The 144,179-nt window shown below is 35.3% G+C and overlaps 1 long non-coding RNA gene and 1 pseudogene across 1 annotated transcript; one reads left to right on the top strand and one right to left on the bottom strand.

The window, feature by feature from the left end:
- The first annotated feature begins 71,177 nt into the window (after positions 1-71,177).
- LOC141417281 (uncharacterized) lies at positions 71,178-139,342 on the top strand. Its single transcript, XR_012441812.1, has 5 exons — positions 71,178-71,370; positions 128,758-128,851; positions 132,575-132,683; positions 138,032-138,130; positions 138,926-139,342. It is a non-coding gene; the product is annotated as an uncharacterized lncRNA (long non-coding RNA).
- On the bottom strand, positions 79,830-80,140 carry LOC109677143 (large ribosomal subunit protein eL33 pseudogene; annotated as a pseudogene).
- Positions 139,343-144,179: the final 4,837 nt, after the last annotated feature.

Raw genomic sequence — 144,179 nt, 5'->3', positions numbered from 1 at the left:
AGCATCATTAAGAGAGGTCTGCTCCAGCAGCCTCAGGTTAAATTTTTTAACAAGCACTTTAGTTGCTAATCTGTGTTATTGCCAACATATGTAAACTTCCTAATGCTAATTGCATTCAGCTGTGAATCAAACAATGTCTAATTCTCCTCAGGATTAATTATGCACATGTGCCGCCTGCATTCCTAAACATGGTTCTCATAAATAATAAGAGATATATCTAAGCAGATGGGATTTTTCCAACTAAATGATCTGTTTATCATGAATAAAACAAATGACACATACTCGACTTCAAATGCAGAGTCACTGCAACTTCACATATTTTTAGCATTAATAATTATCCCAACAGTTGTTTATCTGAGTACATTTTCGAACAACTGAGCAGCAAACCATGTTTGCTCACATTCTGTAATTATCTCCAACAACATTTTTTTTTTATTTAAACTGAGAAGCAAGAACAGTATAGTTTATTTACTTCATGCACTGACTGGGTAAAAATAATTGTACACAGAAAAGATTCAAACTCACTGTCCTCAGAGAGTTGTCTTGAAATGGGCTCTGTAATTAAGCTGACAAAATATTATACAGTCTTCTTACTTTATAGAACATAACATGGTGGTAGGCATCTCCTAGATTAGTACTCAAATCCTAGAATCATCTTAATTATTCAATTCAACAATATTTTCATTCAATTCTTTGTTCCTGCTGTAAAGATAGTTTTGAACTAAAATGAACTTGTGTACAGCAAAATAAATAGGAACATAGGAAAATGTATAAAACTATTAAATAATACAACTACCCCTTTTTCTGTGGGGCTTTTTGGGGTTTATTTGTATAGTACCCCCACAGTATATGTATCATGCATATGAAACAAGGTAGACTTGGGATGCTTTGTTTTCCAGATAAAATGATAGTAACCTCCCCTTCTTCCCCCACACTGCATCTTTTTAGAAGGGAGGTCCAGAATAGCTTCTTCTGACTTAAAGGACAGAGATGTTATATAATATATGTCACCCTGTTAGCAGTGAAGGTGGAGTCTATAATCAGAAGACTTCCAAATTCTTTGTGTCCCACTTGGAGGAATCCATAGCAGAACATGTAGGTATAAAGGAGTTTATTAAGTTAAGGAAGGGAGATACAAAAGGGAGCATGGTGGGCACAAGTGAAATCTGGAGGCAGAAAGCATGTTCTTCCTTTCTGCAGGTGCTTTCAAAACTTATGCTGACTTATGAGAAGGGAGGAACCAGGCGATTCTCATCCAATTATCAGAGCGGGGAGCAGCATGGGTGGTCTTGGGCCAAGTGAGGGTAATCTGAGCCATTCCTGGGGAGACATGGGCAACCTACATACACATACAATATTAAGTCATTTAATTTTTTGTGAATCCTGAACTTTCTCTATTTATAGCCTGCCTCAGATTCCTCCTGAGAGACAAGATCCCAAAAAAGTCTTTTTGAGGTTGCTGAGGGGCTGGAATTCCTTTTCTTCTGAATCTGCTTGGAGCTGACAGGGTGCAGCAGACCATACTTACAAGGGGAAATTGTCTTTTCTACTTCTTTTCTTTGGGGTTCATTTGGAAACAAGAAGTCTGAATTACTGTCCAGCTCAAACAAGGTTTTTCATGGAGATCTAGGTTGCTCATGGAGATCTCATTTATCTGTAGAGACTGATAGCCTGTTGTCTCAGGATTTGGGTCCTAGAGGCTTCTAGCTTAGAAAAGATAAATCTGGTTTAGAATATATGACATTGATACAATGTTACAATGTTACAAGAGGCCCTGAAAGGTATGGCAGGAAGGATAAATAATCTAAATTTCATTTTGTAAAGTGACAGAGAGTTTAATGGTGATTTTTTATAAGTGTCTATACCTATAAAAATTTTTGACCCTTGGACGGCTCTCAGGAGTGCCACTGTAGTGGGCAGTTAATGACTGATTATTTGGGGTAATAGCTACATTAGGTCCCAGGTGTACCAGGGGGCAAGTGTCAGCACAATTAGAGTAAACAGCAATGAGTCAGTTTTGTACAGCAGCAAGACTCGCAGTGTCCCTAAGCAGAAGCTAGATACCATTGAAAATAGAATACAAAAGAGTATAAACAACTCTGAGTACTATTAAAAGGACAGATCTGGAGCTAGTGGAAATGGTCACATCACCTTTGCTTAAATAGAAGGCGTTGGACCAAGGACATGAGTTTGCCTTTTGCCAAAAAAGGAGGAGGATAAACATGAGTAAGAGCCCCTTTTGAAAATTTCTTACCTCTAGTTACTTTTAGATGTCCACCAGAATTGACTCTATTTAGATCTGGAGAAGTCCCCTCATTTGTGCAGTCCTCTTGAGCTGTCTCAGGTGACTCTAAAAGTTTGGGATGCCAACTTTCAGGGGTTACATCCTCTAAAACTGTTTCTCTGAATAGTCATCTCTAAAGGTTTTGCCAATTTGCCAGCTTTGTCCTTGGGAGCCAGGAGTAGCTTCTCCTGGAAAGCAGAGTTTCTTTTAAAAAGTCAGATTTTGTCCCATGGGAGAGGGGGAGTAACACATTGAACAGATCAGAAGTCAGTTCCAATGTGACCTTTTTGGCCAAATCAAGCAACAAAGAGATTTATTTTAAAAATGACTCTTAGGCTGGGCTTAATTAAATCTAATTATCTGTCCCAGAGAGGATGTACTGACACCTTTAAATTGTTATAAAGTGTCAACAGACAATAGTTATAAAGTTTTAAAAGGAAAATACAAAATGACCCCAATACTTAAGGATGTCTGCCCTGGTTGATAGGTAAGCACTTGTCAGAGTCATTTTTTATGAGCTTGCCGGTAAATGTTCCTGAAGGATCAGAACTGTAATGACAAAACTTAAAGTAACACTCCAATTACTTTTAATTGTATCTAGCATTACAAAACCTCTTATTAAGACTGGGAAAAGAGGCTAAGACACCAGCGTGGTGCAGTTACTTTTTATAACTATTTTAGAAGAGTTATATAACACAAGGACACCTAACATATAAAGGAGCCAGTAGCAGCATCACAGTTAAAACCTTGAATTTTGGTTAGTGGTTGTCAGTAATGTCAATACAGTACTAATGTGTAAAAGCCCTAAATTTTTATTAGTTAGGGGAAGGCAGTGTTAATAATCCCAAATAGCTCTTGTCAGATAAAACAATGCTTATCTGACAAACAAACGTCAGGCCTAAATGGCAGAACTTTTGGCATTTGTCAAAGATGTCACTAAAAGAGCTATAGTTGTTTACATGTATATGCTTATAACTCTATAAATGATTCTATAGCATTTAGATACACACATAAGGAAGTAGCAGCATTAGAACCCTTTAAAAGAATCTTTACTTAGTTTAAACTTAGTTTCCTCAGTGTTATCAGAAAAATACTTGGGGGGGGGGGTTGCATCTGGTAAGAGACTAATTTAGGCAAGATGCAAAGAATAGTAAATCATTTTAAATGTGCTATGAAGAGAACTTACTGAGTTTGATGAGCTTTTTTTTTGAAAAAAAATTTAAGATATGTTTGCCAATAAACAATAAACATTAGAACTATCATACAGTGGGCAAAGAGGCTGATAACAAAAACAATATGTAAAATAAACAGATAACAATATAAAGGAAGACAATCTGTTGAGTTTTAGAAACTATCTTAATATGAACTTTTATAACCAGTTTAGAATTAACTACCAAATCCAAATTGCACCAAGGTAAGCTTGGCTGATACAAACCCAGAGCCCACAGTTAGTTTCCCTCAGACCTGTGTCCTTTGCTTGCTGCAGTGAGAAGATGTGGGCAGAAAGCACAGGATAGGGTGGCTGTGAGGGAAGAGCCAGAAGCACATGTGCACATCAAGCCATGGGGTTGTAGTCATCTTATAAACTGAGAAGGGGGTAACAAGTACATTTTATAAACCTTATTATTATAATAAACCTTATTATAATCTTATTGGTTATAATAAACCAATAAGATTAATGTCTCATGATAAGATACAGAACAGAGATAAAGGAAAGCAAAATGTTAGGAAACCCAAGGACGGAGAGTCATGGCTTGGATATTGGTAAGAAATCATGTTCCAGACTGCTGATGTTAACTCAGAATGGCTTGGGACATACAGCAGGGTGGTTGTTGACCTGCATGCAGCCCTGAGAGCCCAAGAATAAGTGTCCATCACTGAGAGTTAATGACACACATAATTTAGTATTCTAGATTAAGCACCTTTCAGTAGACCCCCCCAAAAAAAACTTAAGGTTTCATCATCCCATCTGGAGGGTGAACTTTGGTTTGGTTTTGGTAAAATTTTGTGTCAGCCTATACCACCAAATATCCTGACAGTTATTTTGATAAAGCCGAAACCCATTTTCTTTTTCTTAAGGAACCATTTTTAAATACATTTAATATCTCAAATTTTGACCTCATAAAAATCTCTGGGCAAACTTTAAACTGTAGCCAAACCAATCACACATATGTAAACTTATAAACTTTAAGACTTTATTTGTATTTTGAGATAACCTTTGTAAAAACCTAAATTTAGATAACACTGTTTTAAATAAAACTCTTAGAAACCATATACCTTAAAACTCTCAGGAAGAAAAGTAAATTAAACTATCATTTTTACAATACCAATCTACAAGAACACATGCAAGAGTTAAATGTTAATTATACTCACGATAGAATGAAACAGATAGAGATTATTGACCATAAATTTTCTTTAGTCCTAAAGCAGAGGATAGTTAGGACTTGTTGGGATTAGAACTGTAGATAACTTTCCAAACAACAGTTTTTACACATTAAATTTATAAAAGTAGTTTAAGAATCATCCTAAAGGCATGTAGACATACGTATAGATGTCTTGACCTATGCATGCCAAAAAATGTCAAATATGAGCATGTATGTTTGAACTAAAAAAAGTAAAAATTATGACCACAGTTAGTAGGAGACAGACCAGGACATACACAGAAAGTATGAATGACACAAGACAGTCATATTAATTTAACACAAATACCCTATTCTTGTCAAATCCTTAACAGGTTAATATATTAAAACTACATTAATTTAGAGAATTTTAACCACAGCTTAGTTATAATTTTCCTAGAAGATGGCAAGATGGCATCACTCATGTTTCCCATCCCTAGGTAGTGGCAAAATGGTGCTGGACACGTGGTGGTTTTATCATGGTAGCAGCATTTCCTATGACCATGTGGTCTCTCCACAGAGTCTCTCAAATGGAACACATGTTACATGCAACATACAGGCTCAAAATAGCAATCTGTTACAGAATAAAATACATCTCCTCCTAAGAGACAGGTGTTAGTGCCCATATGAGTGACTCATCTTTTTTATATTAGCAGGATCAAAGTGCTCCATTATTTAAGGAGATAGCCAAGTGAAAATGTTGGCTTCCCCTATGCTGGCTCGTGGAGAGGGAGAGAGGGGAAGGGAAGGGGGAATTTGTCCTTTGAGAGAGAGAACTGTTTTCCTAGGGCTCACCCCCTCCACCTGTACATAAGGGTTCCTAAATGGAATTTGGTATGCTGACTGGCAGAGAGAGAGAGAGGGAAATGGGGATAGAGGAAAATCGCCCTTTGAGAGAGAACAAGAGCTTTCCAAGATCCTCAACATGTCCCTCTTATATCAAGGAAGTCTCACTTGCAGGTCCTTCTGACCTGGCTTGCCAGAAAGGCCTTCAGCAGATGTCTCTGTGTAAGAATGAATGGCAGGGTCCCCTGATTTCAAATCTACTGTTCGCCAAAGGGCCCGTCTCTTACACCTCTGCATGAAGGTTCCCAAATGGGATGCTGATCCTGAATGCTGACCCAACTATTATCATGCTGAAGAGACCAAATAATCCAGGCAAACTGCAGTGGGATTTGAACTCATGGTCTTACCTTTGCTAGGCAGGCATTCTACCACTTGAGCCATTCTGTGAGTTCCAGTTAGTTTCCTAAAAGAAAGGAGACTTAGAAACTATCTCTAGAATCTAGTAAATAACCCCATTAATCCCATCAGTGAAGGGTGCCTGCTGCTTACTTGCAGACCTAGGACATGTATTTCTGGTACAGAAGAATGTGACCTCAGGAGTGAGCGCTTCCATGACTCCTGCAAACCATGGCGGGGGAGGAAAGTGTGTGTGTGAGAGCTGGGACCAGGTGCGCAGGGCAAACAGAGGCATGGCAGGTAGACAGGCAAGGGAAGGGTATGGATGCATAGGAACCACAGGAAAGAGGGGTCTGACCTAAGACCCAGGGCTGCAGCTGCCAGAGTTGGTGACTTTACTTTCCCCAGGAGCTCTCAGCGATGGTGGCCTAGATCGCCCTCCCCGCCCATGTTGGTTGGTCACTGGTGCTGTGCCCAGGCACCACTGCGCACAGGGCCACAGCTCCTGGGCCAGCACTGAGAGGCAGAACCAGAGACCTGATGTGCAGGGCTTGGAGGCTCGCGTCTCTCCTCTGTGCCTGGCGCTTCTAAGCTCCAGCAGATTTGCTCCCTGGCCTCTCTGGAGGCAGTTTAAAGCCTGGGGCCGGTTGGTTCAGGTGAGGGGTGCCTCCTATTCTCCCTCCAGGAACCCGGCCTGGAGGCCTATACCACAGGGTAGGTTAGAAGGTGGAGGATGTGCAGAGAGGGGGCCCAGCCAGTGACGGTCGCCATGACTGGAGCTGCTCAGGGCCCTGTGGTGTTCATGATTGCCCTTCCCAGGCCATGTGGCTGCCTGAGCCTGGGAGTCAGAGAGGGTGGAGGGACACGGGGAAAGGGCATTGCGGTTTTAAGGCCCTATGGGTCGTGTGGCCTCAGGGTGCAGCCAAGGAACCACATGCCTCATGGTGAGAAGCTGCTTCAGTATCCTCATCTATATAGTGGACACAAAGTAGTGGCAAAGATGGCTTGAAGAACTGACTATAACAATGGTTATAAAATGTTTAGAATCTTACAGTGTATAGAAAAATCAGTGATTCATCATTACCTTTCTTCTATCATTGTCACTTTTCATTTACAAATTTGACCAACCCAACCTTTACCAGGTATTTTTGGCAATAGTAAGTTCTTAATATGATGGCCTTATTAATCATGGACTGGAACTAATGATATAAGATGTAAATAATACAAATAGATTTTTCTTAAACATTGGAAAGCATCCAAAATTACAAAAAGGAAGTAAGAAAGAAAATAGCAATTAATGAAGGAAATACTTCTGTTAAAGGGAAGGTAGCTGCCCAATCGATCAGCCTGGGGCAAAAGAGCCTGAAGGTGTTTTTATGGTTTGTGCTTTTTACTTTTCTCTGGGCTCATGCCCACATGTAAATTCAAGCATCAGCCCTTTCTCCTCCCCATTAGTGTCTTTCCAGACTTGATAAGGATATTCATGTGATTCCCTAGGGTGTAATAGTTGCCAAAAGATGCATTAAATGGTAACATTGATTATGAAGTACTTTAAGTTGATAAATTCTCCTTTTAGTAGTTAATTTCATGTGCTCCTCAAACCAATTTTGACTTCTTGACACAGAACATATGGTACTTAATATTTTACTGACATTTAAATAAGTCAGAATTTGCTAGTTTCATTAAATACCTTTACAATAAAATTTACTTAATTTCTAAAACGTATGTTTGGCAATGAACATGCCATCTTGTGTAACATGAAGGGTCCATGGGTAGTAGGCTGCAGTCCAAGCAGATTATATATCTTATACATGGATGCTGGAGAAATTGTTCCCTTTTGGTACTAAGATTTTAAGTTTTCAAGTTTGATGGAAAAATGAATTTATAAGTAAACAAGCTAATTTTTATTTGTGCTATTTGAAATATGAAGAAGCAAAACAAACAAAAATTTCTCTGCCAATTTAATTATTAAACGTATTCTCTAGCTGCTAAGATGTGTGAAGTCCAAGCATAAAATCACAGGTCTAAAACCAAGCAAAACAGAAAACAATCTAAAATTCCATTCAGAAAAGCAAGACTATCTGTTTTGAATTCTCAAATATGTTTTCTTTTATCATCATTACATCTGAAGAGTTCTAAGACTTCTTCTAGTTTAAAATTCAGTTCTTCCTTTTTCTCACAGAATAGCTAATCTTCATAAAAATTAATTTGCTCATTATTTTGTATAATAAAATTAATATAGTATGAAGTTGGCATTCTAAATCACTGGGAAAATAAAGATATATTAATAGAGAATATACTTCATAATGCTCAAAAGTAAATGCAAAAGAAATCATAAAATAGTGAAAACTTAGAAAGATATCTAGATAAATACTGGGTATGTTTTACCAAGTTCAATTCCAAAGGCAAAAATAACAAAAAGAAAGAGTAAATATGTATCATCACATTAAAATAAAAAGCTTTTTTTCATTGAGAAACACTAATGACCTAGGAAAAATATTTGTTGGCGAATAACGGATATGCACGTAAGTAAATGTAAAAGTGATCAAATAAAATTTAAAAAAGAATTAAGGAAATGTATAAATCACTGAGACTATTGAAACAAAGGCCCTGATAGAATAAGCAAAAAACATAAGCAAGCAATAAGTGAAGAAAGAGAGAAAATTGGTTTCCATATAGGTGAAAATATTTGACTTCATTTGTAATCTAAGAAATAAATATTTAAAGAAAAAAATACATATTGTGGTTATAAGGTTAGCAAATTCAAGAGAACATTAATACTCAATGTCACAAAGATAGAAAACAATACATTTGGTAGGTTATTTGGTAATAAATATCAATAACCTTTTAAAAGATCAGGAAGAAGAATGACAATGACAAATTGTTCGAGATTAAGCAACACATGCAATGTGAATCCTGGATTGGATTTGGGATGGGGAGGTAGGAGATGGAAGTGAGGAACATTGCTAGGACAGTTGAACACATTTTAATATGAATGTAAAATTCTGTTAATTCCCTAACTTTCATATTATATTGTGGTCATGCAACATAAAAAAAAAAAAAAAAAAACTTGCTCCTAGGAAATGACACCAAAGTATTTCCTGATAAAGGGGCAGATTTTTATCAGTTTACTCTCAAATGGTTATAGGAAAATGAAAAGAGAGGAAGGGAAAGAGGCAGATTGGTAGAGATAAAGATACAGAGAGAGAGAGAGAGAGACAAAGAGAGACAGAGAGAGAGAGAGAATGAAGATCACAAAGCAAGTGGGGCACAGGGCAAGACTGAAGACTAGAGAAAGGGTATGGAAGAGGTCCTCATATGATTCCTGCAACTCCATAAGTTTAAACCTATCAAAATTGAAAGTAGGCAATAAAGAGGCAAATTTAAAAATTGTGTAGTCAAGGACAAGTAATTTGCTTTTAGGAATTTCTTTGAAAGAAACAATCTTGGATTTGCAACAAGAATATTTATGACACTGTTATTTACAATGGCAACACATAGAAACTGAATGTACAACAAATACACTGGAAGTATTTATTTTAAAGAGAAGAATTCCATACTGTTATTAAAATCTAATGGTTAAAGAAGGGTCCATTGACGGGAAAATATGTAAAATTATGCTAATTTAAAATCAGGATATGAAAACCTAAGTGCAAGAAGTTTTCTTTTTTTTCTTTTCCTTTTTCTTTTATTATTCATATGTGCATACAAGGCTTGGTTCATTTCTCCCCCCTGCCCCCACCCCCTCCCTTACCACCCACTCCGCCCCCTCCCTCTCCCCCCCTCAATACCCAGCAGAAACTATTTTGCCCTTATTTCTAATTTTGTTGTAGAGAGAGTATAAGCAATAATAGGAAGGAACAAGGGTTTTTGCTGGTTGAGATAAGGATAGCTATACAGGGCATTGACTCACATTGATTTCCTGTGCGTGGGTGTTACCTTCTAGGTTAATTCTTCTTGAACTAACCTTTTCTCTAGTACCTGTTCCCCTTTTCCTATTGGCCTCAGTTGCTTTTAAGGTATCTGCTTTAGTTTCTCTGCGATGAGGGCAACAAATGCTAGCTAATTTTTTAGGTGTCTTACCTATCCTCACCCCTCCCTTGTGTGCTCTCGCTTTTATCATGTGCTCATAGTCCAATCCCCTTGTTGTGTTTACCCTTGATCTAATGTCCACATATGAGGGAGAACATATGATTTTTGGTCTTTTGGGCCAGGCTAACCTCACTCAGAATGATGTTCTCCAATTCCATCCATTTACCAGCGAATGATAACATTTCGTTCTTCTTCATGGCTGCATAGAATTCCATTGTGTATAGATACCACATTTTCTTAATCCATTTGTCAGTGGTGGGGCCTCTTGGCTGTTTCCCTAACTTGGCTATTGTGAATAGTACCGCAATAAACATGGGTGTGCAGGTGCCTCTGGAGTAACAGTCTTTTGGGTATATCCTCCATATAGCTTCTGTTCATCAAAAGAAATGGTCTCTAAACTGAAGAGTACACCCACAGAGTGGGAGAAAATATTTGCCAACTATACATCAGACAAAGGACTGATAACCAGAATATATAGGGAACTTAAAAAACTAAATTCTCCCAAAACTAATTAACCAATAAAGAAATGGGCAAGTGAACTAAACAGAACTTTCTCAAAAGAAGAAATTCAAATGGCCAGAAAGCACATGAAAAAATGCTCACCATCTCTAGCAATAAAGGAAATGCAAATTAAAACCACTCTAAGATTCCACCTCACCCCTGTTAGAATAGCCATCATCAGCAACACCACCAACAACAGGTGTTGGCGAGGATGCGGGGGAAAAAGGAACCCTCTTACACTGTTGGTGGGAATGTAGACTAGTACAACCACTCTGGAAAAAAATTTGGAGGCTACTTAAAAAGCTAGACATCGATCTACCATTTGATCCAGCAATACCACTCTTGGGGATATATCCAAAAGAAGTTTTCTTATTTTGAACTGGAGTCAGTTTGAACTCAGGACTTTAGCTCTTTTTTGCTTTTGTTACTTTTTGTTTTTGTTTTTGACAGAGCTAGGGATTGAATTCGGGACTTCCCACATGCTAAGCAGTCTCTCTACCACCTGATGCACTCCACCAGCCCTTATTGTGTTGGATATTTCTGGGATAGGGTCTGTTGAACTATTTGCCCTGGGGTGACTTCTAGCCATGATCCGCCTGCTCTCTGCCTCCTGAGCAGCTAGGATTACAGGCGTGAGCCACTGGCACCTCCTGGTTTTGCCTTGGGCCAGCAGATAGAGATCCTCCTACTTATGGCCGTTTGCTATAGTCTTCCCAATCATTGCCTCCCTGATAGCTGGGATTACAAGAATGTACCACCACATCTAACAATATGCTTCTTTTGAAAATGAGCATTTAATGAACATTAGTAGACTCACTAATTGTATACAAATTGTTGATTTCTATTAAGGTTTTTGAAGGGAGGATCTATAATCCTTTCTGAGAAATAGATACAACAGTTAATAGCAGAGCTAAAAAAGGAGCTGTCTTTTAATTAAAACAACTGGCCAAGCTTTCTTTCATTTTGGAGGATGCTTTAGTATTCATCACAAGGATGCAATATGACTTTTGTGGAAATTAGGAACTTTCCTTTTTGGGGTTGCCTCCTCCCTAAGGACCATTTTAAAAATTATATTTTATACTCAGACATGTAAATCTGAAAATATGTTAGCATATGTTACATATTTTCATATATGTGTTTATTTTATTTTATTTCACTTATTTATTGTGTGTTGCTGGAGATGGAACCAAGGTTCTTATAAATGCTAGCCAAGTACTCTACCACTGAGCTATACCCCCAAGTTTATGAAAGTTTGTTTTTAAATAATGATTTTAAAAGAAATTCACAGGCCCCTTAAAACAATGTGTGATTTAGACTTTTTGCCTAACCAATAGCTTGGCTCTGGCTGCACCTCTTTTTTCTCTAAAAGGCTCAACTGTATCATGGGTAGTGATTCTCAAATTTTGATGTGTATGCAAATCAGTAGACTATTGCTAAAGTGTAATTTGTGATTCCATAAGGATGGGTTGAGAGTTGATGTCCCCTCCTAGGTAGCACTGGTAATTGGTTTGTGGACCATGCTAGGAGTTGCTACTATTTCCTTGGTAGGTGCCAAGAAATAGTTATAATCACCACAAGCCAGGACTTCCACATTCCTGGATATCAGTCCTCAACATCGATGCTGTCTTTAGATGCTGCCTTGCAAACACTGTCACATTTTCTCAGGCATGGAAGAATTCTAGTACTTTTTGCTCCATGCATATTTACTTATCTGTTCATGTAGAATCATCCCCTGGCTCCTGCTATCTGAAACCTGAGTCTGGAAGAAGGGATACCAAAGTATTAACAGGCATAATTTATTAGTGATGGAAACCTGAATGACATTTAATTATTATCTGTATATTTCACTGTTTAAAACACTTCTTTCCATTGAGTATGTGTCAATTTTCTAACTCAAATATTTTATATCAGAAATATTTACTGTAAGTATATCCATGAAAAGAAAACAAAATAAATTGGTCAAGGTATGATTTAAAAATAGTGCCATTTTGATGATCTTTGATTGGGAAAGGTGAGACATGTGAAACCCTACTATTAAGGAAAACTGTCATAACAGAACTCACAGTTTTGTGTTTATTATAATACAGCAAAAGACTTAATTGTCTTAAGAACATATTTCATTATATGATGTGATTCCCAAGATTAAGTGATTTAACTTTTCATCTATTGTGATCAAGACATTCTAAACATTTAGTATTTAATTGCTAGATCTTGTTTTTTAGTGAGTAGATGAATAAAAAAATTTAAAAGTTTATTTGCTTTAATGTTTTTGACAATGACAACACAATCAATACCTTCAGCAACTCCATCAAAATGGCAGGAAATTCAGGGTCTCTTTCAAAGGTTGATACCATGACTTGAAGGACAGCAACAATATTACTCATTCCAGATCATAAATGTCATTGATATCTAAATTTCTATTAACTTACCTTTATAGGTCTCCAACACCTCCCTGAAGCTTATTTTTATAATTCCTTTGGCAGTAATGGGTTTTGAATTCAGGTCCTTATGCTTGCTAGCTAAGCAGGCAGCTGTTATTTGAACCATGTTCCCAGCCCCTGTTTAACTTTAAAATCGTTTTTCTGGTAGAGTCTCCCTCTTATGCCCGGCTGCTCTCCGAGTGTGACCCTCCTGTCCACTGACTCCTGCATAACTGGGATCACAAGACTGAATCACCACATTTGGCTAAGTAATTGAGATGAGGTATCATTAACTTTTTGCCTGGGCTGGCCTTGAACTGCAATCATCCTGATCTCTACCTCCTGAGTCACTGGTATTACAGAAGTGAGTCAACATGCCCAGATTTTTATAATTTTCTTAAAATGAAAATGTTATTTATGAAATATGTTCAGTTTATCTGAAAAAGAGAAAATAGCGTTCACGTTTCCCATGAAATATTAATGCCATTCTTTTAATCATCTTCATTACAGTGTAGCAACTTTTTTCTCCATTAAATTATATTTTAAGTTAAAATCTGTGAATATTTCCCATAATTCTTTATTGAATCATCCACCAGGCTTTGATAGTTATAAATGCTACTTTAACATCAAATAATTTGAACAGAACAGAAAATAAAAGTTCATAATTTTGGGTAGGACAAATATATTTTGCTTGGCAGTCAAGATCACAAATAACTGAATAATATACTATGTCACTGTAACAACAAATACAGTATACACACATATATATATATGCATATACAGATAGATAGATAGATGCAAAAATCTTTGAAGTTTTAATGTTCTCTTTGTGCTATACCTTTTAAAATTTTATTTATAACCAGCATATGTCATATAAACAATGGAAGGCTTTCCAAGTTGAATTCATTACAGGTATTAAATGCACCTATAATTACACCTTTCCCCATTCAGTTGAAGTGACCTGTTATTTGGCACTTTTTGGATGGAAATATTCTCATTCATTTCATGGAATGTTTTCAACTATGTTAGTGCTGGTATGTAGCAACTGCCTTATCCAGACATATAATTCTTACAGAAATACTAGAATGGAACACTTGAAAATTAATATTCTGCATTTCCCCTGCAGACCACTGGAAAGAGGAATTTTATAATATTTTTGCAGAAACCTGATATAAGTCTGTATAACTTGAGGATCACATTCGCATTATTTCCCATAATTACTTAGCACCAGGCCAACACCCTGTATACAATACAATATTTATTTTAGGTGAACTATAGTTTTGAGGTTTTTTAATTTCTTTGAGTAATGTGTATATTTAGAAAATATATACATACAGTTGACAGACATTGTAACTATTCCTGCTGTACAATATAGCCATTGAGCCTTTGTCTCTGAGTCATATAAACTTAATCTTATGAACTGTTTTAAACTTCAGGAAATAGGTTACCTTATCCAGTATTTCAAATTTAAAGTTTTTATGGCCATATGTATATGTTTATATATGTTAAAAGGATATATAATTGCCTATGTTAGTCTGTCTCAGTTAATTTATTCATGGATTTCCCTTGAACGTCTTAATGACTGTTCCTTCAGTTGTGAGAAATGTGATGTCACAGAGAGCTATGAGTACTAAGAATAAATCTCTACTATACAATGAAATCATTTAGAGATACAGCAGTCTTTTTAAAAATAGAAAGGATGTATGGAACATATGTGTTCTGAGGAACAAGAAGAATGTCCATGATTCTGTCACCCAGTATAAGAACTAGACTATTACTAACACGTTTCATCTATTTATGTGTTCTCATTCCTCTTTCTCCCTGAGAGGAAATCACTTTTGTGAATTTTATGTTTATTTTTCTACTTATTTTAAAAATAATTTTATCACCAAAATATATTATTTATATTTGTCTGCTTTTGGGTTTCAGAAAAATGCATACTGTAAGATCAGTGGTTTTCAATGCTATATAGCAAGGATTAGTGACCTGTGGCCCACTGATTATGGGCCAAATCTAACCACTTATTCCCCATTCTTTCATTTACACTTAGTTATCGCCCAAAGATCCCATATACAAATACCATTACATTAAAGGATTAGGATTTAAAAATGTGAATATGGGGATCATATACCTATTTATATAAATATATATGACCAGACAGGGCAATGTATCTGAAAATTTGTAGCTGATATTCTTATCATTTTGTGCATCTAAGAACTCCAAAATAACCCACCCTATTTCATGAAGTACTCTTCACATTATTTCAGTCATGGTTAACTATGCTTTGGTTTTGCAAATGAAGTTTTGAAATCACTTTTTGTGTGTCAGAGATTCTTTATTTCATTTAGACACAGAAGCAATTTCCCTGAGATCACATATTTTTATTATGAGTAACTTAGCTTATGTCCCTTTACCCCTTTTATCACTCTATTCATCACTGTCATTTCCAAGTACTTAAGATTTCCTAAAATAACAACTCTTCACTGAAATGTCCTCTAAATTCATGAATTATTTCTTCTATTTACTTGGTTTCCTTTGACCGAGTCATTTCATTTTACAGTATACACTCTGGAAACTCTGAAGTATTATGTGATAAATGTATCTTTGTTTGCATTTTCACCTATACATAGCTAGTTGAATTCATGGATAACATTGATAAAGAATAAGGTTAGCTTTATCCAATGTGCACTTTAATTGATTAACATAAATGTATTAATGCCCATCCCCACCATTGCAATGTGATAATAGAATGCAGAATTACATTTTGAATTTCTAATCCCTAGCAAGATAAGCCATCTAAAGAAAAAAGAATGTACAGAAATTTGAGTTTCCAATGATATAATTGACATTGACCATTAAGTAGAAGTTTTGAAAATTGAACCTTTATGAGTCCCTGATGTAGCCCCCAATAATCTAAAATATAGTAAGTGCTTATTGGAAATAAAATCTTCAAGTAGATTTTTACTAAACACACAGACTCCAGTTTGCTCATCTGTAAAATGAAGACCTCCGATCATTTGATCAAAACTCTAAATATTGAATTTGTCTAAATTTACAAAGTTACACACAGAAAGAATATGATTATATTTTTGTCAATTTATATATAGTCAGCTTGATAAAAGTTATTTAAGTACTTGGTGAAAAGATTCTCCCAATTATTTTTCTGAACCAAATAAATTTTTGCTTAAAATTATTTTAATTGTACTCTGGAAACAGTACATTGGCTTATGTACAGTGTAAAGTTTTACTATATTTATATTGATTATTCTTTATAAGAAAACAGGAACAACATGGGAATGCAATCTCCTTAAGTCACTCCACACAACCTTCTAAAGTCTTTTATTCTACTAGTTTGTAAATCCCAGAAGCACACACACTTCATTAAATGAAGTACATGCAGTCCTCAAATTGTTAGTGGTTAAATTAACAATTTTATCTTATCTAGTGTTTTTTACTTTTCTTCTAGTTGCTGTTGAATGTCAAAAATGCTGGAAAGATACAAGTTTTAAAAAAAGACTAAAAATCCAAAACCTTGGGTAGGTCTTCAACTGGGCAAGAATCTAACAATTTCCCAGTGCACATAACAAAATCTCTTAGGACAAATGATACAGTGTACAGTGGAAAACAATGTATCTCACATGTGAGCACGTATCAGAATTACCTGGAATGCCTATACATTGTCTGGCCTTACCATTCAGAGTTTCTGATTCAGAAGTTCTGAAGTGGAACCTCAAAATTTGCATTTCCAGTGTATTCACAAGTCATGCTGAGGATGCTGATCTGGGAACCACTGTTTAAGAAACACATTTTAAAACTTTTTTTTTAGCCCTTTCATGATCTAAATGGTGTACCTGAAATAAACCAGGTTATAACAAACTAAAACAGATCATCATGTTTGGTGTGTTCACATATGCCCAGAAGAAAATAATGGAGAATCTACTTTTAGATTTAGTAGTCCGTGTGTGTATTGACTAGCCACTTTTCTTCCTTGACTCATTGTTTGCTATACTAAAGGGGGTCTTTCTGTACATAAAAACATAGGAGATGGATGTCGTTCAGATGTCAAGGATGAAACATTTATTTTTATAGTTTGAATTGTGAGTTCAAGTAAATAACCATGTTTCTCTCTCAGAGTTGGTTCTAGGAAGCTTAGAGCCAAAATTTCACCCAATTTCTAATGTAATATATAAGAAATTATGAGTACTGATTATTAATTTTATATTTGGCTTTATCTTACATCATTTACCCTAAATTATCCTATCCATCCCATAAATTTCCTATTGTCTTTGCTATTTTTTGTGACTTTATAGTTATGTTTTGAGGAGAATAAGGGTAAAGATTATGAAAAAAGTGGGTAGCTAAGTAATCAAACAGATAAGTTCATGATATTACTGATGATTTCAATATCAATAAAGTGAAGTTCAAATGTTTTCACTTAATATAACAGGGTAGATTTGTGGATCATTTGCATTTTCCTCTAAGGTGTTAGACTTATTAGTTGGTTATATTTTCTACTAATTTAACTGTTAGTTACATATAATCATGAACTGAAGTTTACCCTGAGATTCACAGAACATAAGCAACAATTGTACATGAGGTCCACAAATTTTTCCTGGGCAAGAAATGAGAGAATACTTCATAAATTTAAGTGACTGTCTTTTGTTATGCATCTGGAATACTGTATTTATTATTATAAAGAAAGCTATGTTAAAAAGAATGAAATACTAGTTATACTATTTATGGAAGACCATTTTCACTTGTTCAAATATACCATGTTTAATTAGTACAGGGAAAATTGGCAAAACAAATGGGTTGCTTTTTGTTGTTATTTTTCATCATAGTGCTAATGAAATATTCTCTATATATTTCTTCAGTATTGTTGATTCTTTTAAGTAAACATTGAGTCAGACACAGAGAAATCATTTCCATATTTCATGCAGAAAAGAACATATGTTTTTTCTTAAAAATTTTGGGAGGGTTTTGTTTTAATTGAGGAGATTAATTTACTACCATATTCCATGTTTCTCCACACTATAATTTGTTTTTAATTACACATGAATACCATATGTACTTCATTGACACTCTTTATTAATCCTTGAAAGTAAATTTACTCTCTGCTCATGTCATTTGTTTCATGGGGTGTGTGTTCCTTGCTAAGTGATTCCTTTCTAATTTCTAAATAATTAGCTAATTAAGGGCATGATCCTAGGGTTCTTATGCAAGGATAACACCCACTGGCTTAAAGACAGTGGGATTTGCTTTTATTGTGGATCTTAGTTTGAGAGTCCTCATCATGTTGTTTTTGCTAATTAAAGTAGTGCTCATATTTACGAGTGCTCACCTGTTAAAATAATCTTGTTAAACAAGCTTGTTGATTTCTGTATTATTTAGCATACTGATGGTAAATATGAGAGTATCTTAGTGAATTCCAGTTGGATCCACTGATATGTAGCTAACACTATATCCACCTGACAAATACTGTAGTTGACCATAGGAGATGCTGAATTTAAGAACAGTGTTAGATCAAACCAAATATCTCAGCTCAGGAAAAACAACCTTACCAATACTAATAAGAATAACAATAGCTTATACTTTTCTAAAGCTATCCTTACAAATACTAATGCTACTGATCATCATGAAAACCTTTTGTAGTTTGTATACTATAATAATGGAGGAATCTGCCAGCAGTACTTTTCTGAGTAAGCATCCCCTTCTAGGACTCCCATAATTTTCTATTAAGGATTCAACACATTGCCAAAGTGCTCTAATACTTTTCCAGCTTAACATTACCTACCTGTATGTTTTTAATGTGTTACCCTTGTACCTTTTCCACTCCACCTATTCACCAGGGTGCCCTGCAAGTCATCTATACCAGACTACATGGTGTTCACTGAATTTATCCTATATAATCCATCTTTTTGACATAGACCTTGCTTCTGCTGTTTCTGTCTGACATCCGCCTCTTTCCCTCATTATTTGGTGAAATGCTACTGGCTCCACATCTAAAATATTGTCATCTACCCCATGAAGACCTTCAGAGTACCAGCCTTATTCAAGCTCTTCATGTTCTATGCTTCTATTACACTTTAAAAACGTATTCAATTTATTGTTTAAGGCATGCATATACATTCAAGATAATTTATAAGTATTATTTTTCCTATTCCCACATTATAATTGTGTCACATCTCTTCCTGTGCATCTTCAGTTTATATTTATTACCACTAACCATGTTTCTATGTCACCCAATTCACTTTCTGTATTCATTCCTTTCTAAATTGTTGGTAATTTAGCACTTTTCAAGCCTTAAATGATGATGTCACTAAAATATTTTATCCTGGAAGTCCCAATTTGCTAAATCACAGATCAGATTGCTTTCTCATTTGTCCTATAAATTTATATTCAGATCCACAACATCCTAATAACAAATGTACTGCTATTTATTTATTCATTTGTTTGCTGACAAGTAAAAATTGTATATACTTATAGTGTGCAAGGTGAATTTTTGCTCTATTTATACATTGTACAATGGATAAATCAAGCTAGGAAAACATAGTACCTGGTAAATATATATATGTTCATTGTACTTTGCTTCCCTATCCAAGTTCTTATTCCAATCTGTGATATATTTGTTTATTTTTACAAAGAGTGTTTTTCAGATTAGGACATTTTTGAGGAGAGAAACTGCCACATGCACACACATGCACACACATGCACACACATACACATATATGCACGCACATACACACACATACACATATATGCACACACAAACACGAGCACATGCTTCTGTTAGTTTAGCATCACTCTATCATAGCAAAGCCCCCAAGGCCATTTGTGTGTTGGCATAGTTGTCTTCCACATGGACAATCACTTTCATCTCTTTATAAAAATATTTTATGTCATTTATCTTCTAACTTTACTTTTTTGCTTGTAAGCAATTATTAAGTTAATAGTATGTTAGTAGCAACATATTCTCCTGCTTTTAGATAACAGCCATTGCCCTGAGAATGTAAATTTCTTCAACATAGAATTCTTGTCTTCTTTGTCACGTACTTATTTTGTGTTCTCTGCATACCAAAGTGTCTAAAGAGTGCTCTGGAGCCAGACTATCTGACTTCGAATCCCAGCTCCTCTGGTACCTAATTTTATAGCTTCAAGAAAGTTTTTTTAACCTTTCTGGCCTCTATATGTCATCTGTAAACTGAAGAAAATATTCATATATGCTTCACAGGGTTGTTGTCAGACTTACATAATAAGATGTGTCCAGAAGTTAAAATACTGCCTGCCGTGGAGCAAGCTCTTGATATTATTGTTCTGCCTCTTGTCCCTCCTGCACATTGGGCCTCATCTTGGATTTTCATGGTCTGTAGGTAACAGTGATTTCTTAAAGGTTGGACTAGAAGTTCCAATAAGACAATTCTTGAGCAGTTTTCAGTGAAATGCATCAGCCTGTTACATAATCTCTGTGAATGTTCAAAAGCGCTTTTTCTTATAATTATTTCTTTAAATACCTCTTACCCATCTCACTATATCCTGTCTGTGTTGCTCACTCAAACTTCGAGAAAAGCCTAAGCAAACAGGTAGGCCTTTCAACTTGTACCCTGAATGCACAGCTAAATCCAAAGCTAATGAAGTTCATTCAGATTAAAAGCACTTCATATGCCTATAACAGCTCTTTATATAATGCAGTTAGGGGTAGAAAATTCATGGTATTTCATGCCTACTTATATGCTTTTCATGTGAGAAGATACAGTATAATAAAAGTCGAGGATTACCCATGTTAATTTATTATATTTTGCTGATATAGTCACATCAAGGGCTTAAGAAATATACTTCAACAGCAGTACAAATGAAGGAAGGATGGTTTAAGACATGGTACATAAATGCTCTCCTTCCTGCCGCTTTTAATGACACTTCATTTGAAATACAGCCTCTTTCAAAACTCTTCTCAAAGAAGAGTTTGACTTCTTTAGGAAAAGAAGCCATAAAACACACTGACTTTGGTCATTTAGCTAAAAATACAGCAAAATTATGTCCAAAGTTATGTATTGAAAATTGCAAATATGAGGGGTGGATTGAAAATTCCAAATATGAAGTGTGGATTGAAAATTCCAAATATGAAGAGTGGATGCACCATAATTCTCATGAGCAGTAACTTTAAGGAAACTTATTACACACACCAATTTAGTTTATTTAACATATTTTGCATAACATATATATAAGAAGTGTTTTATTTAATTTTAATTGCACAAGCTTAGTGCCTTTGAAATTATACTTGAAACAATTTATATTTAAATAAAACAATAAAATTGTGCTATATTTTCATTAAACATATCTTGGAAATGTCATCTTTGATATGAAACAATAAGTAAATACTGAATACCTACATCCACAAAACATGCAGTGGGCTGGGGACAGAGGTGTTGGGACAAAACCAATACCTATTGGAAATCAAATTAGGCATCTCAAAGAACCATGTAGGCATGTCAACTTTAGTAACTTTATAAATCAATATGTAATACAGACTAAATGAAGAGTGCTAATAAATAAGCATGAGAAGAATTTAGAGGAGAGAGATGTTGCAATGGGCTTGAAACAATTGCCATTCTTCAAAGAGGAGGTCCTGTAAGAGATGAGAGTAAGTTATATTTAACAGGCAGAGAAGAAAGAAAGGATGTAACTTTTTAAAGTTTCTTCCTTTCCCCAATCCCTCCTTTCCTTATCCCCTACCTCCTTTTCTTCCTTCTTTCCTTCCTTCCACATCAAATAACTCTCAAATTGTATCTGGAATGGACAATTAAAGTTGCATCAACGTTAAATCCCACAAAATCTCAGTGTTTAACTCATAATAAATGAAAATTGATGGAGTAAAATGATTTATTGTAAGGAAAATAAATGGATAGTCATGATTGAATTACAGAATTTATGTTAATGTGTCCCAGGGTAAGGAACAGAAGGGTAGACCAGAAAATTGCAGAAGTTACTCTTTTCTCACAACAATGTACTAAATCACTTAAAAATTTACCTTATGTCTAATAGGAAGCAACCAAAATATTTTAAAGGAATGAATATTTATTAAGCTTTTAATTTACATACCAAAGACTGGTAACTGTGTATATCATCATGTAAGCTTACTAGTAAGAAGAGATAAATATCACTGTTCCAATTGAAGGTTCTAAAGGTCAGAGAAGAGGCTTTCCCAAGGTCTTGAAGTGAGTAAATGTTAGAGCAATGACACTTCCTTCTAACTTTAATATGCATCCTTCTCCCTGCCCATCCAAAAGAAGAGTAAGACGATGAATCTGACAGCAGTAGCCAGAGAAAGGTGAGTGTGGGAAGAAAGAAGAGAACCAGGAAGCGTAAGAATTATAGGTGCAAAATAGGAATGTAAGAATTAGATGATGTGAAGCATATCAATGCTTTTCCTGCTCTTGGTGAAGAAATAAAATGGGAAAAATATGAACTTTCAATCAAGTAATATTTCATTATTGTATAGACATCTCTGGGATATAGCCAAGCACATCATTTTTGTATACAAAAAGGGAACCCAAAAAGGAAGCAAAAAGTATGAAGCTTAACTCTTACTTCTGTCTAAAATGTCAACTGTTTGTTTGGTTTGTTAGTATTTTTAAAAATTAAAAGAAAAAACTTTTGCTAGTATTTTTAACTATAGGAAATGTGATGATCTCTTCCTAAGAACAGAATATTATCTCTAACTCCCATTTGATGTTTCTTATATTTCTTGCATTATAATTACTTTTGAACATGTTTTATTAGGTTATAATCTCATTGAGTGAAGAGCCAATGACTGGTATGTTTTATCATAACTCATTGCGTTGCTTTGCACCAGGTTAGTATCTCTGCTGAAGCAAGCTCTCACATTTATGTACACATGATACCATTATATGCATTACAATATTTAAAGAATGACTTTATGCTCACCATTTTAAAATTACTTGAGTGTTATGAAGGAGTGGAGAAAAAAAGAGAAGATTTATATCTAATCAATAATCAAGTCAAATGGTTACGAGGAAGACAAGCATACCAGCTGTGCCAAAGAAAAACTATTTGGCAGTCAAATGACTTGGGGATATCCAATGGGACCATTTGAACTTTGGATGGCATTTTTGTTTATTTTTCTTAAAAAAGAGTACTCATTTTTTAAAAAAAAGATATCGTTGGTGTCCAATATATCTTTCATCTTTTAGGAGGAATTATCTAATACTAAAATCAAACTATATTACCCACTTCAAATATTACTTCTTAATTTCCCAATTTATAATTTACTGTGTCAGTACAGTGAGTAAGAGTGGAGGCTTTTGCTAGTTGTGGTGCCTCACACTCATGATCCCAGTACTTTGGAAGTTGAGGCAGGAGGATTGTGAGTTTAAGATCAGCCTGGGCTAGGTAGTGAGACTGTGCCTCAAAAAAAGAAGAGTTACACAAAATCAGATTCAAGTCACATTTCAAACTTCTACTGATTTTACTTCACACAAAAATATGATTATACTGAAGTTATGAGGTGTGAAAGTGTGTGCAACACAGATAATGTTACTTACTAGCAGTAAGTATTTACTAGGGAAACAAAACCAACACAGAGAAAGAAGTCAGAGAGGGAGAGAAAGTGAGAAGGGCAGAAAGGGAGAGATTTTAAGGAATTTACCCACATGATTATGGAGGCTGAAAAGTCTGAAATGTGTGGGGAAGATTGACAGCCTGGACGCAGGTGGGATTTCTGTGTTAGACATGAGGGAGAATTCCATCTTCTCGGGGAAACCTCATTTTTGCTCTGAAGCTCTTCAACTGGTCGCATCACATCATTTTACCTCACAGCAACATTCAAACTAGACTTTAACTAAATGACAGGAGACCATGGCCTAGCAAATTAGTCACATAAAATTAACCATGGCATTATTACTAAGGAAAAGACCAGACTTCTTGTAATTATTTAAAAACGCCTGCTTTCACATGCATCTGGATCTTCTTCACAGACTTTCTCACTCTCCTTTTATTTGCACAATTTCCTCCAACTTGTCTGCATGGTGAGTGTATTCTAATCTTATAGACCTCAAGTATTCCGTCAACTTTCTGCTATACTTTTTTTTAACCACTTCAATCAAATTTTCTGCATCTCTTGTATTCAAACAGGGCTTCATTGATATCCTCTTTGAAGTAAACTTATTTGAGATTAACATGTTCATTTCTTGGGGAGATTCCTAGAACATGTAATAGGTATAAATATTTGAATGTTTAAATGAAGTTTTGAATGAAAATTTGAATAATTGATAATACAAAGAAAAAAGAAGAATGGAAAGAAACAAAGAAAGAAGAAAAAGAATAAAGCAAAAGATGTCTTCCTTTTTCACAGTCTGTTTTGGTTATTCTTAGTTGCCTACAATAATTTTCACCCTGCCCATTTAATTCACAGTGATGAAACATGATAAATATTTGCCCAAAATCTTCTTAAACTTGATAGCTAACTGGTATAATTAATGTACACGTTTATATGCAACATAAGTATCCCATTAAAACAGAGAGCTAGATATTTTGTGGCAATATTTGACATTGAGAAAAAAGATGGCAGCATTCTTGAATTTTTAAAATAATTTTTAATGAAAAATTAGGTCACTATATAATATTTCATTAGATATCCCATTGTGTGTTACATCTCCTTATCGTGTTCAATGTGAGAATCAAAGTCAGACCACCATATCTATCTCTTGTCGATGCCTTCATGCAGATAATTCCTGGATATCCTACAAGTAAGAGGTCATGAAAACCATTTTCTGGAATGATGTCATTATTTCTGACATGAAAAGGTATCACTTATCCATAGATACTTCATGTTGCTGACATCATAATGACTAAGTCTCCTCAGCCTGTTTATACGTTGATTGCGCTGCAATCCGTCAAAGACATGATTTGCTATTGAATCCTAGAGAGCTGATCATTACACATGGAAAATCAAAAACTCTTGTATTATTTATGCATCTAGAGAAGGTAGCAGAATGTGTACTACCTTAGTCCCTTCTTTTAAATTGTTATTCTACATCTGTAGAAAAGTGATGGCCACAATGATTTAGGGTTATATATACCTCAATATAGTTCAAGATAAAAGTTTTGTCTTCAGAGAGAGAAATAAATGAAGCAAGTGACTATGCCTAAAAGCAAACAGAACTTTTTTTGGGAGGGAGGTAAGGAGTCCATTTTATAATGAAGTTTTAGTTTCAAATGTTGGTTTCACCCCAATTAAGCTATTTAAGAAAATAAAATAATGGCCTCCTTTTAAATATTGTGGAAAACAATCTTTGTCACCTTTGCTGAATTTTGATGAGGTGATTTAATAGAATTGTTATGGAGAGTTATGATTCAGAGATAAGCAAGTCTCTTGAAGAGGACCTTGCAGTCCCTGGGTAGAAGGAGGGAAGCAGGGAGAGATCCTTTCACATTGTAGGCCTGTGGAATTAGCATCATAAACATGGTGCACATTCCTTTTTCAGTCACATTTCTCCACGTATTTTGGAATTTGGATTTGTGAAGTCATTTTGAGTAGAAGCATTTTTTTGTTCAGTTGGTTTGATTTAATTTAGTTTTGGGCTTTTTTTCCTTTCTCATGTCTTGGTTCTTTATAAAAAGATGGGTTTTTTTGTACTTCTGCCTCCCTAGACCATAATGTGCATAGAACTACAATTTGAGTAGTCTGAACCCTAGCTTCCTTCAGAGGCCCAGGGCTCTGACTTTCCCAGCTTCAAGTGGTAGTGCTGGAACCCAGGAACTGAGGCCCTAAGTCTACTTCCAGCTTCTGTCTTAGTAGCCGGTACTTTCCAATATAAATTTGTTTTCCTTTTCTCGTACAAGAAGACATTGGTTTGCTATTGAGCTAAGCTTTGTGGGTTTTTATTTTTTTTCACTCTTAAATGTTTAGAAGAGAGGCATAATTCAAAACATCTATTGAGAGAGACATTGTGATCCAAGGTCCCCAGGATACTTATTTGTCAAGAGCCCTTTGGTATTGAACCACAGAATGCACATAGGCAAATATCCATAAATAGCTCTCAGTGAGTCAATAGTTCTCAGGTTATAACATGCCCAAGAAAGAGTCACTATAAGATTTTGTTTCAAAACACATTCCCAAACTCTACCTGTAGAGATTTTGATTCAGTATGGTAGGAAGATAAAGTCCAGACATTTACAGTTTTAATAATACATCTAAAGTATTTGATTAGTAGACAATAGCTACAGTAATTTAAAAGCTCAATAATGAAAATGACTGGTCATGGTGGCAAAGAATTCCATTCTTGTGCATTGTTCAATTATTTGTGTGTTGTTCCAAGATTCAGGACATCCTGGGAAAAGATGGAAGAAACAGTAAACAGACTCTCCTGAACGTGGTGTGACGTGGCTATATAGAAGAGTAAAGCCAGCACATTCAGTCAAGTTCTACGTAGCGTGGCTTGAAGAAAGACAACTCAGATCAAAGATGCAGCAAAAACGAAAAAAAAAAAAAAATGTGAGTTTAACACAATGTTTCCTAGTAATTAAACATCTTAATATAACTTTGTAGTAATGATATTTGTCCTATGTTCCAGGAATTCCCATGACTACTGGGAAGGCCAAAAAGGAATATGCCACTCAAAAATTTTCTGAGAAATAATCACCCGTGGGAATTCATGAAAAAAAAATGGAAGCATTAAGGTGTTAAATTTCTACTGAAAAGGACTTAGCTAATAAGTGCCTTAATGACAGTGTTATGAAATAATGAAGAAATAATAGATAACAGGAAGCTGATGAATTTTTAAAAGTATTGATGTATCAAAAAATGGCAAAGCATATTCTACCCATTTGCATGTCACCCTATTTTGTGAATTATAAAGTAATTAACTAGTGTCTCAGGATCTGATTTGAAGGAGCTAAATAGATCTGATTCTGTACTATGAGTCGTTAGTATGAAGAAACAGTATTTAACCCTGGGACTTGAAAATTAGATCGCTCTGCATGTTTCTCTGTGTTTGTGGTGTGTCCCTTTGCCAAAGATGTATAAAAGAGCACAGCAAGTTGTAGTCATGCTTTACAAAAATGGTTATTAATTGCCATAAAAATTTCTCTATGCCTGCAGCTCTCTGAACTATTTTAGGGCATAAATGAGAGAAAAGTCCCAAAACTTGCCTATTTGGTCAATTGCAATTTTTATGTAGGCTTGGTGACTTGTCATTAAATTATAGAAAAATTAAAGATTTTCTTCCAAAGCTTCAGTTCAAGTTTCCATGTGGGCAGAGACAAATTCTTTTGAACATATCTGTGATTCTTTTCTACAAATTTAGTTGGAAAAAGACATAACAACAAGTGTTTCATAGCTTGGATTTATATCCAAAGGAACCCTCATATACTGCTGGTATGACTTCTGCTGAGAAAGATAGTGAAGGTGGCTATTTATAAAAGGAGTATCTGATTGAATAAAAGGCTTACTGAGTGGGGGCTAAATGGAGGAATTTAAATTCTATAGCATTTTTATGTTATATTTTGAAGACTACCTTTCAGAAATATGAAGTCAAAACAAAGATACAAACTTTCTTAAAATCAACACAGTGCTTTAAACTGAAATTGAACCAAGCTATTAAATACATGCATTATTTTTTAAAATACTTCATACCCAAAAGTATTTCTCTTTCTTTTCTTAACCAGCAATAGATGTTTGATAACTGTTACCATTTTTAAGATAAGTGTGACAAAGCAGTATAGAAATAACTGCTGATCAACCAAGGAGGTGAAAAGTCAGGTTAGGAAATAGAGCATTTCTTTTGAGAAATTGATTTGGAAAATGATGGTGCTAATACATAAACATTGCAGATTAAAATATTAATTTTGTGGATGTGGTATTTGAGCAACTTCATATGATCCTAATATAGCTTAGTAGCTAAGGCATGGAATTTACAGACCTTGAATCAACTGGGTTTAGGCTCTATCTTAGCTATATGACCTGAAGCATTATAGCATCTATTCTGATCTGTGTAAAAGAATTAGACCAGATAAAGTTGTAATATCATTTAGCACAGAGCCAGATTTCTAATTTTCTTGGAAGTATTTGGAGAGTCAGTGGAGATGGTGGGGTGTGCTAGTGGTGAACAGGGGCAGTGAGATGGGAGAAGCAATTGAGAAACTCAATGCCTTGTTCTAGGCATTAGCTATCAAAATATAATTGTTTGAAAATCTATATATAGGAAATTCACAGACAGGTGATTTACTTCTTGAGTTCTCAAAGAAGGACTTGTCCAGTAGCAAGGAATGCTGTCTAAAAGCAATTTCCAGCCATCAAGTTTTACCCTATTGAGGCAATCCACATCCAATGACAGACGGAGGCCTTCCTAGTTTGGTGGGCTGTACATTCCAGGGGTTATTCATATTTTTCTCTGGAAATTGCTTTTCTTTACACTTTACCTAGCTGTTGTATTCTGTTACAGCAACACAAAGCAAACTAAGACATCAACACATTAGACATCATTTTGATTGCATACCTGCGAACTCCATGGAGCTTTCAAATAGAAGATTTGTAAGGTTCCAGTTTAACTGTGTGCAAAGGATCTGAATAGATATTTCTCAAAAACAGCATGCAAATATTCAAAAATATATAACATGGTTAAAATCTGAAACAAGGATGCCCACTCTCCCTGCTCCTATTCAACATAGTCCTGGAATTCCTTGCCAGAGCAATAAGGCAAGAAGAAGAAATAAAAGGAATACAAATAGGTAAAGAAATAGTCAACATATATCTATTTGCAGATGACATGATCCTATACGTCAAAGACCCAAAAACCTGCACCACAAAACTCATAGACACCATAAACAGCTTTAGCAATGTAGCAGGATACAAAATCCACTGACAAAAATCAGTAGCCTTTCTAGACATCAACAATGAAGAAACTGGGAAAGTCTGTAGGAAAAATCACGTTCTCCCTCATATGTGGATTATAGACCTATAGACCTAAAGCAAATACAGTAATATTATTGAACATGGGTCACAAACTAAGGGCAGAACACACACGAGAATAATAGGGACAGGGAAGGAAACCTAAAACTTGAATGTGGTTGACGTGCTCAGTGTACAGGAGCGAATACAGTAATCTTAAGCTGGCAGAGGCCACTATGGGAAGGGGACTAGGAAGTAGTGAAGAGGTGTGGTAGAGATGAACCAGTGTGGGTTGCAGCACACAAGTGTACGGAAGCAATAGTAGTCTTTCTGTATCTCTGTCTTTATCTCAAACTAACAGAACTTCTATGTCTTCATTATTATCTCTTGTTTTGTCTTGAACAAAATTGGAAACAAGAAGGTGGAACAGATTCTGCCTGACAGCTGGAGGAGGTTGGGGGAGATGGGGGGAGGGTAGGTGGCCCAAACAATATATACACATGTCAGTAAATATAAAAATGATAAAATAAAAAAAATTTAAAATAAATGAAATGTTCAAAATCATCCAAGCTTAGATCATAATTTATGTTATATAATGTATATTAAAATCACAACAGGATATCACCTCACACCTGTTAGGGTGACTATTATTAAAAAAGATAAAGATGAAAAGTGTTAGGTTGTAGAGAAAAGAGAACCCTTGCACAAAGTTGTTGATCATGCAAATAACTGAAAACAGTATTAAAAGCATTATTGAAAACCGTATGATGGCTACTCAAAAAAGAAAACTACCATGTCATTCAGCAATCCCTCTAGTAGATATATATGCAGATAGGAAATGAAATAAGTAGGTTGAAGAGATATCTGCACTCACATATTCTTTTCAGTACTATTCATAATAGCCAAGCTATGAAATCAATCTAAGTGTCCACAACAGATTATTGGATAAAGAAAATCCAGTATATATACATTATGTGACACTGTTCAGCCTTTTTATATGTTGACATATAACTAATATGTTATGAGCATATTTTATTAAAAATAACTATATTTTCTAAAGTTGGTGACAAGAGAGTCATTGCTTTACATTGTTGCAAATCTCTTTAATATCTGGCTTCACAGAAGTCATCTGAGTCTTGATACATTTTTCTTCTTTTAGTCTGTTGTGACATGTCATTTTCACTGAAGTGTACAAAGGAAATCTGACCTCCCACAGAGATGGATTTGGAAACAAGAAGACCTCACAGACCCTCTCACAAGTTCTTGGGAATACAATGGTCTACATTTTAAAAGAAGGAAATCTTGTCATCTGTGACAACCTGGATGAATCTACAAGGTATTATATAAAGTGAAATAAGCCAGGGGCAGAAAGATAAATACATGACCTCACTTATATGTGGAACCTAAAAGAAGTTGAACTAACAGAAATAAAGTTTAGAACAGTAATTACCAGGAATGGGCAGGGGCTACGTTGGGGAGATGTTAACCAAAGGTTATAAAATTTTAGTTAGATAAAAATATAAAGTTCAAGAAGTATACTATACAATATGGTGACTAGTGTCAATATTAATGTATAGTATTCTTGAAAATTGTTAAGAAAGTAGATTTTAGGTATTCTCAGTACACAAAAAATGATCTAATTAGGTTGATGTTGATTTCTATACTGTATATATATTTCAAAATAATATGTTGTACATGATAAATATTTAAAACTTCAATTTATCAGTTGAAAAAGAAAGTGTTAAAAAAGAAAAATAAGCAATTATAGCATAGTGATAGCAAATATGGGAAAAGGGAGAATATTTGTGAGGGCTATAAATGTAGTATTATAAAACCTCTGTGAATGCTTTTCCAGTATTCATGGTGCCTAGTTCTCTCAATGTGATGTGCCTATAGCTGGGTTATACACACAGTAGCTAGGGCCATAAACAAAAGGAAGATCATGAGACAGAGATAAATGGAAACTATTGTTGTGGCAATCATTTTGAGAAATCTTTTCCAGTAGCAGTGGTAGATTAGTATCAATACATTGTACACACTTTTTTTTGTCTTCTGCATGACATCAGTTTTTTGTCTATAGACACTCTCTATATGGCATTCTGGATTGGGCCTATAATCTCTGACCAAGGAATTTAGCAACAATGGATGACCTTCAGCAGTTATTGAATGATTATTCTTCAGGATGGGCCTGTATGTCTCCCTTGAACCCCTTTTCTGGAGCTTCCCTACTTAATCTTTGGCAGGATATAGTAAATGTTATTATATAAATTATTAAAAACTAAATAAAACATTTTCTTTACTAACACCTGTCTTCAGTTAATAGTGTAAACTATAATGACTTGTATTTCTAGCTGTTTAGTAGAGCAGAATTAATTGAAGTCAGAATTTACTATAGAGTGAAAAGTTCCAAGGTAAATCATCAAACATCAGAAGTCAAATTTGTGCTGTTAGACTGGGTTTGACAAAATAAAGATCCTATTCTTACAGAAAAAAAGACAAAATGAAAAAAGAAGCAAAATCAGGATTGTAAGAGATAAAATAGGTGACCAAAGCAAATTCATTTTTTTTTTTTGCCTTTGCCTTTGGGCTTTCCCATATACTCATACCTTTTCTCCCCCTCAGTGTTCATAGAGAAGGTAGAGATGGAAATAAGGAAAGAGAGGCAAAACATTAAATTATATGTTCATAGGTCAAATAGTCATAATGAAAAGATACCACCACCATCAGAACCACTACTACTACTACTAGTAATAATAATAATAGTAATAATGAAGACATTTACTGAGCATTGGCTATGTGGTGCCCACGAGGGTAAGCAGAGCACATGGATGAGGTAACCAGTACTGTTTACTTTGTTTCAGTAAGCTTAGAGATAACCTCTCCAATCACACAATTAATATGGAGGGAAGCAAGATTCTAACTGACGAACACATTCCAGAACCTATGCTGCAAACCATTATGCACCGCTGCTTCTCCATGGAACAGCCTGTGAAATAGATCACCAGGAAGAGTGGAGACTTAGAAATCTTTGAGTATTTCTAGCTTTATACGGCAATGTTTTCATTACAAAAAAAGACTGTATAGATTAACCCCTTAATACTGAGTCCATTTGTCCAGACAGATAATTGATCCAAATTGATCAATCTTAATGATATTTTACATTGCATACATAATAAGCACACTTTGAAAAGGATAATCATTGACATGTTTTCATTATACATAATTACTGCTGACCTGATCCCACTCAAAGTCAGATGAGAGCATTTCTAGAATATAGGACAGTTGTATACAATACACGTAATAGATTATAAATAACACATATAATATTATAGAGTATATTAGCACTCCATAAACTTTATGAGGATAATAAATTAATATTTATAAATTATTTACCCTACTACAACAAAAATAACTACTCATTTTTACAATTATTGTAAGCATTAAAAAATTAAATTATTTAGAACAGGGTTTGGTTTTGAATTTCCATATCCAAAATGGATAAAACTTTTGCTAGACATAGTTCAGAGTATTTCTTCAGAAGTCCATCCTAGATCTCTGTTTTCTTTAGGTCAACAGCAATCTGCTGCTTTTCTTCCTAGTATCCTACAATGTTCTTTCCTCAAGTTCCTAATTCTAGCTCCATCCCTTTACCATGGAAGGATATAGTAATACAGTCCAAAATAAATACCCCAACCATCAGCCAGTCAAGCACTCACACAAAAATGTAAGGATGGCCTGGCTTCAGATTCACAAGGCTCATGTGACCTATTCCAGTCTATATACCATTTTCTTGTGTATGCCTGTGTATATTGGTTGTGGAAATAAAAATTCAAGGATGAGTTTACTGTTCTGCTTCACTTTTTCCTCAACTTCTGTTTGGACTCCTGGGGTCCCTACAGTGACTGACTGGTCCTGTAAGGACCTCTTTTGTTCTTTCCTGTTTTTCTCTCCAGCCCTTCCTTCTGTTTACACCTATGGTCATATCCCCACATTTACCCCTTACCCCTCTCCCTGCCCCATACACACACCTTTTTATTTTAAACTCAGTTATAGGTATTTTATTGTGTTTTGCAACTTAGCCAGAGAGGTTGCAAACCCTACCATAATAGGCAGTTCGCTGAGTAGACTACTTCAGATTCTCAAGCAAGTAATGTGGTTCTCATAGGTAAGTGAGTAGTAGTGAAAGGGCATCTGTCTTATTAAGATTTCAAAGGCAGTTTGTTTCCTGATTCTCTGCCAGAGCTATAACTATAAGATGGATGTTTTAAATATTGTCTCAAGTCTGTACTGTAAGTAGATTTTCCACTAAGCAGAAACATTAGCTTTTGTTTCACATGCTCAAATCAAACGCACATCCTCTAGGAATATAAAATCTTTAGGAAATAACTATGTAAACATTTTATATTAACTTGTGGGGTGGGGTAGGGAGGTTGTGAGATTTATACTTATCCACAGACTGATAGCTTGCTGTATAAATGTTCTTAAGTAAACCTTTTTAAAAGTTTTCAAAGTAAAAATGATCTGTTTAGGAGCACATATTAACAGAATTTTTACTTTGAAAAATTATTTTAATCATTTTCTATGGAACTCACTTATCTACAATATGGAGAAGAAAGTAGAAAAGTTGGATATGAGGTCATTGATATTCTTTCTAGTGCTAAGACCCTATGATAATAAAACACCTTGTGAGTGTTGCTTAAACTCCAGCAAAAAATCCAGAGAGCTCAATGTATTTAGCCTGTTTACTTTTCTCGATTATTTTATATTTTGAACTGTTGAAATGACTTACTATGTAATACTTTCTTGTATTAGGTAAGAACTGACTTCATTAGATACCACATTACGGTTTCCAGTGAACTTTTGCCCATATTGTGAAGTCATCATGCAGTCTGGCACAGTGGCCACCTTATGTTTAGAAGAAATTTAGGACTATGTCTGTATTGCAGGTCATAACTAATGTATTTTGGCAAAGAAATGTTTAAATATTTAATCTTATTTTATTAAAAATAATATATTTACAGTAGACCAGCAAGGTGCTGAGTTTATATTTGTTTTGTAACAAAAAGTCATTATACTGCCATATTTTCCCAAACTAGAATTCTATGTTAGAGTTCTTTATATTAGAAAGCTGTAGCCAAAAGACATAAATAAATATCTTAGTGAGTGATTTCTAATGGAAATGCACAGTTTTTTTCCCTATTGGGACATTGTTGTCTCATCAGACATACACACACACACACACACACACACACACACACACACACACACACACACACATCTGATAATGACACCCATGGAAAGTTAAGTCTTTATGAAAACAAAAAGCTAGTGACACCATCATAAAAACCAGCTATAATGATACAAAAAAGATCAGATGTAAGCTGATATAAAAGTGATTACATTTATATGTCTAGAAAGAATAGGTACCATTTTATTCCTTACAAGCGGTAGTGACAGAACACTTAGAGATATGTTCTAAAGAGTATTTATGTGGTTTTAGCAGCAGGACTCCCATTAAAGTCAGTGAGTATCACACCATTAAAGCACTACACACCATTTTGGAAAATTACTCCAGAAGGCTCTAATATGGCTTTTTATGCATTATCATCCAAATCCTTCTATTTTTCAATAGAGTTCAGTGGCAGAAGAAGATAGGTTTGTTTAGCGTATTATTTTTCAAAAATAAAAGCTATTCCTTAAGAATTTCTGAGAGAGTTGACTTATGGTGAGATTTTTTTTTCCCTAGATTTCTAATACGGGAGAAGAAATTTTTCAAATATTTAATGAGAATAAATATTAAATTTGTTGGGAAAGGCTAAGGCATTTCAGAAATATAAACTACACCTATCAACTTAATTCTGTTCTGTCTATTCTTTCTGAGCTTATGCCAAAGTACTGTTGTAATGCTGTGAATTTATCTGTGAGTAAAACAAAGTCCCTGTTCTCTTCAGAAGTTTATAGTCCAGTGAGGAAACATCTTAAGTGAAGCAAAAAAGTAAGTAGATATTTTTTGAATATTGCATTCATCTTAACATCATAAATTTCCCATCCAAAAGAAGACTTAATGACTAGTTAACAAAATATATTTTTATTTTAATAATCAATTCTTATTCTGTGTAGTATGAAGGCAATGTTTTAAAAACAAATTTGTAACAATATATAATATATGGGCACAAAAATTTTTAAAGCAGAAGACTCTATGAATGCCATGAATAAGGATAAGGATGAGGTAAATATTAATAAAATTCAAATATAAATACCTGCAAGGGAAGGGAAGGAATTACATACAACAGGGAAATACTAAAAGCAAGCAATATTTTGAAGAATGAAGGATTCTATTAAAGTGAAAGCTTTTGATTCATAATTTTACTTTTTCTTGTTAGTCAGTCAAGACTTACTGTGAAACTTTCAAGGTCTGTGAAACTTTCTGTATCAGGCCTACGTTTGTTCACAAGTCCTGCATATTCACATTTTAAGAGGAGTTTTGATTAGGGGTTCTGCTTGGAGTTTTTTCAAACCAGAACAAATGGCAAAGATTAAACACTAGCAACAGCTTTAAGAGAGTCCAGGAGTGACAGAGAAGTGATGTTTACATAAATTTCAAAAATCCAATTAGACAGATGAACATAAACAACTATTATGTAGAAAAACAGAGAGATATTTTATGATAAATAAAAATTATACTTACATGATTAACAAGCATTGTCTTTGGCTACTGAATGTGTTAAATCATGAGCACAGGATTTAACAAAAAACTTTTATTTTGATTATTCTTTACAACTAAAAACAAAGTATGTAGAACTAAGAGACTGCACACTACATGTCTACCAGGATTTTTTGTCTGTCTATTTTTGAGCCCATTGCCAATTCTTAAATGATTGATAAAAATTGTTAAATAAGGCAAATACTATACTTGCTGCAGTGTAATGAGGCCTCTCAAGCAGGGGGAATACTACTCATCCTGATATTAACATTAAATGTAGCATTTTTAAAATCCTTGACATAAATAAAGAAGTTACTTCTCTGGACCAATGCTTTTTCCATAAACTCAATGTTCTGTATAAGTCACTGTCACAGGATATATTTTATTTTGTAGCAAGCCAGCCATTCCCCACCACACACCTAAATAAAATACCAAATCAAGTATCATTTATCTAACAATTATGTCTTTTAAGGTGTATGATATGCCAACGACACTAGTTAAAAGAGGCTAACTGTAGTTCTGGTAATTTATACATATCTTTTAAGATGACACTCTTACCTTCCTTCATTAATGCAGAGGTGTTCCTCCATTTGAAGGTTAGTTGGGACATGATATCTTTTTATTTTTAGAAACAATTCAGATGTTGTTAGAAATGTGGAATTTTGGCTAGGGTTATTTAAAATACTTTTTTCGAAATGTGAGAAAGGGAGAAATGAATAAGAAGCTTTCAGAGTCCAGAAGTCAGTGAGCAATTGTAACAAGAGAAATGGTCATGCATGTTAATAATTATAAAATATTTTAAGGAAGCATCTTATGTATGATGATTTAATATTATGTCTCATACTTTACTTGAAAACAAAAGTTTTATGGACGAATTAACCCTCTGAAAGTATAAAACATGTAGTTCTATCTGGCAGTGTCTTTTCATTTTTTTTTTCTCCTGCTGCCATCACATGCAGAAGGTAAAGAAAAAAGGGAGATATTTTAATTTCACAAGGAAGACCGAATTATTAAATATTGCTAGTTTGTCTAAAAATGATTTTAATGAGTGATAGAGACAAAGTTTAAGCTTAGTCTTTCTAGTTCCCAGACTAGAATGTTTTTGAATTTGACCCTCTTTTTTTTTTCTTTATTCATTTATTCATATGTGCATACACTGTTTGGGCCATTTCTCCCCCCTGCCCCCCGCCCCCTCTCTCTCCCCCTAACCCCCCTCTCTTCCAGGTAGACCCAATTGTTAAGGTTTTTGTAACCAGAGTGTTTTATGAACTGAGAGCCTCCAAATATGAAAAATAACACACTAAAGATATATTTTTAAAAATTGTCATTTTTATCATCAGTTATTGAGTGCACCCAGCATGTAGAAAACTTGCAGAATCAGAACTCAAGAAAACTGCAGTTTCAGAAGATTTTGCTTATCTGCCTTTATAGGGTACTTACAATTATATTTATATTCTGATTACAAAAATACTACAAATTTATTGAAAAGTTTGGAGAAATTAAAAATACAAAGAGAAACATAATAATCCTCAATAATTCCATTGCTGTGGAGTTGTGTTTAATTCATGTTATAGTCCTTTCATATATTCTATGTATCCACATTCATATTTTAAACATTAGGACAGTTAGTTTTTAATAGGGTGATTTCAATAAAAACTTTAATGCCATCTATTTTATCAATATTTCATTTTTATGTTTCTCCTTCTTTTAGAGATTCCATTTACACTCTGAAAAGATTTCAAAAATATGGTGATATGTTAAAATATAAAACTTTTTATGAGTCAATGAGAACACAAAAATAGAGAAACTGATTAAGCATCATAGGCAATTAACAACTAACAAGTACATATAGCTAATAAAGATATTATCAAACATTCAATATATTTAATAGGAAAAAAATGCCTGATGAAGCAATAATGTTTAATGAAAATAAAAGCAAGAATGGAGTGAGGGAAGCATAAGGGACAGAGGCTTCTATGCCCAGTGTGAACAAGAGCTCACTGAAACAGTTTCCTGCACTTCTAGTTGGAGCTCATAAGCAATGCCACAGGCTTGCTGGGGAAAAAATAAGCTAGAACCAAAATAATATGATGGTGAACCTCAATCAGGGCAGCAGTAGTAACAATGGAGAGGAATAATATTATTGATTAAGTTCACATTAAATGTCAGACATTTTATTGGGTACTTTCCTCTCCATTTTTGTTCAAACTTAATCTGCAGAAGGACCTTCTGAGGAAACTCATTTTAACCAGTAGGAATTTCAGACTCAAAAATACGGTTTACCTGATAAAATGTTGCTAAAACAAAGCAAGACTAAGACTAAATTCAAGGGGTTTTTTTTGTTTTGTTTTGTTTTCACTATAAAATCTTTGCACTCCAAATTCTGCCTCATCAGGTAGGACATAGGATTGTATAGCATGAAAAAAATAACTAAAAGGACAAGGATAATCAGCACAATTTTTCTTAAATGTTTTTCCTAAGAATTCTTCTGTTTCTATTGGTTAGGGACATCAGTTTGAGATCCAGAAAATATGGGAGAATAGTAGACTGAAAGAATCTACAGTGTTACAGAGGATTTGGGAGCAAGTACACAACTATTTTGGTTGAGGGTCTTAAATTGAGAAACACAAAGATAGCTGAAAGATCTTCCTAGTATTAATGATAAAGATATGAATTTATACAAAATAAACTGAGGGAGTCTGGAATAAGAGAGCTTGAAGAATTTATTTTATAGAAAGTCAGGATTTAAGGATAACAGTTACAAAGTAAAAGAAATTCTGGTTAAAAAAAATAGTATAGGAAACTTTTCAATGCCTTTATTGGCATATCTTCCATCATCACCCAAATCTCATCCAACCGGTTGAACCATCTTGCTTTTCCTTGTCTTTGTTTTCTCAATTTCCTACTGTTTTTATGTTACCAGAGGGTTCTGCTGAATTCTCTCAGAGGAATGTATCTGAAAAGTTTAGAGTAGTCATTCTCTAACAGTAGGGTGTTTATTTCTCAGGGACACTTGTCAATTTTGGGACAAGGACAAGTTCTCACTTTTTTTGTTTGTTTTTTGTTTGTTTTTTGTTTTCACCATTCACAGGAAGGAGGTCTCTGCCATGGCATGAGGTAGATAGAGGCCAGGGATTGTATTAAGGCTACAACTGACAAAACAGCTTCTTATTTTTTCCTACAGCACAGAATTGTGTGTCCCAAAATAGAAACAGAAGTAAGGAAGTGAAACCCTTGTTTAGATAAGGATGTACTACATAGTCATATAACTCCCGATTTCAGTCTTTTTTATTGTACTTTATTTTATGTTTTTTAAAGAACAGGTAAGGAGATGCCTTGGAAGAGACTCAGTTCCTTAGTCTTAATAGTACAAGAGCCAGCTAGTGAGACTCATTTAACAAATATGAGATAATGATGCATTGTCTTGTGTCCTCTTATGAAGGCAAACTGCATGGTTTTCTTTTATAACTTCTTTGTTTTGCAAAAAAAAAAAAAAAAAAAAAATGTAAAATTTAAGCAGGATTGACTTTGAAATAAAACCCAACATGTTTTCCAGTTGAGTTTGATTTAAAGGAGGACTTTGGTAGACTGCCTCAGGGTATGCTGGCTATGGCTATTTATCTTTATCGTGGGTAGTTTATATATTTTAAGAAAATGATGAATGGAAGCTTTAAAAAAACTCATTATGGTAATTGATTATTATAGAAAAACCTTGGGAACTTTACAAAAGAGAACTGTACTCTCTTGATATCTTAGCTTGAAACCAGACGTGTAATTAGAAGAATCCATAAACATTTGTCACAGTGTGAGAAGCCTGGCCACTAAGTTTAGAAGGAAAATCTGGAGTCACTTTATTGTCCTGTACTAAGATGACACACAGTAGTGGCTGTCACATATAACAAAAGATTAATATGCCTGTAAAATAAAAGACCACCCACATGGAATCAATGTAAAAAGTAGTAGAAAAAACTTGGTTTATCTCTTTAGAAAGAATGTTGAATGTGCTCCTTTCCTGGCAGTGTCCTCAACATTTGTGAGCTGAGAAAACAAAATTAGTTAAAATACCATTGCCACTTAAATAATTATTTTATTTTGTTTTCTATTATATTAAAATGTTAAATAAACAAAAAATTATAAACTGAGAACATTATGTAAATATACCCGTGTCCACATGCTCTTCCAGGTACACATACACTTTACACAAACACCTATACCAAGAAAATCTGAGTCCATACATCATCTATGTAGAGAGCTCAACTGTTGACTGTTTTCTTACATAGTACAATGTTGATCTCTATGAAATATTAAGAAATGTCTATGGAGGAAGCCAAATTAATCAACATTTGAAAAGAAAAAGTGAAGGTATTTTAAATGAGTATGATTGTGATATGAAATAATACAAGGTTGTGCAGTTTTTAACTCTTTAAAACTTATACTTGGTAAGGCAGATTGAAAGTTATGATTGAAGCTTCCTCATCATCTTGAACCAATATGACTTCTCCTACAGAGACGTTTCCTGGGCCCGCTAGATCCTACCCCTCAGACACTACAGGAAATTTCTTTTATGGCCCCTACTTAAAGACTCAAGGCCTCAGAAACTGTCATCATCACTGGCCAGGTAGTAGGTTTAAGAGACCCTGCACATCTCATCCCTAATTATCCATGTAGAATTCTGTTCACTGAATTTTCTTCTGAATCTAAGAATCATCTCAAGTTCCAGCCCCAGAGCCTTATGCATCTTACTAAATTCTAGCCATGTGGCTACATTTAGAGTAGTGAATTCTGTAATCTACGTAATCCTTCCCTAAATTGAAAGATCATAATGTGAGGGACTCATACTATAGCCTCATGATCCATGGCAAATATCATGTATTAAGAGAACTGTTTTCAAAAGATGCCAGGAGAATTTTTAAATTTTACTTCATATTTTATTCATTATTTTTTTTTATTGTTGTGCTGGGTGGGGGTACCTTGTAGCATTTACAAATGTTCTTAAATGTGTCAAATATACGAGAACATGTCTTTCTGAGTGTGGAGAACTAACTTGAGACCAAGGTTCATTCAGCTTCTTCAGTTCACCAGCTCCAAAGAAAATCATCACAACCATGTACCGGAAACTTGTCATCTATGGCTAAGTTCTTCAAATGCAAAACCCAGTGGTTAGCTATCATATCATGTAGTGACTAAACCCATTCTACATGTGCTTTCCCTAATTTTCTTCCTTTTTTTTGCTTCCTAATTTTCTTCCTTCCAAGTGACTATATCCACTGACTTTCCTGAATTACTAGTTCACTAAAACCAAACTTTCCTATCTCACTTGCTTCTTACATCCATTCATGTCTTTTTATTTTAATCAAAATGTGGTTGTAAATCAAGAACACTTCTTTCTCTGAATCCTTTTCTTTCCTCTTTGACAGTTTTATCTTTTTAATTTGTATGTAGTTTTAAATAGAAAAAAACATGAAAATTGTACATATTTTTGCAGTACCAAGTAATGGTTTGATACATGTACATGTTGTGAAATGTTTAAATCAGATTAAACATACCCATCTCCTCAAACATTTATCATCTCTTTATAGTGAAAACACTCAAACTCCTTTCTTCTAGGTTTTGGAATTATACAGTACACTATCATCATCTACAGTCATCCTGTGGTGCACACCTGAACTTCTTACTCATGTCTTAAACATAAAATAATCACTGTCTCCAAGCATGGATTTTATGAATTTTGTGGGTGGTAAAGCAATTTCTTAGCTTGTGATTTCCCCTACCCTATTGCTACTTGTGAATGCCCCAAACCTTCACAGGTTCAATGAATTATGATCAAGGTATATAATTTGCATTTGATAATATTGACTTTTTTGGGGTTTTTTTGTTGTTTTTCTTTGTTTTAAATAGAAGTTTCTATGAGATTTTTGATATCTATCAGTCATTTGATATGAAAGCCTGGTACAACTTTCAATTGTTTATGCATTTACTATTTATTAAATGCCTACTTGAGGTAATGTTGTAGGCATTGAGGCTTTGTGAACACAGAAAATGTAATCCTTGCTCTCATGTACTTTATACTCTGATGAACTTGCCAGTAGTACATCTGAACTACATGCGCACCCCCCCCCTTCCATGCTTCATTCCCAAAGACTTGGAAATGTGTCTAGCAAAGAAGGGTTCTGGTTACATTGTGCAATGCTGAAAAGTAAGCAAGGGGAAGTTCTAAGATTCAGGATGATTTCTTTATCACTGTGAAACACAGCGCCATAATATAGTTGTTTTGCTTTGCCCTCTTGGTCCCTTCAAATTTGCTGCTAGAATTTGGGAATTTGAGAGTGGGCCAAAAATAACTAAAAAAGTTGAGAACCACTCTGTCTTAGCTCATTTTTCTGTTTTTGCTACTTCAGCTTTCTTTAAGGTTTCTGTCATAAATCCATGTCTCAACATGGATAAGACATCCTAAGAGACAGGAGAGAGAACCACATGCAAGGATATACCTTGAGGTCAAACAGATGTGTGACCTTCTGCAAATGAGTGAACTTCTCTAGATTCAGTTTCTACCTTTAGAAGGAGAGTTCGGAAAACTACATTCACCCAGAACTATAGTGAAGGTTGAGTAAGTGAATATATACACCCAATTGCTAACAACCCTATCCAGCCCATAATAAACACCCAATAAAAAACTAAAAAAAAAAAAAAAAAAAATAGGTCTTTTCCATCTTCCTGACTCTGCTCCTACCCCATTATTTTCCATCTTACTGAGAGGCAGCACAATGCACTGAACTGCTCAGGCCAGAAACCTAAGAATCACCTTTGAGTCTTCTCTTTCCTCAGGTGTCACTTCTCATCCTTCAGCAGGAGTTGCTGACTACCTTCATCCTTGTTCCATCTCTGAGCACTTCTCCCACTAATATCCCCATATTGTTCCTAGGTAAGGATTCCTGATATCACTTTTTAACTGGTCTTGTTCTTCCTGAATTTACTGATGGCCTTATACACAAATTAATTAGTCACATAGCATTCTGATCAATAGTTTAAAACTGTAAGTTAAATTACATCTCTTTCCTTTTCAAAACCATACAATGGCTTCCAGTTACACTCAGAATAAAACCCTAAGTCCTGTCACAGCTTTCTTTCTTTGAAAATTTCATCCTTGGTAATGTTTTAAAATAAAGTATCTATTAGTTATGAATGGTGTTTTTCTGCAAATCATCTCTTTGAATTTTGTGTTCTGTTAATTTCACCATGATGTGTATTTATTTTCATCTCTCTTGTTTGGGACTTAATGCTTCTCAAATAAAAGGATTCATTTTCAGAGGGGAAAAATTCTGTCATTATCTCTGAATAGGGATACATTTTATCTTTCAGGAGTACACTTATGCATATACTGAACTTGTAAATCGTATGGATTTCTATTTTGTATGCATGTACTAGACTTCTAAGTTAAGTCTTCTCAACATATTCTATCTCCTCATCTTTCCGTGCTGTATTCTGAGTCATTTGCTCAGAAATATTCTTATTATGTGCTCTGGCTGTTCACTTGTGTCCAACTTATTGTCAGTGTACAAATCTTTAAAGTCCTATGACTGTATGCATTCTTTCCAGAAATTCTAGTTGGTTATTTAAAATAACAATTGTGTTTGCTTTTTATATGTAATGCCTTATGTGGTTTGGCTATTTTTGTAACTTTTATTTTTATTTTAGTTATTTTTATTATATTTTCTCAATAGTTCTATGAAGTTCTGTGGAGTCTAATTGTGCCGTGGGTTTTGTACATTGTTCTACCTTCAGATATTTTGTCACTTCAGAGTGTGAGGGTATATTCAGCAGGGCATGCATGAGGTGAGTCCATATTCTACCGAAATGTAATTTGTTTGCTTCTACTAAGTGCCCTAGGGTTCAGCAGGCACTGTTTCATGTAAGTGTTTAGTCTTAGGAGTTTGAAGACCATGCAGGCAACATAAAATTTAAACCCAAAGTCATGAGAGATACACTTCCATGCTTATGTTCGTAGGGCAAAGCTGTATCTCACTTTGAGTGCAGTATAAAATGGAATTCTTGTCTCCTTGGGTTGTTATTTTTTTTTAATTCACCATTTTATTAGCCATACAGAACCTTAAATTTGAGGGTTTAGTGAGCAGAATCTTGGTCATAGTATACTTTGACTTTTACAGGCGTAAGGTGCTATTGCCTGTGGTTTTCTGGGTGTTGGAACTCGAGCCCCTGTACCATGTGCACACTATGCTCCTTAGACAGCCACAGTATCCGTTCAGCCCTACATTGCTATTTCTTCTCATTTTTGGTTCTTGGTGAAGTTCTTTGCTTAAATTTTCATTTTATCTTTATATCCAAGTATCTTTTTTTTCTGTTGTTTGTAACAATCTATCTGGCATTTATAGGTATTTTGTACTGGAGGTTATTGCATGTCACAGGAAGTATTTCAAAAATTTGAATTCATTCATTTATAAATATTCCTCTATCTAGCTGCTCTACTCCACTATAAATTTCTGATTTTAGAAAAATGTTTGAGTTTTTATCAAGGCCTTCACATATCACTATTCTTTGTCTTTAAAAACATGTTTCTCTGTTTTTTTCTTTTAATAATATTTTTGGTAGAATTAAAAGAACTTTATTCAGATAAAAACTGATGTTTTCCACATTGCTTCCTATATTCATAACTTTCCTTTCTTTAAATAGATAATCTATGTTTTCTGATTTTAGTATGATATCTGAGCTGGTGTTTTATGACTATTTATGTTTATCTTTTAGTTGAAATAACAGATAACAAGATTTTTAAGTTGAAATCTGAACTGTATCACATGTTCTAGTTAATAAAACTTTATCTTAGATTTTTAAAAAGGGCAGAAAGGAGTATTTTTTTAGATTGAAGATTCTTGAGGACAAATAAGTCTTTTAGAGCAAATGATAAGATGCTGATGATATATTGTAACTTGAGCATAACTTCACACTTAAACTCACTTGCTTGTATAGAAATATAAAATTCTCACCTGCTCCTATTCAGTCACAAGATAGATCAGGCTCTAGATCTATAGGTTTTCTCTCTCATTGTAGTTATTAGGTCTGTTTTGGGTTTATATCTTACCCTCACACACTATTCTCCCTTGTCTCACAATATTAAATTATATTTTTTAAGGTTACATATTTGAGGGTTTTCTGCTCTGTCTTTCCTCAGAAGAAACTAAAAACTATTTTTCAGTGCTCAAATCTATGTTAAATACTAAATTATAATAATAAAATGTATTTGCCTTCACAAGTATGCTTGCATTTACTTCTGACAACCATATGTGAGGTGAACAGTCTAAAAGTTCTTCCATTTCACTGGATGAAATCACTGATATGCATGGGGCTTAGACAACTTAGGAAAGCTCACTAGAGTTTTAAATGGCTACCCAATCATTAAACCCAGGCATTTGTATGTTAGTTTCAATATTACTCTTGCTTTTTGGTTTTTCAGTGCTGCTTTCTTATATAGAAGAAATCCCAGACAAAGATATATTGTATTTCCATTGCTAAAAAGTGTTTACTATATACTGAGATATAGGTCAGACCGATTAAAATTTAAGTAACAATGTATGTCAGATAATACAGGACACAATGGTAAACAAATCTGTAATACAGACATTGAGTACTTGTCAATATAGGCAGCTAAACATTTAACTTCCTGCTCAACATTTCCACATAGATGTCTAAATGACATCTCAAACAATATTCAAAACCAATCTCTCTCTGTTTCCCAAAAATATGTTCTCTGGTTAGTCTTCCTTATCTCAACTAGGCCAGACAGGGTTTATTGGCCAAAAAAAATTAGTGACTGTTCACATATTCTTACATTCACATCAAAACTATCACCAAGTATGACTTGGCCTGTTTTCAAAATATAGCTAGATTTCAATATTTCTCCTATTTTCCTCCCACACTTCCAGCCTCAGGGCACTTCTCAGAATATAGTAAGTATTAATAAGTATTTTGTGAATGAGTCAATGAATAAAAATAGTTTTTCCCACTTACAAGATCAAATGTGTATTTATGTAACTTCTGTTTTTTATGGTTTTCTATTTGATTACATTTAAACTTAATTCCACTCAGAAATATATTGACTTATAACATCTCTTTGATAAACAAATATTTGTTCTAAATGCAAACTAAGGAGGATAGGGTTTATTCACAACTCTTAATCAAAAATAGGATTTTTTAAAAAAAATCACTTTGCATTATGTTTGACTCATAAAATGATGTACAACTCAACTAATTTGAGTATAACCAGAATTCCAAAAACAGTAATCATTAACTTAAGCAGTCAATAAATTTATTATAGATTCATATGGCTCAAAGCATCAGGCTGAAGTCTGGAACAGGACAGCTACAATATCTAGCCCAACACTGCTATAACTCTGTTACACAAATTAAGAGGTTAGGCATTGATGTTTTTCCTTTTCTCTTTGATGATTTTATGCTTTCTAGAATTTTTTCTCTAGCAAATGTTAATTTTATACAGCAGCCATTCTCACTGTATCACATGCTAAATAAGAAAAACATACTCTATTGCAAATGAAGATGACACATGATTCAAACTTATTAGAACTTCTGCTTAATGTTCTTTTTTTATGTGGTATTGGGGTTTGAACTCAGAGTCTGTGCTTACTAGATGATTCTTTTAAACTCTTAAAATTCTATGCCATTATAAGCAATGACCACTAAATTTGCATTTTCTCTCACATAGAAGTTGTGTTGATACAAAAGCTGAACATTACATTTAATATTTTTGAATTCTGATTACCTCAACATTAAAGGTTTTGAAAAATATAATCTTCAATATGCAAGTAAGCCCTGGTGAATGAAGAGGAAACCAAAGGACAAGACATGGTCTTTACTTCTTTGCAGTGGAAATGCTCTTCATATTAGATTATGTTTACTCTAAATAGATAAATACAGAGCAGCTCATCATAGTTGGCAATTCATGTGACTCACATTTAACAGTAGTGGGTCAAACAGTAGTCACTAATAAGGCTAATAAGACTTACGCTATGTTGGAACTAACAAATCCTTTATCAGTACTTTCACTCTGCTTATGTGGCCTCATTGTTAAGATTATGCCTTTCATCTATGGAAACCAGTTCCTTTCATATACAATTTCAGCAAGAAGCTTATAAAATGTGTATTAGAGCAGTATTGACTTGTCTAACAATAAAAAGTACAATTAGGCTTCCAACACAGAGCATTTCTCATTTGCATAAAAACCTCTCTAACCTATTCCTTTTACTGCAGAATATAACCAAAAGGTTATATTCTGTTTCATGCACCAGTAATTACTCTAAAATCACTAGATAGATGTACCTATGTAATATTGTTCAGTTCTTTATGCAGATCATTAAAACTGAATTTATATGCAAGGTGTATCAATGGAAAAATACTATTAAAATCATTAGAAAAAATGACCAAACACAATGGATTCCTTTTACATGATATCACATAATATAATAATTTAAGATAGCTTCTTATTGAGAGCCACTGTTTTGATAAAAACTATCCCAAGGGTAAGACTAAAGACAGACTTTTATCACACCTTTTAATTGGGGCTTCTAATTTACACAATGTATAATTTTTAAAGACAGCTTTGAACTATCAGAAAGAGTAATTATGAATAGGCTCTTTAAAAAAATAGGTAAACCAGTTGGAAGTCTTAACTGATAATTTTAAAAATATTATAAAAATTTTTGATGGAACATTTTTATCTCAGAGTACAGTTTGTTCGCTGTATGATCCTTGTCACATACAATGTATCTTGAAAATTTGTGACTTTTGTGGTTCTTGTGTTCTTTGATTTCCTTAATTCCTCAGAGGAACCGTTCAGAGCGTGCCTAGTTCTCCACTTCTTTGCAAAGGTGCCATGAAAGTGCTATGCAACCACTGTGGATGGGCCTCCCCCATGGCTGTTTAATAAAGAGTAGCACAGCTTCACCAGGGTAACACAGAGTGACATTGCCTCAGGTCACGGCAGGGCATGTCAAATCATGTAACACAACATAACCTGATCCAACAGGTCAGGTGCCTGTTGCCTATTTGTAAGAAATACCTTTTATTTCTCTTCCAGCAGAGAGGCCACATCACTACATATAAGGAAATGTCAGTTCTACCTCTGGGTCCAAGTAATACCAGTGGAAATCATTTCCTTCCCAATTACAGTGGACTTTCTTCAGCATTGACTTACTTAGACTACATGTCATTAATAAGAATGCAGTTAATATTATTGAAAGTGAGCTGAAGGAAATCTGCCTTAATTAGCACAAATTAAGACGGGATAAACGTGGCACCAGCACAAGGTTGTGTTGTTTTAAGTAGTAATAAAAGTGGAAATGAAGGGAGAAAAACTTATGAAGAAAGTTACAGTGAATGAAAAGCATTCTTTTACAAAAAAGAATCATGTACAATCATGGATTCTAAGACAAAGACATTGATAAATGGTTAAGAAAGCTTTTTCCCCATTAAATTCCTATTAACCAAAATAACTGATTTGAAAGTTGCATGTATTGCTCCATTCCTGAATTGATCAATGTGGCTATTACTGTGCTGGGTATTTTTAAGTATGTAACAGAGGAATCATACCCACGCCTGCTTTCCATGTACTTAGCTGAGTGGGGAAACAAAATGGATGTAAATTGCACACCTGAGAATGAGTAAATACTAAACTCCAGGTTTTTACCTGTGAAGCCTTATGAAAGTAAAGAAGTTATCACACTGCCAGGAGTAGGAAAGACTGAGTCACATGCATTACACACTAGGATGGAGCTGCACTGTGTTTATCTATTTAGAGTAAACATGATCTAACATGAAAAGCATTTCAACTGCAAACAGTAAGTACAAGGTTTTAGGGATTTGAATTTGCTATTAGATGCTTTGAATTTAATTTCCTAATCTCACAAGAAAATCCACTAGGAATGGTGAATTTTAAAAACATTTAACTTAGGTTTATCTACAAAGGTAAACTTTCCTTAAAATTGATTCTTACATATGTGAAAGAATTATTCCAGAATAAAAATACAATTTGTCACTAGAAATTTTGAAAGGAAATTTAAAAAACAGCCCTACAAAATTTCACATTTAAAAAGTTCACAAGTTTACCTGAAAGATCACCTACACAAGTTCTAACTACTTAGTTGGCATGAATACTATCTCACTGGCTATAATCATCTGCTAAAATTTAAAGGGGAAGAATGGAGAGAAAAGAACACCTTAAGAAAAACAGGAACCAGCCATTTTTGGGTTTTTTTGCAAAAAAAAAAAGAGCTTCATATTTGTGTTAACAGAGTGGTGACATATTTTGAGGTGAAATAAAAAGGAAGCATGTTTTTATAGTTTTACAAAGTAATTTTACTATGCTACTATAGATTTTTCAGATCAAAGCTAAAAATAAATATACATTCAGTAATATGTTGCTATGTAGGTCAAATATGAACCATTTCAGAGTTTTCCATCACTTCAAATAATTTGTCAAAAATTATTCATAAATTTCCCCCATTAGTTCATATAATCAAGATTTGACTGTGCATATATTATAGGTAAGAGACAGAAACTAATATATGCATCAAGAAAGAATCACTAAGAAACTCAGTTATCAGAATTCATAATTTTATTTCAAAGGACAATTGGTTTTTAGAGTAAATAAAACACAAATCTTCAATAGAAGTGTTGCAAATAAGATATTTGATGTCTAATATACACCTGACATACAGAGTTTTTTGTATCTTAACAATGAAAGCTAAAATAATCCAAATAAGCAAATTTTCTGAATTGAAAAACAAGGGCTATTCAAAGCGATAGTGTTGTAGCTATTAGTTGTCTGCTAATTCATCTCTGTTGTGCCAATGTTCACAACTGTGTCCACAATTTTATGCAGTCACATAAATAACTCAAATTAAATTGACAGTGATGAAAATAAAAACAAAATAACCGTCTGCTTCTTTCTGCAAGCAAACTGAAACTCACTTAAGATTATTAAACTATACTGAATTGATTTCCTCTTTTTGTTTATTTCTAAATTGTTTAATTAAATGGAGAAATACAACACTTATAACAAAAGTGTTACATAAAAGGAAACTAAAAGGACTGTCTGTGTACCAATTTAACAAACAGAATATAACCAGTTCCTTTGAAGTCACTAGTGTAATATACCGTTAAACTCATCAACCTTCCACATTTATGTAGGTAACTAGTCTCCGTAATCCTACATTTATTCACTTGCTTTTTCAAGTGATTAATGCAATGTGTCATCACAGCATACATTTTAGTTTTTCAGATTTTTAAATACATATTACTGAAATCACATTGTATGTATTCTGTGACTTTTATTTTCCTTTTTTTTTTTAAATTGTTGTGCTGGGTAGGGGTACATTGTGGCTTTTACAAAAGCTCTTACAGTATATCAGACTTGAATTCACACCCTCCACTGCTCTCTTTATCCTCCCCTTTGACCATAACACTGAGCAGGAGGACCCAGGAGCTCAGCAATACTAGGGGAGGTTTGAAGCTCATGTTCCACTGCCTGTGTCAGTTTTGTGAACCACTCTCATTTTTTGTCCCTTCTCTGTATCCTTCTTTTTTCAAACTATCTTCAGAGGCAGGTGAATGAAAACCACTTTGGGGTCAAGATTTGGACATCCAGGGTGGTCAAATTGTCTCACTTTCCACATCATCAGGTTTGACATCTCAATGTTAGATTATTTGAGAAGTACAAAGCAAGATAAAACTATAACATGGTCATTTCTGAATCTAAAGTAATAATTAATAATTGCCAAAAGAAAAACCAAACCATTCTTATTGTTCAAATAGCTAATGAATCAAGAATTCTGTTCACCACCCCCAACTTAAATAAATTAGGGGAAGAATTGCATATTTCCTTCTAAACTTCACAGACACTTTTCTTTGGCATTGTAGAACAGTGGAAGAATATGAGTGGGCTGTACTATTTTTCTTTGGCTTTTAACTTAGCTTGCAAAGAAAGTTCACACTATGTAAAGATTTTCACAGTTACATACTAACAAGTCTGCAGGATTTGTTACACTTATACAAGGAAGTCTGATTGAAAATAAAACCACTTTTCTGTTTGTGGATGCAGTGATGAACATATGGTCAACACCTGGAATTTATAGAGGCTTTTACCTAATAAAACCTTCTGAGACATTCCAAGAATGACAACAAAGTGATGGCATGGAACAGAACTGCCAAAGGTAATCTTCTTCACCTCCTGGTTCTTTTAAAACAGAAAACATAAAACTAACAACTTAGTGCCCCTTGAATGCTTATGAAATATGCATTAAAGAGGTGGGAACCCAGGTTTTCTGACAAAGGTGCCATATTATGTCATGGCTGTGAGTGTCTTTCTGGATTGTCTCAGAAAGAGCTGGTTTATGAGGAAGATGACTGACTAGTAAGCATACTATTAAAAAGGAGAGTAAGACAGAGTGCAAGATCAAGTTCAAAGTTTATAAAGTTTTACTTAGAATGCTTTTATAATGGAATGCATTCTTAAGTAATAAAACCACATACAACATTGACTTATGATTTTTAAAAAATCTATTAAATTTAGCTGCAACTCAGGGAAATGTCATTTGCAAGGTAACTTTAGTCCAACAAAAACTTTAAACCTGAAGTTCCCAATCAGAAGAAGAAAAGTTGATGAGATCCAGATTGAAACAAAAACCAGATCATGATCATTAAGGTATTAGGAAGGACAACTTAAAAGAATGTGAATGGGGTTGCAAATGTAAGTCAAATAATATAGTGAAAGTTCTTCCAATTATTTGCAAATGGTATTTTTTAATTAATAAAGTTTACTTTCCAAGAAAATAGAATTAACCCTCACTGTGGCTCTTTCTTTACCCCAGTTCAGACCTGAGCAATTTTTAATATCTAATCAAGTTTCAATATATTTTAATAACATCTCTCCATGACCCTCTGTCTAACACCCCATTCCTTCTCACTCACAATCAGTCAGATGAGCAGAAGAAAGTGGTTAATTCACAAACAAATACGCAAAAATAAACTAAGTGCTCTAAATACCTTGCAGGGATTTTCTGTGCCTCCCAGAAAATCAACCTTCTATAACCATCAGTGAACAGGACATCACAAAGGATAAACAAATAACAGTAATAATAACAACAATAATAAGAGCAAAAAATACTGTTACAGCATGGAAAAGAGAAAACACAATTTAGAGATGAGTTTGCTGTGAAAAAGGTGTGGAAATATTTGAGGGGTAGCTTGGGTGCACACACTATGGACAGAAAAGGGGAAAAGCTATTTGGGGTAGGGATCATGGGAATAATGAATTGAGGTGGTAGATATCATCTGTGTTAATTAGTTTTCTGCTACTGTGACAAATACCTGAGAAGAACAACTTAAAGGAGGAAGGATTTATTTTGGCTGAGAGTTTCAGAAGTTTCTCCATGATGGCTGGCTCCACCACATTTAGACCTGTAGTAAGACCAGAACATCATGGTGAAAGGGCATGGATGATGAAAGAGGTACCTACCTCATGTAAAACCCCATATAGAGAGAATAATAAGAAGCAGTCATAACCAAAATAGACCATTCAAATACAAGTTCTTAGTGACCTACTTCCTCCAAGTAAGCCCCACTTTCTCCCACCTTCTTCTGCTCAAATTTTAAATCTTTTGATGAAGTAATAGCCCTTATGATCCAATTACCCCTCAATGATTGGCTCCACCAGCTCAGAACCAAACCTTTAACACATGTGTCTTTTGGGGAACACTTCATATCCAAACCATAGCATGTTAAATTCTTTTTCTTAGAGTTCTTTTTAAATGAGTTATCTTATATTTAGAATGAGCTCTTACTTCTACCATAATACAACAGAATGGAAAATTCTTTCATGTATTGTGGCTTATTCTTTTGCACAGATAATCTATGAAATTTATCCACTGACGAAATCATCATTTGGAGAATTTTGTTGAACCACAATGAAATTATCACCTTACTTATGTTAGAATGGTGGTTGTTTAAAAAAAACCAAGGAGATAAAAAAGTGTATTGCTTAGGGTGTGGAGAAAAGGAAACCCTTATACATCGTTGGTGGGAATGTAAATTGGTGCAGTCATTGTGAAAAATAGTGTGTAGATTCCTCAAAGAAAATAGTTCTAAAAATAGAACTACCATATTATTTAGTGTTCTCTCATTGAGTATATACCCATAAGAAAATGAAATTGCATCTTGTAGAGATACCTGTGCTCTCTTATTTTTTAAGTATATTCACAATTTATCCAAGATATGGTGACAACCTAGGTGTCCATTGGTGGATGAAAGATTGAAGAAAATGTAGTGTATGATGATAGTGGAATTGTATTCAGTCACAGAAAGAAAAATGCTCTATGATCTCATTTATATGTGGAGTCTAATAAAGTCAAATAGAAACATAGAACAACAGTTACTAGGGGGTGGGGTGAAGGAGAGGACATTGGAATAGGTCTGACAGCATCAGCTTGAAGTTAAACAGGATAAATCAGTCTAGAGAACAAAAACAGCATGAGGACTATAGTTAAAAAATATTGTATTGCAAACAGAAGATCTGCTAAGAGAGTTGATTTTAGATTCTTACCACACAATAAAATAATTATGGAAGGAAGCTGATAGATATGTGAATTGATTTGACTATTGTAATTATTTCACTGTGTATATGCATTAAAATGATGTTCTATATCTTTAATATACACAATAAAATAATTTTTTAAGAAAAGACTCTCTAGTCCAAAAAAAAATTATTCAAATTTAGTTCCTTTTCAACTTCTGTCCCTTACCCATGAGGAACAAAAATATAGCGAAATAACATAAAATCATCTTTCTCAGAATTCTTCAGTCATAAATAATTGCTTGATAGCTAATAGCTAATAAATGGGCATTTTAAAACTAGTTCGAATCTGGAATTTTGCTCACCAAATACTCTATAAGACTGAAACCTTATACTATTTTAGATATCTTCCATTCCAAATGTGTTCTATGCTTAGAGCTCCTTTGTTTTGTATATTCTTATTGATTTGTCTTATATATACATTTTTAACTAGAAAAATGAAGACTCTATACTATACTTTAGTATAATATAGTATACTATACTTTGGCAAAAATTTAGAGCCAAGCTAATGAAATTAATGATAAAACAACAGCAAATAGAGCCTAAAGCAAAATCACAGCAAAGAGTGACCAAAGAATTAGGAAGAGAGATTTAGCAAATACTGGTCATAGAAAGCACTAAAATTTCTTAGCCAATGCCAATCATTAAAGTTAATGGAAAACTCATAGGAACTACTAATAATTGAAGTCAATAGAGAATTGATAGCACATGCTGATCAGCAATGTTAATGGAAAAATTCTCACTCTAAACTGCTCGTTTTCAGATGTCATCTCAGAATAGCAAAAAAGCTGTAAAGTGTGAGTTTTGACTCTTATGTTGACATTTTCCATTTCTTTGTATTAATCACATGTATGTGATGTGAAATAGGTACAATCTATTGTGGCAACAGGGGTTTAATTATGACTCCAAATGTATTTGCAAAAGTGTATTTCTTATGACTTTGGTGCCCCGAAAATGGAACTGATCACCTGCTAATTATGCCCGGGATCCCTGAGAGCTGTCTAGCATGATAATCTGGGTCTGTGAATTTGAAATTGTGAAAGGCCCATTTCATTTCTTAGTGAGTATCAAATACACTGGTTTTCTCAGCGCATACAAAAAATCAACAGTCCCACAGATGATAGGTCATATGAAAATGTAGCATTTCCTGTCTTCTCTCTAAATAAATGGAACATTTTGCACTAGATCATGGTGTCACATTTATTTGTGTTATTTAACATTTGTTGAGTTCAGTTATTAGAGAGATTGTTCAGGATAAGCTATCCAGTGAGCATGATGCCCATTCAAGTAATGTGATTCAGACTACTAAGAATTATGTGCACAAACATGGGATCATATCTATGACTTGTAATTAGATATCAGCTGCCATTGTACCTTCTATTGCAATAGCAAAGTTCTGTTTTCCTCTAAAATTTCTGTACCTTTCAGTTTGTGCTCATTTGCCTCTCCTATCGTCATTATTTATTATGCTATTCTTCATTCTCCTTGTGTATCCCAACTAATTTATCCTTCAACACCCAGCCTTAATTCCACCTCTATTATGAGATATTTTCTTATTTTTCTCTGCGTTTACTTATTTGCATAAGCAAGTACTCATTATTATGGATTTGATACTCATAGTGTTCTGTATTATTTGACATATATTGCTTAAATCTCAGTCTAAATCTCACACTAGATAATAAACTCTTTAACTCTTTTTAACATAGGAGTTTCCCATTTATCTTATCTACTGTGATATATCTGAGTGAGTCTTAAAAGAAAACAACATTGAAAGAGAAAGAGAGAGAGAATGGAGGGGGGACAACTTGGATACCAGAAACATCAAAATTAACACTAAAATATAAATTATTTCACATTTAGAAAAATACTTGCAATATACACTTCATAAAATGGGCAGTATCCTAAATATATATGCAACTCTTACATGTGTTGAAAGTAATAGTGTCCCTCAAAGAAAAGCAAAATGCAAAAGTAATATTGCCAGATAAATTACAAAAGAAGAAATGTAAAACTAAGTCCAGAAGCTTGTAGAAGTTAATGATTAATCATCAAAAATAAAAGCTAAAAATATATTTCCCTTTTTTTATTTTCATTGATAAATTTATTACATTTTTCAGGGTCAACTATTGAATAATGCTTTTGACATCCCGTATCAAAGTCTTAAGAACATGCATAATTGTTTACTAGTTTAGTCTAGAAACGTTCTAAGTAGGACTGGAGATATAGCTCAGTGGTTTAGTGTTTGCTTCACATGCATGAGGTCCTGAGTTCAATCCCCAGTACCACAAAAAAAAAAAAAAAATGTTCTAAGTAAATGCCTAATAAAATGTTTGCACACTTACTGTCCAGGTATTTATAAAGCAAAAAGAATGGGAATAGCTATTTATCAAATAATAAACAAAAACTGAATAAATAATTATACAGTTGCAATACACAAGCTAGTACAAAATTAGCATTATTTATTAGTATTGAATATAACCCTGAAGTCCTGCAGGCACAAACACGACGTACTAACACTCATTACAGAGTTTTTGATCATATATTGTGTAGTATTTGGAAAAATATAGGAAAACACAAATAAGACAATACTTATTACCTAGAAATCATCATCAGAACCTAATAATAGTATAGTATCTTTAAAAAAGTGAAACTTTCTATATTTTAAGAAATAAAAATGGGACTATTCCTGCAAGTAAAGCAGCAAAAAATAATATAAAAGTATTAAAGAATAATATTTTTAAAAGAAAAAAATAAGGATATAAGGTATTCAGTCCAAAAACTCCCTAATTAACTATAGTGAGTTTCAGAAAGAGAAAAAAGAAGAAAATGTGGCAGCAATGACTAGTGAGTTAAAATAGCAAATTCTGGACCAGGAAGGATGAGTTTCCATATCAAAAGGGCCCAATAACTACTGAGCAGGATGAATGCAGTAAGACCAGTAGCAAGGCAGCAAGTCGGAAATTTCAGAGCACTAGGTTTAAAGAGAAGCAAGTAAGAGAAGAAAACAAAGTCAAATGAAAAAAACAAGTAGTTCGCATTCAGAATGACATTAGGTTTTTTAACAGTAACATTGTTGGAGAAACAACTTTAAGGACAGCCATAGCAAAGCTTTCTTCCTGAGGGTACGAAGATTTGGTGTAGGAGGACCAAGTCTTCATGAAGCTATTCCAAAGAAATAAAAAAGGAAATTATAAGTCAATCAATGTTTGAATGAATTGAGAGGAGATTTACAGGTTTGTGAGTTGAAGCTGCCAAAATAGTGATAGGTTCACAGAAAACAAAATAAACACATCCAAAACTGAAGAACCAAAAAAGAAAATGGATGGCCATATTTTTAAGATAAAAACTACATGAAAAAGCAAATATGATCCTTATGTACTACATGGCTGAACTTTAAGAATATTTCCCTAATTATGGCGAGTGCAAAACATTAGTTATTTAATTAGCAAAAATTGTGGTATACTAGGAGAAAGAGGACAGTATGTCAGTGATGGGAGAATGCTTATAAAACCTAAAACATGAAGAAACAACACTGAAAATCAGTAAGTAGTAAGTTAAATACATAATTTAGAAATATGAAGCCCACTACAAAAGCAAATAACTGAAAGATTTGAAAATGATTGCTATGGAATTGGGACTGCTGTGTTTCATTATAGATTTAAGGATTTTATGATTTTTCAAACTTCTACAACTATTTTTATAAAAATAAAAACTAAACTTAAAGAGAATTTTTATTGTGTAAATAAATATTGGTGTGTGCAGCCACTAGAGGGCAAATATTTCCTAGAGATCATTAGAAAATAAAAAGGGCAAAAAATCGTCTCACAGGTATGGGGTAGGCCAGCCCTAAGTCAGTTACCCAGCAGGTGATTATCTAAAAAAGCACACTGTAACAATATGAAGAGAGTTAAGATTTTATATAGGTATCTTACAACATTCTTGTACAAATGACTTGAGTGAAACAGCAGAAACCCCTCTTATAAAAATGTTTATCTTTCCTCATAGGCCAAAAATTTGCTTATTTTGCAAAATATTTTAGGACAGTTATATGATTTTGCACATAAAAGGGATGGTCTGTTCCTTTATAACAAACTATGAAGTCATTTCATCACCTCATTATAGGAAGACATTGACTCAAAAGGAAGAAATGTCCTCTTTGGAAATGAACTTTACTCATCAGATAAGGCAGTGAGGCAACTTCAGGTACAGCCTCAAGGCGAAGCAAGAATTAAGGGAGGACTTTGAGATACTACAGAGCAATAGGTGCAAGAGAAGCAGAGGCAAGTTGATGAACATTAACTTACCAACTCATGAGCTAGTTCTTAAGAGCATTAAACTAAACTCAATCCAAAAGTTCCTTTGAATTCAAAACATTAATGATTTTCAGAGGTAGAACATACTTGTTGTATGATGTGACTTTGAATTATTTGCTATAGGGAAATCTCTATGTCTAATTTACTTTATATAGTATATGAAACAGCAATGACACGTGGGCCCATGTGCCCATGTGATTTATTGTCTAAATTGGGAAATGAGAGAGAGAGAAAGGATGCCATTAACAATTACAGACCTAGATCATAGCTGCTATGCAAGCAGAATGTATAGTCACCCTATAGAAATATGACCTATGCTATGTAACATTACCACAGCCACTGGATATTCAGCATGAAATAAGCAGCTGTGTTGGTTTTTAAAGCATACCTAATTGATGAACATCTGGTGGCAGGTAGCCAGCCCATTAAAAATCAATTATACTCAACGACTTGCATCTGAGCCATACTGCACCAATCTCCTCACACTCATCAGATCCACATGTTCCTGAATAAACATATGCACCACTCAGGCCAGTGCCTTTGAACTTTGTGTGGTTGGAAGTGAATTTCATCAGTGGCTTTCCTGTGACCCATAAAGAAGAGAAGAGTTCCTGTTCATCAGCCCCTGACTGTTGACAGGTCAAGAGACCAGGCAGAGGTTTGAATAGCACTCTAAATTTGAGGGTAACCAGAGCATTCACTGATCTGTGCAGCTCTTCAAAGAATAGTAAAATCTACCATAAATAGAAACTAGGTTAAAAAACAATAAGAGGGAACTGCGATGAATGTCTAGAATGAGGGTGTTAGATATTAGTAATTGAAATTAAAGTATAAGTTTAACATATGGTGTGGAAATGTTTTTCTATAGAAACTCCAGCTCAAAAGCTGAATATATGTTTCTATGTTGGGGATTTCTGTCTGCAGCATAAATACCAGAGAACAATTAGTAAAAACACCAGACCCTTTTGTGAGAGGCATAATCTGAAGAGTTATCACACTAGAGATGAGAAGATTGGGGGGATACAGTGGAACTGGTGACTAGAATACCACTCCAAGAAAATCCAGAGCCCCTGAGTAGAGTCATCTTTGGATCATAACTGTGAATAACATCTGAAATAAGTTCTTGTCAGGCCATGAGAGCTAGTCTGTCAAGTTCATGTAAATAGAAGGTAAAGATAGTGTTTTAAATAACCCGATAATAATGTTCATCAAAGAATTACTGCTACATCCAAAAAATTATTCAATTAAATCAGCTTTGAAAATTGGGACAAGGCTTCCTATCATCTGTCTAATTCCTTTTACCTGTAGAATAGCTAATAGGATAGTCAAAAAGATGGCCTTTCTCCTTTGTTCCTAAAGACAGTGAAGGACAATTTATATGATATAATAAAACAGCTAGACATCAAAATTTAGATCTGTTGTATGGGTATAATCTGTTTAATATGACTTTCCTATTGAATCAGTATATAGTTTAAAACATGAAATGAATAAAATAAATGAGTTAATTAATTATCTTCATTGTATGTCAAACACCTCTTCCTTGTTTTAAACTGTGGCTTAATGTTTGTCTATTTGTAATTAGAATTTAGTTTAAATTTGGAAAGAGCTTTAGAGATGATTTAGATCAATTCTCTTCTGTATAGCTGAAGTAATTGAGGCTTTGAAGGGCGACCCAAGGTCAGACTTACTTTAGGTCACATGCCTTATAAATGATGATTGGACACTAATAAGGCAGAGCTTCTTGCTCCAAGTCCACTACTGTATTTTTCAACTGTTTTTTAAAATATAAGGCTTATATTTTATATTGACACGTTTATGAAGAGCTAAGTCTGATTATGGCATAATCGTAAACCCATACTGAATCTTTGGATCTGAAATATAAAACAAACTAAAACTTATTAAGATAATTAACTATTCATCATTTGACCTCTGCAATTTCTTGTAATTTTTACTTATAAAACATACACATTTATATATTTATGGTTATGTAAATACTGCAATATACATGCATGTATATATATATATTTAAAATCTACGTTAAGAAATGTTATAATTCTTTGTTACAGTCTATCTAGAAAATGAAGTCCAGATTTGGAATCACTTGATACTAATACAGTTTGGCATGTGTGCACATATAAGATAATTCCATAAAGTACTATTAATGAAATTCATAATTTGCATTGACACAAATAGGTAGATATTTTGTTCAGCATTTGGTAGTTGTATTTCTAGTTTTGCTTTTATAAAATACCACCTGCTCTAGCCTTAGAAAATAATTATTCAAGTACTTCAGTGCATGGTGTGACTTTTTCTGACAACATCTGTTGCTCTGAAACAGAAAAGTACCCAGAATGACTAAAAGGGTATTTTTTGGTTGTTTATTTATTTATTTATTTATTTTACTATTTTACCTGTGCTAAAAAGATGGGCCAGAGAGCTGTACAGCCCATAACAATGTGAAAAATCTTTATATGAAGTAGTTCACTAGAGACTTGTCAATAGACTAAGCCATATTGGATCTGGCAGTCTTTCTACTGGGACAGTATTTGCCTTGAAGTACTATCTTTTCTCTTTTTCAATGTCAGCCTGAAGGCTCTTAGACAACATATGTTCATTTCATGTCTTAGAGATATTGCTTCTGGTATTGCAAATGCATTACCACATTGAGCTTTTGTGTAAAACAGATGGTACATATTAAGGTCTCTGTTTCTTGTACGATTTCAGTAACAATGGCCCTGCATTCTTCACATTGACAAAGGTATCATCAACATCATGCAGAGAGGCCCTAGATTGCATCAGGATGGTAAATGAACACTTCAAACAGAAAGATCAATGAGGAAGGTGAGCCAAACTCCATAGAGAACTCTAAATTGAAAGTGGTCATTTCTTGAAACTGTTCCCTTAAAACTTTAGCTAGGAAATACTCTCTTCTGCCACTCTTCAGAGACTCTCTGTCAAATGATTTTTCAAATAAATAACAGTGACACATATTCAGAATAGTCACCTTTCAGAAATGAGGTTTCAAAATAGACACCCTAACCTCTCAGTCATCCTATGTTTCAGTGTAAGTGATATCGTAAGAATTAAATCATTGTGTGATTCTTAAGGAGATCATTTAGTACTAGCTGTGGAATGACTCTAAGAACCAGGTTAATATCAGGGTCAAAAATTAAATTTGGTTATAATTTAGTAAGCTCATAGTGTGTGCCACGATTCACAATTATGGGACATTCCATAATGTTCGCTAAAGGGGAATAATGTTGGAAGCAATTTTTGGATTCAGCAAATCTGTGAATTTCAAAAGTTACATTTTTCTACCCACAAATCTTTGTTTACAAAAATGACTTCTAATTTCTGCCCATAATAATCTTTAAAATGCTCCTGATTTTTCATACACATAGGAACACCTTAAAATAAATACATTTCCTTTTATAACGCTTTCATGTTGGAGGTGGTTTTGTTTTGTGTATGAGTTTTTAAAGGTAAGCTTTACTTTTTAATGTAAAGAATACAACTGTACATAATTAAAGACAATGATCTTTGCAATAAGTCAGCAGCTACATAATATTTATCAAATCCTTATTTTTGCAACTACTTTTCTAAACACTGGGGATATGGAGAGAGATGCTATCTTGAGATAGAAGATAAATATTTAAATGTATTATTATGTATTATGTTATTAGAACTTAGCAATGCAATCTATAGAGAGGAAAAGGAGCAACTGATTTTCCTATCAGCATAAGATAACTTTGTCTACTTCTAAATTTTTGGTGATTTTTTTATTTAAAAATAAAATATATTTATTTATACTATATAACAATATGTTGATATATGTACACATTATGGGATGTGTGAATTACCTCACATACTTACCACACTTTTGTTTTTAACTATAGTAACCATATCTTTAATGAGGAGATTTGTAAAGACAGAGAGATATGTAGATTTTGACACAATTCAACTGCCTTCTAATATCAGGTTATGTAAGTGAATCCGATGATAATTTATAGTGACCCTCTTTAACTTTTCCCTTCTGTCTAACTAAAATTTTGTGACCTTTGACAAACATTTCTCCAATTCCCTCACTTGCATTTTCTACTCTGTGAATCCAACTTTTCTAGATTCCACATGTAAGTGAGATAATGCAATGTCTCTTTCTGTGCCTGAGTTATTTCAGCTAAAATAATAACACCTCTGCTCATCTACATAGTTGTAGTTGGTAGGATTTCCTTCCTTTTCAGAGCCGAAAGTATTTCATTGTGTACATACACCACATGTATTTATTTGTGGAAGCTGACTTAAGTTGATTCTTGCTATTGTTTGTAAAGCTGCAGTGAACATGGTAATACAGATAACTCTTTGATTTCATTTACTTTGGTTATATTTTCAACAGCAGGATTACTGAATTATATGATACTACAATTTTTTAGCTTTGAAGAGCCTCCACATAGTTTTCCGTAATGGCTGAACTAATTTACATTTCCACCAACAGTGTAAAAGAGGGTTCTTTTTTCTTGACATCCTTGCTAACACTTTCTATCTTTTGTCTTTTTGATAATAGTCATTATAACAGGTGTGAGTTATAACTCATGGTTTTAATTTGTATTTCTCTGCTGATTAGTGATTTTAAGCATTTGTTCATATACTTGTTGACTATTTATATATCTTCATTTGAGAAATGTCTATTCAAATCCTTTGCCCATTTTTAATATAAGGCTGTTTTCTCCTTACTGCATTAAGTTCCTCACAAATTTTAGAAATTAATAGTTAATAAGTCCAAATTTTAGATTTTGCAAATATATTCGCCCATTCCAAGATTGCTCTTTACTTTGTTGATTATTTTCTATGATATACACAAAATTTTAGTCTGAATTCTATTTGTCAATTTTTTGTTTTGTTGCCTGTATTTTTTGGCTCATATCTTTTATAGTGATTATAAATGCAATTGATTTATTGATTTCTCTTTCAGATAGTTGTTGTAGCATTTAGAAATATTACTGATTTCTGTATATTGATTTCAAATTCTACAACTTTACTGAATTCATTTATTTGTTTTAACAGTTTCTTGCTGGAGTCTTTCGGGTATTTTTTAAAACATATGATCACATTACCTGTAAACAGAGATAATTTTACTCATTCATTTTCAGTTGTGTGCCTTTTATCTTGATGTTAGATACAGATTGTCATATATGGCCTTATTATATTTGATCTTGTGATTTTGGTCCTTCATTCTATGAATGTGGTAAGTCACATTTATTGCTTTGCCTATGTTAAAATATCTTTGTATCAAGAGATAAATTTCACTTGACCATCATGGATGATTGTGTTAAGGTGTTGTCGAGTTCTGTTTACTATTATTTTGTTGAGAATTTTTTTTATATCTGTGTTCACTAAGAATATTGGCCTGACATTTTTTTCTCTTGTAGTATTCCCTTATTCATAAGGGTAGTGCTTGTCTTTTAAAATGAGTTTGGAAATATTTCTCTTTCTTCAGTATTTTAGGCATGTAAAACTTGTTAAAAAATAGGTTTCATTTGGCATTTTCATAAATGTGTATAATGTATTCTGATCATATTCCTCCCATTATCCCCTTTTACTCCTGCTGTTCCCCTCTCTGTTTTCAAACAGTCCCCTGTGTACTTTCATGTCTGTTTTTTCAAATCTATATTCCACATATTAGAGGAAACATGTGGCAATTGTCATTCTGAATCAGGCTTATTTTACTTAACATGATGATAGCAGTTCAATCCATTTTCTTGCAAATGACAAAATGTAGCCATTATTTATGGCTGAACAATACTCCACAGTGTGTATATGTACACAATTGCATTATCCATTCATCCACTGATGGACACCTACACTGATTTCAGAACTTGACTATTGTGAATGACTACTGCAATGAAGATAAGTGTGCAGGAATCTTTATTACATGCTGACTTTGGTTCCTTTGGTTACATATCCAGTAGTGATATAACAGGATCAAATCAAATGGCAGTTCTTAGTCTTAGATTTTTTTTTTTTTTAAGAACCTCCATGCTGGTTTCCATACAGCCTGTACTTATTTACATTCCCACCAACAGTATATGAGTTCTTACCCCACCCCTATCTTTGTCAGCATTTATTGTTGTTTGTTTTCTTGATGGTTAGTCATTCTGACCTCCATGAGATAGAATCACAATGCAGTTTTGATTTGCATTTCCCTGATAGCTAAGGATGTTGAAAAATTTTGCAGGTATTTATTGATCATTTGTACTTCTTTTGAGAAGTTATCCGTTGAATTCACTTGCCCATTTATTAATTGGATCATTTATTCTTTTGGTGCTTAATTTTTTGAATGCAAAAATTCCTAGAAATAAAAAAAAAAGAGAGAGACCTTTTTCCAAAATAACCAAAGCAAAAAAGGGCTGGTTGTGTGACTCAAGCAGTAGACTGCTTGCCTAGCAAATGCAAAGCCCTGAGTTCAAACCCAGTAATACCAAAAAAAAAAAAAAAAAAAAAAAAATTAATAATTAAGTAATGAAAAGAATGGGTTAGTGAATGAAATATAGAGAGCAAAAGCAAACTAGGAAAGAGAAAAAAGTCCTTGGGATAAAAGTATAATAAATAATAATGAGGGAGAATACAATAAAATAAATATAAAGACAAAACAATAAAAAGGTGGAGAGGGGATGAGCTACTTTGGATTTTTCATGCTCCAGGCTTATCTTTTGAGGTTTACTTGGTATGGGAGGTAGTCAGTTTTTTCTCTGAAGTCCAAACAGGTTACACCAGAAAGGGTTGTTTGCTAGTTGAGCCATATCCTGCCTTTCCTGCTGGGTGACTGGGCTGAATTCTCATCAGTGTTTTCCATATGCAGGCCAGGCAAAGTGGGTAGTGCAGGAGCTGTCCTAAATATACTCCACCCAGCTAGACTTGAGAGTCCCCTGTCCACTCCCCCTGAAACAAAGGCCCTCTGCCTGTTCTGATTTTATATGAGAAATTCTTGAGTAGTGACTGCTTTCAGTAGAATCTTTCTGAGAGTATACAAAGTCTTTAGTCCAAAGCAGTCTACACTACCAGAAATGACACAGGGTGATCCTATGTGCCCTAGGCTTGCAGTTGTCTGTTCTAGAACCTGTCTTATATTTCACACAGAGCTGATCTCTCTTTTGTTACCAGAGGTCAGGCTTCAGTTCTGCTGATGTCTTCACTATCAGCTTTTCTCTGTGGTACATTTCACACTTCCCTGCCAAGTAGATCTGTGCCCATGAATCTGAGTACAATTCACAACCAGTTTCTTAGGTATATATTATTCTCATGGTGGTCACTTGTTTACCCAGGGGAAAGGGAGAGGCCTTTGGGGCTTAGAGATACAAAAACGCAGGGTCTTTTGCTTTTCCCAACCAAAAGTTTTGAGTATAAGCTCTCTCTTAAAGTGATTTCCCTCCACTTCACCAATGAGCAAGCTAGGAAGTACAGGTAGCCTGTTCACTGGTGTCTGCTTGCTGAGTTGGGCACAGATCTTCCACCTTAAACTATATTTTAGCAGAGTACCAGCTGGTGTGCCTGTGGAGCAACCTGAAGTTTTTCTTTTCTCTGCTTGACGCTTCACTGTGGGGCAATCTCCTCTTTACTGCCATGTTGCCTACTGCTATATGTGAAGGTTCAGTACGTCTGAATTTCACCTGTTGTTTGTTTACTGTTTACTATTTACTTCCCTGGCCTTTCCACACCATCAGCCTCTTCCTGTGGACACACACTATTAATTTTATTTCAGATTTGTGGAGATTCAGGAAAGTGCCGGGTATCTTTAATTGCCTACCTGTCTCAATGTAGTCACCAATGTTTTTCAGAAGAATTAAAGACTTGCATCAAAATGAATTTGAGAATGATTAGTGATGAATCAGTGTTTCACTGTGTAGTCCAGGCTGACCTGGAGCTCACTATGAAACTGAGGCTGGCAGCCATCAAGTTCTTTTCTATGAGTGGGGCTTTTTTGCTATGATTCTGTCTCCATATTCATCACTGATATGTTCATTTTCTTTTTTTCATGATTCAATCTTTGCAGATTGTCCATGTGTTTGAATTTGTCTAGGCTAAGACATTTTTTGGTACATAGTTAGTCATTGCAGTCTCTTAGGATCCTCTGCATTTTTGTGTTATCATTTATAATGGCCTGTTACTCATTTCTGATTGCAGTCTTTTTTTAGTCTTCTCTTTTTCTGTTGTTGTTGTTAGTGTAGCTAGTTTGGATGATTTTGTTTATATTTTCAGAAAATCAACGGTTTGTTTCATTGATTTTTTTGCTGTTATTTTCCTAGTTTCTTCTTTTTTTAGTCTTCTTGTTTTCTGTTGTTGTTGTTAGTGTAGCTAGTTTGGGTGATTTTCTTTATATTTTCAGAAAATCAATGGCTCGTTTCATTGATTTTTTTTGCTGTCATTTTCCTAGTTTCTTTTTCCATTTATTTTTTCTCTGATCCTTATTTTACTAATTTTGGATTTAGTTTTTTCTTTTCTGTCTACTTCCTTGGGTTATAAAGTCAAACATTATTTTTGCTGTAGGCCTTTATTTCTATAAACTTTCCTTATAACTGCTATTGCTTCATCCCAGAAGTTGTAGTAAGTTGTTTTTCTGTATTTGTTTGCCTCAAAATTATTTTTGAAATTTCCCTTTCATTTTTTTCTCTGGCCAATTCAGGAGCATGTTGTTTAATTTCCAGGTGTTTGTAAATTTTCCAAATTCTCTCTGTTATTGATTTGTAGTTTTATAATACAGTGATCAGAAAATATAGTTGATATAATTTCTAGCCTCTTAAATTTGCTCAGGTTTGTTTTGTTGACAAACAATTGATCTATCCTAGAAGGTGTTCTATTGTGCACTTAAGAGGATTATGTATTTTGCTGCTGTGGAATGGGATGTTCTGTATGTAACTCTCTTACGTCTTTGTCATCTAAAGAATAGTTTAATCCTGATATTTCCTTATTGATTCACTATCTGGATGATCATGGCTGAAAATGGGATATTGAAATCTTTTACTGTAAGGAACTGCCAAACAGAGACCACACCACATATAGAAAAGAAAGATTTATTGGGGCACAGATTGCCAGGCTGACTCTCTTGGGTTCAGAGTGCAGCAGCCTGGGTAGATTGGGTTGTGGGCTTTATAGGAGGGACCATCCATCAAAGGTGGGAGGGTATCTGTTTCAGAGAACAGCCAGGTTGTTGGGCCCTGATTGTCAGTGATCACTAGATGGAACGTGTCGACATGTACCACAAGTTGAGAAACAGGAAATTGTTGAGGTTTGCAAGCAGGGGAATTTTACAAGCAGTTATGCTTCAGGGGGCATGGTTAAAGGTAGCACAGTCTTGGTACTTTCCATCATCTCTATGGACACCAAGGACCTAACATTCCAACCTTTTGTTGGTAATATAGGCGCTGATTGATCTGGCTGATTCCTGCTGATTAGGGGCCTCATTATGGAGGAGGTTCTGGCTGGAATGCATAGGGCCCCTGGGGACCAGAGGCAGGCAGTTTTCCTTAGTCTCATTTGAAGATAAGGCCAGTTGTTGGTGGGCTGGAGAGGGTTGTAGTAGCATCTGGTGAAAAGTCTGTCTGCTGAGCTCTCCCAAGCAATACTGGAGGCATCTGAAAAGGCAAAGGATAATAAGGAGCAGAGAGAAGATGGCTCCTAGAGGTCCCATTAGGGGTATTATCCATGTTGGCATTACGGGCCAAAACCCAAAGGGCTGAGCCTGTGTTGGGCTGGGGTATTGTTGCCTAATGTTGGAAGCAATTTTTTGGAGAGTTTTGATATTTTCCTCTACCTGTCGGGACTGATTTTCATAGTAGCATCATTCTTCTCTCAGGAACATACATGTACCTTCCTTTTCTGCGGTGAGCATGTCTAGTGCTCGTCTATTTTGGAGAGTGACATCTGCAAGGGAGGAAAATTGGGCATGGAGGACGTAAGGTTGCTGAAGATGTTTTGATTGAGGCTGCAAGTTGGTCACCCAATCACTGAGAGACAGAGATGCTGTGGCTCAGAACACCCCTGGAAAATCCCAAGACTACAGTTGAGGAAGTGAGGATGATACCAATTAAAACAGGGATAAAGGCTGCTCTCTGGTAACAGTGGGGAGGTTGAGAGAGAGTGGGTTGGAGCAGAACGGCAAGTTCTGCATGGGTGTAAAGAGTTAGTTGTAGCACTACAAAGACTAGGACACAAGGACCTGGGGTAGTAGCATTGATACAACTATATAACATGGACTGACACCAAAACATGGTGCCAGATGGGCTAGCAAGGGACTCATTAGAGGCAGTAGTCACATTAGAAGAGCAGGGTAGAGGGAGAGGAGGTATCCTCTTTTGAGGTGCACCAGCAGGGTCCTATTAATCCTAGAGATTGAAGAGGGATTGATTGGAGTCTGGGAGAAGGGGGCTGGAGTGTGCAAGTGGTTTTATTGAGGGTTATATTTGATATGAGAACCGATGTCAGAAAAGGGTTTTTTAAGGGGCACAGTCTGCTTTATAAGAGGTTTGACTGGTGAGATTGTGGATAAGAGACAAGGAATCTTTTAGAATATGGGACCAAGTAATTGTGTGGATAGTTGAATCTTTAAGAGTTTTAATCTCCTTTTCTAGCTTTGATGAGTTATCTGATATGATATCAATGATAACATCTTGGGAAGTCCTGGGAGCCTGGTCATAGGTTCTAATTATGGCTATTCTTTCCCAAGGGTCCAAGCCAGTATGGGCATAGATAGTACCCTCCACTACCTTTTGCCACTTATCATTCCAAGAATCCTTAATCTCGAATATTACCTGGCTGGACTTTGGCACCCTTTTAAGAAGTAGGCCTGACTCCATACCCTCTCTCTGACCAGTGATACTTGCAGCTCCAGTAAGGACATCCTCCCCAATCGGGATCCCTACAGTACTGGGTGGTCTGGTCAGACATAAGGCAAAGATATTTAGGTGACCCATGTAATCTATACCAATTGATAATGACAATTGACAGAGCATGCCTGTTTGATATCAGTGATGAAGAAGATGGAAGATTGGCATCCCACAGTTGGACAGAGGTGGATTTGGGCAAAATGTGTGGGTTTTTATCAGTAGCAAACACCTTGATTGCCAAGCATAGCACATCCCCAGAGGGGAGGGGGAAGCCTGGGAGCTGGGAGATAAGAAGGCAGAAAGAATGAGGAAGTTATTCAGGAATTGAAGGAAGTGAGAGTGTATGAGAGATGCATATACTCATGGGATCCAGCAGTATGCAAGAGTACTCATCCTTAGGTGCAGTGGGAGAGTCTGAGGTTGGTGGACAATGTTTTATCCTTGAGAGATGTTGCCACTTGGGGTTCCCATTGAGCTTGACAGCAGTAGGCATTGTGAATATGACCAGGTGTGGTCCAGTCCACCAAGGTCCCAGAGGAGCAGGTAGAAGGTCTTTCAGGAGGACAAGATAAGTGGGGCCCTCTGAAGGTTGAGGCAGGATCTGATCTGCATGCTCCCTGAGAAGTTTTCTTAGAAGGTTAAGGTAGATAGTCAGCCAGAGGGGCTGGGTCTGTCGGGGGCAGATTATCCAAGAAAAAGGGGAAGTCATACATGATTTCAAAAGGACTTAAGAAAGAGGGGCCTCAGGGGGTGTCCCTGATCCAAGTCAGTACCAGTGACAAGAGCTGGGTCCAGGGTAAGTGGAGATCGATGAACAACTTTTTTAAATGTCCTTTAACTATTCCATTCATTTTTCCCACTTTTCCTGAGGACTGGGCTAATAAGGAATATGTAAATTCATTATTACTCCTAGAGTGGAGGAGACAATTTGGGTCATCTTAAATGCTGGGCCATTATCTGACTGTAGGGTCTGGGGTAGTCCAAATCAGAGGATAATGTCCTTGATTAGATGGGTAGCTACCACTTCAGCAGATTCCCCTGTAGTAGGAAAGACTTCTACCCACCTTGACAAGGTGTCCACCAAAGTTAATAGATACTTAAGTTTTTTTGGGGCTGGCATGTGGATAAAATCAACCTGCAGTCTTCTCCATGTATAGAGCCCCAGAGCTGGTGGGCTGAGAAGGTTGGGGGTGGTTTGAGACTGCCCTGAGTAGAGACCTGGGCACAGGTGGGGCATTCCTGAGTAATTTTAGTTATAAGAGAGGTGAGTGAAGAGTGAAAGAATAAGGGTCGGAGAAAACGAAGAAACAGCTTAGTGCCAATGTGAAAGGTTTTGTGGATGCCCTTTGGGATTTGTTCCGCCTGTGAGCTGGGAAGGATAAACTTTTCATTCATGAGGAGCCATCCCTGTGATCCTGATGTGGCTCCCAAGTTGGTGAATTTTGTTCTCTCTTCTGGGGTATATGTCGGACTGACTCTCGGGGAGGTTACCAAGGGAGGAGTCTGGGTGCTGGCTCTCTTTGCTTCCTTATCTGCAAAGCCATTACCTTGGGCTATTTCTATTGTTTCTGGTTGGTGTCCCTTGCAATGGATAATTGCCACCTTAGCAGGTAGGTAGGAGGCTTTGAGTAGTTTAAGGATTAGTGACTCATTGGTAATGGGAGTTCCCTTAGTGGTGAGGATGCCCCTTTCTTCCCATAAGACTGCATGGTGATGTATAATGTGATAAGCATATTTGGAGTCAGTGTAAATGTTGGCTTTTTTGTCTTTAGCTAAAGTGAGGGCTCTGGTTAGAGCTATACATTCTGCCTTTTAAGAAGTGGTATCCCAAGGGAGAGGGCTAGATTCAATAACTTCCGTAAGGGACACTACAGCATAGCCTGCACGTCTCTTGCCCTCTGAGTCTGGTGAGCAGCTGCCATCTATGAACCAGGAGACATCAGAATCAGGTAGGAGTGAACAGGATAGATGAGGTTGACAGTATGTAAGAGTTTCTAAGAAGGAGTATGCTAAGGGCATGCCATCAGGAAGCAAGGTGGCAGGATTAAGGGGAGGGCAAGTCTGTAGGGTAACCTCTGGATTTTCTATAAAAGTGAGATGGAAAAGCTGTAATCTCAAGGGAGACAGGTTGGAGAGACAGTGGAGGGACAGGAGGTCAGTCAATCGGTGGGGGACCAGACAGTTGTGGGTCTCCCAAAGGTGAGTTTGGAGGCTTCCTGGGTTAGCAGAGCTGCTGCAGCCAAAGCATACAGGCAGGGCTGCCAGCCTTTGATAACCAGGTCAGGCTGTTTGGATAAGTAGGCTACAGGGACAAAGGTGGGACCCTTCATCTGTCCTAGCACTCCTAAGACCATTATTCTTCATTCAGTAACATATAGTTTGGGTCTTCTAGATTTGGGAGAGAGAGAGAGCTGGGGCCTGAAGGAGGGCCTGTTGGAGTTTGAGAAAGGGAGTTTTAATGGGTTTGGCCAGGTCAAGAGGCTCAGTTATAGGGCCCCTTGCAGCCTCATAGAGAGGCTGGGCCAAGAGAGCAAAATTGGGAATCCATGACCTGACATAGCCAGCCAGACCTCGGAAGGAAAGTACTTCTCCTTTCGTAGAGGGGACCATTAATGATCTTATGTGGGCCTTATGACCTACCATAATTGTTCTGGAAGTTGGTGTAAGGAGAAGGCTCAGGTATTTTACCTGAGGCTGGGAGAGTTGAGCTTTTGAGGGTGAAACATGGTAGCGCTGTTGTGCTAAGAAATTGAGTAATAAGACAGTGTGGTTTTGAAAGCCAGTGAGGGTTGGACTACAGAGGAGGAGATCATCTACATTCTGGAACAGAGTGCTAGGTTGGAGGTCAAGGGTGGATAGGTCCCATGCCAGAGCCTGGCCAAAGAAGTGGGGGCTATCCCAGAAACCTTGGGAGAGGACTGTCCAAGTTAGCTGTTGGGCCAGTCCTGAAGCTGGATCCTCCCAAGTAAATGCAAAGAGATTGTGACAATCTGGATGGAAGGGGATAGTGAAGAAGGCATCCTTGAGCTTAAGCACAGAAAAGTAAGTGGTGTTTGTGGTGATGTGAGATAGTAGCATGTAGGGATTGGGAACCACGGGATGGGTAGGAATTATAGCTGAGTTAATGATTCTTAAGTCTTGAACCAGTCTATATGACCCGTCAGGTTTTAGGACAGGGAGGATAGGGGTGTTAAGTGAAGAATGTGTAGGCCTAAGAATTCCCTTATGTAGGAGCTTGTCAATGAAGGGCTTTAAGTCCCACCTATGTTTAAGAGAGATAGGGTATTGAGGTCTACTTGGGTGTGAGTTAGGGTCTTTGAGATATATCATGACTGGTGTATGGTGGGAAGTGACAGAGGGGGAGGAGATATTCCAGACAGTTGTATCAACAAAATCAGAGGGCAAAGGGAAAGTTTGGGGCCGGTGAAAGATGACAGTTGCTAAATACCATCAAAAAAGGGATATGGGAGTGGTCTGGTGTGGTGGACAGGGGTCTAATGGAAAAGGTGAAGTGAAATTTGGAAAGAAGGTCCCTTCTCAACAGAGGAGTGGGGCCCGAGGGCAGGATAAGGAAAGAATGTGTAAAGGGAAAACCTGATATATGACATGAGAGTAGACTAGTAGCTTTTGGCTGGTGGAGGAGACCCATCCACCCCCACCACAGAGATCTGTGAAGGATAAAGCTTACCTGAAAAGTTAAGTAGCACAGAATAAGTGGCCTTCATATCTATTAAGAATGAAATTGGCCTACCTGCTACTTGGACGGTTACCCTGGGCTCCCCCAAAGTGATCTTGGGTGTGTGGGGGGGAGGTCCCAGTGTCAATCTTCTGCAGCCAGGCCCAAGAGGTTCATGAGGACTTCAGTATGGTGGGAATGGGATGGGAGACTGACCTATCTTGTGGAGGCAAACAGGGGCAGTTGATTCTCACTGAATACCTTAAATGCCATTTTCACAAGATCTCCTTGGGGGCTTTGAGGACCATCTTCTGCCTGTTTCAGTTTCTTTTGAATATCAAGGGAGGACTGGGAAATAAAATGGGAGTTGAGAATAAGCATCCCTGCCCTTGAGGAAGGGTCAAGTTTAGTATAGTGGGTTAGGGTTTCTGTCAGGCATCCCAAAAAGTCAGCGGGGTTTTCAGTTGGATGCTGGATAACTTCTCTAAGCTTATCAAAATTAACTGCCCTGTGGGAAGCAGATTGTAGCCCCACAAGGAGGCAGGTGAGCATATAATTTTGGGCAGCCAGCATGGAGGGATCTTGATAGCCCCAATGTGGGTCCTCACGTGGCACTGCTGGAGATCCCACCGGGAGAGTGAGATCAGTGCAATGTACATCATCAGCGTGTACCTGGGCCACCAGCCAAACTCTTTCCTTTTCATCCAAATTTAGGATAAAGGAAAGGATGACATAAATGTCATGCCAGGTCATGTCATATGCTTGGGTTAGATATTCGAATTCTTTAATGTAGGAAGCTGCGTCATTAGAGAAGGAGCAAAGCTTTTTTTCTATCTGTGAGAGATCAGTCATAGAAAAGGGCACATGGACCCTGATAATACCATCAGCTCCTGCCACCTCCCAGAGGGGGTACAGATGGGCTGACCGGGTTTGGGAGGAGGTGTGGGAGTGTGTATGAGATGCTGGAGGAGAAGAGAAAGGGCGTAGGAGGGGTTGGGGAAGTTGTAGATTCAGGGGAGCTGATGGTGCAGGGTCAATAGTGACCACCATGGAAGGGGAATACAGTGGTAGGGGTTTAAATGAGCTGGCGGGGGATGAGGGAGGTAGTGGGTCAGAGCAGTGAGAGAATGGGGTAGAAAACGTCAGGGTAGATGGTTGGCGAGAAGAGGAGCTGGGAGGTAGGTGGACTGAGTCAGTGAGGTTACAAGTAAGGGAGGAATCTTTTAAAGGGTGATCAGTGGGAAGGAGAAACAGACTTTGAGGGTGGTTTGTCACGGGTGAGAAGAATTTGGAAGATGTGGCAAGATTTAATAAGGGAGGGTCGAGATTGAAGATAGAAAAAAGCTTGGACATATGGGAGCTCGGATCATTTGCCAATGAGGTGGCAGAAGTTGTCCAAGTCAGTAAGGGTGTGGAAGTCAAAAGTGTGGTTTTCATGCCATTGGGACTGATCATCTAATTTGTATTGAGGCCAAATGGTATTATAGTAAAAGATTAATCACTTGGGTTTAATATCCTGTTGGAGACCGAGGTCCCCAAGTGAGTGGAGAAGACATCCCAAGGGAGTAGAGCTATCAAATTTAGAGCATGTAGTTCTCATGGTGAAGTTGGAAGAAAAGAAAGAGAGAGAGAGAGAGAATAAGAGAGAGATAGAGTGTGAGAATAAGAGAGAGATAGAGTGTGAGAATAAGAGAAAGAGAGAGTGTGTGAGAATGAGAGAAAGAGAGAGGGAGAGTGGGAAAGTGTGAGAGAGGTAGGTGCCTCGGTGAGTTTACTCATCAGGCCAATGTAGAGCTAGGTCAAGATCTAGCCTCCTTTATGTGACTCAGGCAAGGAAAGCAGAATTGTCCAGTTGCCATTTGGTCAAAGTAAGCTGGAGGGGACTGTCGAGCCCTCACTCTAGGCAGAGAAAAGGAAGACAGAGAGGGAGAGCAAGAGAGAGAGAGAGAGAGAGAGAGACAGAGAGAGAGACAGAGAGAGAGTGAGAATAAGAGAAAGAGAGAGGGAGAGAGAGAGGGAGAAGTGTCACCAGCGTGGATTCCCTGAGGTAGGTGTCCCTGGCCTGGGTCACCACCCATAGAGAAAGCCCAACCTGTTAGCCAGGCTCCCTGTGCTAAGTGGTGGGTGCCCCAGCAAGCATAGGAGGTGTACCTGATGTAGCACTATGATTTCTGAGAGAAACTAGAACAGGCAGCCCTGAGAAGGTGACACTTATCAAGTCCCAGGAGAGGGGAAAATTAGGTGGAGTCTGGTAGAAGAGAGGCTAGTGATGGATGGGAGAGCCCGGAAGCCAACAGGGTCCGAGATGTGGAGTCCTTAAACAGGTGGGGTCAATTCAGCAGTCTGGGTCCAGGAGAGGGCAGGACACAAAAGCCAAGGGACTAGCCCAGGGCAGGGGTGTCCTGTTAACCTCTCCCTGGTTTCAGCACCAGATGTAAGGAACTGCCAAACAGAGATGGCACCACGTGTTGAAATAAAGATTTACTGGGGCACAGATTGCCAGGTTGACTCTCTTGGGTTCAGAGTGCAGCAGCCTGGGTAGATTGGGTTGTGGACTTTATAGGAGGGACCATCCATCAAAGGCGGGAGGGTATCTATTTCAGAGAACAGCCATGTAGTTGGGCCCTGATGGTCAGTGATCACCAGATAGATAGAACGTGTTGACATGTACCTCAAGTTGAAAAACAGGAACTTGTTGAGGTTTTCAAGCAGGGGAATTTTACAAGCAGTTATATTACTTCAGGGGGCTTGGTTAAAGATAGCATAGCCTTGGGACTTTCTGCCCACCCTATGGATGCCAGAGACCTAACACTTAACTGTTATTATATTGTTGTCTGTTTCTCTCTTCAGATCTATTAGAATTTGTGTTTTATGTTTAAGTGTTCCAATGTTGGATGCATATATATTTACAATTGTTATATCTTCTTGATGAATTATCCCTTCATCATTATGAAGGAAATGATGGTCTTTATCATATTTTATTTTTTGACTTTATTTTTTCTCATCTACTTATAGCTACCCCTCATTTCTTTTGCTACTTGCATGGAATTTTTTTCTGATTTTCCACTTTCAGTGTATATGTTTCTTTAAACATGAAGCAAATCTTCTGTGAGAATATAGTTGAGTCCTGTTCTGTTATCCATTCAGCCTGTGTATGTCTTTTGATTGCAGAATTTAATGCATTTACATCAAAGGTAATTATTGATAAGTAAGGACTTACTATTGGCATTATGTTAAATTTTTATTATACATCTTCTCCTTTCTACCTCTCTTTCTATCTTTCTGTGTGATTATTTGATTTTTTTCTAGAGGTATGCTTTGTCTTCATGCTTTTTATATTTTATACATTAGATTTTTGCTTTATGATTACTATAAAACTTACATGCCCATCTTGTACTTATATCAGGCTATTTTAAGCTGATAATAACTTACATTTGATTGTATAAAAACATTTTTACTTTGTCTTCTAAATTATTATAGTCATTTTTTTGCACTGAAATAGAAAACATAGATGTTCTAATTCCTAGCAACTCATTTCTAGCTGGTACTAATACATCATGAGGTAAGCATCAGTGTAAAAAAATGGCTATCATAATTTCAAGAATATATATGTAAAAAGATGTAATTGGTGGCATAGAAAACACAAAATGCTGAACAGGCAAACAATAATGTGCCATAGTTCTTCAATAATCTGAGCCTAACTGGTCCACTTGTTAAAATGGTTTACCCACACAGTTACATATGACCTCTAGTTTTCTTCATAGTTTGAGAAAATATTTTTTAAAATTGGAACCTATTACTTTTTTGCCTTAATTATCCAAAATTTACAGTAAAAAACCTAACAAATGACTCATGCTATAGGTTTAATTCTCAAAGTAGAAAGACAGTTACCAATTGCAATAATAAATGGATTTCTAAGATTTCTTAATAAATATGTAGCCTCGGTGCTAATATTTATTTGATCATCATAAGTGGACTAGAAAGCAGAAGTGAAGAACATTGGATACAGAGTGAAAGCGGTAAGTCTAGAAGCATAACCCTACCACTTAGGAGTTTGTCTTTGGAAAATTTATCGAACAAAACAGATTATTTTCCTCATCTATAAAAACTGGAACTGCAATACTGAATCAGACCTAGGTTGGAAGGATTACACAAGATATTGCATGTCAGGTAAGTAATATATTACACATAGTGAGATCACATTGCATTAGCATTAATGTTAACATTATAGTTAATAAATAAGGGACTATAACAGTTTAAAATTGATCTCCAAATTTAGTCATTTATTGTAATTAAGCAGAATATAAATTATTTGTCATGCAACTCCAGAAATTTCTTCTAACATTTTTTCTTAGTTCGTGTCTGCTGCCAATTAATTATCTTAGTTTTACTTTCTTTGAAAATAAATTTATATTTCACTTTCAGTCTGGCAGGATAATTTTGCTGGATATAGAGATATGGTGGTCACAGATTTGACTTTCATTATTTTAGTGATGTTTTCAACTGCTTTCCATCCCTGTAGTTTCTAAGTCAGCTAAAATTAAAATTATTGTTCCCTTATAAATAGAGTATCAGTTTGCTTTTAACGCTTTTAAGATTTTTCCTTTTTATGTTTCAACAGTTTAATATGTCTTTAGGAGTTGTCTTTGTATTTTTCCTAAATGGATTTGCAAAGATTCTTGAGTATCAACGTTACTGTTTTCAACAAATTGCAAAATTTTCACTCATTATTTCTTAATATTTTTCCCATTCACTCTTTCATCTCCAACATTCAATATTCAAGCATTTGAGAATTAGTTTCCTCATTGATTTCTCTTCAGAATAGTTCATGCTTTTACCTAGTCGTTGAGAGCATTTACATACTGTAAGCTGATTATTTTGAAATTTTTTTCACATAATTCATAGATATTCAGTTCTTTAGTTTGCTGCTTTGGTCATGCTTTCTTGTTTCTTTGTATACCGTCTTAGTTTTTTTTCTGGGATCTTTGTATTTAAGAAAACAACCAGCTCTGCCAGTCTTTATGGACTGGCTTTTTATAGGAAATGGCCTTCGCTCATCAACCATCCAGAGATTCTAGGGCCTTCTCAAACCTTTTATGGGAATTTATTCTCTTTGGGCCAGTATTTATAACTTCCCAGTTAGGATGGTTTTGTCAATTTTTGTTGTTGGCTTATTTGATTTCAGGAGCTTTTACTCTCCAAATCCCTCTGGTGTCTATCTTGTGATACTGCCACAGGTATCTGAAAAAAGAAAAAAGCTTTTGGTTTGTTTATGGGGGTTTCAGAATTGGTTTATCTCCTCTATTTTTCTTCTTTCTACTTTATTCTCCTCTTTATGGTGGCTTCTAAGGATTTAAAAATTCTCTATTCATTCTTCCATAGAAAGTCCATCAATCATATTCACCTTCTTGACTTCCTTCTTTTACACTACCCCTCTCATATGTGACCTCCACTTAGTGTGACTTGTTTTTCATAATATTGCTATTTTTGTTTTAGATCTTTATTCCACATACAAGAGAAAACATGCAGCTTTTGGCCTTCTGAACCTGATTAACTTCACTTAAGATGATGTTCTCCAGTTCCATCCATTTACCTTCAAAAGACAAAATTTCATTCTGCTTTGTGGCTAAGTAACATTCTATATATAAATACCACATTTTCTTAATCCATTCATCAGTAGTGGGACATCTTGGCTGTTTCCATAGCTTAGCTATTGTGAATAATGCTGCAATAAGCATGGGTATGCAGGTGCCTTTATTGTAACCTGATTTACATTCCTTGGGGTATATCCCATGGAATGGAATTGCTAGGTCATATGTCAGTTCTGTTTTTAGTTTTTTGAGAAAACTCCATGTTGTTTTCCATAGCAGTTGTACTCATACATGTTTTCATAGCAGTGCTTGAGGGTTCCATTTTCTCCATACCCTCACCAATATTTGTTGTTGTGTTCTTGATGGTAGCTATTCTAACAGGAGTGAGGTAGAATCTTAAAATGGTTTTGATTTTTATTTCCTTTTATGGCCAGGGATGTTGAGCATATCTTCATTTTGTTTTTAACCATTTGGACTTCTTCCCTTGAAATAGCTCTGTTCAGTTCACTTGGGTCATTGTTTTTGGGGAAGTTTAGTTTTTTAAGCTCCCTGTATATTCTGGTTATTAATCCCTCATCAGTTTTATAGCTCACAAAGATTCTCTCCCTTTCTGTGGGCAGCCTCTTCAATTTAGTGACCATTTCTTTTGTTGTAAAGAACTTTTAAAATTTCATGTAATCCCATTTGTCAATCCTTTCTCTTAGTTGCTGAGCATTTGAGTTCTATTTAGGATGTCATTTCCTATGCCTATTAATTCCAGTGTATTCCCTGCTCTCTCCTATACTAGCTTCAAAGTTTTAGGTCTTTTATTCAGGTCCTTAATCTACTTTCAGTTGATATTTGTACAAGGTGAGAGACATGAATCTAGTTTCAGTTTTCTACATGCAGATACCCAGTTTTCCCAGCAACATTTGTTGAAGAGACTTTCTTTTCTCCATGATATGTTTTTGGCACATTTGTCAAAAATCAGGTGGATGTAGCTGTGTGGATTCATATCCAGGTCCTCTATTCTGTTCCATTGGTCTTCATATTGGTTTCTGTGCCAGTACCATGCTGTTTTTATTGCTATGGCTCTGTAGTGTAGTTGGAAGTTGGGTATTGTGATACCTCTAGCATTGCTCTTTTTGTTCAGTATTGCCTTGGCTATTCATGGTCTTTTGTCCTTCCAGATGAAGTTTCAGGTTGATTTTTCAATCTCTGTGATGAATGTCACAGGAATTAATGGAGATTGTATTGAACATGTAGATTGCTTTTGGTAATATAACGATTTTCACAATATTGATTCTACCAATCCATGAGCTTGTGGTATCTTTCCATCTTCTGTAGTCTTCTTTAAATTTTTTCTTCAGTGGTTTATAGTTTTTCTTGTAGAGGTCTTTCTTATCCTTTGCTAAATTTATTTCTAGGTATTATATACTGTTTGAGGCTATTGTAAATGGAATTATTTTTATCTTTCTTTTTGTCTGTTCATTTTTGGTATATAGAAAGGCTACTAATTTTTGTAAATTGATTTTGTAACCTGCTATTTTGCTGAAGCTATTTATGGTGTCCAGGAGTTTTTTGGTGAAGTTTTTTGGGTTTTTACATATAAGATCTTGTCATCTGAAAATAGGGATAGTTTGACTACTTTCTTTCCAGTTCACATTCCTCTTATTTCTTCTTCTTATCTTATTGCTCTGGCTAAGAATTCTAAAACTATGTTGATTAAGAGTGGAAAGAATGGACACCCTGTCTTGTTCCTGACTTTAGAGGAAATGGTTTCAGTTTTCCCCCATTTAGTATGATGTTGGCAATAGGCTTGTCGTATATAGCCTTTGTTACATTGAAGTACATTCTTTTTATTCCTTATTTCATCATATCTTTTACATGAAAGGATGTTGAATTTTGTTGATGGCTTTTTTCTGTGTCTATTGAGATGATCATGTGGTTCTTGTCTTTGCTTTTGTTAATAAGCTGTATTACATTTAATGGGTTGCATATGTTGAACTATCCCTGCATCCCTGGAATGAAACCAACTTGATTATTGTGTATGATCTTTTTGGTATGCTGTTGAATTCAGTTTGCCAATATTTTATTGCAGATTGTTGCATCTATGTACATTAAAGAATCAAGCTTTAAAAATTTTAATCTTGAAAAAAACTTTATTTATAGAATTTTGCAAATAGTATTCCTGTATACTCTTTTTTTAAAAAAAAAATACAAGCACAAGTTCACTTTATTTATTTTTCATTAGTTTAAATTCTTGAGGGCTACAATGTTACAGAAATCCTGTGTCTGATGGCCTTAGCAGGAAGGTTGCTTTGAAATTTGGCCCCAATCATGCCACTGTTTCCATGGACACGAGTGACCTTTCCCCATATTACTCTAGTTTTGTTGGTGTTGCTTTTGCTTTGTACGCATAAGCATATCTCTTGCCCAAGTAGAATTTGGATTCATCACAGACATAAACACCTTCAATTTTATGAAAAGCTGTGTGCTTCCTTTGGTTCCAGAGACCCCACTTATAGCCACCAAAACTGCCCCTGAACCCTCACCTTCCAGACATATTTGCATTTAGAAGTCCTGTTCTTAGAAGGGCTCTGCAGCCTTTCTGTATACTCTTTACTGGGCGTCATATAATGTTAGCATTTTATAAGTATTGTACACTTGTCAATGGTATTGATTCAATATCATTAACTACATTTAAAACTTTATTCAGATTTTGCCAGTTTCCCATCCAGTTGTTTTGCTGCTCCAAGATCTCATCCAGGACTACACTGTACATTTGATCACCATTCCCTTTGTCTCCTCCAATGTGTGACAATTTCCTAGTCACTCATTGTTTTTCATGACCTTGACACTCTTTTGAAGTGTTTGCCAGGTATTTTAAAGAGTGTTGTACAATTTGAATTGAGCTGATATTTTCTGATTAATCTGTAGCTACAGACTTTGAGGACATTCATTACAGAAGTAGAGTGAAGATCAGAAAACTCTAAGTTTGTCAGGAAATCCATCAGAGAAGTAATTATCAATCACATATTAACATTCACATGGTTCCATCTGGATTTCTAGACCAGAAATAAATAGGAAAAACTGAAGTGCCAAATGAGTAATTATGTATAAATCTTAGGTTGTATGAAGAATGTTTTTAATATTGGAAGACTAGCACAGGAATTTGGGGAACCTACAGTAGATCTTAAATTCCCACATACTGACAGATTCCTCCTTTCATCGTGACCAGTATTTAGCCTCAAAAGAAATTAAAGCACTGTTTATTAAATATGTGAATATTTATGTCTTAAATTTTTCACCATCTGTGGGACTACCTAAATGATTCTAGATAACCTTATTTGATGTGTTTAAAATGCAAACATTAATGTTGCTAATGAAATGTGGGATCCCTGTACTTATGTATTAAAGCTTCACAGATCCTAAATCTGCTATTCAAAACTACCTCCTACCCACGTCTAGTTTATATCTCCAGAATTGAATCAATTACTCTGCAATTCCCTTGATTATATAAAATTTTGTTTACCTAAATGTTTTGCTGTCCCAGAACATTTCTGATAAACAGTCTTATGTAGTCTGATGTCCACACCCTGTACCTCGAGTTACATGCATTATGAATCAGAGTAATCTCCAGCACACCTGTCTTCTGCCACTACCTGACTGTGATATGCAGTCAGCATCCATTGGAAATGCAAATAACTATATTGTGAAAGATGTGATGTGCACATAGTCTTTTATTTGTCAGAAGTTCTTTCATTCATGAATATAGAGGGATTTTATGTGGAGTCATATATTTTCTAAGTTGAAAACCATATGACATTGGAATCCCTTAAAAAAAAACCAACTCTATATTTGATCAACTGTATGAAAACCCTTGATCTGTATTATCCTTCTCTCAGCCATAAAGAAGGAGTACTTGTTTATTTGCTTGGTTGTGATAATGACATTATTTTATTATTGTCCCTACAACTAAGGGACGGTTGATCAGTTACCAAGTCAGTCGATTGTGTTATAACTAGGAAAAATTTGAACATCCTCACCTCATCAAAAAATATATAGGGATTTTAATTAGTGAAAGAACAAGATCTGAGTAGCTGATATGCCAAGTCTGAACTTCAAAGAGATACCACAGTCAATACAATGCTCAGAGGAGATTGCTCTTTCATTATTTACAGCACTAGAGAGTTAAAACAAGGGATTCATAATGGTCTAGGGAGTTTTAACCAAGTTCTTCTTCAGTAACTGAGAATAGATTATAGAAATGTGCAGACTTTCCTACAAATATTATTTTTCAAGATTCTTCTCTTTGCACATTTCTGTAACAAAGGAAACTAGTCCACTTTGCTCATTAAAGACAATAAGGTGTATTTCCTAACAAGAGGAATAAAATAAGTATTCAATTCCTAAGTCATGAAGGAGTTTTATTTTTCAATATTTATGCATTTAAACTTATTAGAAAATGAATTACTTATAAACTAACAAGTAACATTGTAATCTTCAAATTGAAATATGTAGACTTTATGAAATAAAACATGGTCATTCACCAATTCAGACAACAGAAAATATTCACTGATTTCTGTACCAGTTATTATGTATATAATATTATATGTACATAATATAAAAGACAAAACATTACTAATTTATGTTGGGGTTTAGTTTTTGCAGTGGTGGGGACTGGGCTGGGCAAACCCATAATCTGTGTGGCAGATTGTCAAGAGAAGCAAACTAGAAACCCCTACATAGTGGCTGACGCTGCAGTCTAGGGGAAACTTCTTCAGTCTGCTGTCAGGACTTTCAGCTGATGGGATCAGGTCCACTCAGATTATCCAAGACAATCTCTTTTATATAAAGTTCTTTGATTGTAGATGTTACTCTCATCTATAAAATACCTTCATAGCATCACCTAAAGTAGTGTTTGATTGTGTAACCATGTACTATAGCCTCACTAAGTTGACACATACAAGTGATCATCAGCACTAGATCTATTAAAATGAACAGATATGGTCTGTGATCTGAAGAGACTCAGATTTTATTACAAGTTAAACATATTTGCCTTCTTACATTTCTGTAAGGGTTGGGACATAGATTAATACAATAACTCAAATTTGGATTATTTAAATGAAACATAAGGAGATATGATGTGAAAAATCCATTTTGCCTACTCCTGGCATAAGAATCAGTTAAGGTTAAAGAAAAATGCACTAAACAAGGAATTAAGATTGCTTGGCCTGACTCCCCTGTATGCCATTAACTCGCTGTAGGATCCTGAGTATCCACTTAACCTCTCTGACCCTCAATTTATCTGTTAAAACAAAGACAGTTTAACAATCAAGACTCTCCAACAGCCACCTCAAATTCATTCTGCGTCCAGGTAGAAAATATAAACAAGTGACAGAAAGTGCATGTATGCAAATAGAAAATATTAAAACTATTGTTCCAAACAAATCACACTGGGAAATCAAGTCACCAGTTTTCTATAGCTGCATGTTCCCTGAAATTCTTCAATTCTATCTTATAAAATATGCATATTTAAATGTATGCCTGCATTTACAAGCAAAGGGAAAAAAAAATCCACACCAAATTTATTGCCCAGGTGAGTAGTCAGAATTGAGGAGCAAAGCAGTTCTTTTGTGTCTTGTTATAATAAACAGGTATTATTTTTATAATAAAAAAGCATAATGAAGTGAAAAATAAAAGATTACCTCATTGAACAGTCTTTATGAAAGTTGAATTCTGTGAAGATACAATTTTAAAATGATAGTTTGTTATATTTGTTAAACAGTATACATCATCATGAACACATGTGTTAATGACCTAAAGCCTTTTTCCAGAAATTATGTCAAGATATTGTAACAAAGGAAATCATAGTTGCTTTTCCTAGGTGCACAGTTGAGGTTGAATCGATGTTTCTATGTGAAGGGAGGCACAGCCTGAGCCTTTTGCTGACCTGCATGTGTGAGGAAAAGCCACTCTGAAACAAGAGACTCACTGCTTATTAAGCACAGATAGCTCAGAGTCCTCAAGCAGCTACAAATCTCACCTATGATCTTTATTGAAATTAAATTTTTGTGGTCTCTTCTCATACAATCCTTTTCCCAAAACCAATTTGCATAATTTGGTGTAATTTGAAATGATTGACATGGGTTGCTAATTGTTAGGGTAGAAACTAGACCCTTAAAGTAGCTGAGTCTCAAAGGCAAAGGTTAGAATCCAGTAACTGGTAGTGTGGGTCGAATTGATATTAGTTTAATAACCTGTAAACTATGAAGGAAAATGTAATTGTCCTACATTACAAGGGTAGTCCTTCCACTGCACAGTTTATTCAAATGTATAATCTAAATAATTGAGTACCTCTGCATACAATAGAGCATTTCTTCAAATGCAAACACCATTTAATAGATATTTAAATCCAAACAGTTGGATAAAAGATGCCAGAACATAATTGGTTTGCATTTGATCATTTCATTGATGCCAATTTACTTAAAGAGTAAGTCTAGATGAGCTAGGAGTTATTGTCATAGAATATTCAGTTTGACAGAGAGTTGTTAAAGGATTCAATAGTATTCTTCCAATGTCCACACACAAAAGCTTGAGTAGAAATGAGGTCTTGACCAAATGGTTAGCTTTGTCTTTGCTTAGGTTGCCCTATGAATATTTGGAAAAAAATAAATCTGTCTTCTTGGTATTTAAGATAAGCTTCAGGATTTCTAGTTTTCATAGTAGACATAGACCTCCTACATTCTTTTGAATAAATGAAGAACATCAATGAGAAATTAAATGAAAAATAATCATTGATGACTCTTTAAAATATATCTAACTTCAATACTTAGTTAAATTTCAGTATTCTATAAAGTACTAAATGGATAACAGTGTGAATGGAATTATCTCCATTTTATAACAAAAAAAGTAGATTCAAGGACATGGAGTAGTCCCAAGCTATACAGGTAATAAATGGTGAAACCACAACCAAATGCACGTATCTTTGTCAAGAAGTTCTCATTCTTTCCAAAGCTGTGCTACCAGTTCTTGCTCCCCAACATTATTTTATTTTTTTAAAATTGTTTTTAACTGATACCCAAAACACAAAAATTGTACATATATCTTATGTACAGCTAACATTATTCAACCCTTATTTTTGTTTTAAATTTCTTTGTTTGCTTAGTAATATTTAACGAACATTTCTTCATAATCTTAAAGGTTTCACAATGTCTTTTCAGTAAACATATAGTATTTCCTTATTCTACTTTGACATGCCAGGTTTAGCTAATCTTTTATTATGAGATTTTTTTATTTCTGATTATTATGTTTGTACATAATTATATTCTTCAGAAGATTATCTATAGGTGGAAGTTTAGATTCAAATTTGAATGAATATTTTTAAGATGTTGTATTTACATTATCAAATTGTCTTCCAAAAAGATTGTATAAATTCCTGCTCTCAACAAGTAGATAAAAATTTCCCAAACTCTTATTTAAAGAGAGTCATATTTTACTGTTCAATCTAATTGAGGACCTGTTTGTCTGGCTTGCTGAAGCATTTACAGATCAGAGGGCATAAAGACAGGTCTGTCAAGGAAGACTACAGAAAGTGGAAAGATCTCCTATGCTCATGGATTGGTAGAATCAACACAGTAAAATTGCTATACTACCAAAAGCAATCTACATGTTTAATGTAATTCCCATCAAAATCCCAATGACATTCATCACAGAGATTGAAAAACCTACCCTAAAATTCATTTAGAAACACAAGAAACCGTGACTAGCCAAGGAAATACTCACCAAAAAGAGCAATGCTGGAGGTATCACAATACCTAACTTCAAACTATATTACAAAGCAATAGCAATAAAAATAGCATGGTACTGGCACAAAAACAGACATGAAGACCAGTGGAACAGAATAGAGGACCCAGATATGAATCAACAAAACTACGCCAACCTTATTTTTGACAAAGGCACCAAAAACATATGATGGAGAAAAGACAGCCTCTTCAACAAATGTTACTGGGAAAAGTGGTTATCTACCTGCAAAAAACTGAAACTAGATTCATGATTATCACCCTCTACTAGTATCAACTCAAAGTGGATCAAGGACCTTAATATCAGACCCGAAACTCTGAAGTTAGTATATGAAAGAGAAGGTAATACTCTGGAAGTAATAGGTATAGACAAAGACTTCCTCAATAGAATCTCAGCAGCCCAGAAACTAAGAGAAAGGATGGACAAATGGGACCTCATAAAATTAAAAACTTCTGCACAACAAAAAAAATGGTCTCTAAACTGAAGAGACTACCCCCAGAGTGGGAGAAAATATTTGCTAGCTATACATCAGATAAAGGACTGATGACCAGAATATACAGGGAGCTCAAAAAACTAAACTCTCCCAAAATCAATGAACCAATAAAGAAATAGGCAACTGAACTAAACAGAACATTTTTCAAAAGAAATTCAAATGGCCAAAAAATACATGAAAAAATGCTCACTATCTCTAGCCATAAAGGAAATGCAAATCAAAACCACAATAAGATTCCACCTCATCCCTGTTAGAATAGCCATCATCAGCAACACCACCAACAACAGGTGTTAGCAATGATGTGGGGAAAAAGGAACCCTTGTACACTGCTGGTGGGAATGCAAACTGGTGCAACCACTCTGGAAAACAATATGGAGGCTTCTTAAAAATCTGAACATAGATCTGCCATATGATCCAGCAATCCCACTCCTGGGGATATACCCAAAGGAATGCAACTCAGGTTACTCCAGAGGCACCTGCACACCTATGTTTATTGCAGCGCTATTCACAATAGCCAAGTTATGGAAACAACCAAGATGCCCCACTACTGACAAATGTATTAAGAAAATGTGATGTTTATACACAATGGAATTTTACTCAGCCATGAAGAAGAATGAAATCTGATCATTCACAAATAAATGGATGGAACTGGAGGACATCATCCTGAACCAGGCTCAGAAGACCAAAAATCATATGTCCTCCCTCATAGGCGGACTTTAGATCTAGGCCAAAGGCAATAATGTTGTTGAACTTGGGTCACACGCTAAGGGGAGAGTACATAGGGAGGAATGGGGCTAGGTAGGAAACCCAAAATTTGAAAGTGTCTGATGTCCCCACTGCAGAGGAGCTAATACAGTAACTTTAAAACAACAGAGGTCCATTTGGGAAGGTGACCAGGAAGTAATGAAGAGGTCAGGTGGAGATGAATCAATTCGGGTTGTATTACACTTGTGCATGGAAGCAATGCTAGGAATCTCTCTGTATAGCTATCCTTATCTCAACTAGCAAAAATGTTATGTCTTTCTTATTATTGCTTTTGTCTTCTCTTCAACAAAATTGGAGGAAAAGGCAGAATAGGTTCTGCCTGGAAGTGAGGGGAGTGGGGGGATAGGGAGGGGGCAGGGGGGAGAAATGACCCAAACAATATATACACATATGAATAAAGACAAAAGAAGACAAGGACTGAAAATTGATGAAAGATTTACTTATAGAAGTTACCACCCATTTGATTTTAAAGACGGCCACCCCCAAAAGACCAAAAATCGTATGTTCTCCCTCATATGTGGACATTAGATCAAGGGCAAACACAACAATGGGATTGGACTTTGAGCACATGATAAAAGCGAGAGCACACAAGGGAGGGGCGAGGATAGGTAAGACACCTAAAAAATTAGCTAGCATTTGTTGCCCTTAACGCAGAGAAACTAAAGCAGATACCTTAAAAGCAACTGAGGCCAATAGGAAAAGGGGACCAGGAACTAGAGAAAAGGTGAGATCAAAAAGAATTAACCTAGAAGGTAACACCCACACACAGGAAATCAATGTGAGTCAATGCCCTGTATAGCTATCCTTATCTCCACCAGCAAAAACCCTTGTTCCTTCCTATTATTGCTTATACTCTCTCTACAACAAAATTAGAAATAAGGGCAAAATAGTTTCTGCTGGGTATTGAGGGGGTGGAGGGGAGAAGGAGGGGGCGGAGTGGGTGGTAAGGGAGGGGGTGGGGGCAGGGGGGAGAAATGACCCAAGCCTTGTATGCACATATGAATAATAAAAGAAAAAAAAAAAGATGGCCACCTGCCTTTCTGATACACAAAGAATAAATACATTTATAAGCCCAATTTCAGTATCTTTTCCCAATTACATCACTGTGTCTACCTGAGAAATAAGAAGTCCACGCAATTGCTTCTTTCCCTTATCACTATGTGATGTTTTAGGTGTTGTGTAAGCTTAGGGAATATGGGTGCATGCTTGTGAACATTTAAGTCTACAATAACCTTTAGGGATGATGATAACATATTGTGACAAAATGAGTGAAACTTTTCCAATTTTAAACTTTTGCCTTTTGAATGACCCAAAGTTGTGTTAATCAAATCTATAACCTTTATTGGTACACTGATAGCTGACCATTTTCTAAGCTGACATTTTGTATCTCCTCAAGGAATTTCAAGTATAACAATAACAAAACGAATAATTTCTTTTCCAGCTTTGTGTCTGAAGTTGCTTGTGAGAAATTCGTAGGGCTTTTTTGGTGAAAATGTTCCAGGGGTTTTATTACCATTAATCTTTTTGAGGGTGTGTATAATTCATCTCACCAGCCATCAAAATTCCCAGAGGGTAAATTACTCTAGAGATCTCGGTGCCCTCACACGGTATCAAATTGACCTGCTCCTTGTTTGCCATTTTTGTGTACTACATTGCTTATTTAACAAGAAACAGAATGATTGTAATTCTGAGAAGGTCCTTTGATAGTAGTTTTGACACTCTGCCTGAATAATGACCCTCATTATGGTTCCGGTGACAGGCTCTGGAAGTCCTGATTTATGAATATATCACAGGTTCAGCATTTGAGCTCCCCCTACTCACTTCCTTCTGATATAGACCCAGATATGGACAGAGTCCTTTGAAATATAGAGAGGCTGAGATAATTGCATGATTATGACCATTCAAATCATCTTTTAACAAAGCTCCGCCATTTAATTTTGATTGTCTCTGAGGTTATTAGGAACCTCTGACAACATGTTTATTAAAAGAATGTGTCTCAGAGTAGCTGCACCAGTGATAAAGGTGGAAGTTGTTTTTACTTTTCTGTTCTAAAGACTCAGCTAAATTTCTATTGCAAATACTCATTAATGGTTGATGTGATAATAGACTTAGAAGCAAGATTAGCTAAGAGCAAAAAGTCTGTGTCCTTGATAAAACAAATTACAAAACACTCTGTAAACACTTTTTTTGTGCAGAATGTTGTTGATTTATTGTTTCCTCTATAGTGATTATTTAAATAAATGTAGCTAATGTAGTTCATTTGCCAAACTGTATAATTTTGTTCTTTGTGAAAGGGTTATATGTAAAAGCCTCAAGGAATCGCATCCCCATTAAATCTTTTTACAAGTGCAATAAATAAATAAAGAGACATGGTTTAATTTTGCCAGTTAGAAGATATTTAAATAGCAGCGGTGATAAACTGATTTCTTTTTTCTACTGTTTGAAAAAGCCATGTAAATGCACTTTTGCTTGTTAATAGTGCATTTACTGTTTTATGGAGAGTGTAAGAAAGGTTTTTCAAACATCTGCCTTCCTAAACCTTGAACTTTTTTGAAAATGTTGCTAATTTCATGCTTTTCCACATGAATTAAAAAAAAAAATTCAGCACCTGTAAAATATTAAAAGGAATTTTTTTATATTTTTCAGGAAAAAAAGACATGAAACATGGTACTACTCAACATAAAAAACAAATTCATGATTGTTTTCCTTCAAATCTTTTACTTGCCAGGAAAAAAGGAAACAGTCTCTTTATGGTTTCATTAGTAGTGGGGGAAAGCTTGAGGTGGTCTTAGGTATTCTCAGCTGATTCCTTTCAAGAATATCACCAGCAGATGACCCTTGAGATTAAAAATACATAGTTACTAAGGGCAGTGGTTAGAAGTTAATTTTAAATGAAGTCTGGTAATGACCTGGAGTAAATTTAATAAGGGACTTCCATTTCTTAGCAAAAGCAATCACTTAAAACATAATAATAAGATAATTCTGAAATCTTTAAACAAAGTGATCAGATTGAATTCCTTTTAGTGAGCTGAGAATTTTCAAAAGCCTTTTTATATCTGCAAAGCCTTTCTTCTTAATTCATTAACATATTTTTAGAAAGTCTCTTTCTGAAGGGGAAAATGTTTGCCACCTCTGCAGTGTAGGTGTCATTAATGAAATGTATCTTTGAGAAACTTCCATCACCTATTCCATGCATATATTTTGTAAAAATTCTGAAGGTGATACTTCCTTCTTTTGCTTTCCTGTTTAAATGGGCCTCCTACAGAAGTATACTGTGCTTGTACAAAAGTAGTTTAGAGTATAACAAAACCTTCTGGACCTTAATAACTATACATGACTGATCTGTCCTCTCCAGCAAGGTTAACTGTTTCTCCCAAGGAGTTAAGTGGTATATAAACTATTGTTCACACCATTTGTGCTAATGGTACAGAATGACCTCAGATACCATAGTGGCCATACAAGGTACCTACACAATGCATTTATCAGCAAAAGGAAAAAGACCACAGGGGCAGAGCTGACTTTAAGTGTATTAGGACTCTATAAGGATAAATGCCTAACCTCACTCCACAGCAAAAAGTAATTACAGTGCCATTGTTTCTATAGTGTTCATATTTTTTATCGTTCTTTAGAAATATGTGCTATTTAGTTCCTGAGTTGACATCTGTACTGTATTATATTTTATACAAAGCACCCAAAGTGTAGAGCAATCAAATAACTGTAAGATCATTTTGCTTTTGCAGGAAATCAACAACAGATATAAAAAATAGATAAAGGAATAGTTTAAATTCAGTAGTTAATTTTTATATTTAAATTAACTAATTAGCAGTAATCTGAACAGCCAAATTTTACAGCTTTATTCTTTCAAAAATTGCATGCTCCATTTAAAGTGTATCATTCTCTCTTACATACTGACAGATTTCTATTTATATGTATTTTTATACCGTATCAATTTTCTATTCTGTGTGCCTCTCTACCTACTCTTAAATGTTATCTTATTCTATATGTGCCTTTATGCTTGTGTTGTTAAGACAGAAGTACTAGGACATTTGTTTACACACTCATACTCACCACACCATTAAGAAATTAAAACAAATTTACTGTCCCCTTCTGTGAAGACCACTGAAGAGCACATAAGTGGGAAAATATGTAATGAAAGTCAGTACTGAGTAAAACAAGTGCACACATTTGTTTGTACAGAACAGAAATGACATTTAATTTCATAGTCACAAACTATTCATATTCATCAGAAGAATATGAAAGTTAGCTCCTTAAATTCATCAGACCAATGTCTTTCCCTCAAAGAAATGAAATGCACCCTGCCCCCTTTAGTCTTTCGTTCTCTATATGAGGAAATAGAATTCACTACCACTAGAAGAAAGTGGAACACAATTTTTCTATTCTAGCTGCTCTTCAGGATCCTTAGAAACTTTCATTGTGTTTAATACATAACAACCTTATCTAAATTTGGAATTTTCTAACAGCAAAATATATACTTTATATTGCACATGAAACACTGTTATTTTGCTAAAACCTAATACTCCAGTAAATGTGAAATATTAAAAAACAAAGGTGTACCATACAAATGTCATCATGAGGACATTTGGAAGAGCAAATCACAGAGCTGAGCTGCATCTTGGTGGGTTATTTTAATAATATTAATTGTCATTATGAAAGGGGGACATTTTGATAGGGAAGAAGCAGGAAATCTATGAAAGGAAGCATAGTGTTCTTGAAAGAGGTTTAGGTAAATTTTAAGTTTTGTATTATTTGGAGAAAATTTTGCTTGTGTTTCTGTTTCTGATAGTTATAAAGGCCTTGATAGTTTGCAGTCACTTACATGATTTAGATAATGACTGCTAAACTATGATGAACTCCAGCACTCGCTTTCTACAAAATAAGCCTTCACCAGGTTCCTTAAAGACTCATAGCCTCTCTTTTACTTAATACAATTAAATTCATTCCAGCATTTTATTATGTGTTTTGGTGTTTTCTGTATATCAGTACTGTGCTAAACCATGAACAAAGACGTGTAAGTGGTTGTGTGTGTGTATGTGTATGTGTGTGTGTAGAGATACACGCATACTAGTTTCTACTTTCAGGAAGCTCATAGTCGGAAGAGAGAACAGATTTGCTAAGAAATAATTATTGTATGATATGGAAATTGGTAATACAATTTGCATAATAAGGTCTAGAAATGGCATTAAGAAATGTGCAGATAAATTCTGTTTTTCTGTAAATTCTATACAATAATAGTGTTCAGAAACATTGCCATGGAAAAGTAACCATAGTTAGTCATCTGGGTTTAAAAGACTGAATAGGAGTTTGCCACATCACCATATAACGTGAGGAAGGCATTTCAGAAAGAGAGAGAGCAAAACCCACAAGGGTGCAGTAATGTGAATCAGCATGCTCAATTTGGGGATCTGCAGATAGGTTAGAATATGTGGAATAAAACTGCAAAGGGTAGAAGGTGAAAAAAATTGGCTAAGAGTAAATGCTAGGACTATATTATGAGGAGTACTTACACTTTATCCTGTAATTTAAAACTGTAAGGAATGGCATGTACAGATGTATGTTTTTAAGAATGAAAGGGTAGAATGAAATAAAGAAGGAAAAGATTAGAGGCAGAGAAACCAGAGAGGAGAACAATTGCGGGATCAGGAAGGAAATGACAAAGGCCTGAGCTGGTCCCAGGGAACAGAGATTAAAAAGGTAAAGGGAGAATGAAAACAGTGTAACTTCAAGTCCATGAGACTGCCATTCTTCTATTGTATTTGTCCTACTCCTATTATTTTTTTTCAAAATGTGCATCTGACTTTGAGGAGACCCAGTTGAAGCATATGAAGACCAGCATGGTATGATCAGGCCTGTGTCTTCGCAGAGTCAATGAGAATGCACTGCAGGAAATTAAGTGGGTCCTTCAATGCCTCCTATTAGTTTCTTCTTTGCAGCTAACATTTCACCCATGGCCTACTGTGCATGGCTGTACACTTTCAGCTACACATTCTTCTGTTCTTGAAAGTTTACCTCTCTCTTTACTGTTTGCCATTCTTCTTATTCTCGGAGTCTTACTTCAAGCACTATCTTGTCAGTAGAGCCCCCTGCCATATGTTTAGGGGGCTGCTGTTCTTTCCTGTGCTTCCCTTTACCAGAAGAGAAGAGGAAACACACTGTGTTGCAATTGCCCTGATGTAGCTAAAGAGATATATAATCTATGTGTAATTGAATTAGATTACTAGATGACTGCAATGAGTGATTGAAGCAAAGTAACCACAGACTTAGGTCCAAAGATAAATTGCTGACCATGTTTATTCTTCAATGTGATTTTGTGTGTGTGTGTGTGTGTCCATGTGTGCATGGTACTGGGGTTTGAACTCAGAGCCTTCCAATTGCTAGGCAGATACTCTACCACCTGAGTCATACCAGCCCTTTGTGTGCTGGTTATTTTTAAGACAGGATCTCACTTGATGCCTGGGCAGGCTGAGACCACAGTCCTCCTGTTTGTGCTTCCCACACACTTGAGGATGACAGACATGCACCACCACTCCCAGTTATTGGTTGAGATGGGTTCTCTCAAACTTTTTCTCCAGGCTGGCCTCAAACCATGATCATTTGATCTCACCTCTGTAGCTAGGCCTTCCGACTTGAGCCACCATGCCTGGCCTTCAGTGTGAACTTTTGTTATGTCCTGAACTCTAACTTCTTTATCTTTAACTCCATAGTGTTTAAAGATAGACCTTGCAAAATTCATCTCAAGACAAAACTGACTAATTTGTGGATTGAAACAGAGAGAATATGCTAATGCCACTAAGGAATATTCTGGGAGAGAAGCAGGATGGTTGGTCTGTTAAGGTAATTGGGAAGGAAAATGATGGATAGGAGAAGTTATAGTGAGTTTTGCTGGAACAAGGAATGTTGGGTACACAGTGATTGAATAATTATCTCGAAATCACAGTGGTGGCCATGACAATGACAGTTCTCCTCTCTAAACTCATGAGACCAGAAGACCAGAAGATATAATACAATGGAGATAAGTTGTAAGGATTATGGTGATTTCTCCAGGAAACCATGTTTCTGATTATAAAGAAACCAAAAACTTTACAGAATATTTTGATAATATGAAAGATATTTTGAACATTAGAATATAATTTACTGTAGTCAGAGGAAAGTTTCTGGCAAAGTGAATGCAAGTGACATATAAATCTTACAGAAATAGGTTGAAAATAGTTAAAAATGGAAATATAAAGCTATATAATCAACCTAAGTTGTGCTAAGTATGGTATTGAGGAAAAGGAGAAAAGAGATTGGGAGCTAGTCGATGGGTCTTGTGTTTGATCACAGAAATCAGAAATTCTATAATTTAAAAAATGTACAGAAGTAACCAAGTCTCAGTTTTTGTACTGATATTATGGCTGATAAGACATTATAGCACTGATACTGTGCTTTGATTATAGGTCCCAGAGTTCTCTGAGGTGGGGAATAGATAAGACAGGATATACAGGGAATGAAATGAAAGAAAGTACTTTGAGTTTCTCTCTCTCTCTCTCTCTCTCTCTCTCTCTCTCTCTGTCTCTGACACAGACAGTTTCTTACTATGTTCTCAAATTTGTAAGCCTCCAAGCTCAGCCTCCTGAGTAGCTGGGATTAAAAGGATGCACCACTGTGCCTGGCACTTTACTGAATTATAGAAAGACTTTTAAAGTTATAAGAATTAACATAGTTACAAAATTTGTGTAGAAATTTAGTTGATTAAATAATTTATCTATATTTTAATTGAAACAAATTTTAAAGTGGAAATAAAATTTGAGTTTTGACCTCTGTAATTACATCTTATGTTTCCAGATCCTAGGTAATTTTTTTTTTCTGAATTCTCTATCAATTTCCGGACAATTTACAACCATCTTCTAGCATCTTCTCCTCTTACCAATGCCATTGATGGCTCAGTGACTCATCACTTCACATTCTCATCTTTCATTTAAGTTAAAAGAAAATTAACCTTTATTCCTAAGAATAGGCTTAGTTGCCAGAAACCATGAGCTAAACAAAGAATTTATTTTCTCCTATCAGGAAGCGGGTTAGCTGCTCCTGCTATTATCTGGACCTTGGATAACTGCTCTGTAACCCTTAGTGCTAACTTTGCTGGTGGCAGTGGACCTGCCCCTAGGGCTGCTGTAGGGTCAGCCAGCTGATGGCCTGTCTTTTTCTCCCAGGTGTCATTGATGAAGAATAATCCTCAACCCAGTATGACTAAAGAGCCAGAGCCCCATTGCTGCATTTTTCTACTTTGTCTCTGGAACCACCCCCCCCACATCAACTGTGTTAGAATAAATCCCACAATGATCATTTTAATGGGGGAGGGGGGATCTTTTGAATGCATCTTTCCTTTTTCCTTAACAATAGAATATAAATGTATTTTTTAAAAGATTCCTTAGAAATGCTGTAGATTGCACAATGCAGTACATTGTTTCTCTATTCTTTCTTGCTATAACTTTTTCCCCTGTACACATTATTGTTATTGACAGCAGTTCTAAAGCTTTTTAAATAAAAAGAAATTAAACACTGAATCAATAAAGATTAGCTATTTTCTCCAGATTACTAGCTTATCATTCTCGTAATTACAATAATGGTTGCTGATGGAAATTCTATTTATGTGAATCATTTTATTCTTGTTATTTACTATTATTAATGTTACCATTATTATCTTCTTACCCTTCAGTTCACAAGATGTATCTTCTCAGTGAATTTTAATTCCAGTATCTTGCTATTATACTGTACATAATCCTATCAAAGACTGTCCTTCATGCAACATTTTCAGTGATATATTATCATAGAGACCATTAATGAATGAGCTTCATAGCTTACTAATACTCTTTTAGATACTATTTTTATTAATTTCCTAAGCTGTAATTCTTCATATACGACCTGTGTCTCTCTTCTATTAAAGTTGTGTTTTCAATCTTTATATGAGATTTCAAAGGAAAGCATTAACTTTGTGTCTTTAAAAATACATTTTGCTTCACAGATTCTCAATGATTACATTATCATAATGCCCATGCTTTGTTCTCTTATACTTGTAACAAGTTAATTTTCACAATTTTCCTTTTCTTTGGATTCCAATTTTATGTTAACAACCAAAATTAAAACAGTAACACTATGATCTTTCTGACATGCAATTGGAGTAAGAAATAACTTGAAAAACAAACCAATTGCAGTTTGTCCTTTGACTAAGATCCAGACACCACAGTCAAATAAAGAAAATAATTATGTCGACTTTTGTACATGCTATCTCTAAGCATTATTACTTGAAAGTAAATACAGTCATCATGCAGAAGGTACTGTACTCCTTGAAAATAAGTTATTTTATTCCCTATGTATTGATTTTTGAGGAAATGAGCAACAAGAAAGCCATTTGTATAGCTTTACTAGAGTCTCTCTTTCATTGCCATATGATTCATATTGCAAGTTGTTGTAGCACAAAATTATTTTTGCTGAATTTTTTTGTTATTTTTGCTCTTTCCTTTGCACTGGGAATGTTGTGGGAATGTATGGATTTCTTTTCATATGTTCCTACAGGAAAGGTCAAACAGAGAGAGTGTAGATTAAATAAGCTTAGACTGTAGCTACATTCCCTTGTAATTACATTAAAACATTCTGACAGTATAAAATTAGTGGCCAATATTAAAATGTCCTTAAAACCATACTATGTATATAACATGTAAATAAGCTTAAATCCCTTTGAAGAAAGATTAAATATACATGTGATATTCTGCAGCTTAGATTAATAGCTAGGGAGAAATGCATTACTATGGTAATACAAACCTATAATATATTTAGCACATAGCTGGAGCTTTCTTCATAAACAAAACACATCCCCATTACTAGTTTGTATTGATATGCCTCATTAATCTTTCCCAAGCATCCATTTGGTTTTCCATACATCTCCAAAATATACATATACTAGGATAACTGGACTAATAGCAATTACAAAGAACAAGAACTGGGTGAAGAAAGGTTAGAGAGAGAAAGGAAGGATGAAAGAAAGGAAGAAACCATTTTATTAACTTTAAATATTGTGAAATAAACCTATTTGCTTTTTAAAAGGAAAGTAGCAAAGTATTAGAAAATTCACTGCTATAAGACTTTACTTCTAGTAGAGACAACACACTTGAAACAATCTTTTGTCCAAGAGGGTGGTTATTTTGATATTGTGTCAGTGGGTTTAAAAATATTTCATGCCTTCACTTCCACAATTATAATAGCACTAGGAAAAACATAGCTAACATGTAATGATGCTTCTTATATTGCAGGCACTGTTTTAGTTGTGTTACAAGTATTATTATCTTACTTAATCTTCAAAATTACCTTACATGTTAAGTAGTATAAATACTACTTTGAAAAAGGTCACATAGCTATTGTGTGTGGGAGTCTGAATGATAATAGTTTGACCTGGGGTCAAACTGAGCTACAATGGTAAACTGATATCTTTACATGCATTATGGCTATAACTAATAGAGGCAATATCTGTCAAAAGCTCTGTTTTGTATATAACTCTTCTCTGTATCAATGACAGGAATAAAAACTAAAAGAAAAATCTCTGTGAGTAGCATGATCAGTACTTGCAATTTGAATTCAAATTTCAGGAGTTTGAAGTTCTATTTGAAAAACAATTTCTCATGTTTTATTAAAAAGTTAGTGATTCAAGAACTTTTTCTTACCTTTCCTAACCTTTTTTTGACAGCCCATAAATTTTTATAACTTTTCTGAAGTAGAAAACACATTTACTAATTCTATTAAAAACACATTTACTAATTCTATTGCTGACAAAATACTCAAGAAAATCATCTTATAAGGAGGAAACAATTGTATTTGTTCACTGTTTTAGAGGCTTCAATCTATGGTGTCTTTGTATCATTATTTGGACCTGTGATAGGGAGTGGGTTGTAGGACAGAGCTGCTTCCCTCATGGCAACTGGGAAACAAAAGAATGGCCAGCATAGCAATATCCTCTTAAATGGTGCTCCTTCACCAAGCCCTATTTCTTAAAGGTTTCTCTATTTCCCAATGGTGCCATCATCTGAGGACAGACTTTAGCACATGGGACCTTGGGGGACACTTAATATCCAAACTGTAACACTAATGTAAAATACATAAAGATGCACAATAACTTCTAGAAATATCCAGTATAAGATTATTAAATCTCAAATAGCATAAGTGACTCACCCTTAGTGAAGGATGTGTAAAAAACAGATTGACAGTATCTTTGCCAGTCATTGCTCCCTGGTAAACCAGGTAGATTTATGCATTCATTACCAGTGATAAGGTTTTATATATTACAGTTTCATGGGACATTTTCTAGTTCAAGTGTGTAAGTCAATACCTTGCAAAGAATTGACAATCTCAAAATGTTTCTTTTCTTTCTTGATGGGACTAAGGTTTGAACTCAGGGCTTCACAGTTCACTCTAATGCTTGAGCTATAACTCCATTCCCCCAAATGTTTCTTAAACAAATTAATTACAATGGTAATAGACAATGAAGTAGAATTTTTTTTAAAAAGTTCTTTTATTTTTAATATATATTGTTAATAACATATTTAATATACATTGTCAAGATTATCAGTAAGAAAAATACCAGCAATTAAAGAAATTTAAATTTTTTTCATAAATTCAGGATAATCTCCACCACCATATCAGAATCTTGTCATGAAATGTATGGTGCATCCCTGACCAAGTAGAGGATTTTTGAGAAAAGGGAAGTGAGCAGCTTATGCAGTCTAAAAAGAATGATCTATGAAGAGGGTTTCTGACATATGTTAGAGGGACACAAACAACCACAGTAATGACAGAGAGGAAGTTCGGGGAACATACCCCAACTTCATTGTCTTATTTTTTTCCTCAGTCTCCTACCCTTGTTTTTCATTGACTGAAAAAAGTCAAAAATCCAGGTGCAAAAGAGGCCACTCTAGTAATTCATAGAAGTCAGTTAGCAGGGCCAAAAGTTGGACTAAAAAACCAAAATGAACCAAAGGAGGCCAACAGCAGATGTTCATCTCAACTTGCAAAATTCAGATTCTGTTTTCTACCTTTCCTATCCTTTTCACATTTAGATTTTGAATGTTTTCTGATTGTAAATTGTGCAATAAAAAGTATTTTCCCCACATTTTCTGTGTTTAGATTATTACCTGACATTAAATATAACTGATGAGCCCAATGAGTACAAGACAACCAATGTGCTAGATTTTGCTCCATATTGCTAGTTTCCTAAGATTTTAACCAATATTTCTGGCCACCAACAATAAATAACCATGCTGATTTTGTTGCTTTTGTCAATATCATTAACATTAAATATTTTAGTAATTTAACAAATAATGTGTTGGAATGTTAGGTCTGATCTTACAAACTCTGAATTTATAAATTCCTGCTCTCTGTTTCCTCATCAGTAAGAAAGAAATGTCATAATACTCATCTTGAGTAAATTCTGTATATACAAAAATAGAAAATAACCAATAATGAGGTGCCTCATTTTTTAGATAACTTGACAGCTAAAATAGATTGATCTCCTAGGTAAATTAAATAAATAGAAGATAATTTAATATTAACCATAAATACAGCAAAGGTATATTGTGTGATTATGAAATAAGAATGAATAGAAATAACAGAGCTATGGAAATGATTTTTTACATATATTTGTATGTGTGGGATCATTTTAAGAAATTTCAAGCAAATATAAGCATGCATGACCCAGAAAAATCCATGTATTATAAAACAGAACTGTTGACAATGATTTCAAATGTAAAATGCTTGCCATAAATACAATTATTTTCCACAGCTTACATACATTTAAAGTACTGTTCTTAAGTTTTTCTGACTGGTTGTTGTTTTGTTTAAGAAATCAGAAAGGCTGCTTTAGGCTAACTGGAGGTTATATGTTCACAATAAATCTAGACATGAAAATCAATACAAACATTTAAACCTGTGATGTTGAAGAAGTGTCTCTCAAAAAAGATCAAATGCTAAAAACTGAATCTCACATATACCATTGCACATTATCACTACAAGTGAAAGCTTGTTGACAATATTCTGTTTCTATTTCGAGGCAACTGCAGTGCAATTTGAAAAAGCATGACACTATTAAAGGATCTTCAGGCTTATTAGTGGGCTCTCATAGACTGAAAACACACACACACATACAGGCAGTCCAGTAAGGGCTTCTTTATTCACTGAGGTTTAGTCCTTGGACTCTGTACACACAGAGAGAACCAGCAATGAGAAGTTGAAGTGACAAAACGGTGCACTTTTCACATAAGGTAGAAAGTGAGAAATCCAAACCGAAGGAATGGAAAGAGAATATGCAAATATCATTAATGAAAAATAAGAGAGAGATCAATGGACTTTGACAGATGGATGTGCATTTTACAAAGACACCCCCTTTATTCCCTGTCCCCTCAGAGATCTTTTGTCCTGTAATAACACTTCATAGGTCTTTCAAACTTCCACTCCCATCTAAATGGCTATTTCTAGCAAATTCACAGTGCTCTGATATTTCCATTTCCCTTCAGTGAGTTTTTCTCTTGGCTCCCCCCAATACATGTCATGTTTATTTGTAATTTCCCTGGACCTTACAGAACATTCTGATGGTAGCAGCAGCTGTATAAACTGGTTAGAGTTACTGAATTTTATCCTAAAACATTGGTGTCTTGGAGAAACCAGCCTTTGGGAAATAGTGAGGTTATCAAAAGCCTTCTACTCCTAAAAGAAATAATAGGTCTTTATGCTCTGTAGAGTAGCACTTACTCAAGCATGTGCACAGGTATTCACATAGACCATTCAGTCAGAAGTATTTCATTGTGCCAGTTATCTTACGGAAAGGTGATTCTGCAAAGTATGGCATAAAACAAAACTTAGCATTAAGGATGCATTCTGAGAGTTGTGAGGTGTGTGTATTTTACAAAAATCAAGAAATTCCAAAGGCATAAAAATTGGAAAAGCAGTGAAGAACTGTTCCACATTATTGAATAGAAAAACAAATAAAATAAACACATTAATTTTGTCAAAATAATTTATCAGCTCAACTTACTCAAAAATTTTATTCCAGAATTAATTCAGAAACCCATGATAATGCAATAGAGAACACTAGAAAAAAGAGAGGCAATAAGAGGCACTGAATCTCTAAAATATTAAAGTTTATTATATTTCAATAAAACTGTGATGATACCATTAAAATACAATGAGATAGTAAAATAAGCTCACTGTTTATTTGCTTGAATTTTAAATAAGTAAAAAAGCAGAGAAAAGACAAAAGGGTAGAATAATATAGAGACAGATGTCAAGTTATTTAAAAGCCTATTTGATATTCAAGTAGAAATAAGAAAATGTAAAAATTATCAAATAATAGGAAGGAAATCTGAAATGATCTTGAAAAGATAACATTTTTAATAGGTGGTAACTTTCTACACAGTAAAGATTATTTCCTGCCTTAGAAAGATTTAGCATTCATAACCATCCTTTTAAGAAGACAAAATTAAGGTTCAGATATATTGATAAACCACTCTTCTTTCTTTATGCCACACCCTCATCAAAATAAATCCATTATACTGTATCTTAATCAGCTGTAGTCAATAAATCCAAAGATTTAGCAGTTTTAGAACACATTTTTCCCTAACAATTTTGTTAGGTTCAGGAGGACTTTTTAAAACTCGATATATCATTCAAAGGACATTTAAGATTTTATATGCAGATAACTGACAATGAGACCAACTAAAAATATATAACATAAAAATTCTAATTTAACTTGCGTAACAGTGACTCATGCCTGTAATCCTAGCTATTGGGGAGGCTGAGATGAAGAGGATCATGGTTCAAGGCCAGCCCAGAGAAATAGTTCATAAGCCCTCATCTCCAAAACAACCAGAGCAAAATGAATTGGAGGTGTGGCTTAAGAGGTAGAGTGGCTGCTTTGCAAGCACAAAGCCCTGAGTTCAAACTCCAGTTCCACCAGGAAAAAAATAGTTAATTAAAATTGAAATAGGCCCAATTACTGGTATAAAAGCTTAACACCTTTTTATAAGTATACTATAATATTAATAATTTAGTTTTTGTATAAAATGGAAGCCTGAGTATAAGGTTGAAGTCTGTCATTTCCTTTGTTTACAGAATTAATTTATGAGTATTACTTTAAAACCTATTGATAAGAAAAATAAATAAATAAGTAAAAGGAAAAAAGAAATAAAACCTATTGATAAACAAATTCAATAAGTCATGAAAATATGTGAGCTCCAAAATTCTAAAGCTTTTTAACAATGCCTTGTGTTTCTATCACTATGCAATGAGAACAGCAGGTCATGTTATTTTCACACTGGCCACTTTATTGACTAAAACAACTGGAAATTTATTATTAAAATTGGCTGCTTTTTTGTAGTTATTTTTTTTGGTTGTACTAAAGTTTGAATTCAGAGCTTAGTGCTTGCCAGGCAGGTGCTCTACTACTAGACTCACCTCTCCAGCCCTTTTTGCTCTAGCTAGTTTTGAGATAATGTTTGCCTTTTTGTCCAGGTTAGCCTGGACCTGATCCTCCTATTTTATACTTCCCACAGTAGCTGGGATGGCAGGAATGAGCATCAGGCCCATTTTTTCTCTGTTGACATGGGGTCTTGCGAACTCCTCCCTACACCTCGCTGATCTGAAATTGTCATCTTCCCGATCTCAGTCTCCCAAGTAGCTACCATTACAGACCTGAGCCACTGCACTTGGCAAAATTGTCTTCATTTTTAATAAGATTAGAATTAGTTATGAAAAATGAAGCATTTTTGCATACTTTATGTTTCATTTCCTCAATAAATTAGGAGAAATTATTTAAAAGCATTATTACACCAATCTGAAGAGAGATGCAGTAATTATTGACTAACTTGAATTTAATTGGGGATTCCATTTTTCCATTGGTAGACAAATCCTGATAACTATTCTTCAGAACAGGGCTTTTCAGTTAGATGAGACAAGATGGCAAGGTTAAAAATAAAACACAATATCTTTAATTTATAATCATGGTTTAATTAAGTACCTTTTTTTGTTTTAAAATTTTTATTATTGTCATATTATTGTTCTACTGGTGGTACACTGTGATATTTACAAAAGTGCTTACAATACATCTTAGTTAAATTCACCCTCTCCATCATTTTCCTTCATTCTCCCTCCTCAATTCTTAGAATAGTTTCAACAGTTCTCATTTTTCTATTTTCATACACAAGTACATAATATTTCTGCCATATTTACCCTCTGGTCCCCTTTCCTTATATACTTCTCCCTCCCACTTGTATCAACCCCCAGACAGGACAACCCATATGAATTTGAAAGCTTGTTTTGGGGCCACAATTTAGCTTGACTGACATTCAGGAGATCCTTTGAGTATTTTCCTTTTAAATTTTCATTTTTATGCATAATTAAAGATTATAAATTATGATAACAAACTTTCTTTTTAAAAAAACAGACTGGGTCAATGATCATATTATGTAATGATAAATAAAAGTGAATTGATGAATATCTGGTTAATTTGTTCTATCTGAACAAGTAAATGGGAAATATCTTAGCAACCCAAAACATTTTAAAATCCAATAAGCATTGGTAAGTACCTTTTAACATTTTTTACCAATGTTGGATGGGTATTGGTGGGTCCTATCTCTAATCCTAGCTACTCAGGAGGATTGTGGTTCAAAGCTAGTCCAGGATGGTAGAGTCACTCAAGTGTAGACCTTGAGTTCTGAGTTCAAATCCCACTACCAAAAAAAAAAAGCAAAAAGAAACAATTAAGTAACATTTATACCAATGTTTATGGGATTCTGAATTTGCCTTTTCCCCATCACTAGAGAATAATTTGAAGCCAAAATATTTCACATAACACAATATCATATTTCTGATTGATTGATTTTTGAAATAAGATTAATGAATTGTTCTCCAATATTAACTGCAGTATTTAAATATATATAACCATAATAATGGAAGGCATAGTCTTAAAAATCTCTTATTGAGATATAAAACAAAATTTCTAACCTACTTTGTAGATGTCTTAAGTAACAGTTATGAATTGCAGCATCCATACGTTCTTTTCTATTTTGAACAAGAAAATAACTATATCTTCAGGACAGAAAACTAACTCAACAGTTTTTCAGCATCTAGGTCAAGTTTGACACAAAATGAAAATGGCATTAGTATAATGACTGCACTCTCACTGTTTTACTGATAAATATCTTTCTTTTTCCACAAATTTTTAGGCTACAATAATAAAACACATGGAATATCTTGATTGAATTAAAACACAAAATTTTGGAGTTGGAGGAGCTTACAGACTCTCTTAGTTGAATTTTGCATCTGCAAGCATCTGAAGACAGAAGGTAGATAGAGCAAATTCCTTAAAACTGCTCTCCTGAATTCAGTACAGCCATTCTTAAATGTCACATGTCCTTCCTCCCTTACAATAATTGAGGAAAAAGATGAATAAGTCATAAAGAGACTCAAAATAAGTTCTGCAGGAAGATTGACTTGGGGGCTCAATGTCATTCACATACAAAATTTGGCTGGTTTTGCGTGGTTCAGGATAAAAAAAATAGCCAAAAGGAAAAAATTATCCTTCTGTTATTATAGCAACTCTCCCTCACATTTTCCTTTTGGTTCCATTTTTTTCATTCATACACATGTAAAATAAATAAATAAACACCAGTCATTTAACAAGCTCTAAAACATGACAATCTCAAAGATGAATTTCTAGAAATTGGAAATTAATAGCAAGCTATTCATTTATTCAACCCTAAGTGTCCCTCCTTTCAGTTTGACTAGAGAAATAGGTTCAGTTTTCCTTTATATAATATAAATAACAGTGGAGCAAGATTGCACCTGTCACAAATGAAAATACCATATTTATGTCTTCTTATAATCCATTCATTGCTTTATGGACCCAAAGTCCTCCAGGGAGTATCACAAATCCACATAATGTTCCCTAGTGTTACGTTTTACATTTGGATCTATGATTTAGCTGACAGATATGAATAAACACTTGGAGTCAGGGAACTCTCCGATAACTGCATATGTGTAGAGGCTGAGAATGCAAATTCCTTTAAGGTAACACCAGCTTTTCATTAAAATCAAAAGCCTCATCTATGGTCTTTCTCCTAATGGTAAAACTATTGTCTGCCAATGACCCTACTCATGCTTTCAAAATATATGTTCTGTTGCATTTTGTTCTTTTATCATCAAATTTTTAATAAGTTCATTAAAATGAGAGTGTTATAAATTTGATAAAGAAATAAAATTACAGGGTTCACCAGCTCATGCCTATAATCCCAGCTACTCAGGAAATTGAGAAGATCCCAGTTCAAGGTCCTCCCAAGACACTATGTGAACAAGAACCCATCTTAACCAATAAGCTGGTGTGTTGGTACATGCCTTGTAATCTCAACTAGACAGGAGGTGTAGGTAAGAGTCTCGAATCAAGGCTAGCTGGGTAAAAATGCAGACCCTATCCAAAAAATAATTAAAGCCAAAAAGGGTTCTGGGTGTGGTTCAAATTGTAGAGGTCATGAGTTCAAATGGTTTGAGGTCATGAGTTCAAAACATAAACACAAAGAAGAAAGAAACAAAACCCTGAATGTTATAATATATATAGTAAAAATTCCAATATTCTTCTGTTTGCTTTGGAGAGGACAACTTTAGGCATTACACAATAACACTATCTCAAATATCAGCTTTAAAGATGAAAATAATTGTTGGAATACCTCATTGTATAAGTGTAGACATATATTTAATGATACATGAACATTTTGCATACATTTTATATTTAACATTATTAATATTTTATAATCTCTGGTCCATCAATTGCATACTTCAACAAATTCTTTATATGTAAAAAAAAAATCTTGAAATAAACTACCTGCCTCTTCTTCACACCCCAGTTCCCCATCTTTTTTTCCCTTACTGAAACTTGATCCTTCAAGGTCATTGTCTCCCTTTTAGTGCTAACAAAAGGAAGATGCCTCCTTTTCTCAAGTTCAATGTGTTACAAAGGCACATGTTGTTCGCATTTCCCCTCCACTTTCATCCCATTCCTTTTATGTAAATAGCATAGAACCTGTTCACCCTCCTATATCTTTTACACCCCTAAACTCTACTAACTTCCCCATAGTTTCTTCACATTCATCCAGTATTTTAAAAACTTTCTTAACATTTAACAGCCAAAATAATTTATCCTATCACCTTATGAAGAATAACCTGCATCAATGTAGAAAATACCTTTTATATCCCAGTATCACACTTTCTTTACTTTCTTAGCAATAATGACCTCACTTCACTTAAGTTCTTACATCTTAATGGACCTTGTTATCTCCTGGAACTTCTCTGTCAGCTGAAGACAACTTCAAGTCTTCCAGCATTTTATAAAAGTAATAACTGCATTGCATTGCAGAAATTGTTTATGTGAGATTTTAAGCATTGAAGAATAGTATATTTTGATGATGGACAGTCAAAAGTGGACTAGGATGTCTTATCAATTATTTTTGTAACTTACCAAACCCTTTAAAATTTTTGAAAAAAAAAGAAAAAGATTTTTAAGCTCTAAGGCTGCTATTGGAATATATTTGAAAAGCATTGAACCATCAAACAAATGCAAGAATAATACAATATTTTACCTCATTATCTTTTCTATGTTTCTCTCTTTGTGAATGATTTGAACGTAAATGGTGTCCTTATAGTGATTACGATTAAGTAACTTAGTACGCATCTACTAAAACCAAAGGCTTTCTGACAGATCACAGTAAAATGATCAAATTTAGCAAATTTAACCTTGATAAAGTACAATTATTCAATACACAGCTCATAGTCACATTTATCCTAATAATAATTTTGTTTCCATCCATAGTTTAACCTAGAGTCATGCATTATGTATAGTTGGCATGCTTTTTAAATACTCTTCTGTTTGGGGCTAAATCTTGCCACTACCACCCCCCCCCCCAATTTCATATGCTTAGATCCTACCCTCCGGTACCTTTGAATGTGATTGTATGTGAGTCAGGGCTTTTAAGATGGTACTTAAGGTAAACTAAGGTCTTATGGGTAGATTCTAATACAATAGAACTGATATCCTTATGTGAAGGTTGTGTTAGTGGCTAAAGGTGGAGTCTGTGATCAGAACACTTTCAGATTATTTATGTCACAGTGGGAAGATTCATAGAAGGACACATGAGTGTACGTGTAGTTTATTAAAAGTTAACAAAGGGAAATACAAAAGGAAGCATAGTGGGCGCAGGTAGAATCTAGAGGCAGAGACAGCTTGCTTCCCTTCTCCAGGTGCTTTTCAAACTTATGCTGGCCTGTGGAAAGGGAGGAACCAGGTGATTCTCCTTCAATAATCAATGAGTGGGGAGGGACATGAGCAGTGCCCAGGCCAGGTGAGGGTGGTTCCCGGGCCAGGTACAGGCACCCTACAATACAATATTAAGTCATATCTCTTTTTTATGAGTCCTGAACTTTCCCTACCTAATTCTAGAACGCCTCAAAGTCCCCCTGAGAGACAAGATCCTGAAAAAATCTTTTCAAGGTTGCTGAAGGTCTAGAGATCCTTTTTTCTGAATTTGCTTCGGGCTGACAAGGGGAACTAGACCCCATACCTACAATGGGAAACTGTCTTTCCTATTTCTTCCCCTTGGGGATCATTAGCACACAAGGTGTTTGCATTATTTTCCAGCAAACACCAGTCAAGTTTTCTCATGGAGATCTATGTCGTCTGAGAGATCAATAGTCTGTTGTCTCATGGTTTGGGTCCTAAAGGCTTCTATTCTGGAAGAGAGAAATCTGGTTTAGAAGGCATGACACAAATATGAACAATGATAGGAAAATCAGAAGGGACCCTATCAGGTGTAGCAGGATGGATAAAGAATCTAATTTTTCATTTTGAAAAGTTACAGAGAATCTTATAGTTACTTTTCCTATACGTGTTTATACCTATAGCTATTTTTAACACTTAGATGGCCCTCTGTTTGGACTGCCAGTATAGTGGCAGTTAAAAACTGATTGTTGGGATAATATCGACATTAGGGGCCAGGTTTACCAGGGGGCAGGTGCCAGTCCAATTAGAGGGTAAATGTCCATAGGAGTCAGTTCTGTACAGAAAGAAGATTCACAGTGTCCCTAAGCAAAGATTAGCTATCATTGAAAGTGGAATACAAGGGAGAGTATGAACAACTGTGAGTATTATCAAAAGGATAGATCTGGAGCTAGTAGAAATGGTTAAATTGCCTTTGATTAAAAAGAAGACCTTGGCCAAAGACATGAGTTTGCCCTTTGCCAAAAACCTAGAAGGCTTAAATATTAGAGTGTATGTATAAGAACTACTTTTTAAAATCTCTAGGCTTTGGTTACTTTTAGAGTCTGGCATAACTGACTCCATCTATATCCGGAGTAACTGACTCCATCTATATCCGGAGAAGTCCCCTCATTTGTGCAATCCTTGTGAACTGTCTTGGGTGGCTGAACACCACTTGTTCCTCTAAGAAGTTGGAGGTTGCTGACTGCTTAGGGGTCCCATCCTCTTAAACTGTTTCTCCAAATAGTTGCCTCTGAATTTTCCAGTTTGGAAGTTTTGTCCCTCAGAGCCAGAAGTAGCTTCTCCTGGAAAGTCTTTCAGAAAGTCAGATTTGTCACAAGGAGGGGAATTAACATAAGAAACAGATCAGAAGTCAGTGCCAATGTGACATTTTTGGCCAAATTACACAACAAAGAGATTCATTTTAAAAAATGATTCTTAGGCTGGGCTTAATCGATCTAATTATCTATCCCATAGAGATGTACTGACACCCTTAAATTGTTGTAAAGAATCATCAGAAAACAGTTATAAAGTTTTACAAGGTAAATACAAAATGATGCCATACTTAAAAATGTCTGTCCTGGTTGACAGAGAAGTGCTTGTGAGAGTAATTTTCCATGGGCTTGTCTATAAATGTTTCAGAAGGATCAGAACTATAATAACAAAACAAAGTAACCATGGTTAACAGTTTATCAATTAGCATAATAGTTTAATTACTTTAAATTATATACAGTATTACTAAACCTCTTTTACTACAATTGGGAACATATGCACAAACATAAAAGAAGCTAAGATTCCAGTTTTGTATAGTGTCTTACAACTCTATTTTAGAAGGCTTATATGCATGAATACATATCACACCTAACATACAAAGGGGCCAGTAGCAGGATCACAGTTTAAACCTTGAATTGTGGTTAGGTTAAGTGTCAGGTTAGTAGTTGTCAGCAGTGTCAATATAGCACTGACAATTAAAAGCCCTAAATTTCCCATTAGTTAAGGGAAGGCAATGTCAATATTTCCAGATAGCCCCTGTTTTAATGTTCAATTGTATATCTTATACATAAAACAATGTTTATCTAGCTAATGTCAGATAAACCAATGTTTATCTGACAAAAAGAAATGAGGCCTAAATGGCAGAACTTTTAGCATTTGTCCTAAAGAACAGAAATGGCAAATATCTCATTAGATAGAATGTGCCTAAGATAAAATAGCTATAGCTATTTACATGCATATACTTTTAACTCTATAAATGATTTTATAATGTTTAGATACATGTGCAAGGCACTAGCACTATTATAACCATTTTAGAGAATTTTTTGTTAGTTTAAACTTAGTTTCCTCAGTGTTATCAGAAAGAAAAATACTTAGGGGTTTTGTATCTAGCAAGAGATTCATTTAGGCAGGATGCAAAGAATAGTAAATCGTTTTAAATGTGCTATGAAGAGAACTAATTCATTGAGTTTGATGAGTTTTTTTTTAAATAATTTTAAGATATGTTTAGCACTAAACAATAAAACATCAGAACTAGCATACACTGGGCAAAAAGGCTGATACCAAATACAACATGTAAAAATAAAAAGATAACCATCAAATCCAAATCATACCAAGGTAAGCTTGGCTGATACAAACCCAGAGCCCATGGTCAGTTTTCCCAAAAACCATGTCCTTTGCTTACTGCGGTGAGAAAATGTGGGCAGAAAGCTCAGAATTTGGGGGCCATGAGGGAAGAGCCAGCAGCATGTGTGCATGTCAGGCCACGCAGTTTTAGTCAGCTTGTAAACTAAGAAGAATGGGGAATCAAGTACATTTTCTAAAAAGTTGATAAACCAACAAGATTAGTGTCTCAAATGATTAGATACACAAATAGAGATAAGTGAGTAAGTATAAAGTTTGGAAATCCACTGACTGAAAATCATGGCTTAAATATTGATAAGAAATCACATTCTAGACTGCTGATGTTAACTAACAGAATGGCTTGAGACATACAGCAGGGCCGTTGTTGACCTGCATGCAGCCCTGAGAGCCCAAAAATAATAGGGTGAGTCATTGAGAGTTAATGTATGCACAACCCAGTATTTTAGGATTAATCACCTTTTAGTAGACCCCAATAAAAATTTAGGGTTTCATCATCCCATCTGGAGGTAAAATTTGTTTGGTTTTGGTAAAATTTGTACCAGTCTAGAGAACCAAAAATCTCTGATGGTTAGTTTAATAAAAGAGAAATTCATTTTTAGACATACACTACTAAATTTTGACCTCAGAAAATTCTTAGACAAATTTTAAATTATAGCCAACTCAATTACACACATAAAAGCTAATAAGCTTTAAGGCCTTGATTTGTAGCATGAAAAAACCTTTGTAAACCTCCAAATTTAGATAATACTGTTTTTAATAAAACTCTTAGCAATCTTATATTTTAAAAGAAGACTCATGAAGAAATGCAAATTAAACTATTTGTTACAATAGCAATCTATAAGAACACATGGGTTAATAAACCTAATTATAAAACAGTTAAATGTAAATTATACTCACGATAGAATGAAACAGATTATTGTTAATAAATTTTCTTTTATTCCTAAGGCAGAGGATAGTTAGGGCTGGTTGGGATTAGAACTTTAGATAACTTTTGAGACAGTTTTATACATTAACTTTATAAAAGTAGGTTAAGAACCATCCTAAAGACATCTGAACACACACACATACAAGATTATTTTGACCTAGGCATGCTAAAATATGTCAATTTAAGCACACATGTATAAGCTCAAAAAAGTAAAAAATTCAGTGGCCACAGTACATAGGTAGGAGACAGACAGAGACATACGAAAAAGCACACAATGACTTACAAAATAATCACATTCATTCAGAGTGCACTTTTAAAAAAATAATTTTTTGTCATGATTTTTAGTAGGTTAGCCAGCTAGATTCCTAAGTAGTTTATAACAGATCTTTAACACAAATACCCTATTCTTTGGCCAATCCTTGACAGATTAATTTATTAAAACTATATTATTTTAGAGAATTTTAACCACAAGTTAATTATAATTTTCCTAGAAGATGGCAAGTTGGCGTCAGCCGTGAGTTTCCTATACCTAGCAAGACAGCACTGGACAAGTGGTGGCTTTATTACAGTTGCAGCATTTCCTATGACCATATGGTCTCTCCAAAGGAGACACAACATGGTTGCCTGGGCCTGGTGGTCAAAAATGGAGGCCAGAGAAGGTTCTGGCACCTCCCAGCTACATTTCCCAAGAGCAGAGCTCAGCCCATTCCCTTGGTTGTGCAGACGGAAGAAAAGAAAAGAGAGCAGAAATGACCCTCTAAAACACAGGATTTGGGGGCTCACTGTTTCTCCTGGCTGGTTTTGCCACATGTTAGCAGTCTGTGATCAGAAGAATTTCAAATTCTTTCTGTCCCACTGAGAAAAATCCATGGCAGGACACATGGTATAAATAGAGTTTATTAAAAGTTAGGGAAAGGAAATACAAAAGGAAGAATGGTGGGTTCAGGTGGAATCTGGAGGCAAAAAGAGCTTGTTCCCCTTCTCCAGGTGCTTTTAAAACTTATGCTGACCTATGGGGAAGGAGGAATCAGATGATTCCCACTCAATAATCAATGAATGGGGAGGGGTACCCGTGGTTCCCCGGTCAGGTGAGGGTGATCTCTGGGCGAAGCATGGGCAACCTGCAAACACATACAATATTAGGTCATTTTTTTTTTTATGAGTCCTGAACTTTCCCTAAGTCTAGCCTGCCTCTACTGGAACACAGAAAAGACCATGTGAAGACACAGAGAAGGTCATCCTCTACTAGCCAAGGACAGAGATCTTCAGAAGAAGTCAACCCTACCAAAATCTTAATCTTGAAATTCCAGCTTCCAGAACTGTAAGAAAGTTTCTTTTGTTGAAACCACACAATCTGTGGTACTCAGAGCCTTAGTAGTCTAACGTACCTTTTGTACTGGAGAAATATCCATGTCTTATTTTCCCTCCAAAGAACTTAGAACCCAATTTCCCAGTATTCCTTGTGGCTTAAATGCTGGCACATAATGAGACTCCACCCTGTGATAAGAGCTGCAGTGAGATTTCAGTTCATAAGCCAACAGTAGCAGATGTACTCAAAGGCCATGTTGCAGAAAAAATGGTGGCAGAGCCAGCCTTTTGGCCTTACAAGGCATGGTGACTTAAGTTATAAATGTTAGGTAATAGATGAGTTTATGGTGACATCAGGTATTTGCAGAATCTTGTGCTCAGTGACATTTGTGACAAAAGCCTTCTTATTAGGCCAGTTTGGCAGTGTAGAGCAAGGTCCGTGAAGCTTATTCTTGAATTTTCTTGAGTCTTGTTCTTTTCTCAACAAATCTGTAAGCCTCTGAATCAATTTAATAAACCCCTTCTCTGGTTGAATCAGCCAGAATCTGCTTCCAGTGCTTGAAATGCAGAACTCTAGCTAAAATCAAGTCATCCTGACTCCAAAATCCTCTCCAGCAATTCCCTGTGGCCTAGGAGCAGAAAAAGAAAAAGCAGATGATTAGTGTGATTTACATAAATTCAATATGTTAATGATTCATTCTTCTCCAGTTAGTAAAGAAAAGCTGAAGAAATCCACTAGACAAAATATCCTAGCAACAATTTTACATATTTTTAGCTAATAAAATAACTCTAACCTAATAGCAAAAGAACTTTAGAAAAAAAAATGTATGCCTTTCATCAAGTCACTGTAACAGTATTCCATTGATTTCTATCTTTCCATTTGACCTTTAACTTCATCTATTTTATATTATAAGGATGATAGTATATAAAACTTTATTTTCTACCTATATACCAGCCAGGATTCTATAAGAAAACAGATGGCACACTCACATTAAGTAATTTAGAAATTATAGTTGGATAGGAGGAATAAGTTCAAGAGATTATAAAGTATGGTGACTAATGACAATAAATATTCTACTCTTGAAAACATGATAAACGAGTGGATATTAAGTACTCTCTTCACCAAATGATAGTAAAGTAAGGTAATGTATTTGTTAATTATCTGGATTTAATCATTTGCAATGTGTATATACTTCAAAAGCATTATGTTGTACCTGATAACTATATACAAATTTATCTGGTAATTTTTTAAATGATAAATAAATTTGCAAAAGAGAACAGCTTAACAAAGCAATAATTTACAAAGATGTAAGCAAGGAATAAGGAAAACAAAGAGGTAATAGAGAATGCTGTGCCTACCCAGGGATTGAAGCATCAAAGGGTGAGAATGGTTCTTCAACTCAGAGTTGGAAAGTGCTCAGAGCAGAATTTAGGTGACAGAAATATTTGCTTTGGGCTGAGAACCCCATGCCACTTTCAGTGACCCTGCAAAGAAGGAAGATAGAGAATAAATACCCATGCCTCTCTCTCCTCCTTCATTCTTATCTCCTGCCAGTGTTTGCATTGCCATGACCAAAAGGAAAAGGTCTTGCTGACAAAGTGCACACAGGTCAGCTCCCGTAACCCAGACACAGAGCAAGTTGGATATAGTGGGCAAAATAAGCATATCCAGAAGCACCTGTTTGTATACTATTTTATCAAGATGATACATCGTTGTTCAATTTTTCATTGAACATTTTCAATTGTTCATTTTTCTATTGTGGGAGCCTTTTGTTTTCCTGTTAAAAATAGAGGAGCAACAGTTTTGCAAATATGTTGGTTTATGATAGATTTTTACTTGAATAATTCATAAAAAATGGCACAAAAATAGTATAATTGATGTGAGAAAACTTTGTTGTCTTAATGTGGGTTTCTACATCATTTTTAAGATGTTTGAGCTGCAATTAATTGAAAATCACATTGAAGTTGCATATGGCAAAATGTTTTCAGAATTTTAGAATATGTATGTCAGTGTAGGAATCAAACACAAAATCAGGCAAGCAGAGACAGAACATATTTCTTCTAGCTCAAAAAATTTATTGGCTTGTTCCCAAATCTTAAAATCTTATGGCCAGTTAAAACACAATAAATTGTAAGCTAATGTTACCAATGTTGAGGTAGAGGCTGTGACACTGTGAGAGAGTTTTACTCATGATCAGGTTTTGCTCGTTCAAAATTCACATGACTTATCCCGCTATAGCAGACAGTAGAGCGGGAGAATGAAAGAAAAAGCAACTTCTGAGCAACAGCTGTGACCAGGATTTGCATATATCACATGTACTCCTATTCCATTGACCACAACTTAATCTCATGTTCTCACCCACTTTCGAGGATGTTTGGAAATACTGGCTCAACTTGCGCATTCAGGTTCCACCAGGACAGGTCTTGCTAATAGAAGAGAGTAGAATGAATATTAAGGACAAATAATAGTCACTTCAATGGTGCCTCACTCTAACCATCCAAACATTAATGCATACCATTATCATATATGTACAACATTCTCATTCCTTCCAAAGGGAGAAAGTCTAGAAGCAAGACCAACAAAAATCTCGGTATCTATGTGGAGCAGAGTACTCTGGATGTGGCAGTCTGTGGCTACCTGTGTTTCTATGACTTATAAACTAAAAGACACACACCTGGCATATAACCGCTCAACATATAATAGTTCAGCTGGGACATTGTAGCTACAACCCAAACTCAAATTCAGAGGCTAGCAGAAGGAGAAATTCATGAGTTCTCAAATCCTCCTGATTATAAATTTTGAAGACTTCATGCTATGGTAGTTCCTGGGTTTGCCCAGATGTTTGCCAAGGTTCTGGAAAGTAATTCCTTTTGTCCAGTGTCTCTATAGCCTCCCCTTTGCTTTCTTGTGAATTTTTCTCTGTGACCACAAATAAAGATGGGGCTGAAGAACAGGGTGCTGCAGCCTTATCCTGCTGGTACAGACTTTGGGAACTAAAGGTTGTTTTAGAGTTTCAGGAATCACAGGGTTTGCAGGCCAGACTTATGGTTGGTAGTGCAAGCCATAAATTTTCATGACTTTTTTACTTCCAGTCAGCTTCATTTGAAGTAACCAAACTGAAAAGATCTCTGGTGATAGCTTTTATTACTATACTTTTTTATATACTAGATTCTAGGCTCAGACTATTCCCCCACCTGCCTCAATTTAATGTACACTATTTTAAGGTTATCTGAAAGAATAGCTTGGCGGGGAAGTCAAGATCATTAAACCCATCTTAATGGGTTGCTCTAATTTCACGATAAAAAAAATGTACAATGGTGATCTCTAATAAAGGTCTTAGCAACTGCCCTGTGTTCTGCTGCTTTGGTTCAGAAACATTTGGCTCTTTGAATCTTCTAAGGTTCTGAACTCCAATAGCTGAATTCAAATTACTGAACTCACATAATTTGGACTTTTTTTTTGTTAAGTAGGACTTTTTTTGGTTATACAGATGATCTCCAACTTGTGATAGCTCAACTTTTAAGTTTTCAGTTTTAAGTTTTATAATGGTATGAAAGTATATCCATACAACCATTCTGTGTTTTGCTTCATAGAAATGAAAAAAATATAGGATACTCAACACTTGTCATATAAATAGACCTTATAGTAGATGATTTTGCCCATAGTGTTCTGACCATGTTTAAAGTTAGCTATGGTAAGCTATGATATTAGGTAAGTTAGATGCATTAAATGTGTTTTTGACTTATGATGTTTCATCCAATGGGCTTATTGGGATATAACCCCATGACAAGTTTAGGGGCATCAGTAATCTTAGCATTTTAACTTTGAGTTATCATACAACAGACATTAAAACCTTTTCTTAAAAAAACAAAAACAAATTTAATACTCAGCCTTTTCTTTGGCAAATTCACTTTTTTTATGGTGCTGAGGATGGAACTTAGCATCCCATACTTGCTTGGCAAGCACTATACTATTGAAACACATCTCCAGCAACAAATTCACTTTTTGACACTCAAATTAACCAAAAAAGCTGAAAGTCAAAAAGAGGAAAAAAATTAAACTTTCAGCTAGTCTGCTCTTTCAACCCAGCCATTCTAATTGTTAAATGACTTCTGATATTTGTTTATGATAAAACAGAAACAAACAACAAAATATCCTGCAAGAAAAATCATATATTCATATAAGATCATCCCCTAATGATTAATGGGTCCACGATTGCGCTACTAGAAGTGCTTTGTTTCTTTTCATCTTTGTTTCCAAGCTAGATATTGATGAACTAAATTTATGTTTCCTAGGAACTTATTAAAAATACAAAGAATCTTCTGAATTACATTAACACTTTGAGTTTTTCTAGGTACTTTACCCAACCAGTGTAATTCCTTTAAAGGTGTCTACCTGTAAAATTATCACAGGTAAGTATTAATAGATATTGCTGTACAATGAAGAAAGCTGTTAGTTTTCCAGTCTGCTGTATATGTCCCCTTGCCTTTCACTCACTGGTGGCAAAGCCAGTTACATATTGTTTTCAGTTTTATTATAGTAATCCTCATTTTCAGATACCAGTTTTCACATTATGGTATTGGATACATTGTTGTAACAAAGATACAAAAAACGTGTTTTAAGTTATATAGAAGGACACATTTTCTCTTATTTAGCTGTATAGAAGAAACTGATACAGGACAGACAAGTTCTGGCATTCTCCATGTATAATGTTGAAAGGGGATCCAAGGCAGATAGCAAATTATATCTACTTACATCTGTTTTTCCAGTTATCATAAAAGGAAAAACAAAGGAAGTGGAAACTGAGTATCTTCCTTTTGAAAGACATGATTTGATGTCTATTATTTCAGATATAAGTAGAGTCAATCACCCCTGTTCTCCATTGATTGCCATTTTTATAGAATATCTTTTTTTATCCTTTCCCTTTTTCTTATATGTCTCTCTCTCTCTCTCTCTCTCTCTCTCTCTCTCTCTCTCTCTTTCTCTCTCTCTCTCTCTCTCTCTGAGAGTACTGGGGATTGAACTCAGGGCCTTGTGCTTGAAAAGCAAGAGCTCTTCCACTTAAGCCATGCCTTGGTTCTTTTTGCTTTTAGTTTGATTTTAGATAGGGTCTCATGCTTTTTTCCGGGTTGGTCTCTGACCACAGCCCTCCTACCACCACCTCCTGAGTCCCTACCTGAGTTTGCAGATGTGTGCCACCATGCCATCCAGTAGGTGGATCTCTTATAGGCAGCACAGAAGAGGATCTGGGGTTTTTGGACATTCAGCCACTCTTTTGATTAGTGAATTTTATCCATTTTTATTCAAGTTTATTAGTGCTAGGTAAGGATTTACAATTGCCATTTTGTTGTCACTTTTCAGGTTGTTCCTTTCTTCCTCTCTTGCCTGCCTTTATGATTTGATTTTTTTATTTTTCTTTTGGGTGGTAGTGGGGGTTTAACTCAGGATCTTGCATCCTTGCCAGGCAGGTGTTCTATCACTTGAGCCACTCCACCAGCCCTTTTTGCATTGGTTATTTTTTAACTAGGTTCTTGCTTTATGACCAGGCCGGCCTGGACCAAAGATCCTAGTAGTTAGAATTACAAGTATGAGTCACTCCATCAGCTAGGATTTGCTAATTTTATGTAGTGCTAAACTTTGATTCCTTTCTCTTAATTTTTTGTGTATCTGTTATTTTGTTTGTTTTGTTTTGGAGTTACCACAAGGCTTATGTACAACATCTTTTAGTTATAATTTACTATTTTAAGTTGATAACAACTTAAATTCTCTTGCATACAAAGCACTATACTTTACCCTCCCCCTTCACAATTTATATTTTTGATGTCCCAATTTACATCTATCTGTTTACATCCTGTATTCATTAACAACTTATTATAGCAGTAGTTAGTTTTAAGCACTTTGACTTTTAATCTCCATAGTAGACATATGGATTACTGACACAGCACCCTGATAGTATTGGAATTGTCTGGATTTAACTATATGTTTACGTCTTTCTACTAGTCAGTTTTATACTTTCATAAGTATTCATGAAAGCAATTATCATACTTCAATTTCCATTTCAAGAACTTCCTTAAGCATTTTTCATAACACAAATTTAGTTGTAATGAATTCCCTCAGCTTTTGCTTTCTGTAAAAGACTTCATTTCTCCTTGATTTTTGAAGGACAGCATTGCTGGGTATAGTATTCTTTGATAACAGGTTTGTCTTCTAGTACGTTGAATAGATCATCCTATTCTCTCCTGATTTGCAAGGTTTCTGCTGAGAAATCCACTGAAAGTCTAATGGAGATTATTTTATTATGAGTAGTTGCTTTTTTTCTGCTGGTTTTAAATTTTTCTTTGCCTTTGACTTTTGACAATTTGATTATAATGTGCCTTGGAGAGTGCCTCTTTGGATTGAGTCTATTTGGAGACTTTTGGGCTTTGTGTAAATAGGTAGTCATATCTCTCTCCAAAGACTTGGGAAGTTCTCAGCAAATATTTCCTTAAATAAACTTTCTCTTTCTTGAACTTCCGTAATGTAAATATATGTTCACCCTATAATTTCCCATAAGCCCAATAGTCTGTTAATAGTCTTTTTCATTGATCCCCCCCCCTTTTCTCCTTTTACTGCATCATTTAAAAACATCTATCTTCAAGTTCACAGCTTCTTTCCTCTGCTTGATCTAATTTGCTATTGAAGCTCCTGATTCTATGCTTTTTATTTCTTTGATTGGATCCTTCAGCATTAAGATGTCTATTGGGTTCTGTTTTATGATATCCATCTAGTATTTCTCACTCAAATTATGTACTGTTTTCCCTATTTTATTGAATCATCTATTTGTTTCCTCTTATATTTCACTAAGTTTTCTTAAGTCCATTAGTTGAACTCATTTTTAGACCGTTTACAAACTTACATTCTTTGGGGTCAGACATGGATTAATTATTATGTTTCTTAGGTGGTTTCATGTTTCCCTGTTTTTATGTTTCTTGTGTCCTTACATCGATGCCCCACTCCTGGAAGTACAGTCACTTCTAAATGTTACAGAATGATTTTTGGGGAGAGGTCTTTTTTTTTTTTTGTCTTTTCTTTTTTGGTGGTGGGATAGAACAGGATGATTTTTGTAGGAGAAGCTTTCCACCTGCAGATGGGCCTGTCTGCAGCTGGGCCAGGTGTGGAAGCCCTGAGTCCAGTAGGATAGTCTTCATAGAGCTTCTTCAGTTGCAATCAACATTAATGATGACTTAGTTGCTACAGTGGTCTAAACTACAGGATTTTGTGGCAGTTATGATGGTTGTGCAGGTTATTAGGGTATGGGCTTCAGAGATTCTCGTGTTCTTGTCTTCCTTACAGTGAGGAGATTTAGCTGAAGGGCTCTCTCCCAATGTTGAGTCTGACAGGCTCACAGAGTAGCCACAGCAGCATGGAGGTGCAGGGCACTCAGACAAAGTGGCTGGGAGTGAAGTTCCTAGGTTTAAGGTCCTATGAAACTGCTGTTGGACCTGTGACTTGAGGCAAAGATTCTGTCTCCACAAGTAGATACTTTTCTCCACCAAGCGGGCTGTTTCTTAGAGGAACATCCAGCAGCTCAGGCCCAGGAGGCTGAGCTGCACCAGTGAGAGGTAGTGCATAGCACTGAGTATAACTCTGGGGAAGAAAGGGTGCTCTGGAAACTGAGGGCAGAACCCAAAACCAAGTGTGCATAAGATATTACATTGTGGTATCTCTGAACACTCAGGCAATAGGACATATAACTAGTCCAGCCTCGGTAAAGCCAGGGGCAGTAGCAACAAGGATGCAGATGTGGCAAGAAGCTGATGTGTCTTGGACCTCAGAGGTCAGGGCAAGAATTACTCCACTCCCCAGAAAGACAGGGTGTCCCAGCAGCTTCAATGGTGGGGGTGAAAGGTTGTCCAGTTCTAGGAAGGCAGGACACTGTGACCGTTTGGGTTGGATGGTAGGACAGCACAGCTTAGCCAAGGTTCTGATTCTGTAAGATGGAGGGTAGCACTGTCAGCTCCAGTGTGCCAGAGGTTCTGAGCCACTGGATTCAGGATATGTTCTCCCCTGTGACTCCAGAGGGAGGAGACGTCTCCTGTACACTGGAGGTCCTAGATCCCCTGGAGTGCTGCCTCAGCTGCCATGCAGGAGCTTTGACTGCTGTGGTGTGCTACAGGCCCAAAGTTCCCCAGGGTACAAAGGATTGCCTCAGCTGTAGCCTTTGCAGGTGCAACCACTGTGAGTCCCTAGGGGCACATGTAACCACTTCAGTTCCACCCAGTGACTGGGACGAGGAGTTAGAGAAGCTCTGAAGTTGTTTGGCCTCAGTAGAAACTCTGTTCAGGGCTGGCATGTTACCAGGCAGTCATGATGAAGTAGCAGCTAAGCTTCAGGGATGAAAGGAAACAATGGCTACTCTCCCCATACAGAATGCAGTATTGCAGTGACTTCATTTCCAAACTGACCCAGGGAGGCGCATCACGGTCCATGGGAGGGGAATGCACTCCAGGTAACTCCAACTGCAGAGCTATGAGCCTTTGAGGACTGCAAGAGTTGTTTTGTTGTTGTTGTGTGTATTTTTTTCCCCAGTCCTGGGGACTACAACTTGAAGCAACCCACTAGCACTTTTCTGTGATGGGTTTTTTCCAGGTAGGGTCTCATGAAGTATTTGCCCCAGCTGGTGTCAAACTGTGACGCTCCTGGTTTTTGCTTCCTGAGTAGCTAGGATTGTAGGCATGAGCCGCTGGCATTTGGCTTCAGGTGTCTTCAATAGTGATAACTATAGGTGTCCCTGGTGGTGAGATGGCTTATAGGGTCCTCTTGCTCACCTTTTTCCTTAGGGACAATTCCTTCCTGTTTCTGAGCTGATCTCAACTTGGGGGCTGCAGTGTCAAAGGCAAAATGTTTCCTCTCCTTTTCTGTGCTACCATGCTGGGTTTTGTGTTCTATAGGATTTCTGCTGCCTCTGCAATTCTTTGATGGTCTTCTTTAGTTATTTTGATCAAACTGCAGTTGCTTCTTTGTTGTTTTTGTATTTTTGTGTGTGACACGGGGGAAGAGCACTAAGAGCTTGTAGTCATCTATTTTTGAAAAGTGTAACTTCAATTGTATATTTTACTTCTGTTTACATTATTTTGGCCATAAGTTAGTCATAATGCCACATGTAGTTATCTGGGAGGCAGAACACTGTGCTTTGGCTATGCAGGTAAAGCTCAGAAATTTTAATACTAAGAAAGAAAAGGAGAGTGGCTAGTGCAGAAAAATGAGAAGCTTCTGTATGTTGCTCTGTTGAATCTCTTCACTAAAAGACCTTAAGGATTAGCAGCCTGGCTTTTTAGAAATATAAAGGATGGCAGAACTGAGTGCCAAGGTTGAAAAATAGGCAGCTTTTGGGGGGGGTAGGGTATGAGAAGAGATTTACTTCTAAATTTTTCCTTAGGCCAAAAGAGTTGAGAACCAAGATGCTGAATTATAGATCTGGAAGAAATTTCAGACATCATCTTGTCTTTAATTTGGAACACATATAAAGCACTCTGGGAAAATGTTAGCTCAATATGGCCTTCTTATATCTCAGAAAGAGATCTTGAGCTTTTTCTAAGCAATATTTTCTACCAATTAATTTTGAGAGAGAGTCAACTCATCCTATTCCTACCCTCTCATTTCTCCATGGTATAGTGTAGTGGTGATGAGAGGGTGGTCATGGACCAAGTCTACCCTGGGTCTGCTATTACACTAACTTAATGACCCTAGAGAAAGATCCAGTTTTTCTAAACATCAGTCTCTTAATCTATAAAAGGGGAATGCTATTCAAATTCAGTTGATAAGGGTTTTAGGAGTTTTAAACAGTCTAAAAATATGTAAGCATCATTCAGAGCAATGGCTGGCATTTGGTCAGCTCTCAATGACTAATAGCTGTGTTATGACCTTATATCTTTCCTCGGGTTAGGAGATGCTCCCAAAATAAAATAGGACTGTGCCTTTAAATAAGCAGCTAAGTTGCATTAATTGTGACTGAAATTAATCAGATAGCATGAATCTAAATTATTTCATATTATTAAAAAGTACATTATATGAATATAAATTAATTTCATAAATAAGACAAAATGGTAAACTACTTATGGGTGAAAACCCAACAAATCTTTTCAAGTACTACCTTACATAGAGGTTGTGCATGAAATATAAAACTATACTAATTGCAAAACCATTCTCTCCTGTGTGTTAAAGGAATTTAACAGTCTCTTAAAATACATCTCTGCTCCAACTTACAGTGTTCTTGTTTTTGGAAACTATTATAAAATAAAAAAGCAATAAATGGAATATTCTTATTTTCAGATTATACAGATGACATACTCATGCAAAAGAGTCAAAAAATTAAAACATCATAAAAAGAAAGCAATGTTATCTGAAATTCTACCTCAATAAAATAACCACTAATTAACATTTTCATATATTTATTTAAAGTAGTGTAAATAAAAAACAAAGCTTTCTGGTCATGGCAGGCAATTCTATAGATAAAATTTTAAAATCTGGACAAAATTGTTAAAAATAATTATTTAAAATCACTAGGAACTATGAAAGTCACATAAATTCTGGACAATAGCTAACTTTTATATCATTGTATTGAGTAAGACCTGTGAGTTGGTGGTTTTTCTTCATGTTCCACTTCATTTCACTAAGCCATGGTCTTAGCTGCTCAAGGAAGTAGCTGTGAAAGTACAAAGTAGGAGACCAGCTGGATATTTAAAAGGGAAATCTTGTAAGCAAAGTAGCCAGGGAAGATCTGGAGATCTAAAAATCTGAAAATGAAAGTACTGAAAATCTTAGCTGTCTATAAACTACACATGAGCATAGGAGACCACATGAAGTCTGTTAAAAAGCAGGTAGAAAGTAAAAGGAGATTTAGTTTGGAAAAACAAAAAGCCAACTTATAGTATAATTTGTGAGTGTACTCATCTTTGACTGAGTGCCTTCCCCAAATATACTCAGGGCTGGAAAAGATACTAGGAAATTTATACTTACCATATGGCCCAGCAATTCATCCATAAGACATGGAAATATGTCCCTGTAAATCTTTATAAACAAATTTTCATTAAAATTTTATTCATAAGAGCCCAAACTGAAACAAATTCAAATGTCTAACAAGCAAAACAAATTGTGTATATCTTTTAAAATGAACATAATTCAGAAATAAAAAGGTACAAGATGAATATATAGAAGAATATGGATGAAGTTTTGAAACATTATGCTAAGTGAGAAAAGCAAGGCCAAAGACTCCATACTGTGCGATTCCAGTTATGTAAAACCCTGGGAAAAGCAGAACTTCAGAGACAGAACGCACATGAGGGGAACCAGAGACTGAGAGGGGAGGAGATCAGCTTCAAGGTGGAGTTTTGGGGGTGATAGAAATGTTCCATATCTTGATGTGTGGAGGTTTCACCGCTTTAAACATTTTACCAAAACTCATTACACTATGCTTAAATGAGTGAATTTTATTGTATGAAAACAATCCCCATAACAAATGTTCACCAACTTTATACTTAATATCCCATCTCCCAAAATTGCTTCTAGTTTGATACATTGATTAAAATTTCTCTAATGTAAATGACCCACTGGAAACTACTCTAACCCTTGATCATCCACGAATTTTAACTGACACATCTCCCAAATAAAGAAAACAAGGCTAGGAATGATAAGGAGAATGCTACAGATTTCACAAATGATTAACAACTTTCACTGTAAAAATTGTCCTAAAGATTCCAGTGTAGAAAAGCAGAAAACCTGTATGAGTAAATGCATACTATTTTATGTCCTTTATTTTTCTAACTTAGTGATGTCTCTATATTTATATGTATTTATATATACCATGCATATATAAATATATACAAATATATACGCATATATACATGTCAATATAATCCTTTTTCAATGAATGCATGATATTATATGACATTCATGTATGCTGTGTGCTATGTTTTATTGATGACTAGCAGGATATTCATGATTTTTTTCCTATTATAAATAATAGGAAGGAATCAACATCTTTAACTAATCCAATTTTGTCCTTATGATAAGAGTGTGTAGAATCTGTCAGATTAGATTGAAAGGACTGTGTGTTTACATGTTTGATATGTATTGCCTTATGTTCCCACAAACACTGAATTAACAGATGAATTTCCTCACATCCCGGATCCTTAATAAGAGATTCCCACTCTTAAATGTTGTAGAAAAAATTATTGTTGCTGTTTTTATACTTATTTTATTTGAATTATGCACTTTTTAAAAAAATTAACTATTTTCTAGATGCACTATTCAGCCATCTGTATTTTCTTGGCAAATTATTCATCATTATTGTTTATTTTTCTATTTATATAGAATTTATATTGAATTCCTGTAATATTATTATAGCATGGATTTATAATTGTCTTCCAGGTAATAATTTATCTTTTCACTTCAAAAATTTTTTTTGAATTTCATTTTTTAAAAATTGTGTAGAGTTAAATTTATTTTTGGTGTTTAGCTCTATCAAATGTAACACAGTATAGATATGTGTAACCACCATTTCAAGGATACAGAAGAGTTTCACCATTCCAAAATATAACTGTAAAATCTCTCTGTAGTCACATTTTCATCCACTCCCAAACCCCTGGGAATCACTGATTTCCTCTTTTTTAACTTCAGCTTATCCTTATAAGAATGTCATGTAAGTGAAATCATACTGTGTGACTTGCTTCTTTTATTCTTGCTAAAATTGATAGAAAAACCAGACAGAAAATCAGCAAGAATATAGAGGAATTCAACAACAGACTTAGTCCATGTTTATACAATGTGTTAATCACCTTGACAACACCCAATGCCAGCAAGGTTGTGGGTATGTTTCTGGTAGAAATGTAAAATAGCATAGTTGTGCTAGGGAACTGAAAGCTGCTTTAAAAGTTAAACGTGCAACAATGTATAAGCCAGCAGCTATGCTACTAGATGCTTCGGATGTCCTCAGGACAGATCTCAAGCAACCCTGGGTGAAGTAGATTCTCCCCACTTTCTCAGTTGTAGCTCACAAAAGTAGTAGCTGTTGTTCACTGTGGAATGTGCTGGGCATGAAACAGTTTGAGAAAAGGGAGAGGTGGCTATGAAAGCCCTGACTGTCTCCCCGAGGGAGAGGACAGCATTTGAGGCTTTACACAATGTGTCCCAGGACCCTGAGGTAAATAAGCCAGGGTGAGGAGCCCTCAGCTGCAGTGCAAGTGGGGCAGACTCCATTCACCATGGTCCGCTTGCATGAGCCTCAGAGGATTGGATTGCAATGAGTCTAGGCTTCTGTTGTTCCTTGCTGACCATCTTTATAAGTAACAAATCTAGTTCATCTAACTTGTGGTTTATGTAGGTGATCTGTCTCAGCAGACTCAGGCAGTTGGGTGATTAAAGAAACTGTAGTACATCTGTGCATGCATACTGGGTGACAAACCCAACCACAAAAGGCTATATTATATATGATTACATATTTATGCTATTATTGAAATGAAAAAATTATAGAAATGAAAAACAGAATATCTATGAATTCTCAGGGGATTAGAACAAAAGAGGGCATGGTAATTAAATGACAATGTGAGGAAATCTCAAATTCTCCAAGACAACATCAGGATGTCTTGATTCTATCAATTCCAGTATCCTACTTATGATATTTGTACTATAGCTTTGAGGTTTCCATTAGAAATTGGGTGAAGGACATACAGTATCTCTTCACAACAACTAGAAGTCTATAGTATGTACTAATACATTTTGTGTATAGTAAAATTTACAAAAAACATTTAAATCAATAAAAACAAATAAAAACATAATAAATATGAGAAAATTTGCTAAATATAAGAGAAAATGTTAATTCAATGCAGTAATACAGGCCAATTTCTGAACTCTGTTATCTACATATGTTACACATCTATATATCCATCCCTTTGGCAATACCAGTCTTGATTACTGCTGCTTTATGTTGTCTCCCTCCTTCCCTCCCTCCTTCTTTCCTTCCTTCTTTTCTTCCCTCCTTCCTTTCTTCCTTCCTTCCTTCTTTCCTTCATACCTCTGTCCTTCTTATTCTTTCTACCATTGTTGTCGTTCATTTTAACCATTTATAAGCATAAAAATCACACATACAACATATACACATAAAGAGGTACACACATATATTAAGATAGCAACATATTATTGTTAATATTATTTTGAACAAACTACTGTCTCTAAGTTCAATTAAGGATAATGAAAATCAAAAATTTTATTTTACCTTCTGTTATTCCTTCTACATTATTCTTTTTCTCTTTCTAACCTGTATCATTTTTCTTTCCTCTGGAGAGCTTTTTTAAAGATAAGTACATTAACAATAAACTTTCTCAATTTTTATTTGTCTGCAAAAGTATACCTATGTCACTTTTGAATAATAATTGTTGAAGGATACAAAGTATTTTTGTTTTCAACTTTTTAATAGTATTTCACTCAACTCCTTTTTCTTTCATGTTTCTGCAGAGATGTTAGATGGAATTCTTAACTTTGCCCTTTTATAAGGAAGGGTTACTTTCTAGTATGTTCTCTGCAGATTTTTTTCTTTTTCTTTAATTTTCTACAGTTTGAATACAATATACCTAGGTATAGTTTGGGGGATTTTTTGGGTTTGTTGTTGTTTCTTGTCATTTATCCTACCAGAGACCATTACTCTGACTTTCCTCAATCTCTGATTTGGTGTCTAATATTAACCTGGGGAAATTCTCAGTCATTATTATTTCAAACATTTTTTTCTCTTTCTTCCCATTCTGGTATTCCTATATACAATTAGAATTGTCCCACAGTTGTTGGGTAGTCGGTTCTGCTTTTCTTACTCTATTTTTGCTCTTTGCTTTTATGCTGTGGAAGTTTCTATTGTGATATGCTAAAGCTCAGAGGTTCTTTCCTTAGTTGTATATAGTCTACCAATAATCCCATCAAAGACATTCTGTTGCAGTGTTTTTGATCTCTAGTATTTCTACTTGATTCTTAAAATTTCTCTTTGCCTACATTGCCCATGCGCTCTTGCATGCTGTCTACTTTATCTATTAGAATTTACTGCTGCTTAATCTAAGTCTGAATCTGATGTTCAGTCTGCCTTTTCACATCACAATTTTGTATATTTCAGATGCCTCCTAGGTTTTTTTATTCATACCCAGACATGATGCAGTGGGTACAGTGTAGTGCAGTAAATACACCTTTAGCATGTGCTGATACCATGTGAGGAGGGAACCAGTCTCTGTTCTATGGTTACATCTCAATCTTTCAGTGAGCCTATGACTCTGGATTGTGAACTTCACCAGGCTTCTCTGTTCTCCATTTTCCTCTCACCTCACATGAGACAGAGTAACAAGAGTGAGTTGAAGGTGGGTATTTCCTGTTCCTCAGGTTTGTTAGAATTGATAAAACAAACAAAGAAAAGTTTAAGTTCTTATAAAAAAAAATTAAATGTTTCTCTTGAGGGCAGATATTAAGAGAGGAATAATCTGGAGTATTTCAAATGGTTACTTTTTGTCTCCCCCTGCTGGAAGTAAGGAGAATTTTCTCCAGTATTCCCTGAGGACCTGATGAAGCTCCTAGGGTAAAACTCACAAAAGTATCAGAGTCCATCCGTGACTGGCCCCTCTATCCTCACTCCAGCATTTTAATTCACATACTTGTCCAGACACATACATTCAAGCCATGGCAAAGCTCTGATTCTCCAATGAGATTGTATTTGGGTAGGATCTTTTGAAGTCACAGTGTGGTGATCTATGTGCACCAAGGAAATGTCGAATAAGCAAAAGAGAGAAGACGTGCAAGTCTGATAAAGATCCCTGTATAGACACCAGCCATCTTCCAGAACTATGAGAAATAAATTTGTGCTGCTTAAGACACCTAGGTATTTTGTTATGGCAGCCTGATCATCAGACTAAAACAGTTTGTAACATATAAATCTTGAGCATGCCTATTTACTAATAGTTTCATAAACTACTTCATTAAAAATAAAAAACAAGGTTTGAGAAAATGAGATGACTTTTCTGATTATGATACTAAGTAGTATAGGATAATTATTATATCTAAGGAAATTAAAACTTTACCAAATATAACATAAATTTCTTACCACTAGGCACTAAATAAACTGAGAATGTTATTTTTATTATTAAAATATATGAGGTTAACTTTAAACACATCACTGGGAAATATGGTTCAGATTATCCTACATAATAAATGCACTAGCCGCAGGCTAATTGTACTCTAAACTCAGAGTTATATTTTATTTGAAATGTGATTGATATTGACATTATGCTTATTTACTGCTGTAAATATAATAAATAGCAATACTATAAATATGCCTACAAAGAAGCATAAAGGCATGGCTGTTGTCCTTAAAGAACTTTCAGCATTTCAAGGGAGGATAATATAAGCATACTAATAACTTGATCAAGCAAGTCCCTTAAGAGTGGAACAAAGAAAGTGCTTACGGAACTTCACTCCATCTGGATCGAAGGCCCCAGGGGTATAATTCAGCTAATCAAGAGGGCATAAATTCTAACTTTGTTCCACTCCACATTCTCAGATGACAGGGCCAGAAGTCTGCTCCCATTGAGATCTATGATTCTTACTATGCGAACCCAAAAAAAACCAATGACTTATTCTCTGATGACATGGACTCCTATTTGGCTTGGTTAACCTGCTCTCACTTTCCTTAGGAGAATAATTGAAGTGAAGGAAGTTGCATGTAGTGATTGGGAGTTTTGTAACTAAGAAAATTCTTAGATTTAGGGGCATATGTAGCCTTTCATGTACAAAGTTCTCATTTTAACCTACCTCAGGCTACCCGGCTTTACTGATTTATAGTTAATTAGGATTGAGATTTTCATTGAAAATTCGAATACTTATATGCTTTTTTGTATGCATTTCAGATCATGTTGGCTGAAGCAAATAATTATAACAGCACTCAAGAAATGAATGAATACCACAGGGAAGAGTTTCAACCATCCCTGCCCCTGACAACCTGTAAGTAAATCCTGCTGTGTTCCCTGTTCACAGAAATATCTTTCTGACATCACTTGCGATAGCTGAAAGATTTCTTTCCCTATCAAGCAACAAAATCCCAATACCATTTTTTCACTACTTAACCGTGTCTCACAATCCCTTAAGAAAATTTGCATTGTTTGCTGTTAGACATTTACACTATTTGGGACATATAGAGGTTTAGTTATTATATCTGAGATCAATTCCCATTATGGTAAATGAACAGCAATCGGGGATAAAGATAAGAGAGGAAATCTATATTAATTATGGCAAACAAGGCAGAATATATTGTCCTTCGAGTGATTCAATAATATTACCCTGTTGTACATTCAAGGCATTTGATAATAAATGCATAATTGCAGTAAAGAAAAGTATTCATTGTACAATTTCTACTTGCATCTTTTAAATACGTCACTGTATAGCTGTCAATGCAGTAAGACTTTCTTCATTACTAATGGTCAAAAAAAATTCAAAATACAATTAATCAACTCTAAACTACCTATAACTGTCTCAACTTATCTATAAACCTTTCCATTATTCAAAAGAAGAGACATCTATGAGAAATAGCTAATTGAACAAGTCCAGGGATGCCTCTTTATAAGATATGAAGTCCTTTCAGTTCCTTGCTTTGTAATTTGCTGCTTATGGAAATATTTTGTATTTGAGAATGCCTAAAGTGAAAATACTTCTGTTGTAGTTGAAGAGCTCTATAATTTGGCTTCTTTATTGACTGGAAATATTAATGTTTCTTTATTAACAGACTACATAAATGCATCTGTTACTCTCATCATCACCTTATGATCTCACGGCAAGGGAATGCTTTATCTATAAATCTATGATTAGTACATTAATTTTTTGACATTTATATCTTATTTATTTTTACTTTTAAGTTTTTTCTTACTTCCTAACTCAAAGGAACTTATTATTATTATTATTATTATTATTATTATTATCATTATTGTGCTGGGGTACATTGTGACCTTTACAAAAGTTCTTATAATATATCGAATATATCATAGTTGAATTTGTCCCTTCCATCATTCTTCTTTATCTCCCTTCCCCCCATTCCTGAAATAGTTCAAGAGATCTCATGTTTTCATTTATATTCATATGTACACAGTATTTGAATTTTAAAAATTATCAAATTATTATTAAGTTTCATTAAGAAAACACACAGCTTCAAAACTACTTTAAGAATAGGCAAGCTGGATGTCGTGCCTTTCAGAAAATGAGGTTAATGAGGCCCTTTAGAAAAACAGGATTTTTCTTATTTCCAAACTGCCTTCTTTTGAAAGTTCATTTAGTTGTAAATTTATTTGCATGCTACACTAAACCATTAAATATTGACCCATTGAGAAATCACAGTATGATATGCTTTATCATCTATCACTTTTATACAGCTATTGTTAAACATTAATTTTGCCTAATTTTATTAAAAATATCTATTCTATTCACCTAGCTCCTGATTCCTCAGTGAGAAGGGTCTACAGAGTTACCAAAATGAGTAGCTAAATATCACTGAACATTAACTTAATGTAGAGATTTTCCACCTGAGGAGATGCTGTTTCTCACTAACTTGACACTTCACCTCTTAAGCTTTATAGTTCTTGACTAAAACTGGAAGTAATTGTTTTGTTAACTCCAAGAGAAAAATCTTGATTCTATGATTAAATGAGAAGTGAAATTTTTCTAATTGTTTATGCTTTCTGACTAAAAAAGAAATCTGAAGACTAAGGATCTATATTTGGTCCAACCTCTCCTAACTGATAACAATTGAATCATAAAGTGCCTATTACCTTATCCATCAGAACACTCACTCCCTAAATAACACACACACACACACACACACACACGCACGCAAACATGGAGATTTGTTTTTTAAATGCTGGAGTCCTATGGTCAATCATTTCCTACACCCATGAATAGTAAGTTTAAAACAGAGAATATGATGCTGAATGAAATCTAGTCATAGTGTCTTACCTTATTTCAGGGACTAATTCTGATATTAAAATAAGCTGTTCATTAATGTTTTTCTTAACCATTAGTAATCTGTATTCCTATTTTGATAGAGTTCTGTGATGTGTTTTAGTGTTCTTTTCTCTTGAATAACAAGAGGACAGTTCTGTAATTTGGTTTCCTCATTGACTTAAATATTAATTTCCATTTGGTTATTACTTTTAAATCCTAAGAATTAGAGTCTTTTAAAGGTCACCATGCAGATAGAGTCCTGAGTGTTGTTTTGCCACCTAAAGTCAGAGTCCAGACTTCATGACTCAGGAATGAGCATAGTATCTTAAGCCTTGGGAGACTCTTCAAGCTGGTTGTTGTTATCAGAGCCCTGGAATTTTTCAGGGGGTAAGGTAATCTTTTCTGGCTTTCTTTGAGATGAATTCTGTATGACACATATCCAGTAACCTCAAATTATGTTTCAGTAAACTTTTGGGATATTAGGATATCTGCTATATAGAATGAAGAAACAGCTGAAGTAAAGTAAGATTCTCTTCTTAGGAGAGGGGGATTTATTATTATGATTTTTTCTTAAAAATGTTAGTATCTGTTGTTCAGGTAGTAAGTAATAAAATCCTGTGTAAGAGGGAGAGGGATAATTTTCTCTCAGTAGTTGTCTTTATGAACCTGGAAAAGTTACTATACTTTTCCCAAGTTCTATTGCCTTAGCCAAAAAAACGAGGATGCCAAAAAGGGTGATTCCTCTGATTTCTCCACATGCTAAAGCCCTTTGATTCTATAAACAAGTCCAGATATTTTGTACAGGTTGACTCCAATCTGGAGAAAATTCAACAATGATATGATACATCACTCATCTATTTTCTAGAAAATAAATGAGATCCCATCATTAGCTCAGACCTCTCCACTGATATCTTAGATCCATATTGATAGGTTTGGTGCCATTTAAAATCTCTTGCTGAGTATATTGAATAAAAACATTGGCTTTCATGTCAGAAAGACCTAGGCTTGAATTCTAAATTTATTACTGCTTAATTCTACACTTATTAGTGCTAAGATTAGTGCTAAGAACTATATGAGCTTTCTCTAAATAATAATTCCCACTTCATAGTCATTTTAGTGGATGTTATATAAATGCATATGAAGAATCTGGCACAGTACCTGGCATCTGATACATGTTCAAAATGAGCCGTTTTTATTATTGGTATTACTAATGACCTGTGCTCTCCCCTCCGGCCTCAATGGCATACATGGTTAATGGTCATCATCTTAATGAGCTTAATGAGCATGACATTGGAATCCAGTGAATATTAAAGCTTCAGGTAGGCATTTCTAATTGATTGATATGGCACTCAGGGAAAAACAAATTAGCCTTCTTTGATTTTTCTTTAGGCTTAGCCTACAGCCTTAAAAATAGGAAATAAAAAAAAAAAACACTGGATGAGGAATGTTTATGTACTAGGCAATAAAAATTCACAAAATAAAATTTAAAAATTTAAGTCATAGTTATTTTACATAAATTTCTGCCTCCCTTTATTTTTGGATCTTCAGAAGTCTTTCATTAACAAACATCTCAAAATTTGTTGCGAAATCAGGCTTAAAATAATACTTCAAGTCATACTATGGTGCATTCAGAATGCCTATTTTATACAAGTCACTATGATTTTAAAAATATAATGACAACTTTGACAGAGTTCTTAGAAGTAATGTTTTTGAAGTTTTGCATATCATTTGGTACAGGAGAAGAAAAGAGAGAGATGACTTTAAAACTTCTGACTATATTGAAATATTTCCCAGAGAACTATCAAATCAACCTAGACAAACATTCAAGATATTTCACATCTGCGTGGTAAGTCCAAACGCATTTCAGAACCTCACTCTTCTCTGAACAACCGTGAGGCAATGCTGACAACTGAGGGTGGTGTGGGATGTTCAGGCAAAGGCTGACTCAGAAAGGTAAAGCACTAGTAGAATTAAAAAAGAGTTATAATTGAATGAAATGAAGGGTAATTTAAGGTATCATAGTTTGAAAGAAAAAATGTCTGAATCCATTTTAACCTGTCTACCCTCTCTTTTGAAACAAAAATTACATCGTCTAAAACATCATTAATTTATCACCCTTGTTAATAAAGTTTCAATTTGCAGAGAATTTTATGCCTTGTATTTTACTTCTTAATATATGTGATATACGTGAAGGAAGATCATATTTGGTATTTTGAAATATCTCTTCATGGAGTTAAAATAGATTATATTACAATTGATTAAATATAATTATCTGAAAAGACACTTGCCATTGTTTTATATAATTAGAAGTAGAAATTTACCAAATTTGAAATTGTTTTAATAGTTGAAAGTGATTATAATGTACTTTCTTTTCTAAAACTAATTGGAGGTTAACTACACAGCAAATCAAAACCTGATTTTTTTGACAGTACATTTGATAAGGATATTTTTAATGAAGGTATTTTAGAGCAGTGATCTTGGGTCTGACAGATTTTGATGGTAGCTATGAAGTGATTGAGGCTAGTCAGGTGATTAAAAAAAAGTGTGAATATGCTACGTCCATTTTTCTAGCAATAGGTCAGAATTAGTCATGCTAATGAACATCCTGGAGTGTAATTTCAAATGTAATGGATGATGTGTGAAATAAAAAGAAAATGCTACTTCTTTTTTAAGGCCATTTTCCACTGGAGCATCTATAAGATGCTAGAACTCTCTGTAATGGAATAATTTAATTCTTTCAACAATTTGTTCTACTATCTCCATTTGGTAACTGAAAACTCAAACAGGAAATTTTAGAAATTTTTCTAGATTAGAGACTTAATTTACATAGCATTTCTTCTCATTCTCCATGTTACAAACACTCTGACTACCACTCTCACCTCTTAACAAGATTTATAGATTCTTCTGCCTGACATACCTTTCCCTTGTAGCTTTCAAATCTCACCTCCTCAGAGAGGGCTCCTTTGACCATGCTATTTGAATACATCCAGTAGCCCATTCTATTTCCTTTTTGAAATGATAGTTATAAAGTGGGTTTTGATGCAACATTTCCATAAATAAATAAATAAATAAATATATATATATATATATACACATATATATATATATGTGTATATATATATATATATATATATATAATAGCCCAGTTTGGTTCATTCCTCCATTATCCTCCCTCTTCCCCCACCCCACTTCTTAAAATGACTTCGACATGTTTCAGTGTTCTATATTCGTACATGTATTAAAAGTATCTCAACCATATTCACCCTCCTTTACTGTCTTCATTTACCCTTCTCCTCCCACTATTACCTTCCCCTTAACATGACCTGTTTTCCTTTCTTGTCCTTCATTGTTTAAGTGTCTATTCATAGTACAATGGGATTTTGCCTTGATATTTTACCTTTAAATATATTTTACTTTAATTAGTCTAATCTTCTCTATTACTCTTCCTTACCTTCCCCCTACCTTGTATTGTTCAGCAGTTTTCAGTGTTTCATTGTGACTTGTTCCTACACAGATGTTATGTATTTCAGTATTATTCACCATCATTCTTTTCTTCTTTTCCTCTTCCCTTAGTCTCTACTAACAGTCCCACTTATGGAAACATGTTCTGTATATACATATATGTATATATAATGCTTATGTTTGTATTTGGATCTATCTTCTACATATAAGAGAAACATTTGACCTTTGTCTTTCTGAACCTGGCTAACTTCACTTAACATGATGTTCTCCAATTCCATCCATTTATCTGCAAATGACAAAATTTCATTCTTCTTTATACTGAATAATATTCACTATATATATATATATACATATATATATCACATTTTCTTAATCCATTCATCAGTTTTAGGACATCTGGACTATTTCCATTGCTTGGCTATTGTGAATAATGCTGCAATAAACATGGGTGTGCAAGTGTCTTTATTGAATCCTGGTTTACATTCCCTGCCTAGGAGTAGTATTGCTAGATCATATGGTAGTTCTATTTTTAGTTTTTTTGAGGCGCTTCCATACCGCTTCCATAGTGATTGTATTAATTTACATTCCCAAAAACAGTACATAAGGATTCCTTTTACCAGCATCCTTGCCAACAATTGTTGCTGTTTGTGTTCTTGATGATACCATTCTAACAGGAGTGAGGTAGCATCTTAATGTGGTTTTGATTTTCATTTTTGTTATGGTCAGGGATGTTGACATTTCTTTGCCATGTCTTTCGCCCTGTACAAATATCGATTCAAAGCAGATCAAAGACCTTAATATAAGGCTTGAAACTTTGAAACTACCGAAAAAAAGAGTAGGAAATACATTGAAACATATATGTATAGACAATAAATAGAACTCCAGTGGCGCAGCAATTAAGCAAAAGGATTGACAAATGTGACTACATGAAATTCAAAAACTTCTGCACAGCACAAGAAATGGTTACCAGACTGAAGAATCATCCCACAGAATGGGAGAGAATCTTTGCCAGCTATACATCTGACAAGGGATTAACAACCAGAGTATACAGAGAGCTCAAAAAACCTAAACTGCCAAAGAATCAATGACCAAATGAAGAAATGGGCAAATGAATGAAACAGAAATTTTCAAAAACAGAAGTACAAATGCCCACTTTATTTATCTTTTCCTTTGTTAAAGGCTGAATTCCCTCCCCCATTCTTTTATTAAAATCCTAATCCTCTAATGATTGAACATAGATCCTTTAAGGAGGTAGTGAAGCTTAAAATAGGTAAAATGGTTGATCCACATTTCAGTGTGACTGGTGGCACACATGGGGAAGACCATATAAAGATACAAAGAGAAGATAGTCACCTACAATGCAAGGTAAGAGTACTCAGAGGAAACCAACCTGCCAACACTGATCTTGGACTTCTAACCTCTAGAACTGTGAGAAAATCAAAGTCTTTTGTTTGAGACAACCAGAGTGTGGTCTTTTGAATCAGAGAAATCTATATTATCATTGTCATTAATTTCCTGTCCATTGTCCCATTTCTGGAACATTGAATCCTGGAAGGCAAGGGCTTTGTCTTATTTTCAATAGTTTTTTGGCGTCTGGCAAAAGGGCTAGTATTTACTGATTGGTGAATAAATTACTGATGGATCAAAGAATGACAGTAGATAACAAAGCTATATGCATGTTTTTCTAAATCTAAATTTGATTCTCTAGTTATCATATGCCTTCTGTAAACCATACAACACCAAGGATGAGGAAAGGGGTTCTGACATAATTATCCAAATAGAGGCATTTCAGTATTCTAGAATTAGGAGTCAGGATGTTGATACTTTACCTAAATATTTGGGAAACAGGAAGAAAGATTACTTGTTTGTGTAGTATATAGGGACAAAGACACAATGTTAAACTCCATTGAAGAGGTTTTCCGCTGGTTCGAGCCACCTCCAAGTTCCTCAAAAACAACCAAAGCAACATGTCTCTGTTGCTTAGCTTCATGACTTGAGAAGGCAACATGTCCAGGACCTATAGTCCCAACTCTACCATTTGTTCCTGATTGATCAGGAAAGACCAGGCAGGGGAGACAAGTGACAAAACTGACTTTTAGATGAAAAGTCACCACCCTAAGTCACAGGGCTGAAAAACAGAACTGAAATGGCATTTCAAGCTCACAGACATGACTCTGTGGAGGGGAGCAGAGGAGCTTAGCTAAAGTTGGAGCCCTGTGCTTTACAACTGATTTCATTAACAAGCCTGAAGTGAATTAACCCTGGCCTGCCAAGTGTGCAGGCCCAACTCCCAGGCTCAGCCAGGAGCTGCTTAGCTGGGAGTCCTGCCAGGGCTGGCTGGCACCTGCCAAGAGTCCAGAACAATTAAGCCAAACCCCAGGAAGACTTGTGAAGACTAGGAGATGGCAGCTTGCTGGCTTAGAAGTTGCTTGATTCTGATCTACGTAAAGTACCTAACTATTGTGTTAAGAATTCAATATGTAGGGGACATTGCAGAAGTGCTTCACCACCTGAATTATCTCATGTTATCCTTACAACAGCCTTTTGAGGTACACTGTTGTTATCACCATTTTCCCCACTTTACAGATTAGGACACTGAGAGACAGAGGTAGAAATTATAAAATATGCCTACTAATTTTCTGATATTCCCTTCAAGAGGTTAGGTCTAATTCTATCCCCCAGAACAGAAGGTGAGATTAATGACTCAATTCCAAACAATTATATCAGGTAGAGATGACACCTATGTGACTACTGGGACTAGGTCAGAATGGTGATGTAACTTCCATCTGGCTCTGGCTCTCCTAAGCCTCCATGAAAGAGGCAGCCTAAGGGCCACCTTGCTGGAAGACCAAGTGGGGAGACCCCATGGAGAAAGCTGGAGCTACCCCACCATTCCCACCCCAGCTTCCTTCACTCTAGTCTCAGCAGTTTGTGTGCATCTCTCCAGCCCTGGCAGCAGGCATCTAAAATGCCCCTGTCCCTAGCCCCTGCTTGGCTGAAACTGCATGGTTGACTCAGAAATAAGGACCCAGCTGAGTTCAGTCAACCTCAGAAGCATGAGCGATAATAACACAGAATGGGTCTGGCTAAGTGTGAGATGCTTTGTTTTGCACTCACTGCTGAAACAATGGTGCAATCAGCCACCCTGGATCATGTGGTCAGACAACCAGAGAATGGCAGAACCAAGATTTGCTGGGCCCTGTGCTCAGCCAGTGAAGCCAGTAGTACAGCCCTCATGGTCTTGTTGATTTATTCTACCCATTGTGGGGACGGGCAATGCACCTGAATCAACCTTGTAGGTTGGGAAAATCAATTAGTAACTCAAGTATAGCATTTGTGTTCAGTGCCTGGGACATGGGAAGGTCACTCTCTGTCTGCTCTGATTTGTTTATGTTCCTCAATGTTCATGTGTTGGAAGCTTAATTCCCAATGAACAGTATTGAGAGACAGGCCCTTTAGGAGGTGCTCATGAATGGATGAATGCTATTGCAGAAGTGGATTTGTTATAAAAAAGGAGTGAGTCTACTGTTGCTCTCTCACACGCTTTCTCTTGCCCTGTTGTCTTCATCCATGAGATGATAAAAGCCCTTGCAGAAGGTGTTCAGTCTTGGACTTACCAGTCACAGAACTACATTTCTGTTCTTTGTAAATTATCCATCCTCAGTTATTCTATTACAGCAGCAGAAAACAAACTAAGACACATCCTAGTTAATGGCAACTTTATCCTTACAGATGCTCAGCCATGGACCCTGGCAATTTTCCTCAACATCTTTCTTTTTTTGTGCATCACACATCTAATGTGTCCACCGATCTGTTTGGCCATACTTTATTGTGAGTATAGGCGGGCTCTCCCTGCTTCAGCCGGGGCCCTTTCCTTCTCTCTCAACACAACAGCTAGAGCAATCCCAATAATTTGAAAGTCAGATCCTTTTCCCTCTCTTCCCCAAATCCTCCAGTGACAGTCCATTTCCCTGAGCATAAAAAACTAAGTCCTTCCTTTGACACACAATGCTCTCTATGACCTAAAACTTCCTCCCACACACCATATCCACCCTATGCTCTCTGGCCCTGCCTCATCTCCTGGCTTAGCGCTCTGGCTATGCTGTTGTTTGGTTTTTTAGTTTTTTGGGGTTTTTTGGTGGTACTGGGTTTGAACTCAGGGCCTTACACTTGCTAGGTAGGCACTCTACCAGTTGAGTCACTCTATGAGTCCTTTTTGGTTGGGTGTTTTTCAGGATAGGGTCTTGTGAACTATTTCCCCAGGCTGGTTTGAGACCCAGATCCTCCTGATCTCTGCCCCCTGAGTAGCTAGGATTATAGATGTGAGCCACTGGTGTGTGGCCTGGCTATGCATTGAACATACCAGGCACATCCTGCCTCTGGGGCTTTTCACCTGCTGTTTCCTCTGCCTAAGTTGCTTTTCCCACTGCTCTCTGCATGCCTCACTTCTTCACCTGTGAAGCCAGGGCTCCTTATCAATGCCTTTCCTCCCTACCTATTTAAAATGACCCCTGCTCCATTCTTCTCTAGCCTTCTTCCCCTTTATATTTTACTCCATAGCACCTATGGCTCTCTTATACACTCCTATCTTATTCATCTTATTCTCTATCTGTTTCTCTCCACTAGAATATGAGCTCCAGGAAGACAAAGACTTTCATCTGTCTCATTCACTGCCCCTGGGTTCATGCAGGGCACATAGTATTTGCTCAGTAAAGAGTTGCACATGAAAAAAAGAATTTGTAACGATTTATATACTCTTTAAACATTGTTCATATAAAGCCAATAACTCAGAGAAACTGAATTGGAAAAGAGCATAATGGATCCAACTATGATGAACTGGAAAATGAGATCAAACATATTTCACCTAGAAAATCTTCCATAACTTTACAGATTGTTTATACCTAATGATTCCTATGTATATTTTCATTACACTGTCCACCTCATTGAACTGATATTATATGTGTACAAATGCCTACTACCAGATGGTATTGTCCAGTTATCATGTCTTAATTATCTTTGAATCTTGAGTGATTAAAAAAGATTGTTGACCAAAATTAACAACTTACAGCCTCTTCCTTGATCTTTGTTTTTAAACAATGTAAATTCTGATAATATATGTACTCACTATGATTATCATTTTTTTACATTGAAAAATAGTGTTTATGTTTATCAAGAACAACATGATGCTTTGGAATACGTGTGTGTGTGTGTGTGTGTGTATGTGTGTGTGTGTGTGTGTGTGTGTCTGTAACACAATCAATGCATCCAGCTGTTAACTGAAAGTTTGGTGAAATATATATACATTGTATCAGCAGGTGGGAGAAGAGGGAAAAGAGAGGGTGAAAGAAAGTGATTATTATAGAAGCACATTACACATGCATGAAAATTACACAATGAAACCAAGCAAAAATTGTTAAAATGGAGCAGGGAGGAGGGTGCATGGTTAACGAAGAGTAAAATAGATGTGGCAAATTTTATCAAAGTTCATTACATGCATGTTGTAAATATTACAATGAACCCCCTCTGTACAATTTATACTGTTAAAAAATAAAATAGATTAAAAAATATATGAATTCATATTTTGAATTGGATAAATAAAGCTAGTTACCATACACATCATCTCATACTTAATTCTGTGATAACTCTACAAACATATTCTTATTAATTATAAAGAATGTATTTTATTGTGATTAACTATAGTTATTGTGTTGTATAATAGACCTCTGTAATTTATTTTCTAATTTAAATGAAATTCTCTACTATTCAATCAATATATTCCAAACTCTCTTCTTCCCTTGCCCTGGTAAATAAAATTCCACTCTCTGCTTCTATGAATTTGTAACTTTTAGACTACATATGTAAGTGAGAGCATGTAAATTTGTCCTTTCTTGTCTTTCTTTTTTAACTTAACATAATGTCCTCCAAATCATTCATGTTGTCACAAATGACAGTTTTCTTCTTTTCAAAGGGTGAGTAGTATTCCACTGTGTATATACTGAGATGATTACATTAATAATATTTCAAAGAGCAGTCCTTCAAAATAGTTCAAATATTTCTCAGCGATGATCATTAGACATGCCACTGGTATGCCTCCTTTGAAAGGTCAGCAAGCATGTATATAAGGCAAAGCAGAAGCTATAACAGGTAGATTTAAAGTCTATAATGTTGAGCTTCTCCCCGTTAGTCTGATTAATGGTTGGATTTTAACTTCGTCACTTCCTAAGGTGATCTTGCATAAGCTATTTATTTTCTGTAAGCAGAGGGTATTTATCTGGTCATGTGTATGGACTGTTGAACACATTAAATTAGGTAATGTATGTAAAGTGCCCAGTATGCTTTTGTGAAATATAGATAATAAAAAGTGACTGTTATTGTTATTATTTCTTCCAAAATGTTTTTTCACTTTATAGAAATATTTATGAGATATAGTCACTGAGATGAACGTTTTCAATGAAATTATATGATTGCATTTGCGGGTGTTCAAACATGTGCTTTCTCTTTAAAGAAGATATACAAATAAATAGAAACAACAAGGTATAAATATTGACATATCAACCTTCGCATAAAAAAGCAGAAGCAATATTCACAGAATTTCAAAAGAGAAAATTCTCATCTTCTCTTTCCTGAGAACACCTATGTTAACATCTTAAGTTGTACATGGAGACTGACCAGTCTGCATTGTCGACTGTGAAGCTAAAGAATGATTCTCTTGCAAAATGCACCAGGACTGGCAGTTGAGGACCATGACAACGACGAGCACGACGAGGACTGAGCAATGAGGATGCTGGGCAGACTTCGACCCTCTCCATATGCTATTTTTAATATAAAAGCTATTCTTGGTTCATGCCGTCATTTCTTTATATAACTTGTTTATTACATACCTACTACATGTCTGAAATTGTACTGGCTGTCTTAATATCATCAAGGCACAAAGAACTCTGCCTTTTACAGGTTACCAGGACAGGTAAACAAACAATGCAAAAATCAGCTTAACACATTACATAAGCATATTGTATGTGAATTTTATTTATTATTTTTTATTCATTTATTCATATGTGCATACATTGTTTGGGCCATTTCTCCCCCCTGCCCCCTTCCTCTCTCCCACCCCCCTCCTCGCTTCCAGGCAGAATCTGTTCTGCCCTTATCTCTAATTGTGTTGAAGAGAAGACATAAGCATAATAAGGAAGACAAAGTGTTTTTGCTAGTTGAGTTAAGGATAACTATACAGAAAGATTTCTAGCATTGCTTTCATGTAGAGATGTGTTACAACCCAGGTTGATTCATCTCTAACTGATCTTTATACTGGTTCCTGATCCCCTTCTCATGTTGACCTCTGTCACTTTAAGGTTTCTATATTAGCTCCTCTGCAGTGGGGACATCAAACGCTTTCATGTTTTGGGTTTCCTACCTATCCCCATACCTCCCATATGTGCTCTCCCCTGGGCATGTGGCCCAAGTCCAACAACATTGCTGTATATGTATTTTAGAAGTAAAAATATCTTTATAGAAAATTAGATCATTAAAGGGCTTAAAAGTACTGAGGGTAGGGACTTGGCAGATTGAAAGTTTAGTAGGTCATCAAGCTAAGTGTCAAATACAAGCTGAAATTGACCTAATATTTGAAAGCAAAAGAATTAGTTAAGAGGATATCTGGGGAAAGAACATTCTGGATAGATGAAATAGCCAGATACCTGCCTACTATGTTCAAGGAACAAGGAATTTCTATGAAAACCAAATGAAATCTTGTCCATGTGGGTACAAAGTGTCAAAGGTTGTAGTGTTAGAAGAGTAGGAGATAAGACAAATGCAGTGCAGCATTTTGAACTTGATCCTGATACAGGAAAAACTGGTGAAACCCAAATAAATTTATAGTTTAGTCAATGTGTTGAACCTATGTTAATTGTTTAGTCTTTATAAAGGTACCATGAGTGTGTAACATTAACAATAGAGGAAATAGGGTGAAGGACATGCAGGATTTCTCTGTCCTGTCTTTAAAGTTCTTTTTAATATAAAATGAATTTAAAATAAACATTCTAAAAACTGTGTGTCAGAGAACATTGACATGTGATTTATACTTTACTTGAATCCCAGTAATTGTTACTGGTTTTCAATTTAATCACATTTATCACAAATAAGATAAATCACACCATAAATGTATGGAAAAGAGAATTATAATATTTTTCCTAAATAAAGTTATCATTTCATAAATTTGAAAAGAATGCTATCAATGAACCAAAAGGGAGAAAAACATAAACTATAAAATTTTTGCCCAATAGAAAAAAAATGCATAACTGAACAATGCAAGGCAACAAAATGTTAGACTCCTTATTCTTTGAAATAAAATCTACCTAACATGACCTAATTCAGAGACTTGAACATATTAGGCAATGGTATGTGATTGTTTATTTATTACAAAATCATCAGCCTATTGATGTCAGTCATTAAAACCTGTGCATACTTCTGATGAAAAGTGTTATGACATATAGTACCCTACATAGAGATATCCCAAACCATGTTTGTAACAGGCCTGGCATAATCTTTCTTTTTCCCAAGCCTCTCCTGCCCAGGAACTCTTCACTTACAAAATGAAGTTAGCAATGACTGTCCTTCACCTTGAGAAAATGTTACAAAAATAAATGAGCTAATGTTTGAGCAGTGTTCTGGGATCCCAGAGAAAGAGTACTGTCACTACAAAGTAAGAAAGCAAAAATTTTGTCTTTTTGTCCTTTTTTTTTTTTTGAAACTGGTGATCAGTTTAACAATTAGTATATGGAACTGTCCCAAAGTTCAGTGTGACTCATTGTATCTAACAAAATAACTGGCCTACTTCCAATCAATGTATCTTATTCTTTAGGTACACAACACCTTGGTAGCAACTTGCCAAGAAAATTGCACACAACCAGATGCCAGCAGGAAGCTATGAGCTCTATTTCATTGTTAAGATGTTCCAAATTTGAGATAGCAAGGCCAAATTTGAACCAGGAAGCTCTCTGCAATTTATCATACTTTTTGACTTTTGCCAGCATAAAATACTTGAACATAAGAGATTAAAGCTGCATGTAAGCCCTGTTCTACGTGACATAGTCAGGGCTTGAAGAAAGGAGGGGAGTTCTCAGGGGCTGGATGTTGAAATAGTTCCTGGAGAAAACAGAAGAGAGGAAATATTGTATATCAAAAAAAAAGAGTAAAACTTCAACTATCAGCTGAGCTTTCAAGTAGAGGACATATACAAGCAGTATTGGCGTGAATAGATATTTACATGCAGCAGAAAGAAGAATAGAGCCAATGGGATTTGAAAGGATTATCTTTCTTCATGAAATGGAAATATAAAAAGCATGCCAAAACAAAAAGTGTGAGAGCAAAAGGAGGGAAAACAGACATCTTACTTCTCCATAATCCTCACTCAAATTGAAATTCTGAGCATAATGTAAATACATAACATAACACAGGTTTTTGATGATTTGAAACGGTTTTGTCAGGTGTCAATATATTTCAAAAATGTAATGCTTGTCTTCATTTGAAATTACCTCCAAAAAATTTCTCATGGTGTTTTCCTTGAAAATATCACAAAGAGTAAAAAGAAATAATAAAACTTTTTAAAAACATTGTCACACTTTCCTCAAATGAGATTTCTCTCTGGAAGCAAGTTTCCTATACTGCAGGCAGTCAATCACTATAGATGGCCACAAACCAAAGGGCCATTGACTGTCTGTATTTGTGTGATGAAGAGCAGCACCAACATCCAATTCAAGGACACGGTAAGCTGGAGTAGGAGATATTTCCTCCTTAGAATTATACTGCACTGGCATGGCTATAGTTATAATGCTCTTACTTGGTCCACGGAAGTAGCCTATTAATTCTGCTCTCTAGAAACACA

This window comes from Castor canadensis, chromosome 2 (genome assembly GCF_047511655.1).
Source record: "Castor canadensis chromosome 2, mCasCan1.hap1v2, whole genome shotgun sequence".
NCBI classification, from domain to species: domain Eukaryota; kingdom Metazoa; phylum Chordata; class Mammalia; order Rodentia; family Castoridae; genus Castor; species Castor canadensis.
Note: the sequence above shows the minus strand (reverse complement) of the source record. Positions and strands in the feature narration are given on the sequence as shown.